The 143,634-nt window shown below is 46.0% G+C and overlaps 4 protein-coding genes across 4 annotated transcripts; 2 read left to right on the forward strand and 2 right to left on the reverse strand.

Moving 5' to 3' along the window:
* Positions 1-8,284: 8,284 nt before the first annotated feature.
* LOC130493570 (zinc finger protein 709-like) lies at positions 8,285-32,223 on the reverse strand. Its single transcript, XM_056867392.1, has 9 exons — positions 32,083-32,223; positions 31,386-31,500; positions 30,841-30,911; positions 30,491-30,617; positions 28,579-28,798; positions 26,241-28,233; positions 11,564-11,637; positions 10,771-11,159; positions 8,285-8,445 (listed from the first exon to the last, which is right to left on the reverse strand). Exons 1-9 carry the CDS (start codon positions 32,221-32,223, stop codon positions 8,285-8,287), a joined length of 3,291 nt encoding a protein of 1,096 aa, XP_056723370.1.
* Positions 32,224-32,280: 57 nt separating this feature from the next.
* LOC130493717 (gastrula zinc finger protein XlCGF57.1-like) lies at positions 32,281-42,031 on the reverse strand. The gene is made up of 6 exons (XM_056867402.1): positions 41,891-42,031; positions 41,194-41,308; positions 40,645-40,719; positions 38,387-38,606; positions 36,444-37,870; positions 32,281-32,300 (listed from the first exon to the last, which is right to left on the reverse strand). The coding sequence occupies exons 1-6, from the start codon at positions 42,029-42,031 to the stop codon at positions 32,281-32,283; spliced, it is 1,998 nt and encodes a 665-aa protein (XP_056723380.1).
* A 146-nt stretch (positions 42,032-42,177) lies between these two features.
* LOC130493848 (gastrula zinc finger protein XlCGF57.1-like) lies at positions 42,178-67,646 on the forward strand (the record flags this gene model as incomplete). Its single annotated transcript, XM_056867482.1, has 8 exons — positions 42,178-42,205; positions 58,979-59,187; positions 61,525-61,548; positions 62,328-62,442; positions 62,917-62,991; positions 65,107-65,430; positions 66,232-66,448; positions 66,776-67,646. Coding segments are annotated over exons 1-8 (1,863 nt in total), but the record flags the coding sequence as incomplete, so codon positions are not given.
* Positions 67,647-85,761: 18,115 nt separating this feature from the next.
* On the forward strand, positions 85,762-109,569 carry LOC130493932 (zinc finger protein 709-like). Its single transcript, XM_056867597.1, has 9 exons — positions 85,762-85,827; positions 91,575-91,598; positions 92,367-92,481; positions 94,527-94,594; positions 94,804-94,930; positions 96,856-96,967; positions 97,052-98,636; positions 101,773-102,192; positions 109,438-109,569. Exons 1-9 carry the CDS (start codon positions 85,762-85,764, stop codon positions 109,567-109,569), a joined length of 2,649 nt encoding a protein of 882 aa, XP_056723575.1.
* The last annotated feature ends 34,065 nt before the right edge of the window (positions 109,570-143,634 follow it).

Genomic DNA, 143,634 nt, shown 5'->3' on the forward strand with positions numbered 1-143,634 from the left:
AATCGCAGTCAATTGGCCCTTCCTTAGAAAAGAATAAAAGCGCAGAGGGTTTTTTTCTGGCGAAGAATAGATCATAACATCAAATTCAGGGAGGCTCTCTGAGAAGGCAACACAAATGCTGCTCTTGAGCATGAGAGCCGCCAAGGTGCTCCTGAATATTTCTCCTTCTTCATTATCTGTAAAAGCAAGACCAACCCATGTCCATTGGAAATGCAAGAGCAGTTTGACAATTCCCAGGTACTGGTGTTTTTCTGTGGGGGCATTTGGTAGAAAAAAGGAAATTGAGCTTTGTCCTTAAGAAATGCCAAAGGAGAACCATAACTGACCTTCACTGTAAACAAATGTCAATAACATGCTTCTTGCACCTTCATGATAATAAAAGGAAACCCTTGAAGGACAGGGATTATCTCAAGCACAGAACCTGTCTGAGGCTGATCTGACACACTCTGGGATACTTTTCAGATGTGAACCAACCTCCCAGTGACAGAAATTGGGAACAGGTTTTGCCTTCATGATGACCTTCTCCTGCCAGAACCCGAGGTCTCTAACCCTCACTAAGTCATCCAGCCTGTACCCCAGAAATACCATTTGAAGACTTAGGGCAGTGGTTCCCAAAGTGGGCAGTACCACCCCCTGGGGGGCGGGCGGTGGGAGTACCTAGGGGGGCACTAAGAGACCAGAGAGCAGCAGGGGGCACTAGAGTTCGCCCCCTTCAACTGTGTTATTCACCAATTTACAATAGTTCTAGTTATGGAACCATGCTGGCAAATTTGGTGGAAACTAACATAATTTTTTCCAGACTGAAGAGCTGGTACCACTGGATCAAGTTCATCAGTTTTGTTGACTAAATTTCAACTAAAATATTTTCATTTGATTTTGAATAGATGTGCAGTTATTTGATATTGTTTTTAAATTTTATTATTATTATCTTCTTTAGTGAGTCATGCAAACCCCTATTTTGATTAATGCTTTTTATAGGGTAGGATAAAGGGCGCTGACTTAGGGTGTTAGGTCCCCCATCTTCCCCAACATCTAGAATGTCATAATGGCATCTGAGACCAAATGTTACGTATGAGAAACATGTTGATATCCATCAATGTCATCTTTGGAAAGACTGGCCCCCTCCCCAATTCATACAAGTCGTTTAAGAAAGACAGTCCCTTTTGGCCCTGGCTGAGTAGCTGCTCCTCCCCAGGGAAACAGTGTTTCAAAATGCAATGAAGCTCATGTGAAGAGTGATCTGTATGAACAACCAGAGGAAGGAAATCCTCTCTCAATCCCCTCTCTGCTCTACTAAAACCTCATGTTGATCTGTGCACGAAATGTGTTAGTACCCACCAATGCCTTTTTCTTGGACATTGGCTCCCTCTCCAATTCCTACCTGAGGGATTTTGTAAGTGCTCAGCAAGCTTGAAATGATGATTGAGATTTCGGGTTTAAAGCCTTCCACAACAGCCAATAGATTATTCTTTCTGCCACATGTGTAGTTTGGAATGGCCTCGTGGGCAGAGGGGAGCTGGCCTAGCAAAGCTTTATAGGACATCCTGGAAAGGATAACGCTCTCATAGACATTATAGCCCAAGGTGATATTATTTGGCAAGAGCCTGGGATTCTGATTAATCTCCTGAATAGCCAATGAGAAGGAAAGGAGGTGCCACAACATCAGTAGGGCCCTAAAAACAAAAAAAAGATACAAGTAATATTGTCTAGTTAGGCCACTGACTTGAGCCTTTCTGATTTCTCTAATATTGCTTTTTGTGACTTTGTGGCAGCCAGAGAGGTGAAAGGGAAGCTAGTCTCAGCACCTAATGTTGGGGTATGTGTGGAAATCCAGGAACTTCTGCTTAGGATTAGAGCACCTTTCATCGCTAAACAGCTTTTTGAGGGTGGTTTACCCAGAGAAGTGGGAATTGTGTATTCAGGCCAGAAATCACATTCAAGGCATAAATACAGCCATTGACCCCCATTCTATTTGGGGGTACTGGTACAAAAGCTCATTGTGAAATTTCAGCTAAAAGAAATACTTTAAAGTGGTAACTGGTAGCCGGATCTCTGTTTGCTCAAATCCAATTCCCCCCAATTCCAGCAAGAGTTACTGTCCACTAAACCTACATTGGATTGAGCTGTAATCCTGCTAAATCAAGATCTCTGCCCATCATTATGGAAGGAGAGTTATCTCAGCCAATCTTTGAGGGACAGATCTCACAAGTCTCTCTGTTAGCAGCTCTTTGTTAGTTATTCATTTATTTTGCTGTGATTAACTACCTGACATTGGCTTTTAAAAGCTCTTTTAAAAACTCTTTAAAAGCCAATGTCGGGTAAACTCTTTTTTAAAGAGTTTAAACTAAAAATAAAGTACCAAGAGATTGCCTAGTTCAGCTTTTCTCCAGGAGCCATTGTGATCTTATCCTCAGTACCCATTACAAACTTCCACTTACAATAGAGGGTACCCCTTTGATATTGATGAAGGAAATCCCAGGAAGACTGTTTAGAAAAAGAAAAGATTTTTGAGAGATTAGAGGATTGTTAATACAACAAAATACAAGAAGGTTTAAAGAGAGAGAGGCTCAGACGACTGAGATTAACTACCTGACATTGGCTTTTAAAGAGCTGTGGTAAATGAGCTGACCCAAACCATCTCTTTCTTTGCAAATCTGATGGCACATTATAAGATGTATTATTTCAAAATTGCCACGCAAAGACACTTAGCAAGATGTACTCGATACTGTCATTTGTAAAGAAGAAAAAAACCAAAATTCTGCCCTATCATATAGCTTTAAGAAGTTCACCAAAGACTGACTTACTTCCGCTCTATGACAAAGGGAGGCTCCCTGAAGGTTCGGATGGAAAGTGTACCATCTGGTACAGTGATGAGTCCAGCAATGAGGTGGACTCCAGGTCGGAAGATATTAACCGGTTCTACTTCATCCATTGTCACAGTCAGTGGGCATTTGGCACTTCCCACGATGCTGGCTGTTAGAAGCAGCAGCAGAAGTAGCTGGAGGATCATTCTAGGTCCCTCTCAAAGACTGACAGAAAAAGTTGCAGGGTCCGCTGGGTGGACTGAAGCTTCAGTCACTTGAGCAGTATTGCTCCAGTTTAGTCAAGTTGAAAGGGGATGATCTCAAGCTTCACTCCATCAGAGTCCCCCCCCCAACACATCTCATCCCCAGAATTCATTGGAACAAGAGGCTTACATATTCCAGTTTCTAGACGTGTTGCAAGATATGCATCATCTTCCTCTTGTTTCTGATGTTGACCTGATTGGTTTCCAAGCTGAACTTCAGAGAAATCCCTGGAGCTTTGATAAGATGAAGGACAGATCACCATGATTGGGCTGGGGGCACCCCAGTTATACTGTTTTTCTGGGGGCGGGGAGAGGGGTTTCACCCCTCCTAGGTTCCCAGGTGGCAAAAAGGGGACAACAGACTTAATCTGTGGCTACCAGGGTGGAGTAGTGAGAATTTGGAAATCTATTCTGATTCCAATGACTTATGCAACCCCAGGAGAAGTAAGGAGTCTCGCTGATTGGCTTAATGGCTTGAAACAAAAGGTGCGATCGCTGCTAATGTCTGGAGATCGTTGCTGAAGAGCGAGTCATTGTTATCTCAATGTCTGCTGAATGGCTTTGCTGAACTAGTCCGATGTTGCAAGGGGGGGTGTTGGTGCAGGCTACATGCCTGGACATATTCCCTACAATATGGCTTTCACTAGAGCAGGATACACAGGAACATGGATGCCCTCTGGTTTGCTGGAGGGACTACTTTGGCTGCTGCTCTTTGACTGCTGGTTTCGAGGGATGAAGAGGAGTCCTTTCCATGGCGGCACAGGCTTGCCACTTGGTCTGGAAAGGCTGCTGCACACACCTGCTGGGGTTTCCATGACCAGTCCAGGAGATTGGCAACCAGTTAGGCTACAGGTGGAATTTCCTCTTTTGCATCGGACTCAGGACCAGGCAAATGCATTCTTTAAGTCACAATTTGAAAACCAGTTTTGAGCAAGCATCAAAATAGACCTAACGGATCTTATGAATGAGGGAAAACCTGAGGACACACAACTGAAGACACACACACCCGCGGAACAGGCGAAAGCCCCCTTTGGCTTCCCCCCACCCACCCACAGAAACTGCTCCCTCCTCACACACACACACAGACTCTGCTTCCCTTCCCCCCACACACACACACACAGGAGAAAAATTATAGAGAAAAGCCCCAAAATGGGTCTTACTGTGGATGTCTTCTGTTCCATCAGGGGACACACACACACCCCGCAGAACAGGTGAAAGCCCCCTTTGGCTTCCCCCCACCCACCCACAGAAACTGCTCCCTCCCCCCACACACACAGACTCTGCTTTCCCCACACACACACACACACACAGCAGAAAAATTATAGAGAAAAGCCCCAAAATGGGTCTTACTGTGGATGTCTTCTGTTCCATCTTCTTCGTACCTGCCCCGCCCTTGCTCCTTGCAGCTCAGCTGTTTGTCGGGGCTGGAAGCTTTGGGCATAGGCGGCAAGCTCTGCTAATTGCAAACCCCCATTGCCAGAGATGCACATCAAGGGTGGGGAAAGAAGACCCAGCTTGGCCACCGATTGGCCGCAGGAGAATGCTGCTTACTAACTGACGGTTATGCTGCTGCACGGAACCCCGAATTTGCCGAATTTATTCACCGAACACCTTTTTTGAGTTTGGATCCAACCGAACTAAAAACCGCTGAATCAGGGGAAATTCGGCTGTTTTTCGGTTCGGGATGAACCGAATCGACAGCCCTATGACTTACCACTGCCATTTGGTAAATGGCAGCTTCCAGAAGGTGTGTGAAGGGAGTTTAGCCACTAGTCCAGTGACGAAGCTAGCTGGGTGATCTTGGGCTAGTCACAACTCTCTTCGAGCTCTCTCAGCCCTACCTACCTCACTGGGTGTTTGTTGTGGGGAGGGGAAGGGAAGGTGATTTTAAGCCGGTTTGATTCTGCCTTAAGTGGTAGAGAAAGTTTGCATATGAAAACCAGCTTTTCTTTTTCTTCTCCCCACCAAAAGACAGCATCAGAAGCAGGTGCAGGATCACTGCCTGCCAGCTGGCACTTTTCTCCTCCCTGGATTCTGCCCTCAAAGACTGACAGAAAAAGCTGAAGGATCCATTGAGAAGATGGAGGCTTCAGACACTTGACCAGTATTGCTTCAGCTTCATCAGTTTGAAAAGGAATGATCTCGAGCTTCAAACCACTAGAGTACTGCTTTGTCCCCCACACACACATACCTCGTCACCTGAGCTCACTGGAACAAAAGGGATTTATGCACCAGATTTTCCAGGCTTCTTTCAGGACATTACACAATCTGGCTCTTGGTTCCTGTGTTTATGATATTGATTTGAAGGCTGAACTTTGGACTGGACTGTCACTTTGGGGTTGCACACAGGTGCAGAGATGTAGAAAACATGTTTGCAAGAACTCACCCACATGGAACCGTAGAGTGACTTGGGTCAAGAGAGATCAGCCTTACTCTCACTGAAGAGCCACCTACAGAAGACCTTCACCAGGAATGCCTGAAGCTATGGCCAGGCCAGTAGGAGGCTTGGTTAAGGCCAGGTGGTCAGTTCCTTAGCTGTGGATGCCACGACACCAACACCAGCCGATAGCAGGGTCCTTATGTCACAATCAGAACTCAGCTTAAGCATACCTCAGTTGAAGCAGTTTCACTCTGCTTGGGGGAGAAGCGGAGCATCTTGTCTGGCACAGCCTGGAGCACCCTGACCCAGGGAGAGAAGAGGCAGAACTGGACTGGCACATTCCAGGGCCCCCGAACCCCAAGGAAGCAAAGGCAGAGCGAATGTACAGTGCCAAGGGAGGCAGCAGTACGGTCACAGGGTTGAGGGCATAACCAGGTGGGCCTGCAAGGGTGGCAAAGGAAAAACCTTGGGGAGTGACAGGCATTAATAACTCTCTGTGGAGGAAAGGCCTCCCTTGCTGGAGAGGTCTCCTTGGGGGAAAGGGTCTCCTCTAGACTTAAAGGAGGCATGAATTGGGAATGGGCGGGAGGAAGAGGATACAAGGTCCAGCAGGAAGAAGTGGCTGGCTCACTTAGGGTTGACAACTCCCGGTTCAGAAATACCTGGAGATTAGAGGGTGGAGTTGTGGGGGTGGGATTTAGGTAGGGGAGGTGTCTCAGTAGGGTAAAATGCAATGCAGTCTACCTTCCAAAGCAGTCATTCTCTCCAGTAGAAGTGAAATATTTTAATACATTAATAATTTTTAAAAAGAAGTGATTTATGGAGAGTCCCTTGCAGCTACCCTGAAAATTTAGTAACTCTACCTCTAAATATTTCCCCACAGGAGCTCCCCCGCTCCCAAAACATTCCAATACAGAAAAGGTGGAATAGAGACAGGTACTAAATGAGCAAGTACCTTTATTAATCCGAGAAAGATACAGACTAGAAAATAAGGCATAAATCTGGAAAAGCAAACCCACAAAAATCAAATCACCCAAACCAATCACCCAAACCAATCACTTTGCACTTTGATTTGAATGTGTACTTGTATTATCCTAATCTGTGTATTTTATTAATGTTTTCTTTATAGTCCCAATCTCAGTCTCCTTCCAGTGCCTTGGTTGAAGTCTCCCTTTTGGTTGATGATAGTGCCCCTCTGGTATATGACCTTCCACAAGATGTAGTCTTCCACGCAATCCGTGAACTTCTGCACACCCTGCTCGGACAAATTCTGCCTGAGGTTGCATGAGCCCAGGTAGCTGCCACCATACTGGGTGAGGTGGGCAGGTGCTGGGAGTGGAATGGCAAGCATGAACATTGTGGGATACTGAGCAGCTAGCTGAGTTGCAGGAATGACAGGTGACTGGAGTGGTTGAGATGCAGGGATGGCAGGTGACTGGAGTGGCTGAGATGCAGGGATGGCAGGTGACTGGAGTGGCTGAGCTGAGGGAACAGCAGCCTGAGATGCAAGAACAGCAAATGACTGGAGTGGCTGTGCTGCAGGGATGGCAGGTGACTGGAGTGGCTGAGCTGAGGGAACAGCAGCCTGAGATGCAAGAACAGCAGGTGACTGGAGTGGCTGTGCTGCAGGAACGGCAGGTGACTGGAATGGCTGAGCTGCAGGAACAGCAGGCTGAGATGTAGGAACAGCAGGTGATTGGAGTGACTGAGCTGCAGGAACAGCAGGTGGCTGGGGTGCAGGAACAGTGGGAGCAAATGTTGCAGCGTTTGGATTCAAGGCCCATTGGCCGATGTCCACTTTGCATTCGGACCCACCCTCCACCGGGAAGCCAATGAGAGCGTTCTGTTCCTGCACGAAGGACAGCACGCAGTGGTGTGCATCCTCTTCTCCTAGGTTCTCAGGCCGGAAAGCCAGATCTGGGTTCACCACCGAGTTGAAAACCCGGGCTCGGGCCTCCAATTCTGCAGCCTCAGCTTCCTGAGCTAATGTCCATAGTCTCACTTCCCATTCCTCTTGCACCGCCCGTTGTCTAGCTTCGCAAGCTTCTTGCTCCGCGCGGAGTTGGGCCTCCCGAGCTTCTTGCTCTGCGTGGAGTTGGGCCTACTGAACACCATACTCCGCTTGTTGTAATGCCGCTTCCCTTCTCAGGTCTTCTTCCTTCCTGGCGAACTCTGCTCATTTGGCTGCCGCCGCTGCGTCAGCTTTGGCTTCCAGTGCCATGGCGGCCAAGACAGCGTCTGATCCTGACTTGCAGGAGCTCCCAGAAACGTGGGAAAGGGCCTTCAAGATGGCAGATCTTGACCTGTGGCAGCCCCCAGCAGCGTGGGAAAGGACTTTCGAGACGGCAGAAGCCCCAGACCTGTGGGTACCTCCAGAAACGTAGGAGGGGGTCTTGGAAGACTGCAGTCTTGAAGAAACAAGGGAGTGGGCTGTCAAAGGCACGCCTTTTACTGGTACCGGGTGTGACAGCAGAGAGGGGGGCTGTGTGGCCGAGTTCCCCCCGTTGTCATCAACGATCGCCAGCTCCGTCGCTTCTGCTGCCTTAATGTGGCCGTCTAGATCTCGTGCAGCCCCGTTGAAGATTCCATCTCGGGTCTCCCACTGGTCCCTGAACTGTGTTGTCTCCTTTGAGCCCAATTGGCCCAGAATCATAGAAATTCGATCCTCATTCTCCCACCACTGCAAGTACAGCTGTACATGACGGGTCCGAAGGCTGCGCAGTTCCTTGACGCTGCAGCCACCAGTGTCTTTCTGCAGTTCTCGTTGCGCCTTCTGCAATGCGCATTCCGCCTTATCGTGAAGCCCGTTTTTCTGGCTCAACAGATAGTCTCTCATCTTAGTTGTGAGCGTTGGCACCCGATGCACTGAGGTCGTTCCGTGCACTTGATTTGCTGCTTGCTGCAGAGGTGGACAGATTGCTGCCCGCTCCATCTGGAGCCACGTTCAGGCTTTCAGGTGCCGAGTGGAGTGCGCCGTCACTAGGCTGATCTCCCATGGCTGAAACGTTGGTGGACATTGGAAGGTGTAACGCTGTTCCTGTCCACCAGGTGGGGCTGTCCTCACCGGGGTGCAGTACTATTGTCGTCCAGTGGGTGGCGGTCCTGGTCTGCTTGGGGTGAGGGGGTTGCCGGGCCGCAGTTGCTCTTGACTGGCACTAGGTGGCGATGATCCTAAGCTTTCCTTCTATGCTGGTGTTAGGATCCTGGTTCCTCACTCCCTGGTTCTCTTTTGGCCTCTTAGAATCCAACTTACAACAGGGAGCTTTTCCTAATTTGCAAAGGGGTAGCCGTCTGGTGCTTGGACCTCGCTAGCTATCTGAGCTGTATCGTCATGGTCCAGTGACCGTGGCTTGCTTTGCTGTCAGGGAGCTAGAGACTTCCTGCTTTAATGGCTTTCATGGGCTAGGTTAGAGGCCAGGGGGTGGCTTAGAGGGAAAGTGAGCTGAATGCTGTAGACATTGCAATTCAGAAGCATGCAGACTAAAAACCTTTCCAAATGTTCAAACTGCAGGGAGATGTTTTGCCTCGCCTTTTCTTCAGCTAGTTGGAAGGCAGTTTCTCAACAGCTAGTTGCAGAGAGTAAGCTGGAGACATATACAAATGCAAAATAGGCCATCTCCTTGCGATTCATATGCAGCTTGAGCCAGCTTTGAGCACACAGGAAAATGTCCTTTTAAAATCCAAGCCTCTTGCATGGGATGAAGCAGTTTGCAGAGAAGGCATGCAAGTTTATAAAATCTATATATCCAAAGTATCTATAGGCTCTTAATAGTCACTGTTTTTTCACACAAATGCATAAGGATTAATCTCTCAACTCACACATCGCTGATCAGGAGAGGTAGATGCAGAACATGTCTAGAGTCCGTGAAATAACAGATGAATACGGGAGCCTCTTTTCTCCTCTGCCCTGGTCACAGTAAAACAAAGGATTTGAATTTTACCCGGGCCAGAGGGGACTGTGGAAAGAAGCAGCTCTGATAGCCAATCAGTGTTCAGCTCAGACACACATGGCCTAGTGTTGGTCAAGACTACATTTCCCAAGATTCTAAGTCTTAAAGGGCTAGCCAATACAAACATTTCTATCTAAGAACCTATCATTCTGCTGGGTTTCAATATTTCAATATTTCAGTTCCTTCATTGTCAACCTTGAAGTACTGTAAATCCCATTACTTTAGACGTCTTGATGTTTAGTTGTAATTAAGGCTGTGCAATACACACACACACACACACACACATAAATATATATATATTGGGGGGACCTGAAATGAGCCGAATACCTATTGCTGTAAAGGGGTATTCTGGCTTTTTTTAAAGGTTTTCCCCAAATAATCAGGTCCATTTCAAATCTCTTTGGGGGGCATTTTTAGAGGTAGAGTTATCAAATTTTCAGGATATCTGTAAGGGACACCCCTTGCATGAACTCCAGAGTTTGGAAAGTTTGAGTCAGGGGGTCTGACTTTTTGGGATGCAGAAGGGGTCACCCCCTTCTCCACAGAAAAGCATGGTGAAGTTCACAAAGCTTTTCTATGGAGAAGGGGAGACCCCTTCAGGGGTCCAAAGAATCGGACCCCCTGATCCAAACTTTACCAAACTTCAAGATTCATGCAAGGAGAGTCCCTTGCATCTACCTTGAAAATTTGGAACTCTACCTCTAAATATTTCCCCACAGGAGCTTCCCCCCAAAACATTCCAATACAGAAAAGCCTGGGGAAAGCAGAAGGCTGAATTAGCCAAAAACCTAATTGGCTTAAAAATGCTTTAATTTAAAAAAAAAAAAAAAAAGATATAGAAGTGAATTTTTCCCAATTGCCCCACCATCAAACTCACAAGGCTATGTGAGAATAGCTGTTGTATATGACACAGGAAGGACATATTAACATAAATCAATCGGGAAGAAGGTTGAGATCCAAAAATAACACTAAGGAAATTAGCTGTGGCCATTGTTAGGCTGGTATGTGTGGGCGTTCATGTTTCTAGACTAGTGTCTGTCATGATGTATGCCATGAGACTTTTTTCAGTACCATATCAGGGATTTCACTTTTAGGGCAAGTTTACTGCCATAGTGTTGAAGAAAATAACTGTATTGACAATCAAATTGCATCTTTTTTTTTCATCATGAGATGGCCCTTGATATTGAGATCAGGTCTCATTACAATGATGTAACATTGGTTCTCGTAGGTTATCCGGGTTGTGTAACCATGGTATTGGTATTTTCTTTCCTGACGTTTCGCCAGCAACAGCTGCTGGCGAAACGTCAGGAAAGAAAATACCAAGACCACGGTTACACAGCCCGGATAACCTACGAGAACCAATGAACTCTGACCGTGAAAGCCTTCAACAATAATGATGTAACACTTGGGGAGGAAGATGCAACCCAACAGCCCGGCACTGGAGGCCAAGATGGAGAAGACCTGTACAGCAACCATGTATTTCCCCTTCATGCTCAGGTAGGCAGGAACAAAGGACACCCACACACTGCAGAACACCAACATGCTGAAGGTGATCAGCTTGGCTTCATTGAAGGCCCCAGGAAGCTTCCTAGATAGGAAAGCCACTGTGAAGGAGATGGCAGCCAGGAAGCTCAGGTAGCACAGGGCACCATAAAACATAGCAACAGACCCTTCATTGCACTGCAGTGTGATCTGGCCTTGATGGGAGTACATGTCAGACTCTGGGAAAGGGGGAGTGATGCCCAGCCAGATAGCACAGAAGCTAATTTGAACAGTGGAACACAAAATGACAATAAAGTTTGCCAGACTCTTCCTCAGCCATCTCCTCACCCTGTTTCCTGGCTTGGTGGCCATGAAAGCCACCACCACAGTGAATGTTTTAGCCAAAACAGAAGAAATAGCAACTGAGAAGATGGTGCTGAAGGTGGTTTGGCAAAGAAGGCAGGTCACCTCCCTTGGCTGGCCAATAAATTGAAGGGAGGACAGAAAGGAAAGAAGGAGGGAGGTGAGTAGAGTGTAGGTGAGATCTTGGTTGTTGGCTTTGATGATGGGAGTACCCCTGTATTTAACGAAGATTCCTAAAATTAGAAGTGTGACAATGGACAAGAACAGGACCAAGAAAACAAGGAAAATCCCCAAAGGTTCCTCAAAAGATAGGAAACTAACTTCTTTGGGAATGCATTGAGTCTTGTATTTGTTGGGGTGATGATCTTCTGGGCACTTGGTGCAACGTCTTGCATCTGGAAAGAAAAAGAGTGAGTTCAGCATCATGTACATCTCATTCATATCCACCATAATGAGCCTTGTGTTAGAATCCATCTGCTTGTCTGCTGTGAAATCCTAGGAGAATGCAGTGGGTTCTGGGGGAAAAGTTAAAAGGCCTACAGTTCAGCACTCTAAGGCCATTTTTGCATGGTAATTAGCAGCCTGGTAATTCCAGGCTGAATTGCCCCGCATATTTTTATTTTATTTTACACGCTGAACCCTCATTCCGGAAGTGACTGCAAAGCCAGCGCTTACCCGCTTCACATTACAAAATAGCCCATTTAATGCAACCTTTTGTGTTTGCTCCGCCGCTGCTGCGAAGAATAACCAGAGGGAATTATGCAAAATAACAGCAGTGCGTTAGCTATGCACATGCTAAGGGCTATGCAAACGAAAGAAGGAGCAGGTGAGTGGGGGGTGGGTGGGATTTCTCCTTTTGTGCCTGGACCGAGAATAGGCATTTTTAAAGTCGCATTTTTAAAAAGAGCTTTGAGTGAGCAGCAAAATTGACCATGCATAAATGGTCTAAGTCTCCAGTAAGGCCTGATTTGCCCATCAATATTGACCTTGCAAATTAAGGACCATACCTCTAGTGATTCTGCTGACAGCTATGAACACCACTGAATGCACAAATGGCTTGTGATGCTGACCTCTTCTCCACACTAACCACTCTTCTCCACACTAACCACTATTTACCTAGCATTCTCTCCTCAAGAGGTCTTTCCTTTTAAAACTGAAAAGGAAAGAAAGATCCATGGTGTCAAGCCTGAAGCCCTCTCCTGGACCCCAGGACTTGTTGTAGAGGGACTGAGCTTAGGTCAGCAAACTCAAAAAACCACAGCCTTAAAAAAAAGCTGCAAAAGCTTTATTAAGAAATATTGTCGAAGGCTTTCACGGTCAGAGTTCATTGGTTCTTGTAGGTTATCCGGGCTGTGTAACCGTGGTCTTGGTATTTTCTTTCCTGACGTTTCGCCAGCAGCTGTGGCAGGCATCTTCAGAGGAGGAACACTGAAGGACAGTGTCTCTCAGTGTCAAGTGTATAGGAAGATCCTGAAGTGATCTGTTAATGTGTGAAATCTGTTAATGTGTGAAATAATGTGTGAAAGCTTTGGATTTCACACATTAACAGATCACTTCAGGATACAATGGTTCCATATTAACATACCACACCCTCATTAGCACATTATCATTAGCACTGATGGCACACAACTTATATAATGATATAAGTACAATCCCATACAATATGTAACAATGTACAGAAAAGATCCTGAAGGTCTGTAAGATTTAAACAGAATTTAACAGAATGTTGCACCGAATGGCGAAGCGGCTCCAGTAACAGAGAAAAAGCAAGCTCCAAAAGGTAAGTGGAAAACCCGGACTGGAATTCCATGGTGCGAAACACCGGACTGTGTGTCAGCGCAAACAATGAAACAATGTTCATCTATATGAGCCGCAGTTGTAAAATAATTTACTTCATCCCGAGATGGGAGACTGGTAAGACCCATTTCACCGTGGCTTTGTCCATCAGGGAAGTTAGAAGTAGCGAGAGATGACTATCTCTAAAATAAAATACAATGGGATTTGAATAATCCAAATATTTCTAATCTAAATTAATATAAGAACAAAAAAGAGGTATTACATACCAGATGCTGAAGAGCATGTAGCTTACAGATCAGAGGATGGCTTCTAGCGATCTTACTATGATAGTGCAATTCCTAACCTTTATGTGCACTAATTGCCTGCAGGTGCAGTGCAGGCGCATTTACAAGAGACAATCTTAAAGGAGCATCAAGAATTATACATATAGATTTCAACCATCATTATAGCATAAGGCATAAAAAAGAAGACTATATAATGACTATACATAAATGATAATTAAAAATACAATATCACAAGGTATTTACATCAAAGGTTACATATTACACGTTTTGAAATTTAGTACATATTTCCAATTTTACAGAAAACATGTGTAATCAGAGGCAGAATTCAAACCATGGGGGGATATGGTATTCAGAAGATGAAGTGTGATTCCTGCTGAGAAAGGATTTTATCTATATTTTGTTTGGTAAATGGTTTAGATTTGTATTGCCAAATTACAAAGAATTGTATTTCTGTATCCAAATGGTGCAAGGCTTGGTAGTGTGAAACTAGAGGTGCCTCGACCACGCGATTCCTGATATGTGACCTATGTTCACCTACCCTTAATTTGATTTGTCTACATGTCTACATGTCTTGCCCAACTTTTCCTAGCATGACTGACTTTTCCAGTGACTCTTGTCGTCTCATGACGTGACCAAAATACGATAGCCTCAATTTAGCCATTTTAGCTACTAGGGTCAGTTCAGGCTTGATTTGATCTATGACCCACTGGTTTGTTTTTTGGGCAGTCCACGGAATCCGTAACACACTCCTCCAACACCACATTTCAAAGGAATCTATTTTCTTCCTCTCAGCTTTCTTCACTGTACAGCTTTCACACCCATACATAGTAATAGGGAATACGATGGCATGAATTAATCTAGTCTTGGTGGCCAGTGACACATCCTTACACTTCAAAATAATTCCTAGCTCCTTCATGGCTGCCCTTCCCAGTCTCAATCTCCTTCTGATTTCTTAAAAGTATATATATAAAAAAATTTCTTTCCACCCAGCCAAAGCTCACCTTTAAGCCAGCAACAGACCAATCAGCCGCAAAACAAGTGGAAGAGTTCAGATGAGAAGCCACACCTTCACACTTTGAATCCAAGATTGGGGGGCCAGCATGCCTTGCTGGCCCCACAGAAATCCTATGTTGTGTAACACTTCCACCCAACCCACCTCCATTTGCCAAAGGAGGCCTCACTGTATTCCCACCACCTCCTCCTGCTCCAAAGGAATCCCATTTCCCATAAGTTGGGGGGGCATTCCCCATAAGTGGGGGAACGACCCCAAAATTCACCCACACATTAAGACGTTCTGCTCTATATGACACCCCATTGAAGCAGGTCAGTGCCTTTCAGTGACTATGCTCTTAAGAATTGACCCCTTTCTGTGAAGTGGTATGTTATCTTATTCAATTACCGTATATACTCACGTATAAGCTGAGTTTTTCAGCCCAAAAAAAGGGCTGAAAAAGCCGGCCTCGGCTTATACGCGGGTCAATACGGTAGGGGAGGGGAGGAGGGAGGGAGCAACTTACTGCCGCCGCCATCGCCACCGCTGCCGGGCCCATGCGGCTTCCCCTGGCCAGGAGCGCCCTGTGAGGGCCTCCTGCGGCCGCTGCAAAGCCGCGTGGCCGCCGCCGCCGAACACGCCTGGCTCCCCCCCCCCCTGGAAGGGCTGGGGGAAGCCGGCCGCCGAGTGCGCCTGGCTCCCCCCCCCCCCTGGAAGGGCCGGGGGAAGCCGGCCGCCGAGCGCGCCTGGCTCCCCCCCCCCGCCCTGGAAGGGCCGGGGGAAGCCGGCCGCCGAGCACGCCTGGCTCCCCCCCCCGCCCTGGAAGGGCCGGGGGAAGCCGGCCGCTGAGCGCGCCTGGCTCCCCCCCCCGCCCTGGAAGGGCCGGGGGGAGCCGGCTGCCGAGCGCGCCTGGCTCCCCCCGCCCTGGAAGCCTCCTGCGGGGGGCCCGCCGCCACCGCCACCGCCTTCGACCGGAGCCCTGTCAGGTAAGCCTGCGGGGGGGGAGGGGTTATAAGCCGACCCTCGGCTTATACGTGGGTGCCTAATTTTTCCCCATTTTTGGGGAGAAATTAGGCACCTCGGCTTATATGCGGGTCGGCTTATACATGGGTATATACGGTAGTCACCTAATAAGCAGGACACAACTTAATTTACTTACAAAAGTAAGTCTTTTTATTGTATAACTTCAATGTAATATATGTGTATATGTATGTATTATAAAGTCTTAAAAGTACATACAAGAATACAAGCCAGTTCTAGATACTAAGTAATCCTAAAACCCCAAATTTAGAACATAAGTTAAAGAAGTCTGATTTAGTTAAAAGAATCTGATTCACACTATCTAGAATAACATAAAGTAAGTTGTTCATACATACCAAAAGCCAATCTCTTCTGAGACCCTCTCAGTCCAGACTTCGAGAGATCTAACTTTCTAGCCTTTCTGCACTCATATATATATATATGTCTCCAATATTAATTAAATAATAGGAGAGCAGAGGATCTTGCTATTCTCCCCATCTTTGAAGTAGTCAGTATCCATGGAGTTTTAGTACTCGAGGTTACTGCTATCCTTCAGCTAACTAGTTGAGGCTTCCTGTAGCATTTCCATAGAAGGCCTTCCTTTTCCAGCCAAGGAAGTCTGTGGCTGACTTGAAGCCATCCACTATTAGCATTAACAGACTTTAACAGTCTAATATCAACATCAAATAATCATAAATTGTAACCTTAGCATCATATATTTGTAGAGATTCTAATCTTGGGATCATTCATCTTTATACAAAAGACATAGCATTTCTATAAGCATGCTTTACCATGTTTCTTCTCTTAAACACACAATAAGAAACTTAAGAAAAGATTAAATTACATATCTTACATAGCACTGTTGATATACTAGCTTTGTTTATGTATTGGGTTTATTAAACTATATTTAATACTTATAGTTTATAACACCAGTATCATTGCATTGTTCTCAATGAGACACTTTTCACTGTACTGTAAAATGAGATATAACCTTCTGATTGACAAGCATACCGAAATGTGGTCATACTTGACCTTGAAGCTAAAACAGACATTTGTGTGTGTGTTAAGTGCCGTCAAGTCACTTCCGACTCATGGCGACCCTATGAATGAAAGTCCTCCAAAATGTCCTATCTTTGACAGACAACATTTAGGCGTGAAAATATTACATCTGTAGCCAATAACCAGTAGTTACCGAGGCTTTCCTGACGGCTAAATTTCTAAGCATTTTAACAATAGGAATGTGCTCAAGGTTAAATTTGGAATGAAGGCATTCTTTCTTGACGCGGGAGCCAGCGGATTATGCAGGTTGTCCAGGAAAACACCACCAGAACTCCTTGCTACTAGAAAAGCAGTGCTCGTTTATTTTACAGTGCAAAGATATAATACAACTCCTCTTACACTCTTACACTCATAGCATCCCGACACATGAGCTTCATTTCCACTCCATTATATACAATATGCTGTCTCAGGCACCAATCACGTAGATGCTTAGTCATTCACCTGTTGCTAGTACATTGCATCAGCCATCTGGGCCAAACCGGTACTGGCCAGATCCCTCAGGCTATCCAGATTAGTTTAGTCAGATGCATGAACCTGTTACAATCAACAATTTTAGTAAACAGATCAGCCACATTACCAGCACTTGTACTTTTCACAATACATACTTGATTTTTATTTACAGCATCAGTTACATGTTGATATCTTATCCTGATATGCTTGCTCTTCCCTTTGAAACATTGTTCAGTGGCAAGCTGCCTTGCTGCCTGGTTGTCAGTATATACTTTTACTGGTAAAGTCACAGCCACATTGAGTTCATTCAGGAGATGTACAAACCATTCCACCTGGGTAATACACTCACTGACAGCACTATACTCAGCCTCACAAGAACTCATGGCTACAAATGATTGTTTTAATGATTTCCAGTGTATGGGTGCCTTGCCAAGATACAACACATAACCAGTGGTAGATTTGGTGCTTCCCTGATCTGCCCAAGATGCATCTGCATAGGCAGTCAGCTCCCCATTATCTGCTTCCAGGCATAGCTTTCTATGCACAGATCCCTTCAGGTACCTGAGCACAAGCTTTCAATCATTTTATTTGGGTGACATGTTTTTCTTACTCAGGCAGTGCACAGCCTGATATATGTCTGGTCTTGTCCAACAGGCAAGATACAACAAACTTCCCATCAGAGACTGACACAGAGATTTGTCGCACTCTTCCTGGTTCTCAGACTCATCACATAAATAACCTGTGACCATTGGGATGTCAGCAGCTTTAGCATCAACCATGTTAAACCTTTCCAGTAGCTGCTTTATTTTATCTGGTTGAGACAAGGAAAACATACCCTTATTGTCTCTATTTGCACTCCCTGATAATTTCTTATCTGCCCCAAACACTTCAGTTTAAAGCGTTCTCCCAGCTGTCTCTGAAATTGTTCTTGGTCACTCACATCATTTGTTATCACGCAAAGATCATCCACGTACACTAAAATGTAGGACTCCTTCTGACCTGAACATCTTGAAAACAAACAAGAGTCAGCCACACTTTGTTTGAAGCCTAATTGCTGTACTGCTTCAATTAAGCATTTATGCCACTCTCTGGCAGATTGAGAAAAGGTTTCATCATAATTAACATATTTGCGCTGGGCAAACCCTTTACATATCAATCTGGCTTTCCTCTGCATTGTGCCATCAGCTAGCTGTTTTAGTTTGTATACCCATCTGCAACCAATCACCGGTTGATCCTTAAGTAGAAATGCTGGAGTTATGACATTATGCTCCTTTAGAGCAGACATCTCAACTCTCATGGCTTCCAGCCATAAATCCCTTTATCTCCAAGAGAAAGTACCTGCTTGTAGTTGACTGGTTCAATTACAGATACATTATTGACACATTCACAGTAATCAAAGCCATATCTTTTTGGTGCTATGCCCTTTGTGCTCCGGCTGGAAATCCTGACTGCCGGTTCTTTAGACTCTTCTCCTTCTGAAATCTCAGTTTCACAGCCTCCCTGCTAGGGGCCCTCTCAGGGGAAATACTTTTGTCCCTGGCCTCTGGCTGTTCACTCACGGGCAATGAAATCATTCCAGGTGCCTTATCAGTGCCATGTAACCTTGGCCAATTAACTGATTCACCGAAACTTGCAGACCTGTTTATTGTCACCTTGTCTTAAAGGTAAAGGTAAAGGTCCCCTGTGCAAGCACCGGGTCATTCCTGACCCATGGGGTGACGTCACATCCCGACGTTTTCTAGGCAGACTTTGTTTGCGGGGTGGTTTGCCAGTGCCTTCCCCAGTCATCTTCCCTTTACCCCCAGCAAGCTGGGTACTCATTTGACCGACCTCGGAAGGATGGAAGGCTGAGTCAACCTTGAGCCGGCTACCTGAAACCAACTTCCGTTGGGATCGAACTCAGGTCGTGAGCAGAGCTTTTGACTGCAGTACTGCAGCTTAACACTCTGCGCCACGGGGCTCCTCACCTTGTCTTGGTTATCTGCAAAGCGGCATGATTTAGCTGCATTCTGATAACCCAGAAATACCAGCGGTTTGGACCTTTTCCCTCCCTTTCTTCTGTGTTTCAATGGTATATTCACCCATGCTTTTGTACCAAAAACCCTCAAATGCTTTAAAGAGGGATTCCTTTTGTACAACACTCTGTAGGGAATTTCATTAATGCTAGAGGTCCACAGTCTATTGATTAAGTAACAGGCAACCTTGATCCCTTTTCCCCAGAATCTGGTTGTCAAGTTTGCATCCTCCAGCAAAGCCTGTAGCATAGATTGTAAATAACCAATCCTTCTCAGTCTCCTGTGGTGTACAGGGGTTAGCCAGTCTTTGCTCAATCCCCTTACCCTCCAGCCCCTGGGTCAAAGCATGAGAGAGAAATCCCCCCCCCGTCAGCCTGAATACTTGCCACTTTGAGGTTTAACTGCCTCTCCACCTTATTGATCCAATACTTGATGGTTTGGCAAGCCTCACTTTTCTGCTTCAGCAGATACACCCAGCCAAAATGTGTATACTCATAAATTATGCATAAAAAATATCTGTTCTTTGATGCAATCTCTGGGAAGGGCCACGGAGATCTAAATGGACAAGTTGTAAAGGTCTGCTTGTCACTCTTTGGCTAACCTTTGCCACTGGGCATTTTCTGCTCTTTACAGATTTGCAGACAGTGCAATCCAAAAAGGAATTACATTTGTTTAGTTTTGCATCCTCCTTCCCCAGCATATTTAGAGTCTTTTGTATGATAGAGAAGGATGCATGATCCATGCGCCTATGCCAAAGGTGCACACAATCATTGTGGGGGTTTATATTCAAGGTTTCCATTATAGTAGAGGCTTTCCCTGCTCCTCTTTGCACCACATAAACATCCTTTTTTAAGTGCCCTCTAACCATTACCGCTCCTTCTTTGCTTATCTGGCAGGCATATCCCTCAAACTTTACTGAAAACCCCACTTTTGCCAGGGCTGAAACACTTAACAGGTTGTTTTCCAGAGAGGGTACGCACAATACATCATTAAATGTGTGATTTAACTCAGGGAAAAACAAATCTTCCTCCCACTGTACCTTGAGGTGTTTCCCATCTGTCAGACTCATGTGTCCTGGCAGACTGCTTTTTACTAACCAGCATAGAAGCCTTCTTCACAAATTCTTACTAGCTCCACTGTCCAAGAGCCATAAGTCTTAACTCCCGGCTTCTGCCAGTACAACAGATGTGTGTTAGTCCTTCACAGGCTGCTGTCGTTGCTGCTGCTTCTTGTTCAGCTGTGGGCAGTTTCTTCTTAGGTGCTACCTGGAGCCACAGTTGTAGCACTTCCTCACAAATAACACACATTCTTCCTCCTCTTGCTTGAGAAAGCCATACCTCTCCTAGGGTGAGCTTTCGCCTGGGCTGCTGCCATCGGTGTAGGCTGCACCTAACCTCTCTGCCTGGGTTGTTTATCATGCTGGTTGGCTGTGGTCATCCACGACAAATGTAACGCTGCTCTGACATCGGAATGGGGCATAAACACCTGGGCTGAGGTCATCTGATACCGTCCTTCTTGCCGCCGTCCTTCATCCTCTACGTCCCGTCACATACTCAAACATGAGCTGTGCAGCTGCCATACATTCCAGCGTCATTATCAGCACATCAAAGCTCTCATCCAGGGAACTCAGCAAAATATACACCCGGTCCTCCGCAGAAAACTTCTTTCCCCTTAGTTCCAGCTGCCTGAATACCTCAGATAGAGTTTTAAGGTGGTCTGCTGCCGGCGTGTGAGATGATTTATGACACCTATAAAGACGTCTCATTAAGGCCAAAATAGTCCTGGCCGAGTCGCGAAGATAAACGGCCTTCAGCGACTCACGCTGCTTTTGCGTTCCCTTTTCCAGCAACATAAACAAGCTGGCTGTCTGCCACAGACAAAGTTATATTAGCCAGTGCCTTTATATCCAAGGCTATCTAAGCTACAGTAACAGCATCTCGCTCCACAGCATCCCACTGGCCTTCCCGTTTAAGACATTGCTCTAGCCTCACTGACCATACGTGGTAGTTATCCGAGGTAAGTTTCTCAATGGGGATCAGAGACTGAGCCATAACTCACACAATCTTTGGCTGCTTCAGTAGCTCTCTGGACTCCTGGACTCTGCAATGCTTTACCACACGTAACCTGCGCAGCGTAGCGGATCTGGGCACAAAACCCTGACGAGGGAACCAACGGATTATGCAGGTTGTCCAGGAAAACACCACCAGAACTCCTTGCTACTAGCATAGCAGTGCTCGTTTATTTTACAGTACAAAGATATAATACAACTCCTCTTGCTCTCTTATGCTCATAGCATTCCGACACATGAGCTTCATTTCCACTCCATTATATACAATATGCCATCTCAGGCACCAGCTTAGTCATTCACCTGTTGCGAGTACATTGCATCAGCCATTTGGCCCAAACCGGTACTGGCCAGATCCCTCAGGCTATCCAGGGACTTTCCAGACTATTACATCATTACAGATCTACTTGATCTGTTACCTGTCTAACTGATCTGACAGACTTGCATCTCTACCCTTGCTATAACCTTGCCAACTAGTTTCGACAAGAGAGGGAAAAAGTCCTTGAATAGTTTTGAATATGAGTTAAGTAGGAAACTACTGTCCATGTACCTTTATATAACCTACATATGTCCAATCTATTCCAATATGTCAAAGCCTGTAAAACCTTCAAATAGTTAAAGATGGTTATCATATCCCCTCTCAATCTTCTCCTCTTCAGGCTAAACATACCCAGCTCCTTCAACCTTTCCTCATAGGACTTGGTCTCCAGACCCCTCACCATCTTTCTTGCTCTCCTCTGGACACGTTCCAGCTTGTCTACAGCCTTCTTAAATTGTGGGGCCCAAAACTGAACACAATACTCTAGGTGAGGTCTAACCAGAGCAAAGCAATCACTTTGTGTGATCTGGACACTATACTTCTGTTGATACAGCCAAAGATCGCATTTGCCTTTTAAGCTACCACATCACACTGCTGACTCACGTTCAGGGTTTAGTCTACTAAGACCCAAAGATCCTTTTCGCACACACAATTGCTGAGACAAGTCTCTCCCATACTGTAATTATGCATTTGATTTTTCCTACCTAAATGTAGAACTTTACATTTATTTTTGTTGAAGTGCATTTTATTAGTTTTAGTCCAATTCTCCAGCCTATCAAGATCATCTTGTATCCTGGCTCTGTCTTCTACCTTATTTACTACCCCTCCCAATTTAGTAGCATCTGCAAATTTAATAAGCATCACCTCTATCCTTTCATCCAAATCATTTATAAAGATGTTGAACAACACAGGGCCCAGGAAAGATCCCGGAGGCACTCCACTAGTCACTCCTCTCCAAGTAGATGAGGAACCATTAACAAGCACTCTGGGTGCGATCTGTCAACCAATTAGAGATCTACCTGTCGTGAGAATTTTCAGTATTGAAAATTAGTTCATATTAAATATTTTATTAATTTATATTATTAAATGAGTTTGGGTTAGAAATGACCACATGCTTACCTTACCATTAATAATAATAATACCTGACCCTTTAAAAGCAGCCCTTATAGCTGACATCAGCCCCAAGCAGAACTATGACCTAAAAGGTCATAAGAAATTGCATTACTCGCAGTTAATCACCCAAAGCACATCAGATGCCCCAAAATTTATGCAAGGTTATTAAAACAGACAACAAATTATCTGTTCACTAAGGGAGAAGTTGTTTTTGGAACATTAGAACACTTACTGATGGACAAAAACAATCAGATATCAAAACGAACATTGAAAGAATTATTATGGAACAAGATATTTCTAAACAATTAAGTCATGGTTCTTGTAGGTTATCCGGGCTGTGTAACCGTGGTCTTGGAATTTTCTTTCCTGACGTTTCGCCAGCAACTGTGGCAGGCATCTTCAGAGTAGTAACACTGAAGGACAGTGTCTCTCAGTGTCAAGGGTGTAGGAAGAGTAATATATAGTCAGAAAGGGGTTGGGTTTGAGCTGAGTATTGTCCTGCAAAAGTATTGTCCTGTAAGTATCAAGATAATGTGCTAATGAGGGTATGGTATGTTAATATGGAACCATTGTATCCTGAAGTGATCTGTTAATGTGTGTAATCCAAAGCTAATCTGTATGGCTATTGTTGAATGTTGTCTTTGTCTGGAGGTTTTTCAGGGCAGGAAGCCAAGCCTTATTCATTCTTAAACTCTCCTCTTTTCTGTTAAAGTTGTGCTGATGTTTATGAATTTCAATGGCTTCTCTGTGCAATCTGACAAAATAGTTGGTAGAATTGTCCAGTCTTTCAGTGTCTTGGAATAAGACCCTGTGTCCTGTTTGTGTCAGTCCATGTTCAGCCACTGCTGATTTCTCAGGTTGGCCAAGTCTGCAGTATCTTTCATGTTCTTTTATCCTTGTTTGTATGCTGCCTTTTGTGGTCCCGATGTAAACTTCTCCACAGCTGCAAGGTATACGATATACTCCTGCAGAGGTGAGGGGGTCTCTTTTGTCTTTTGCTGATCGTAGCATTTGTTGTATTTTCTTGGTGGGTTTAAACACTGTTTGTAGGTTATGTTTTTTCAAAAGTTTCTCCATCCTATCAGTGACTCCTTTAATAAATGGCAAGAATACCTTTCCTATGGGAGACTGTTTTTCTTGAGTTTTCTGATTTTTGTTTGGTTTAATGGCCCTTCTGATTTCATTCTTGGAGTAGCCGTTTGCTAGCAGTGCGTGATTTAGATGATTAGTTTCTTCCTTGAGAAACTGTGGTTCACAGATCCGTCTTGCACGGTCCATTAATGTTTTGATTATTCCTCTTTTCTGTCGGGGGTGGTGGTTGGAGTTTTTGTGTAAGTAGCGATCTGTGTGAGTTGGTTTCTGGTAGATCTTGTGACCTAACTGAAGGTTTGATTTACGGATGACAAGGGTATCAAGAAATGGGAGTTTACCCTCAATTTCCTTTTCCATGGTAAACTGAATGTTTGGATGGATATTATTAAGATGGTTTAGAAAGTCCATTAATTTTTCTTCACCATGGCTCCAAATGGTAAATGTATCATCTACGAACCTGAACCAGACTGTAGGTTTGTAAGGTGCTGATTCTAATGTTGTCTTTTCAAAATATTCCATGTAAAAGTTTGCTATTACTGGACTGAGTGGACTTCCCATAGCTACTCCATCAATCTGTTCATAAAATTCTTGATCCCATAGGAAATAACTTGTTGTCAAACAATGGTGAAATAAGGCTGTTATATCTTCTGGAAAAATCTGGTTAATCAATGAGATTGTGTCTTTTACTGGAACCTTGGTAAAGAGGGATACAACATCAAAACTGATTAATATATCCTTTGGATTGAGTCTTAACGGACTGATTTTGCTGATTTTTTGATGCTGATAACCTACAAACAGTGTTTAAACCCACCAAGAAAATACAACAAATGCTACGATCAGCAAAAGACAAAAGAGACCCCCTCACCTCTGCAGGAGTATATCGTATACCTTGCAGCTGTGGAGAAGTTTACATCGGGACCACAAAAGGCAGCATACAAACAAGGATAAAAGAACATGAAAGATACTGCAGACTTGGCCAACCTGAGAAATCAGCAGTGGCTGAACATGGACTGACACAAACAGGACACAGGGTCTTATTCCAAGACACTGAAAGACTGGACAATTCTACCAACTATTTTGTCAGATTGCACAGAGAAGCCATTGAAATTCATAAACATCAGCACAACTTTAACAGAAAAGAGGAGAGTTTAAGAATGAATAAGGCTTGGCTTCCTGCCCTGAAAAACCTCCAGACAAAGACAACATTCAACAATAGCCATACAGATTAGCTTTGGATTACACACATTAACAGATCACTTCAGGATACAATGGTTCCATATTAACATACCATATTAGCACATTATATTGATACTTACAGGACAATACTTTTGCAGGACAATACTCAGCTCAAACCCAACCCTTTCTGACTATATATTACTCTTCCTACACCCTTGACACTGAGAGACACTGTCCTTCAGTGTTACTACTCTGAAGATGCCTGCCACAGTTGCTGGCGAAACGTCAGGAAAGAAAATTCCAAGACCACGGTTACACAGCCCGGATAACCTACAAGAACCAATGAACTCTGACCGTGAAAGCCTTCGACAATTAAGTCATGATTTGCAGAAAACTCATATCCTAAGGAATTTGGAGGGAGGGGGCACTGATCGGGACCCTTCTCATGGTCTAACACATATAAGGCCAACCCAAAACCCCAGTTCTTTGTCCTTCCCAGGGAGAAAGCATTCTCTCTCTCCTTTGGAATGACCCAAAGTACTTTGCTACATGTTATTTGTTTGTATGTATCCATGTGGGGTGTTGTTAAATTTGTCTGAGTACTATTCTTCTCTATGTCTTATAACCTTTAATAAACTGTTTGATGATTTGTTCGAAAAAATTTGCCAGCATAGAAGTCAAGCTGATGGGTCTGTAGTTACCCGGATCCTCCTTTTTCCCCTTCTTGAAGATGGGGACAACATTTGCTCACCTCCAGTCTTCTGGCACCTCACCTGTTCTCCAAGAATTCTCAAAAAGAATGGACAGTGGCTCAGAAATTACATTTGCAAGTTCTTTAAGTACCCTTGGATACAATTCATCTGGCCCTGAGGACTTTGTTTCTTTTAAAGAAACTAGGTGTTTGTGCACTACCCCAATGCCAATCCTGGAAGATATGGTCAATATATATAAATCAGCATTTAAGGAATAGAAAAATGACCCTAGGTTTTAGAACCTAAACATACTAAGTTGTAGATTAAGATGAAAAGAGTTAATAATAACTAAAGTTAAAACAGATAAAAGTGTTATTCACAAAAGAAACAAGATATATAATAATCTGTTCTGTATGAGGAGAGTTGAAGTCGGTTTCTGTATTGTTTTATATTTCACTTTTTCTTTCTTTTCTTCGCTTTCTTTTGTGATATTTTCTAAGATGAATGAGCTATTTTTTTGCAAATTTTGTATATTTTGGCATATTCTGTAATATTTTGCATAATTTAAAAAAACCTTTTTAAAAATTCTCTTGAAATAGAGATATGAGTGTTCACAGGCCATGAAGCTGGGGGGAGCTATATAAAAGTCTGAGTGACATCCTGCCTCTGTGAAGGAAATGTGCTCTGGACATGGAAGGGGGGACGCACTCTCTCAAACCTATCCCAAAGATCCACGCATTGCACTTAACATTTTCAATAGGGTGGCCTTCAAAAAAACTAAGAAAAGACTGGGGATCAAATAGGAGTGTCTCAACTGAGGAGGGGACAGAGGCCTGACACTGAGCATTCAAAAAAGTTGTTCCTTTGTGTGGGTTCTTAGATGCCTTTGAAGACTGCCACTCTCACAGAATCTCCTTCCACACACTGAGCATTCAAAAGGTTTCTCTCCTGTGTGGGTTCTTAGATGACTTCGAAGACTGCCACTGTGACTGAATCTCTTTCCACACACTGAGCATTCAAAAGGTTTCTCACCTGTGTGGGTTCTTAGATGACTTCGAAGACTGCCACTGTGACTGAATTTCTTTCCACACACTGAGCATACAAAAGGTTTCTCACCTGTGTGGGTTCTTAGATGACTTCGAAGACTGCCACTGTGACTGAATTTCTTTCCACACACTGAGCATACAAAAGGTTTCTCCCCTGTGTGGGTTCTTAAATGATTTTGAAGACTGCCACTCTCACTGAATCTTTTTCCACACTCTGAGCATTCAAAAGGTTTCTCCCCTGTGTGGGTTCTTTGATGCTGTTGAAGATGGCCACTGCAACTGAATCTCTTTCCACACTCTGAGCATTCAAAAGGTTTCTCCCCTGTGTGGGTTCTTAGATGCCTTTGAAGACTGCAACTCTCACTGAATCTCTTTCCACACTCTGAGCATTCAAAAGGTTTCTCGCCTGTGTGGGTTCTTAGATGACTTCGAAGATTGCAACTCTGACTGAATCTCTTTCCACACTCTGAGCATTCAAAAGGTTTCTCCCCTGTGTGGGTTCTTAAGTGCTTACGAAGATCACCACTGCATGACAATCTCTTTCCACACTCTGAACATTCAAAAGATTTCTTCCCTGGGTGGGTTCTTAGATGCCTTTGAAGACTGTCACTGCTAGTAAATCTCTTTCCACACTCTGAGCATTCAAAAGGTTTCTCCCCTGTGTGGGTTCTTTGATGCTGTTGAAGATGGCCACTGCGACTTAATCTCTTTCCACACTCTGAGCATTCAAAAGGTTTCTTCCCTGTGTGGGTTCTTAGATGCCTTTGAAGAGTGTCACTTAGACTGAATCTCTTTCCACACTCTGAGCATTCAAAAGGTTTCTCCCCTGTGTGGGTTCTTCGATGCCTTTGAAGATGGCCACTGTGACTAAATCTCTTTCCACACTCTGAGCATTCAAAAGGTTTCTCCCCTGTGTGGGTTCTTAGATGCCTTTGAAGTTTGCAACTCTCACTTAATCTCTTTCCACACTCTGGGCATTCAAACGGTTTCTCCCCTGTGTGGGCTCTTAGATGCCTTTGAAGACTGCAACTCTCACTGAATCTCTTTCCACACTCTGAGCATTCAAAAGGTTTCTCGCCTGTGTGGGTTCTTAGATGGCTTCGAAGACTGCCACTCTCACTGAATCTCTTTCCACACTCTGAGCATTCAAAAGGTTTCTCCCCTGTGTGGGTTCTTAAGTGCTTACGAAGACCACCACTGCATGACAATCTCTTTCCACACTCTGAACATTCAAACGATTTCTTCCCTGGGTGGGTTCTTAGATGCCTTTGAAGACTGTCACTGCTAGTAAATCTCTTTCCACACTCTGGGCATTCAAACGGTTTCTCCCTTGTGTGGGTTCTTAGATGACTTCGAAGACGGCCACTCTCACTGAATCTCTTTCCACACTCTGAGCATTCAAAAGGTTTCTCCCCTGTGTGGGTTCTTAGATGCCTTTGAAGACTGCTACTGTGACTAAATCTCTTTCCACACTCTGAGCATTCAAAAGGTTTCTCCCCTGTGTGGGTTCTTAGATGCCTTTGAAGACTGCCACTGTGCCTAAATCTCTTTCCACACTCTGAGCATTCAAAAGGTTTCTCCCCTGTGTGGGTTCTTAAATGCCTTTGAAGATGGCCACTGTCACTGAATTTCTTTCCACACTCAGCACATTCAAAAGGTTTCTCCCCTGTGTGCGTTCTTAAGTGCTTACGAAGGTAACCACTGAGTGAGAATCTCTTTCCACACTCTGAGCATTCAAAGGGTTTCTCCCCTGTGTGGGTTCTTTGATGCCTTTGAAGACTGCCACTGTGACTGAATCTCTTTCCACACTCTGAGCATTCAGGTTTGTCTCCTGCATGTACTTTTTGGTGCACAAGGAGGTGTGATCTGTATCTGAAGTAATTTCCACAAGGAAAGCATTTATGTACCCCCATTACACTAGGCTTTCGAAAAAGGACATTACCCTTTCTTCCACGAGAGACCATCCTTCCATTCTCCATGCAGATAAATGGGTTTTCTCCTGAATGAATCCTTTGGTGTTGAAAAAGGTCTGATTTCTCTGAGAAACTCTTGCCACAGTCTGAGCAGATATAAGGTTTATGTGTTCTTTGATGTCTAAGGAGCTCTGCTCTGTGAAGGAAGCTCTTGCCACACTCCATGCATTGATGGGTCTTCTTTCCACTGTGTATTTGCAAATGGTTCTCATATTGGGCTTGATCCGAGAAGTTCATTCCACACTGTAAGCACTTGCACGCCGCCTCCACCACGTGGACTAGTTTACAGACATCCTGCTGTTGGCCAGGAATGCGTTTATCTCTCTTCTTGACCATGTGACTTTCTTTTTGCCTCTTTAGTTTGCCTTGACTCACGGAGTTTCCTTTCAAATATTCATTCTTCACTTTATCTGGCAATAGCTGATGCACGTTCCGATCACGCTCATTCCACTGATCATTCCCTGCTGGAATGAAAAGACAGATTCCATTAGTACCCATGGAAGGAGGTCAGATCACCCTCATGCAAAACATTTCAGTGGCTTTTCCCTGCTGTACATTGAAAAGCACATTAAAATACACTTTAAAGGGACATGAAAGCCTTCTGCATCAGAAAGGCTTGGCTTGCAATCTAACAACTGATACAGCTCCTCACCTGGGTGCATTCTTTGATGGGAAGTAAGGGCTGATTGCCGATGGAAGGTCTTTTCGGATTCCTCGCAATCATATGGTTTCTCTCCTGAGGGAATTTGAATCTTGGAAATAATACTCATGTTCTTAATGAAGGTCTTTCCAAAGTCCTCACTTTTATTGTCGATTTCCCTGGAGCGGAATGTCTGGTTAGCATGGAGGCCTTTGTTCCTTCTTGTTTTGGTTAACCTTTCTTCTTGGACTGGGATTTCATGCGAAACCCCTCCTTGGTATGGAATGGGCTTATCCCTATTCTTGTCTGCGTGACTTCCCTCCTGCTTCTGGGGTCCACCTCTGTCTGTCAAGTTTCCTTTGGAATCATTATTCTTGGTTTTTTCCAAAGAGAACCCCTGGAATCCCCCAACAGTCTCTTCTACATGTGCTTCTGCAATAAAGAAAGACATCCAATCAGCATCTACTGAAGAGGTCAAGCCACCCATCAGGCACTGTTCACTAATAAGTGTGCAATTCTTTGATCAGACCTTCTTTTCCCCCCAACTGAACTGCTGGTCACACCTTAGTCCCAGCCAGACCTCCCAGGCGAGCAGTTTTTATAGTCTGCCTATTCCTTCCCTCCTCCTACTCCTCATATGTACTATTTCTCCTTAAAGTGGCAAAGAATTGTTCCCCCCACTGTTTATATTTGACTTGTTGTGCAGCTCCATTATTTTTCTGCTATTATTAAATACAGAGAATAAGAAGAGAAGACTTTTAGGCCTTGCTTTCCTCTACCCTAAAGAGTCTCAAAGAGGATTACAAATAAAATTCCTTTACCCTCTAAACAACAGGCATCTTGAGAGGTAGGTGGGGCTGAGAAAGTTCTGAGAGAACAATGACCTGCCCAAGACCACCCAGCTGGCTTCATGTGGAAGAGTGGAGAATCAAATCCTTTTCTTCAGATTCCACTCTTAACCAATACACCAAGCTGTCTCTCCGCAAGAAGATAGAGAGACAGAGAGACACAGAGAGATGGTTCTTAAATGGGGAAGGAAAAGAAATCCAAGGAAGAAGGGAAACCGGGTCAGGATTAAAGCCCACAGTCCCAACCAGTGTAAGGGGGATGGCTGCATTCCAGATGACAGTCAGAGCGGATGACGATAATCCCATCTGGGGGACTAGTGTGTTGGCAACTGAGGAATTAGGATGGGTGCCCCTTCCAGAGTCTTCCTGAGGGCCTCTCAGCCCTGCATTGGCCCTGCATTGGCCTTAGGCCAGGACACCCTATCTGGCTTGGGCAATGGCCACAACACTGGCCTCTGTTGCCCCTGGGCCAGCCAGGACACTTGGGTCACTCTACCCAGCCATGCTGAATATTGCTTTCACTGCCACCCCACCACCTCGAGGCTCCCAAAAGGGATCAGGTAACAAAGCAGGCCTCAAAACAAGGTATTGCTGTTTAAGATTTTGATTCACACATCAGCCCAATGGCACAATCCTAATGGCAGCAATTTGCACCTTTGACATCTTACCCAGAAACGCCACGCTCCCGTAGTTCTCCAGCATGACTTCCTTGTAGAGAGCTCTTTGGCTTGGATCCAGCAGGGCCCACTCTGCCATAGTGAAATACACAGTGACCTCCTCAAAGGTAACTGGAGACTGAAAGAAAAAGCAGATTCCTTTGTCAGAGATCATGCAAGGCAGAGGCGACTCTCTGGAAGGGGAGGCGTTCTGGGAGGGTGTAGATGGAGAGCTTGGCGTGTATAAAAGGAGTGTCGTTCAGAGCCTCTTGTCTGGGCCCCTTAACAACAACTGTAGGAGAAAACCACCCCAGAAAAATGAGGGGGGACCTAGTGCCCCACCCCCCGGTCATCTCACCTACCAAGTCTGGAAGCGCAGCAGCTGTTTCCACACTTCCGCAAAGAGAATGGATCAACACTGTCTCTTCGCTGCCTGCAAGGGAGAGAAAAGTGGAAGAAAGGAAGAAATCCTTGACTTCTTGTTTTGTTTTCTTGTGTGAAGCATGCTTCATGCCTCCCTTTTCCAAGGGTGTGAAACCGTGCCCTATCTACACTCAAAAAAAATTGTAACACTTTGTAGTAAAGTTGTGGGAGAGGTGGAAGAGAAGCACAAGGAACCAATGAGCCTCTCCGGGTGCTCAAAAAGCTGCTGACACGTTTCAGACTTCTCTGATACTTGAGACCTGTTCTGTGAATGGTGGAGATCAAAAACGTGGCAGCATCTCTGCTGGATCAGACCAAAGGCCTCCATGAATTTGTCCAATCCCCTTTTCTTGGCATCACAATTAGTGAACACTGAGTGCCAAAAGTTGCATGGAGGACCATTTCCCTTTTTTTCCTGACTAGAACTCTCTACCCATCAAATTCACTGGGTGCCTCAATCCCATCCAGCACAGTGAGTCCTTACCGCATGAGAGGGCATCTTGGGCACACTCCTGGGACTGGGCCCACTGCCCTTCCTCTGAAGGGGCTCTTTCCGTCTCACAGAACTTAGCTTCCATCTTCACAGATGGACCCCAACTCTGAAACAGCAGAGAGAGAGACGGGTAAGAGATGGAATGGAAGACACCAAGGAATGGATCCTGCCCCACTCCGATTCTGCACCTTTCTATCAGCAGACCAGGTAGGGTTTTCCTCCAACCCTGGGGAATTACCTGGATGGATAAGAAATTCCCTAGAAGAAGTGGCTGCTGAATCAGGTTGTTAAACCTAAACCTTCCATTCGGATGATTAACCCTTGGACAACTACTGGGCGGGAAAACTTTAGGGTAATGTCAGATATGGTTGCTTGAATTGGAATACCTGGAAAGAAAAGCCCTCACCTTTTCTGCCAGCCTCTTCTCCTCTGCCTGACTCAGGACGAAACCTTCGGCCAGGGCCACTGCTTGGGAACTGGTCTCCGGCCCGCATCCTCTTATCCAGCACCGCATTTCCTGGGGCAGGATGGTCAGGAACTGCTCCAGGATCACCAGGTCCAGGATTTGCTTCTTGCTGTGTTTCTCTGGCTTCAGCCATTGTTTGCCAAGTAAATGGAGCTGGCTGCAAACCTCTCGGGGCCCATCGGCCTCCCAATAACGGAACTGCTGGAAGGGTTGGCAATATACCTCTGAGTTGAGGGGCTCCTCATTCCAGATATCTGGCACAGCTCTCTCCCAGAATTCGATGCCACTCCAAGCCTGGATGGGCAGGGGACCTTTCCTTACTCTCTTGGAAGGTCCAGGTCCTTCCGGGTCCTGCCCTTCCATCTCCTTCCGCTTCTATCGGGTCGCTTCCAACTGTGAAAAAACCCTTTGCTCACTTGGCTATGAAGAGAGGATTCTCCCTGCGGGGAAGGGGGGAGAGACAGATAGCAACGTGACAGAAGGAAAACAAAAGAGAATGGAGACCCACGATGGATCAGAACGAGAGTGCCACTCGTGGTTTGTAATATCATTTCGTTATGTGACATACCAAGCTTTTTTAAGAGATGCCTGTAAGGTTCTCTGGGAAAGTTAAATGTCCCTGGCTCTTTAAAGATGCTACAAGCTTGTGTCTGATTATTTTGCATCAATCCCGACCTCATGGTTTTGGGGATGAGAAGAAAACTCAGGCTATCTAAAGCAAGCTCACCTGAAGCAATCCAAAGCAGGCTCACCCATAATCCTCCTATTCAATAGGGCTCATTCACAGCAAAATGGTTTTAGGGCTGCACTGAACATCTGTGTTCCTGTAGCATCTTCCCTGTTTCTCTAAACAACATGCCAGCGAGACTGCGCCCTATTACTCCTTTGTGATTCTGCCCTATCGGAGAGGGTCGCCATCACCTGCTCGGGGGATTCCTGGACCTTTCGGGACAGAGCCTTGAGGGGACTTCAGCTTCTCCTAGACTCTGTAGTGTATATTGTAAGGCCCGACTTCCAAAGCTACCCTTTTCTACAGGGGAACTGAACTCTGGGGTATGGAAATCAGCTGCTGTAATCCCAGGAGAACTCCAGGCCCCATCAGGAACTCAGGAGCCCTCTTATTGAACTTTGTGTGTGTGGGGGTCACTCTTCTCCCTAGAGTGGCAGGGTCAGCATCAAAGTCTGGCAACCTTCTCTGCTCACAGAGGGTTTTGAGGGTATAAAAATGACCATTTTTAATTGGTTCTTGTAGGTTATCCGGGCTGTGTAACCGTGGTCTTGGAATTTTCTTTCCTGACGTTTCGCCAGCAACTGTGGCAGGCATCTTCAGAGTAGTAACACTGAAGGACAGTGTCTCTCAGTGTCAAGGGTGTAGGAAGAGTAATATATAGTCAGAAAGGGTTGGGTTTGAGCTGAGTATTGTCCTGCAAAAGTATTGTCCTGTAAGTATCAATATAATGTGCTAATGAGGGTATGGTATGTTAATATGGAACCATTGTATCCTGAAGTGATCTGTTAATGTGTGTAATCCAAAGCTAATCTGTATGGCTATTGTTGAATGTTGTCTTTGTCTGGAGGTTTTTCAGGGCAGGAAGCCAAGCCTTATTCATTCTTAAACTCTCCTCTTTTCTGTTAAAGTTGTGCTGATGTTTATGAATTTCAATGGCTTCTCTGTGCAATCTGACAAAATAGTTGGTAGAATTGTCCAGTCTTTCAGTGTCTTGGAATAAGACCCTGTGTCCTGTTTGTGTCAGTCCATGTTCAGCCACTGCTGATTTCTCAGGTTGGCCAAGTCTGCAGTATCTTTCATGTTCTTTTATCCTTGTTTGTATGCTGCCTTTTGTGGTCCCGATGTAAACTTCTCCACAGCTGCAAGGTATACGATATACTCCTGCAGAGGTGAGGGGGTCTCTTTTGTCTTTTGCTGATCGTAGCATTTGTTGTATTTTCTTGGTGGGTTTAAACACTGTTTGTAGGTTATGTTTTTTCAAAAGTTTCTCCATCCTATCAGTGACTCCTTTAATAAATGGCAAGAATACCTTTCCTATGGGAGACTGTTTTTCTTGAGTTTTCTGATTTTTGTTTGGTTTAATGGCCCTTCTGATTTCATTCTTGGAGTAGCCGTTTGCTAGCAGTGCGTGATTTAGATGATTAGTTTCTTCCTTGAGAAACTGTGGTTCACAGATCCGTCTTGCACGGTCCATTAATGTTTTGATTATTCCTCTTTTCTGTCGGGGGTGGTGGTTGGAGTTTTTGTGTAAGTAGCGATCTGTGTGAGTTGGTTTCTGGTAGACCTTGTGACCTAACTGAAGGTTTGTTTTACGGATGACAAGGGTATCAAGAAATTTTTAAGTTGGGGGTCCAAGAAAGGGCACCTCTTATATCATTAATTATACCTGAAGATCAGAAGGCGGAAACCCCCAAATTTGGGGGGGGGGAGGAAGAGGGCATTTCTGGGGAGGGGGAGGAATTGTGTCTCACCGTGTCCACCCTCCCAACTCTAAGGTCACCCTCAGCCAAATGTAACTTCTCTTTAAATCAAAGGATATCCAAGAATTGTTTTTTTTCCAACGAAAGAACGGAGGGAGTTCACGTCCTTGACAATATGATCCCACATTGTGACACTGACATTTTTGAAAATAACACTTGGTGTGTCGTCTGTCCTTCCTTTTCAGGAGTCTCTTGCAGCCCTCGAATACTAATGTGCAGCTTTCTAAAAAAAGCCAGAGTCCTTCTGAGGGGAGCGACTGGCAGCTTCAGGCCCTCCAACCACTTTGGGAAGAGAACATAGTATCATAGAGTTGGAAGGGACCACCAGGGTCAACAAGTCCAACCCCCTGCACAATGCAGGAAATTCACAACTACCTCCCCCCCCACACACCCAGTGACCCCCACTACATGCCCAGATGACCAAGATGCCCTCCCTCTCATCATCTGCTTAAGGTTATAGAATCAGTATTGCTGACAGATGGCCATCGAACCTGTTCTTAAAAACCTCTAGGGAAGGACAGCTTACCACCTCCCAAGGAAGCCTGTTCCACTGAGGAACCACTCTGTTAGAAAATTCTTTCTAATGTCTAGACGGAAACTCTTTTGATTTAATTTGAATACATTGGTTCTGGTCCGACCTTCTGCGGCAACAGAAAACAACTCGGCACCCTCCTCTATGTGACAGCCCTTCAAGTACTTGAAGATGGTTATCATATCCCCTCTCAGTCTTCTCCTCTTCAGGCTAAACATACCCAGCTCCTTCAACCTTTCCTCATAGGATTTGATCTCCAGATCCCTCATCATCTTTGTTACACTCCTCTGGACATGTTCCAGATTGTCTACATCTTTCTTAAATTGTGGTGCCCAAAACTGAACACAGTATAGGTGAGGTCTAAGCAGAGCAGAGTAAAGCGATACCAGCACTTCGCGTGATCTGGACACTATACTTCTGTTGATATAGCTCAAGACTGCATTTGCCTTTTTAGCTACCGCATCACACTGCTGACTCACGTTCAGTGTTTGGTCTACTAAGACCCCAAGATCCTTTTCACACACACTACTGCTAAGACAAGTCTCCCCCATCCAATAATTATGCATTTTATTTTTTTTACCTAAATGTAGAACTTTACATTTATCTTTTTTGAAGTGCATTTTATTAGTTTTAGCCCAGTTCTCCAGCCTGTCAAGATCATCTTGTATCCTGGCTCTGTCTTCTACTGTATTTGCTACCCCTCCCAATTTAGTATCATCTGCAAATGTTATAAGCATCCACTCTATTCCTTCATCCAAATCATTTATAAAGATGTTGAACAACACAGGGCCCAACACAGATCCCTGAGGAACTCCACTAGTCACTTCTCTCCAAGTGGATGAGGAACCATTAACTAGCACGCTTTGGGTACGATCTGTCAAGCAGTTAGATCCACCTAACTGTAATAGGAGCTAAACCACATTTTCCCAATTTGTCAACTAGAATACTATGTGGAACCTTATCAAAAGCCTTACTGAAATCAAGATAAACTACGGTATGTCTACAGCATTCCCCTGATCCAGCAAGGTCGTAACTTTCTCAAAAAAGGAGATTACATTAGTCTGACATGACTTGTTCTTGAGAAACCCGTGCTGGCTCTTACTGATCAGATCCATCCTTTCTAAATGCTCAAGGACTGATGGTTTGATGATTTGTTTGAAAATCTTTCCTGGTATAGACGTCAAGCGGATGGGTCGGTAGTTACCTGGATCCTCCTTTTTCCCTTCTTGAAGATGGGGACAACATTTGCCCGCCTCCAATCTTCCGGGACCTCACCTGTTATCCAAGACGTTCCAAAAATAATGGACAGAGGCTCAGAAATTACATTTGCAAGTTCTTTAAGTACCCCTAGATGCAATTGCTGTTACAGGCAATGGCATCCAAGGTTAGAACTTTGCCCCTAATAAACCCATAGCAGCAGCAACAGTTCACAAGGAGAATTCAAGTATTTTACAAGGTTTAATACTATCTGTCCCTCAAAGACATAGCCTGTCTCTCAGAAGGATGTCACACTGACACAGTGCAACTCTAAAGGTTCTTTGATGCTGTTGAAGATGGCCACTGCAACTGAATCTCTTTCCACACTCTGAGCATTCAAAAGGTTTCTCCCCTGTGTGGGTTCTTAGATGCCTTTGAAGACTGCAACTCTCACTGAATCTCTTTCCACACTCTGAGCATTCAAAAGGTTTCTCGCCTGTGTGGGTTCTTAGATGACTTCGAAGATTGCAACTCTGACTGAATCTCTTTCCACACTCTGAGCATTCAAAAGGTTTCTCCCCTGTGTGGGTTCTTAAGTGCTTACGAAGATCACCACTGCATGACAATCTCTTTCCACACTCTGAACATTCAAAAGATTTCTTCCCTGGGTGGGTTCTTAGATGCCTTTGAAGACTGTCACTGCTAGTAAATCTCTTTCCACACTCTGAGCATTCAAAAGGTTTCTCCCCTGTGTGGGTTCTTTGATGCTGTTGAAGATGGCCACTGCGACTTAATCTCTTTCCACACTCTGAGCATTCAAAAGGTTTCTTCCCTGTGTGGGTTCTTAGATGCCTTTGAAGAGTGTCACTTAGACTGAATCTCTTTCCACACTCTGAGCATTCAAAAGGTTTCTCCCCTGTGTGGGTTCTTCGATGCCTTTGAAGATGGCCACTGTGACTAAATCTCTTTCCACACTCTGAGCATTCAAAAGGTTTCTCCCCTGTGTGGGTTCTTAGATGCCTTTGAAGTTTGCAACTCTCACTTAATCTCTTTCCACACTCTGGGCATTCAAACGGTTTCTCCCCTGTGTGGGCTCTTAGATGCCTTTGAAGACTGCAACTCTCACTGAATCTCTTTCCACACTCTGAGCATTCAAAAGGTTTCTCGCCTGTGTGGGTTCTTAGATGGCTTCGAAGACTGCCACTCTCACTGAATCTCTTTCCACACTCTGAGCATTCAAAAGGTTTCTCCCCTGTGTGGGTTCTTAAGTGCTTACGAAGACCACCACTGCATGACAATCTCTTTCCACACTCTGAACATTCAAACGATTTCTTCCCTGGGTGGGTTCTTAGATGCCTTTGAAGACTGTCACTGCTAGTAAATCTCTTTCCACACTCTGGGCATTCAAACGGTTTCTCCCTTGTGTGGGTTCTTAGATGACTTCGAAGACGGCCACTCTCACTGAATCTCTTTCCACACTCTGAGCATTCAAAAGGTTTCTCCCCTGTGTGGGTTCTTAGATGCCTTTGAAGACTGCTACTGTGACTAAATCTCTTTCCACACTCTGAGCATTCAAAAGGTTTCTCCCCTGTGTGGGTTCTTAGATGCCTTTGAAGACTGCCACTGTGCCTAAATCTCTTTCCACACTCTGAGCATTCAAAAGGTTTCTCCCCTGTGTGGGTTCTTAAATGCCTTTGAAGATGGCCACTGTCACTGAATTTCTTTCCACACTCAGCACATTCAAAAGGTTTCTCCCCTGTGTGCGTTCTTAAGTGCTTACGAAGGTAACCACTGAGTGAGAATCTCTTTCCACACTCTGAGCATTCAAAGGGTTTCTCCCCTGTGTGGGTTCTTTGATGCCTTTGAAGACTGCCACTGTGACTGAATCTCTTTCCACACTCTGAGCATTCAGGTTTGTCTCCTGCATGTACTTTTTGGTGCACAAGGAGGTGTGATCTGTATCTGAAGTAATTTCCACAAGGAAAGCATTTATGTACCCCCATTACACTAGGCTTTCGAAAAAGGACATTACCCTTTCTTCCACGAGAGACCATCCTTCCATTCTCCATGCAGATAAATGGGTTTTCTCCTGAATGAATCCTTTGGTGTTGAAAAAGGTCTGATTTCTCTGAGAAACTCTTGCCACAGTCTGAGCAGATATAAGGTTTATGTGTTCTTTGATGTCTAAGGAGCTCTGCTCTGTGAAGGAAGCTCTTGCCACACTCCATGCATTGATGGGTCTTCTTTCCACTGTGTATTTGCAAATGGTTCTCATATTGGGCTTGATCCGAGAAGTTCATTCCACACTGTAAGCACTTGCACGCCGCCTCCACCACGTGGACTAGTTTACAGACATCCTGCTGTTGGCCAGGAATGCGTTTATCTCTCTTCTTGACCATGTGACTTTCTTTTTGCCTCTTTAGTTTGCCTTGACTCACGGAGTTTCCTTTCAAATATTCATTCTTCACTTTATCTGGCAATAGCTGATGCACGTTCCGATCACGCTCATTCCACTGATCATTCCCTGCTGGAATGAAAAGACAGATTCCATTAGTACCCATGGAAGGAGGTCAGATCACCCTCATGCAAAACATTTCAGTGGCTTTTCCCTGCTGTACATTGAAAAGCACATTAAAATACACTTTAAAGGGACATGAAAGCCTTCTGCATCAGAAAGGCTTGGCTTGCAATCTAACAACTGATACAGCTCCTCACCTGGGTGCATTCTTTGATGGGAAGTAAGGGCTGATTGCCGATGGAAGGTCTTTTCGGATTCCTCGCAATCATATGGTTTCTCTCCTGAGGGAATTTGAATCTTGGAAATAATACTCATGTTCTTAATGAAGGTCTTTCCAAAGTCCTCACTTTTATTGTCGATTTCCCTGGAGCGGAATGTCTGGTTAGCATGGAGGCCTTTGTTCCTTCTTGTTTTGGTTAACCTTTCTTCTTGGACTGGGATTTCATGCGAAACCCCTCCTTGGTATGGAATGGGCTTATCCCTATTCTTGTCTGCGTGACTTCCCTCCTGCTTCTGGGGTCCACCTCTGTCTGTCAAGTTTCCTTTGGAATCATTATTCTTGGTTTTTTCCAAAGAGAACCCCTGGAATCCCCCAACAGTCTCTTCTACATGTGCTTCTGCAATAAAGAAAGACATCCAATCAGCATCTACTGAAGAGGTCAAGCCACCCATCAGGCACTGTTCACTAATAAGTGTGCAATTCTTTGATCAGACCTTCTTTTCCCCCCAACTGAACTGCTGGTCACACCTTAGTCCCAGCCAGACCTCCCAGGCGAGCAGTTTTTATAGTCTGCCTATTCCTTCCCTCCTCCTACTCCTCATATGTACTATTTCTCCTTAAAGTGGCAAAGAATTGTTCCCCCCACTGTTTATATTTGACTTGTTGTGCAGCTCCATTATTTTTCTGCTATTATTAAATACAGAGAATAAGAAGAGAAGACTTTTAGGCCTTGCTTTCCTCTACCCTAAAGAGTCTCAAAGAGGATTACAAATAAAATTCCTTTACCCTCTAAACAACAGGCATCTTGAGAGGTAGGTGGGGCTGAGAAGGTTCTGAGAGAACAATGACCTGCCCAAGACCACCCAGCTGGCTTCATGTGGAAGAGTGGAGAATCAAATCCTTTTCTTCAGATTCCACTCTTAACCAATACACCAAGCTGTCTCTCCGCAAGAAGATAGAGAGACAGAGAGACACAGAGAGATGGTTCTTAAATGGGGAAGGAAAAGAAATCCAAGGAAGAAGGGAAACCGGGTCAGGATTAAAGCCCACAGTCCCAACCAGTGTAAGGGGGATGGCTGCATTCCAGATGACAGTCAGAGCGGATGACGATAATCCCATCTGGGGGACTAGTGTGTTGGCAACTGAGGAATTAGGATGGGTGCCCCTTCCAGAGTCTTCCTGAGGGCCTCTCAGCCCTGCATTGGCCCTGCATTGGCCTTAGGCCAGGACACCCTATCTGGCTTGGGCAATGGCCACAACACTGGCCTCTGTTGCCCCTGGGCCAGCCAGGACACTTGGGTCACTCTACCCAGCCATGCTGAATATTGCTTTCACTGCCACCCCACCACCTCGAGGCTCCCAAAAGGGATCAGGTAACAAAGCAGGCCTCAAAACAAGGTATTGCTGTTTAAGATTTTGATTCACACATCAGCCCAATGGCACAATCCTAATGGCAGCAATTTGCACCTTTGACATCTTACCCAGAAACGCCACGCTCCCGTAGTTCTCCAGCATGACTTCCTTGTAGAGAGCTCTTTGGCTTGGATCCAGCAGGGCCCACTCTGCCATAGTGAAATACACAGTGACCTCCTCAAAGGTAACTGGAGACTGAAAGAAAAAGCAGATTCCTTTGTCAGAGATCATGCAAGGCAGAGGCGACTCTCTGGAAGGGGAGGCGTTCTGGGAGGGTGTAGATGGAGAGCTTGGCGTGTATAAAAGGAGTGTCGTTCAGAGCCTCTTGTCTGGGCCCCTTAACAACAACTGTAGGAGAAAACCACCCCAGAAAAATGAGGGGGGACCTAGTGCCCCACCCCCCGGTCATCTCACCTACCAAGTCTGGAAGCGCAGCAGCTGTTTCCACACTTCCGCAAAGAGAATGGATCAACACTGTCTCTTCGCTGCCTGCAAGGGAGAGAAAAGTGGAAGAAAGGAAGAAATCCTTGACTTCTTGTTTTGTTTTCTTGTGTGAAGCATGCTTCATGCCTCCCTTTTCCAAGGGTGTGAAACCGTGCCCTATCTACACTCAAAAAAAATTGTAACACTTTGTAGTAAAGTTGTGGGAGAGGTGGAAGAGAAGCACAAGGAACCAATGAGCCTCTCCGGGTGCTCAAAAAGCTGCTGACACGTTTCAGACTTCTCTGATACTTGAGACCTGTTCTGTGAATGGTGGAGATCAAAAACGTGGCAGCATCTCTGCTGGATCAGACCAAAGGCCTCCATGAATTTGTCCAATCCCCTTTTCTTGGCATCACAATTAGTGAACACTGAGTGCCAAAAGTTGCATGGAGGACCATTTCCCTTTTTTTCCTGACTAGAACTCTCTACCCATCAAATTCACTGGGTGCCTCAATCCCATCCAGCACAGTGAGTCCTTACCGCATGAGAGGGCATCTTGGGCACACTCCTGGGACTGGGCCCACTGCCCTTCCTCTGAAGGGGCTCTTTCCGTCTCACAGAACTTAGCTTCCATCTTCACAGATGGACCCCAACTCTGAAACAGCAGAGAGAGAGACGGGTAAGAGATGGAATGGAAGACACCAAGGAATGGATCCTGCCCCACTCCGATTCTGCACCTTTCTATCAGCAGACCAGGTAGGGTTTTCCTCCAACCCTGGGGAATTACCTGGATGGATAAGAAATTCCCTAGAAGAAGTGGCTGCTGAATCAGGTTGTTAAACCTAAACCTTCCATTCGGATGATTAACCCTTGGACAACTACTGGGCGGGAAAACTTTAGGGTAATGTCAGATATGGTTGCTTGAATTGGAATACCTGGAAAGAAAAGCCCTCACCTTTTCTGCCAGCCTCTTCTCCTCTGCCTGACTCAGGACGAAACCTTCGGCCAGGGCCACTGCTTGGGAACTGGTCTCCGGCCCGCATCCTCTTATCCAGCACCGCATTTCCTGGGGCAGGATGGTCAGGAACTGCTCCAGGATCACCAGGTCCAGGATTTGCTTCTTGCTGTGTTTCTCTGGCTTCAGCCATTGTTTGCCAAGTAAATGGAGCTGGCTGCAAACCTCTCGGGGCCCATCGGCCTCCCAATAACGGAACTGCTGGAAGGGTTGGCAATATACCTCTGAGTTGAGGGGCTCCTCATTCCAGATATCTGGCACAGCTCTCTCCCAGAATTCGATGCCACTCCAAGCCTGGATGGGCAGGGGACCTTTCCTTACTCTCTTGGAAGGTCCAGGTCCTTCCGGGTCCTGCCCTTCCATCTCCTTCCGCTTCTATCGGGTCGCTTCCAACTGTGAAAAAACCCTTTGCTCACTTGGCTATGAAGAGAGGATTCTCCCTGCGGGGAAGGGGGGAGAGACAGATAGCAACGTGACAGAAGGAAAACAAAAGAGAATGGAGACCCACGATGGATCAGAACGAGAGTGCCACTCGTGGTTTGTAATATCATTTCGTTATGTGACATACCAAGCTTTTTTAAGAGATGCCTGTAAGGTTCTCTGGGAAAGTTAAATGTCCCTGGCTCTTTAAAGATGCTACAAGCTTGTGTCTGATTATTTTGCATCAATCCCGACCTCATGGTTTTGGGGATGAGAAGAAAACTCAGGCTATCTAAAGCAAGCTCACCTGAAGCAATCCAAAGCAGGCTCACCCATAATCCTCCTATTCAATAGGGCTCATTCACAGCAAAATGGTTTTAGGGCTGCACTGAACATCTGTGTTCCTGTAGCATCTTCCCTGTTTCTCTAAACAACATGCCAGCGAGACTGCGCCCTATTACTCCTTTGTGATTCTGCCCTATCGGAGAGGGTCGCCATCACCTGCTCGGGGGATTCCTGGACCTTTCGGGACAGAGCCTTGAGGGGACTTCAGCTTCTCCTAGACTCTGTAGTGTATATTGTAAGGCCCGACTTCCAAAGCTACCCTTTTCTACAGGGGAACTGAACTCTGGGGTATGGAAATCAGCTGCTGTAATCCCAGGAGAACTCCAGGCCCCATCAGGAACTCAGGAGCCCTCTTATTGAACTTTGTGTGTGTGGGGGTCACTCTTCTCCCTAGAGTGGCAGGGTCAGCATCAAAGTCTGGCAACCTTCTCTGCTCACAGAGGGTTTTGAGGGTATAAAAATGACCATTTTTAATTGGTTCTTGTAGGTTATCCGGGCTGTGTAACCGTGGTCTTGGAATTTTCTTTCCTGACGTTTCGCCAGCAACTGTGGCAGGCATCTTCAGAGTAGTAACACTGAAGGACAGTGTCTCTCAGTGTCAAGGGTGTAGGAAGAGTAATATATAGTCAGAAAGGGTTGGGTTTGAGCTGAGTATTGTCCTGCAAAAGTATTGTCCTGTAAGTATCAATATAATGTGCTAATGAGGGTATGGTATGTTAATATGGAACCATTGTATCCTGAAGTGATCTGTTAATGTGTGTAATCCAAAGCTAATCTGTATGGCTATTGTTGAATGTTGTCTTTGTCTGGAGGTTTTTCAGGGCAGGAAGCCAAGCCTTATTCATTCTTAAACTCTCCTCTTTTCTGTTAAAGTTGTGCTGATGTTTATGAATTTCAATGGCTTCTCTGTGCAATCTGACAAAATAGTTGGTAGAATTGTCCAGTCTTTCAGTGTCTTGGAATAAGACCCTGTGTCCTGTTTGTGTCAGTCCATGTTCAGCCACTGCTGATTTCTCAGGTTGGCCAAGTCTGCAGTATCTTTCATGTTCTTTTATCCTTGTTTGTATGCTGCCTTTTGTGGTCCCGATGTAAACTTCTCCACAGCTGCAAGGTATACGATATACTCCTGCAGAGGTGAGGGGGTCTCTTTTGTCTTTTGCTGATCGTAGCATTTGTTGTATTTTCTTGGTGGGTTTAAACACTGTTTGTAGGTTATGTTTTTTCAAAAGTTTCTCCATCCTATCAGTGACTCCTTTAATAAATGGCAAGAATACCTTTCCTATGGGAGACTGTTTTTCTTGAGTTTTCTGATTTTTGTTTGGTTTAATGGCCCTTCTGATTTCATTCTTGGAGTAGCCGTTTGCTAGCAGTGCGTGATTTAGATGATTAGTTTCTTCCTTGAGAAACTGTGGTTCACAGATCCGTCTTGCACGGTCCATTAATGTTTTGATTATTCCTCTTTTCTGTCGGGGGTGGTGGTTGGAGTTTTTGTGTAAGTAGCGATCTGTGTGAGTTGGTTTCTGGTAGACCTTGTGACCTAACTGAAGGTTTGTTTTACGGATGACAAGGGTATCAAGAAATTTTTAAGTTGGGGGTCCAAGAAAGGGCACCTCTTATATCATTAATTATACCTGAAGATCAGAAGGCGGAAACCCCCAAATTTGGGGGGGGGGAGGAAGAGGGCATTTCTGGGGAGGGGGAGGAATTGTGTCTCACCGTGTCCACCCTCCCAACTCTAAGGTCACCCTCAGCCAAATGTAACTTCTCTTTAAATCAAAGGATATCCAAGAATTGTTTTTTTTCCAACGAAAGAACGGAGGGAGTTCACGTCCTTGACAATATGATCCCACATTGTGACACTGACATTTTTGAAAATAACACTTGGTGTGTCGTCTGTCCTTCCTTTTCAGGAGTCTCTTGCAGCCCTCGAATACTAATGTGCAGCTTTCTAAAAAAAGCCAGAGTCCTTCTGAGGGGAGCGACTGGCAGCTTCAGGCCCTCCAACCACTTTGGGAAGAGAACATAGTATCATAGAGTTGGAAGGGACCACCAGGGTCAACAAGTCCAACCCCCTGCACAATGCAGGAAATTCACAACTACCTCCCCCCCCACACACCCAGTGACCCCCACTACATGCCCAGATGACCAAGATGCCCTCCCTCTCATCATCTGCTTAAGGTTATAGAATCAGTATTGCTGACAGATGGCCATCGAACCTGTTCTTAAAAACCTCTAGGGAAGGACAGCTTACCACCTCCCAAGGAAGCCTGTTCCACTGAGGAACCACTCTGTTAGAAAATTCTTTCTAATGTCTAGACGGAAACTCTTTTGATTTAATTTGAATACATTGGTTCTGGTCCGACCTTCTGCGGCAACAGAAAACAACTCGGCACCCTCCTCTATGTGACAGCCCTTCAAGTACTTGAAGATGGTTATCATATCCCCTCTCAGTCTTCTCCTCTTCAGGCTAAACATACCCAGCTCCTTCAACCTTTCCTCATAGGATTTGATCTCCAGATCCCTCATCATCTTTGTTACACTCCTCTGGACATGTTCCAGATTGTCTACATCTTTCTTAAATTGTGGTGCCCAAAACTGAACACAGTATAGGTGAGGTCTAAGCAGAGCAGAGTAAAGCGATACCAGCACTTCGCGTGATCTGGACACTATACTTCTGTTGATATAGCTCAAGACTGCATTTGCCTTTTTAGCTACCGCATCACACTGCTGACTCACGTTCAGTGTTTGGTCTACTAAGACCCCAAGATCCTTTTCACACACACTACTGCTAAGACAAGTCTCCCCCATCCAATAATTATGCATTTTATTTTTTTTACCTAAATGTAGAACTTTACATTTATCTTTTTTGAAGTGCATTTTATTAGTTTTAGCCCAGTTCTCCAGCCTGTCAAGATCATCTTGTATCCTGGCTCTGTCTTCTACTGTATTTGCTACCCCTCCCAATTTAGTATCATCTGCAAATGTTATAAGCATCCACTCTATTCCTTCATCCAAATCATTTATAAAGATGTTGAACAACACAGGGCCCAACACAGATCCCTGAGGAACTCCACTAGTCACTTCTCTCCAAGTGGATGAGGAACCATTAACTAGCACGCTTTGGGTACGATCTGTCAAGCAGTTAGATCCACCTAACTGTAATAGGAGCTAAACCACATTTTCCCAATTTGTCAACTAGAATACTATGTGGAACCTTATCAAAAGCCTTACTGAAATCAAGATAAACTACGGTATGTCTACAGCATTCCCCTGATCCAGCAAGGTCGTAACTTTCTCAAAAAAGGAGATTACATTAGTCTGACATGACTTGTTCTTGAGAAACCCGTGCTGGCTCTTACTGATCAGATCCATCCTTTCTAAATGCTCAAGGACTGATGGTTTGATGATTTGTTTGAAAATCTTTCCTGGTATAGACGTCAAGCGGATGGGTCGGTAGTTACCTGGATCCTCCTTTTTCCCTTCTTGAAGATGGGGACAACATTTGCCCGCCTCCAATCTTCCGGGACCTCACCTGTTATCCAAGACGTTCCAAAAATAATGGACAGAGGCTCAGAAATTACATTTGCAAGTTCTTTAAGTACCCCTAGATGCAATTGCTGTTACAGGCAATGGCATCCAAGGTTAGAACTTTGCCCCTAATAAACCCATAGCAGCAGCAACAGTTCACAAGGAGAATTCAAGTATTTTACAAGGTTTAATACTATCTGTCCCTCAAAGACATAGCCTGTCTCTCAGAAGGATGTCACACTGACACAGTGCAACTCTAAAGGTATAAGATATATCTACAGATATATCTACAGATATCTGATTGACTTTCGGCTGGGAGATAGGACAGACAATTGAAGGACTTGCAGCTGGAAGAAGGGAGTTCATATTGCTTTGACTTTCAACTTGTACTTGGATAGCAATGATCTAATGACATTGAAGTAAAGTAACACTTGATACATGATTATGTATGTTAGTATAGTTAATGGCATGAAATATGTTGCATTACCAGTATTCTTAGCACAATGTAAATACTGTTTAAAGTCATATGATAAGACTCATTATACTCTCATAAAATAGACTAATAAGTTGAGACCTTCATAGGTCCTTCATGTGTCCTTCATACCTATTGAAGGCAAGTACCTTATGAGGTAATGACTGCTGGTACCTCAAGGGAAAAGGTATAACCTTTAGTAACTGATCCTTCCACAGGACAAGGACAGAAGAATGGTTTCTGTCCTTGAACAGTATATAAGGAGGAGCAACCCAACCGGCAGGCAGAGAATACCTGACAGGTTAATACCCATTGACTTGGACAGGAATCTCTCCATCCCTTTACCTGGGATGTAAAAGACTTGGCACTTAAATCCTTCTATGGATTGATATTCTCATGATGACAAACATATTGCTTTTGCAGTTCTACCTATGACTGGAGACTGGAGAATTCCCCTAAGGGGATTCATTGCCAGACAGACAGCCCAAGCAAGGACTGGATGTGTGGAATGAATGTCTGAATGCTACTCCATCTTGAGGAATGGAGACCCTTAGAAACCATATTAGTATGGGTTCTAAGAGTATAGATGTGACCATATTTGAATATGGTAACACTGGGATCTCATTGATGCTATGAGCTCTATAGGGGTTCTCACCAGATTTAACTAGCCTTATCCCAGTCCTGACAGACATGGAGATTGTAAAACCTAATAGCTCCCTTTAAGGGTCTTCTTAAAAGAAGCTGGGAGCTCACTCTAAGAGCATGCATCAGAGACTCTCTACCTAACAGAGATGACTGCACATTCTCTACACTTAGTTCTCATACAGAACTCTACGTATAATACATGGATTAAGATTCACTCACAGAACTCTCTGAGATTGGCACAGCCAGAGATAACATTACACAAAGCTCTAAGCTTACACATAGCTTACACAAAGCTCTAAGCTTACACATAGCTTACACAAAGCTCTAAGCTTAAATGTAGCTTTAACACATACAGCTCTAAGTTTACACATTGCATTTCTGTAGTCAGTCAGTTGTAAGCTTAGCATCACACTATGCTTACACACAGATTTTCCTGATCCTAACATAGATCAGAAGCTTTCACATATGTTAATAACATATAGCTTCATGATTCTATGGTTTCATGACTTCAGTCCTGATATAGACTGCTTTAAGAGCTTCAGACTCTAGCTCTAACATGGATACATGAAACCAGAGAGATCTTTTACCTTTGCAAACAACAATAACAATCAATCATTGCAACATTGAAGCAAAGGTGGGAATATCAACATTGATGGTTCAACAGGCATTGGGAACGTGACAGACCATACCAATCTGCGAAGGGGAGGTTTGAAATGACTTGACTGGGTAATGTATGCCTAAGATTATAAGTATTCTGAAATAAGATGCTTATTATATGATCCAATATATACATGTGTCAGGCCTGTATCTCAGTTACTCAGTTACTGTATCTCAGACACTTTGTTTTGCTTTTGTTTCTATCACTGACTAAGCTCAAGGACAACCCTGCATACCAAGGCCTGTTTGAAGCTCTGGGAACAGTCCTGGGAACAGCAGCTATGTTTGTGTTCTGTAATCACTTGCAAATATCCTTGCCTTTATACTGCTGAGTGTTAGACAGCGAGCTCATTGCTGTCACCTTTCCCTTCATGCTCTGTAATACCTATTTGACCAGTAAAGCCATCTTCTTTGGACCTGACTGTCTCTGTTGTGGTTTCTGGTTCGATGGGCCAAGAGCCCATTGTGACAGCAATCTCCATCACCCTTCTCATCAGTCAGGCTGGAGCCCAGGAGGGTTCGCCTGCCACTCGGATGGGAGCTAAGACAGAGCTCTCCGAGTGAGTTTACCGTGGCTGGAGCCCCGTGTGGTTCGCCCCGGTCCCGGTGGATCTGTTCCCCGGGTAGCCGTTCCTCGCCAGAGCCCTGGAAGGGTCTCATCCTTGATACCTTCCTTTGAGGACGCCCTAGACAACGTTCATCGGGCAGACGTGGAACGTAGCCGCCTGACTGGACTTGTACGGGCGCAGCACGGAGGCCAGCGCCCGCCATGACCTCCTAGCATCAGATTGTCTAGTGGAGGATGCTCGACTGGCCCGGGTGTGCGGAGCCGGGCCAAAAGCACTGGTGAAACGGATGGTTGCGCTCTTCCACGGAATGACCTCGACCACCACTTCAATGGCCGGGATTGCTAAGCTGTCAACCCCCGTCTGTGGTGTCAGCGCAGCGACCTTAGCGGTTCAGGTCCAGCCGCGACTGGATCTTCCGGATCAAGCCGGACCTATTTCGGCATGGGAGCAGGAGGCTCTGCCACTAGTTACCACGGCTCTGACCACCAAACTTGAAGCGGATCAAGTTTTGGCGGATCGTAAGGGGGTCAAAGAGGACTTGCAATATGAGGAAACTCTCTGGGCTGCAAATCTCCAAATAAGCCAGCCCCGTCGCTTAGGTGATGCGGGCGAGGATATGCTCCGACAGCACAAACGGGAACACACAGACCGAGTGGCCCACTTGCAGGATCAAATGCACTTTTTGCTTCACGACAACAACTGCTTGCAGCAGATACAAGCCGTACCGGATGGCTCGGCCCCAGCTCCACAACCAGGGACTCCTGATCAGGTTCAACCGCAGCAACCTGCGGCACCTCTGGGCGGAGCGCCCGTGTTGCCAGTAACTCCAGCAGTGCCTGTGGTGCCAGGAGACCCCGGAGCCCCCGTCCTGCCGCTGCCAGGAAGGCCAGGGGCCCCGTTCCTTGGATCTACACCAGCACCCGTACTACCTCCAGTTCCATGGAGACCACCCAAACTGAAGATCTCTTTTGCCAGCTCGGCAGAGATACTACCCCGTCAGCGACCCAAGGTGAGGGGAAGCCAGAAGCATCCCCCCAAAGCTTCCGCTCCCTGCCAGCGGAGATCAGCACGACCCCCTCAGGATCGCGAGTCCCGATTCCAAAGGGGGGCCTGTCTCGTTTGCGGCGCTATGGACCACTTCGTTTCAGCATGTCCTCAACGCCTGGAATTCCCTCGACCGAACGCATCGCCCCGAGCTCGGGGACGACCTCAACGCAGAGGCACCGCGGCCACCCGCAGTACAGCACCGGGACGGCCCACACCCTCTGCACTTCCTACTTATGCAGACCCCTCCGGGTCCCGGATTACAAGTGCCCCAGTGGGGGACAATTCTCCATCTTCGGACAGGGATCTTCCCTGGAATACCCCAGCGTTAACCCTGGACTCGCTTCCTGACCTGTCACAAACCCGGGGACGACCTCAACGCGGAGGCGCCGCGGCCGCCCGCAGTACAACGCCGGGACGGCTCACACCCTCTGCACTTCATTTCAGAGACTCTCCCGATCTTCCTACTTCTACAGACCCCTCCGGGTCTCAGATTACAAGTGCACCAGCGAGGGACAATTCTCCATCTTCGGACGGGGATCATCTCCAGGTTACCCCAGCGCTAAACCTGGACTCGCCTCTTGATCTGTCAAATTACCGGTCACAGGCTGCAGTGAATGGAACGTCCCAGCAGACCCCCGCAGTTTCTCCTGCAAAACCCACAAAACCGATGAAGGTGAGAGAAGTAGAAAATACGGTGTATGTGGACGCAGTGTTGCAACACTACAAAGGGGGTCCCCAACTGCCTGTCAAGGCACTTATTGACTCTGGCTGCAGTCGCACTTTAATTAGTGAAACCACATTCGCAGCTCTCAAAATCAAGTCCGAGGCGTTACCCGCTCCCAACCAATTTGCCCAGATGGATGGTAGCCCTTTTAAGGGGGGACCAGTCGATCATCGCACACAGGGAGTAGCGATGGGTATAGCTTCCCATTGGGAACAAATAGACTTTACCATAGCCCCCATTCGGTTTGAAATTGTCCTAGGGATTAATTGGCTCAAAGGCCATAGTCCTTATATAGACTGGGAAACGGATACTATTTCCTTTACCAATCCTATGTGCGAACAGCACCGACAAGGAGTCGCGGTGACGTCTCCACCCACTCCGGCTTTAACCTCCGATGCCGCATCGCCACCGCCTTTGCCCGATGCCTACAGAGACTTTGCAGATGTCTTTGATATTAAAGAATGTGACGCCTTGCCCAACGTACCACTGACTGTGCCATTGAAGTAGTTAAAGACTGCACACTGACTAAAAGCAAGATTTACCCCATGAGCGTTTCTGAACGAGTTGTGTTACGGGACTTTTTGGACAAAAATCTCGCTCGAGGGTTCATTCGGCCATCAAACGCTCCCAACTCGGCCCCAGCGTTCTTTGTCCGGAAAAAGGAGGGTGACCTGCGTTTATGCATTGACTTCCGAAAACTTAATGCAGTTACCCAAGCCAACGCCTACCCCATACTGTTGATCTCAGATATCATGGGGCAATTACAGGAGGGTCGCGTTTTCTCCAAGTTGGACTTGGTGGAAGCTTATTATCGCGTCCGTATTCGTGAGGGGGACGAACCCCTCACCGCCTTCTCTAGCTGTTTCGGAATGTATGAATTTCTTGTGATGCCTTTTGGATGCCTTTTGGGGGTCTTCATGCAACTCATTAACGAAATCCTCCATGATTTACTGTACCGCGGCGTGGTAGTTTATTTGGATGATATTCTTATTTATTCGAAAACCATGGAGGAACATGTTGTTCTGGTCAGAGAGGTTTTGCAACAACTGCGTAACCACCAGCTCTATGCGAAACTATCTAAATGCGAATTTCACCAAAAGCAGATAACTTTTTTGGGGTACATAATCTCTCATCGTGGCCTTAGCATGGACCCCGCTAAAGTCCAATCGGTACTTGACTGGACTCCGCCCTCTACCCGCAAACAAGTACAGCAATTTCTGGGCTTTGCTAACTTCTACCGCGGTTTCATTCCTAATTTTGCTCAAGTGACGCTGCCAATCACTGACCTCCTGAAAACGAAGGGTAAAGGGATTTCTGCAACGTTGCCCTCGGCCAAAATACTGTGGACTGATCAATGCCAATCTGCCTTTGTAGCCCTCAAACGGCTTTTCACTTCTGAACCGGTCCTGCAGCACCTAGATCCAAACCAAATGTTTATTGTGCAGGTCGATGCGTCCGACGTAGCCATGGGGGGGGCCTACTCCAGAGAGGACCGGACGGTCTCCTTCACCCCTGTGCCTACTTCTCCAAGAAGTTTGCACATTCCCAACTAAACTGGCCCATTTGGGAAAAGGAAGCATCAGCCGTCCACCATGCCCTTACGCTGTGGAGGCAATTTCTGGAGGGGTCTGGGATCCCCTTTGAAGTTTGGACCGATCACAAAAATCTAGCTGCCCTCACGGGGACCCATAAATTGTCCGCAAAACAACAGCGTTGGGCGGACTTCTTTGCTCAATTCCGTTTTGTTCTCAAACATGTGCCCGGGAAACAGAACGTGCTTTCAGATGCCCTATCCCGGTTGCCTCAATACCCAATAAAACGTGATCGGCCGACAGACTCGTTGTTTACCCCGGCGCAAAGGGAAGCCCTACCCCTACTGGTCATGCAAACCCGGGCCCAAACCCGGCTCCAGCAGGGGAACGATACCGTAGCTGACAAAGTATCCAGCCCCAACCAGCAGGCTCCCTCGCCTGTCCCCCTTGCGCCACCTGTATCCAGCGCTCCACAGCAACCAGCCTCTCCTCCCCCTCCACCACCACCAGCTCCTGCTTCACCCTCTCCCACAAACAGAGAGGGGGTGATCATCTCCAATACCTTCCTGGACTCCCTTCGGGCTCAGTGCCTAGCCGAACGCACTGCCCAAACCTTGCCCCAAGGTGTACTCGAGCAAGGTGGTTGTTGGTACAAAGACTCAAAACTATACGTGCCTAAAATACTTCGAAGAGAAGTTCTACAGTTAGCCCATGGAGCTAAAACAGCGGGACACTTTGGGTTCCTGAAAACTCTTCATCTGTTGCGCAGACAGTTTTGGTGGGGGGGAATGCGTTCTTTTTTTAAAAAAAAAAGATTTTATTTGTATAAATGAAGGGGTACAGGAAAAAAGGGAGGGATAAATCGTTATAAGTATAAAAACAATACAATATTAAAAAATAAGCTCAATTGTATACAGCAATTTCTATACAGCGATAAAAAAAAGAATTGATACAAAGTGTCATTCAATTATTCTACTTGTGTTGTTGTTCTATTATATGAAGGTCTAAAGTTTACTCAGCAATTATTTAAAACTAATTAGATAATACATAACCAACGTATTTCATTCAGTTAACTGGAATTCATATAAGTATAGAATGACACCCACTTAACGTCAAACTGCTCTGTAAATTCACTCGATTTTAAGTTTAACTCAAAAGTCATCTTAGCCATACTAGCAAATTCTAATAGCTTTTCTTTCCAGTCTTCTATTTCGGGTATGTGAGTTTGTTTCCAAGTTCTAGCAAGGACCGTCCTAGCTGCAGTAGTAGCATATTTAAAAACATCTTGAAGTTTCGAAGGCAAGTTAGGTGGCACTATACTGAGTAGATAGAATTTGGGATCAAATGTTATCTTGGTATTTAACATCAACTGAAGTTCTTGATGAATTCTTTTCCAATATGCTTGTAACTTTGGACATGTCCACCAAACATGAAAATAGGAACCGTCCGTGTCTTGACATTTCCAACAGGCACCTCTTTTTCCGGGAGTAGTCATCTGGGAAAGCATATTAGGAGTCAAATACCATCTATAAAATGTTTTATACCAATTTTCTTTAACTTCTTGGGAGAAGGTATATTTCAATTCGGAAGTACAGAGTTTTTCCCATAAATCCATATTAATCATTTGTCCGAGGTTTTGCATCCATTTTATCATGTTGGTTTTCACTTGTTCTTCTTCTGTTTCGTATTTCAAAAGAAGTTTGTAGATTTTTCCTAATAAATGTGAGTCATTTTTAGATATTATCTGCTCAAATTCTGTTAGTTCACGAAATGGCTGAGGGTAGGAACAGACTTTTTGTAGGTTAGACCTCAGTTGTAAGTAAGTCAGCCAGTTCAGTTTTTGAAATTTTTCTTGAAGATTAATCAAGGTCTTAATTTCTCCTGTAGGCTCTATCATTTGATTGTAAGTAAGATGGACGCCCGGTTTTAGTTTGACATTGTCATGATAAGCTTCAACTGGCGACATTATGGATGGTGGAGAAGGACTTATTCTCTGGGAATGCGTTCTGATGTGGACTCCTTCATTCGCAGCTGCCCTATCTGTGCCACAGTCAAACGTTCTCAAGGCAAACCCCCAGGACTACTGCAGCCGCTGGAAATTCCCAGTAAACCCTGGGAAGTGATTGCCATGGATTTCATGACGGATCTCCCCCTTAGTGGGGGCAAAACTGTACTATGGGTTGTTACTGACTTATTTTCCAAACAGGTACATTTGGTTCCCTTAGCGGGTATTCCCTCCGCCCCCAAGTTGGCCCGCCTCTTCCTGTCACATGTCTTCCGGCTACATTCGTTTCCAAGCAAGATAATCTGCGACCGCGGGAGTAGTTTTGTTGCTAAATTTTGGAAAGCTTTTCTCAAGTTAGTGGGGGTGGAGCAAGGGTTGTCTAGTGCTTACCATCCTCAAACGGATGGGCAAACTGAACGTGTCAATGCTGTACTGGAATGCTATTTGCGTTATGTCAATTATCACCAAGATGACTGGGTAGAGCTGTTACCTTTTGCAGAATATGCTTACAATAATGCTGTGCATCAATCTACTGGCTTCAGCCCTTTCTATGCTGTGTATGGTCAGGACTTCGGTCCTATTGCCCCTGTGGAAGGGTCTGAGGGGGAGGGGGATCCTGATGTCGCCTCATGGGCGCATGCCCTCCGTACTACTTGGCCCTGGCTGATTAGCAACCTGGACCGAGCCAAACGCAAGTATAAAGCGCAAGCTGATAAGCATCGCTCCCCCAGTAAGGACTTCCAAGTTGGGGACTTAGTATATCTTTCCACCAGAAATCTGCGCTCCACTCGTCCTTGTCACAAACTCAGTGCCAAGTACATTGGCCCATTTCCTATCGCCTGGATCATTAACCCTGTCGCCGTGGAATTGACTCTCCCCAAAACCTTGAGGCGTATCCACCCCGTCTTCCATGTGAGTCTCCTGAAACCCCATGTCGCCTCCTCGGACTGGCATCCAGATCCGCCTCCTGAACAACCAGTGATGGTGGGAGGGGAGGAACATTTCGAGGTGTCCAAGATCCTGGATTCACGTATACACCATGGATCTCTGCAATACCTAATTCGCTGGAAACACTTCCCCCCCTGCCTATGACGAATGGGTGCGTGCACAAGATGTCTCCGCCCCCCGCTTAGTAAACGTCTTTCACACCACCTACCCGGATAAGCCATCCCCCTTGCAAGGAGGGAGGGGGCCTTAAGGGGGGCAGGATGTCAGGCCTGTATCTCAGTTACTGTATCTCAGACACTTTGTTTTGCTTTCGTTTCTATCACTGACTAAGCTCAAGGACAACCCTGCATACCAAGGCCTGTTTGAAGCTCTGGGAACAGTCCTGGGAACAGCAGCTATGTTTGTGTTCTGTAATCACTTGCAAATATCCTTGCCTTTATACTGCTGAGTGTTAGACAGCGAGCTCATTGCTGTCACCTTTCCCTTCATGCTCTGTAATACCTATTTGACCAGTAAAGCCATCTTCTTTGGACCTGACTGTCTCTGTTGTGGTTTCTGGTTCGATGGGCCAAGAGCTCACAACATGATCCAATGCACTAACCATCTTTTACATGATTTCTGTAATTGTATACATTCTTGAATGAAATAATATTACTCTCATATAGAGGCATAGAGATTGTTAAATGACTGCTTGCAAACATGAATGAGTTCAAGACTTATAATGTCTGAACTAATGTAACATTTAAACCATTTACATGCATATATACATTATATACTTTTATGCTTCATCTTATAAATTTACTCCGGTAAGAAGTAGTGATTCCTGCCTAGTAAGAATAAGATAACATATCTCTTCTAAGGAAGGGGTCCATTCTAAGAGCAGAGGCACTGAAACGCACTTAATCACGACAAGAGGACTTTGTTTCATTTAGAGAGAGTTTGTGCACTACCCCAATGCCAATCGTAGGATGCAAATCCCTTCCCTCATCATGTGTTCTATTTATGCGATGTTGAGCACCGTTTCCCTCGCAAGAGAAGGCTGAGGAAAAGTAGGAATTGAGGAGTTCTGCCCTCTTTTCATCTCCTGTTACAATTTCACTTTCTGGTCCTCCCAATGGGGTTATCTTGTCCTTATTCTTGTTCTTACTCTGTACATAGGAAAAGAACGCCTTTTTGTTGTGTTTAGCATCTCTCGCTAGCCTAGCTCATACTGAGCTTTAGCATTCCTGACACTCTCCCTACAAGCACTGGTTATTTTGTTTGCATTCCGCTTTGGCTATAAGGCTCTCCTTCCACTTCCTAAATGAGTCTTTTTTATTTCTCAACTCTTAGCCAAAGGTTTAAAAAACATCCATTGCAAATATTCACAACCACCATCATTGTACAGACTAATAGTCAATTAATAACATTAACACAACTCCCCTTCCAGGAATCAGTATAAGAAATTCTCATACCTAGAATACTAATGGGCAGTTTTATAATAGAAATCATATCAAATTTTTTAAAAAAACATTTAAAGGGCTTAAGTCCTTCTGGGGTAAGCTACCTGCAACTTCAGGCCCTCCAATCACTCTGGGAAGATTGCGCCTTTTTTCCCTTCTGTGAAGTACCCAATTTGTTACCCCCGCCCCGTGGACTCGGGGTTACACAAGGAGCATAGGGGTCTCTGCCCCCTTTGCCACAAAGCATCCCTGGTGTATATGTGTGTGTGTGGGGGGGGGAGTCAGTCTCTGGAGTGGGGAGTTGAGGTCACTGTCTCCGTGTCCCTTCCTCCTTTGTCCTTTCTGTGCCCATTAAATAATGCTCAACTGATTTCCATCTTCCATAGCTCCTGGAGCGTGAGAAGCATGCTCAGGCCTCACTGCTGGGGTGCTTTGGGGTGGGAGAGGATCCTTTTCTTTCAATTCCCAAACTCTTCTGCATACCTAGGTAGCCACCGCCCCCAACCCACATCCTGTTTGCGTGCCCTACAGAGAGGAAATTGAACAAAAGGTTTATAGATTATAGAAATACAATACCATACCTCAGTTGCATGAAAAAGAGGACTGGGTAAAAGAGTTTAAACGGATCCTCAATAGACCAAATGATTTTTACACTGAAAGAAAAGAAAACCACTGTCATATTGTAGATCACGTCTTAGCCACAGGCAGCACCACAACAATCACTTGTCCATCTGCTGCAAGGTGCTGCCAAACAAAGCAGCAATCCTCCAGAGCAATAGTTTAGAAATCAAAACGCAAAATTAGAATGCTTCTATTAACCCTTTCCAGCCCAAAATGCCTTCACGTCGAATCTGGATCACTCTCTCTTTTTAAAAAAATATATATATTATTAACGCTGTAAACGTTACAAACACTTAACATACACGTACAGAGTAGGCTTCTTCCAAGGAGCTCAGTTAACAATTCTAAACAACACAGTAGGCAAGCGAGACACTCATTTAAATTATCATTTCTGCTTGGGGATAGAGCGCTGTAACTTCTCTCTCCTAGAGGCCCTCTGTCCTTTCACCCGGCCCATCTTCGGATTCATCCAAATTCTAGCCTTGCAAACCAGATCTAGTACTTCTGCTGGAGTCTTATTTCTCCTCCTCCTACCAGGACTCTGCCATAAATCCTCTCCACATTGACTAGGTTTCTGGATCCCTCGCCAGCTCTATGCGGGGAAGGGGCTGCATCTCCCCCCCCCACCCCCCCATACTTATGCAGAGAGGGGGGAGGAAAGGGGAGAGCCAGGCCGAGCAGCCCACCCTCTCCACACACCCCTCTCCCCCAGCCTCGGGTTCCCCCCGACCCCGACCCGGGACCCCCCTCGACTCACTGGGGAAGGAGGAGCAGCAGCAGCAGCAGGGCCCAGGCCGCCTCTGCGTCCCCGCGGGCGGACTGCGGGGGAAGACAGGCGGAAGCGGCCCCTCCAGGACTGGAGACTCGGTGGCCTCCGTTTCCGGGGGGCGGAGACAGCCAGCCAGCAGAGGCCGCCCTCCAACCGAGCTCCGCCCCTTTCTCTCTGCAAAACGGGTTGGCATTTGCTGGGGGAAGCGGGGGGGGGGGAGAAAGACAAGGAGTTGCTGGGAGACCAGAGACATTTGGGGAAGGGGCAGATTCCCCCCCCCCCAGCCTGGAATCACCTCTGGCGAGATGTTGGCCCTTCTTTCTCCCCCCTCCCTGGACGCCCCCTCCCCAAGCAGGATCCACCCCCCCGTTCCCCCCCCCGCACAGATCCACCGGGCTTCTTGGAGCCCCAAAGGGGGAGGGGAGGGGAGGGGAGGAGGGGGGCTGGCAGCAGAGGCCCCTTTCTTGCTTGGGGACTCCCAATGGGAAGCCTCCTCCCCACACGGTAGACCCAGCCAGAGATGGTCTGATGGGGAGGCTGCTGGAAGTAGAGCTGAGCCACTAGAAAGCTCGATGAGGACTCTTGGTCTGGTTGTGTGTGTGTGTGTGTGTGTGTGTTAAAAGGGCCGTCAAGTTGCTTCCGACTCATGGCGACCCTATGAATCAATGTCCTCCAAAGTGCCCTGTCCTTAACAGCCTTGCTCAGGTCTTGCAAACTGAGGGCCGTGGCTTCCTTTATTGAGCCCACCCATCTCTTGTTGGGTCTTCCTCTTTTCCTGCTGCCCTCCACTTTTCCTAGCATGATTGTCTTTTCCAGTGACTCTCGTCTTCTCATAATATGTTCAAAGCACGACCGCCTCAGTTTAGTCATTTTAGCTTCTAGGATCAGTTCAGGCTTGATTTCATCTAAAACCCACTGATTTGTTTTTTGGGCGGTCCAGGGTATCCGCAACACTCTCCTCCAAGGCCACATTTCAAAGGAATCTGCTTTCTTCCTATCAGCTTTCTTCATTGTCCAGCTCTCGCACCCATCCATAGTAATAGGGAATACGATGGCATGAATTAATCTAGTCCTGGTGGCCAGTGACACATCCTTACACTTCAAAACCTTTTCTAGCTGCTTCATGGCTGCCCTTCCCAGTCTCAATCTCCTTCTGATTTCTTGGCTGCAGCCTCCCTTTAGGTTGATGGTCCTCATCGAGCTTTCTGGTGTCTCTACTTCCAGCAGCCTCCCCATCAGACCATCTCTGGCTGGGTCTACCTTGTGGGGAGGAGGCTTCCCATTGGGAGTCCCCAAGCAGAAAGGGGCCTCTGCTGCCAGCCCCCCTCTTCCCCTCCTCTCCCCCCTCCCCTCCTCTCCTCTCCTCCTTTGGGGCTCCAAGAAGCCCGGTGGATCTGTGCGGGGGGGGAACGGGGGGGGCTGGATCCTGCTTGGGGAGGGGGCTTCCAGGGAGGGGAGAAGAAGGAAGGGGCAACATCTCGCCAGAGGTGATTCCAGGCTGGGGGGGGGGAGATCTGCCCCTTCCCCAAATGTCTCTGGTCTCCCAGCAACTCCTTGTCTTTCTCCCCCCCCCCCGCTTCCCCCAGCAAATGCCAACCCATTTTGCAGAGAGAAAGGGGCGGAGCTCGGTTGGAGGGCGGCCTCTGCTGGCTGGCTGTCTCCGCCCCCGGAAACGGAGGCCACCGAGTCTCCAGTCCTGGAGGGGCCGCTTCCGCCTGTCTTCCCCCGCAGTCCGCCCGCGGGGACGCAGAGGCGGCCTGGGCCCTGCTGCTGCTGCCGCCGCTCCTCCTTCCCAGTGAGTCGAGGGGGGTCCCGGGTCAGGGTCGGGGGGAACCCGAGGCTGGGGGAGAGGGGTGTGTGGAGAGGGTGGGCTGCTCGGCCTGGCTCTCCCCTTTCCTCCCCCCTCTCTGCATAAGTATGGGGGGGTGGGGGGGGGGAGATGCAGCCCCTTCCCCGCATAGAGCTGGCGAGGGATCCAGAAACCTAGTCAATGTGGAGAGGATTTATGGCAGAGTCCTGGTAGGAGGAGGAGAAATAAGACTCCAGCAGAAGTACTAGATCTGGTTTGCAAGGCTAGAATTTGGATGAATCCGAAGATGGGCAGGGTGAAAGGACAGAGGGCCTCTAGGAGAGAGACGTTACAACGCTCTATCCCCAAGCAGAAATGATAATTTAAATGAGTGTATCGCTTGCCTACTGTGTTGTTTAGAATTGTTAACTGAGCTCCTTGGAAGAAGCCTACTCTGTACGTGTATGTTAAGTGTTTGTAACGTTTACAGCGTTAATAAAGTACATGTGTTGTTTTTTTTTAAAGAGAGAGTGATCCAGATTCGACGTGGATTCGATGGATATTTTATGTTCCCATATTCAAATATGGTCAGATCTATACTCTTAGAACCCAAACTAATATGGATGGTTTCTAAGGGTCTCCATCCCTCAAGATGGAATAGCATTCAGACATTCATTCCACACATCCAGTCCTTGCTAGGGCTGTCCTTAGAGGAATTCTCCAGTCTCCAGTCATTGGTAGAACTGCAAAAACAATATGTTTGTCATCATGAGCATATCAATCCATAGAAGGATTTAAGTGCCAAGTCTTTTACATCCCAGGTAAAGGGATGGAGAGATTCTTGTCCAAGTCAATGGGTATTAACCTGTCAGGTATTCTCTGCCTGCTGGTTGGGTTGCTCCTCCTTATATACTGTTCAAGGACAGAAACCATTCTTCTGTCCTTGTCCTGTGGAAGGATCAGTTACTTAAGGTTATACCTTTTCCCTTGAGGTACCAGCAGTCATTACCTCATAAGGTACTTGCCTTCAATAGGTATGAAGGACACATGAAGGACCTATGAAGGTCTCCAACTTACTAGTCTATTTTATGAGAGTATAATGAGTCTTCTAATATGACTTTAAACAGTATTTACATTGTGCTAAGAATACTGGTAATGCAACATATTTCATGCCATTATAAGACTTCCTTAACTATACTAACATACATAATCATGTATCAAGGGTTACATTACTTGAATGTCATTAGATCATTGCTATCCAAGTACAAGTTGAAAGTCACAGCAATATTAACTGAAAAGTAAGTTACATCTCCCTTCTTCCAGCTGCAAGTCCTTGAATTGTCTGTCCTATCTCCCAGCCGAAAGTCAATCAGATATCTGTAGATATATCTACAGATATCTGTAGATATATCTTATACCTTTGGAGTTGCACTGTGTCAGTGTGACATCCTTCTGAGAGACAGGCTATGTCTTTGAGGGACAGATAGTATTAAACATTGTAAAAAACTTGAATTCTTGTGAACTGTTGCTGCTGCTATGGGTTTATTAGGGGCAAAGTTCTAACCTTGTATGCCATTGCCTGTAACAGCAATTGCATCTAGGGGTACTTAAAAAACTTGCAAATGTAATTTCTGAGCCTCTGTCCATTATTTTTGGAACGGCTTGGAGAACAGGTGAGGTGCCGGAAGATTGGAGGCGGGCAAATGTTGTCCCCATCTTCAAGAAGGGGAAAAGGAGGATCCAGGTAATTACCGACCCATCCGCTTGACGTCTATACCAGGAAAGATTTTCAAACAAATCATCAAACCGTCAGTTCTTGAGCATTTAGAAAGGATGGATATGATCAGTAAGAGCCAGCACGGGTTTCTCAAGAACAAGTCATGTCAGACTAATATAATCTCCTTTTTGGAGAAAGTTACGACCTTGCTGGATCAGGGGAATGCTGTAGACATACCGTAGTTTATCTTGATTTCAGTAAGGCTTTTGATTAGGTTCCACATAGTATTCTAGTTAACAAATTAACAAAGGATTATGGGTGGGCCTGCTTTGGATTGCTTCAGGTGAGCTTGCTTTAGTTAGCCTGAGTTTTCTTCTCATCCCCAAAACCGTGAAGACGGATTGATGCAAAGTGATCAAACACAATCTTGTAGCATCTTTAAAGAGTCAGGGACATTTAACTTCCCCGGAGAACCTAACAGGCATCTTTAAAAAAGCTTGGTATGTCACATAACGAAATGATATTACAAACCACAAGTGGCACTCTCGTTCTGATCCATCGTGGGTCTCCATTCTCTTGTTTTCCTTCTGTCACGTTGCTATCTGTCTCTCCCCCCTTCCCCGCAGGGAGAATCCTCTCTTCATAGCCAAGTGAGTAAAGGGACCTTTTCACAGTTGGAAGTGACCCGATAGAAGCGGAAGGAGATGGAAGGGCAGGACCCGGAAGGACCTGGACCTTCCAAGAGAGTAAGGAAAGGTCCCCTGCCCATCCAGGCTGGGAGTGGCATCGAATTCTGGGAGAGAGCTGTGCCAGAGAACTGGAATGAGGAGCCCCTGAACTCAGAGGTATATTGCCAACCCTTCCGGCAGTTCCGCTGTTGGGAGGCTGATGGGCCCCGAGAGGTTTGCAGCCAGCTCCATTTACTTGGCAAACTATGGCTGAAGCCAGAGAAACACAGCAAGAAGCAAATCCTGGACCTGGTGATCCTGGAGCAGTTCCTGACTATCCTGCCCCAGGAAATGCGGTGCTGGATAAGAGGATGCGGGCCGGAGACCAGTTCCCAAGCAGTGGCCCTGGCCGAAGGTTTCCTCCTGAGTCAGGCAGAGGAGAAGAGGCGGGCAGAAAAGGTGAGGGCTTTTCTTTCCAGGTATTCCAATTCAAGCAACCATATCTGACATTACCCTAAAGTTTCCCCGCCCAATAGTTGTCCAAGTGTTAATCATCCGAATGGATGGTTTAGGTTTAACAACCTGATTCAGCAGCCGCTTCATCTAGGGAATTTCTTATCCATCCAGGTAATTCCCCAGGGTTGGAGGAAAACCCTACCTGGTCTGTTGATAGAAAGGTGCAAAGTCTGGGAGTGGGGCAGAATCCATTCCTTGGTGTCTTCCATTCCATCTCTTACCCGTCTCTCTCACTGCTGTTTCAGAGTTGGGGTCCATCTGGGAAGATGGAAGCTAAGTTCTGTGAGACGGAAAGAGCCCCTTCAGAGGAAGGGCAGTGGGCCCAGTCCCAGGAGTGTGCCCAAGATGCCCTCTCATGCGGTAAGGACTCACTGTGCCTGGATGGGATTGAGGCACCCAGTGAATTTGATGGGTAGAGAGTTCTATTCAGGGGGAAAAGAGAAACGGTCCTCCATGCAACTTGTGGCACTCAGCGTTCACTAATTGTGATGCCAAGAAAAGGGGATTAGACAAATTCATGGAGGCCTTTGGTCTGATCCAACAGAGATGCTGCCACGTTTTTGATCTCCACCATTCACAGAACAGGTCTCAAGTATCAGAGAAGTCTGAAACGTGTCAGCAGCTTTTTGAGAACCCGGAGAGGCTCATTGGTTCCTTGTGCTTCTCTTCCACCTCTTCTACAACTTACTACAAAGTGTTACAAATTTTTTTGAGTGTAGATAGGGCAAGGTTTCCCACCCTTGGAAAAGGGAGGCATGAAGCATGCTTCACACAAGAAAACAAAGCAAGAAGTCAAGGATTTCTTCCTTTCTTCCACTTTTCTCTCCCTTGCAGGCAGTAAAGAGACAGTGTTGATCCATTCGCTCTGCGGAAGTGTGGAAACAGCTGCTGCGCTTCCAGACTTGGTAGGCGAGATGACCAGGGGGTGGGGCGCTAGGTCCCCCCTCATTTTTCTGGGGTGGTTTTCTCCTACAGTTGTTGTTAAGGGGCCCAGACAAGAGGCTCTCAACACCACTCCTTTTATACAGGCCAAGCTCTCCATCCTGCACCCTCCCAGAACGCCTCCCGTTCCAGAGAGCCTCCTCTGCCTTGCATGATCTCTGACGAAGGAATCTGCTTTTTCTTTCAGTCTCCAGTTACCTTTGAGGAGGTCACTGTGTATTTCACTGAGGCAGAGTGGGCCCTGCTGGATCCAAGCCAAAGAGCTCTCTACAAGGAAGTCATGCTGGAGAACTACGGGAGCGTGGCGTTTCTGGGTAAGATGTTAAAGGTGCAAATTGCTGCTATTAGGATTGTGCCATGGGGCTGATGTGTGAATCAAAATCTTAAACAGCAATACCTTGTTTTGAGGCCTGCTTTGTTACTTGATCCCTTTTGGGAGCCTCGAGGTGGTGGGGTGGCAGTGAAAGCAATATTCAGCATGGCCGGGTAGAGTGACCCGAGTGTCCTGGCTGGCCCAGGGGCAACAGAGGCCAGTGTTGTGGCCATTGCCCAAGCCAGATAGGGTGTCCTGGCCTAAGGCCAATACAGGGCCAATGCAGGGCTGCCCTCCGGAAGACTCTGGAAGGGGCTCCCATCCTAATTCCTCAGTTGCCAACACTAGTCCCCCAGATGGGATTATTGTCATCCGCTCTGACTGTCATCTGGAATGCAGCCATCCCCCTTACACTGGTTGGGATTGTGGGCTTTAATCCTGACCAGGTTTCCCTTCTTCCTTGGATTTCTTGTCCTTCCCCATTTAAGAACCATCTCTCTCAGTCTCTCTGTCTCTCTATCTATCTTCTTGCGGAGAGACAGCTTGGTGTATTGGTTAAGAGTGGAATCTGGAGAGAAGGTTTTGATTCTCCACTCTTCCACATGAAGCCTGCTTGGTGGTCTTGGGCCAGTCATTGTTCTCTCAGAATTTTCTCAGCCCCACCTACCTCTCAAGATGCCTGTTGTTTAGAGGGTAAAGGAATTTTATTTGTAAGCCTCTTTGAGACTCTTTAGGGTAGAGGAAAGCAAGGCCTTCTTATTCTCTTCTATTTAATAATCAATAGCAGAAAAACAATGGAGCTGCACAACAAGTCAAATATGAACAGTGGGGGGAACAATTCTTTGCCACTTTAAGGAGAAAAAGTAGAAAAGGGCAAGAGTCCAGTAGCACCTTAAAGACTAACTATAATATTTTCTGGTAGGGTATGAGCTTTCCTGAGCCACAGCTCACTTCTTCAGATAAGGATAAAAAGTACATATAAGGAGTAGGAGAAGGGAAGGAATAGACAGAATATAAAAACTGCTCTCCTGGGAGGTCTGGCTGGGAATAAGGTGTGGCCAGCAGTTCAGTTGGGGGGAAAAGAAGGTCTGATCAAAGAAATGCACACTCATTACTGAACAGTGCCTGATGGGTGGCTTGACTTCTTCAGTAAATGCTGATTGGATGTGTTTCTTTATTGGAGAAGCACATGTAGAAGAGATGTTGGGGGAATGGAGGGGTTCTCTTTGCAAAAAACCAAGAATACCGATTCCAAAGGAAACTTGACAGGCAGAGGTGGACCCCAGAAGCAGGAGGGAATCCACGCAAACAAGAATAGGGATAGGCCCATTCCATACCAAGGAGGGATTTCGCATGAAATCCCAGTCCAAGAAGAAAGGTCAACCAAAACAAGAAGGAACAAAGGCCTCCATGCTAACCAGACCTTCCGCTCCAGGGAAATTGACAATAAAAGTGAGGCCTTTGGAAAGACCTTCATTAAGAACATGAGTATTATTTCCAAGATTCAAATTCCCTCAGGAGAGAAACCATATGATTGCGAGGAATGCGAAAAGACCTTCCATCGGAAATGAGCCCTTACTTCCCATCAAAGAATGCCCCCAGGTGAGGAGCTGTATCAATTGTTAGAGTGCAAACCAAATCATGTCCCTTTAAAGTGTATTTTAATGTACTTTTCAATCTACAGCAGGGAAAAGCCACTGAAATGTTTTGCGTGAGGGTGATCTGACCTCCTTGCATGGGTACTAATGGTGTCTGTCTTTTTATTCCAGCAGGGAATGATCAGTGGAATGAGCGTGATCGGGACGTGCATCAGCTATTGCCAGATAAAGTGAAGAATGAATATTTGAAAGGAAACTCCATGAGTCAAGGCAAACTAAAGAGGCAAAAAGAAAGTCACATGGTCAAGAAGAGAGATAAACGCATTCCTGGCCAACAGCAGGATGTCTGTAAACTAGTCCACGTGGTGGAGGCGGCGTGCAAGTGCTTACAGTGTGGAATGAACTTCTCGGATCAAGCCCAATATGAGAACCATTTGCAAATACACAGTGGAAAGAAGACGCATCAATGCATGGAGTGTGGCAAGAGCTTCCTTCGTAGAGCAGAGCTCCTTAGACATCAAAGAACACATAAACCTTATAGCTGCTCAGACAGGGGCAAGAGTTTCTCAGAGAAATCAGACCTTTTTCAACACCAAAGGATTCATTCAGGAGAAAAGCCATTTATCTGCATGGAGAATGGAAGGATGGTCTCTCGTGGAAGAAAGGGTAATGTCCTTTTTCGAAAGCCTAGTGTAATGGGGGTACATAAATGCTTTCATTGTGGAAATTACTTCAGATACAGATCACACCTCCTTGTGCACCAAAAAGTACATACAGGAGACAAACCTTCTGAATGCTCAGAGTGTGGAAAGAGATTCAGTGACAGTGGCCATCTTCAAAGGCATCTAAGAACCCACACAGGGGAGAAACCTTTTGAATGCTCAGAATGTGGAAAGAGATTCAGTGAAAATGGCAATCTTCAAAGGCATCTAAGAACCCACACAGGGGAGAAACCTTTTGAATGTTCAGAGTGTGGAAGGAGATTCAGTGACAGTGGCAGTCTTCAAAGGCATCGAAGAACCCACACAGGGGAGAAACCTTTTGATTGTGCAGAATGTGGAAAGAAATTTACTAGCAGTGGCAATCTTCAAAAGCATCAAAGAATACACACAGGGAAGAAACTTTCTGAATGCTTAGAGTGTGGAAAGAGATTTACTAGCAGTGGCAATCTTCAAAGGCATTTAAGAACCCACACAGGGGACAAAGCTTTTGAATGTTCAGATTGTGGAAAGAGATTCAGTCACAGTGGCAGTCTTCAACAGCATCAAAGAACCCACACAGGGAAGAAACCTTTTGAATGCTCAGAGTGTGGAAAGAGATTCAGTCAGAATGGCCATCTTCAACAGCATGAAAGAACCCACACAGGGGAGAAACCTTCTGAATGCTCAGAGTGTGGAAAGAGATTCAGTGACAGTGGCCATCTTCAAAGGCATCTAAGAACCCACACAGGGGAGAAACCTTTTGAATGCTCAGAATGTGGAAAGAGATTCAGTGAAAATGGCAATCTTCAAAGGCATCTAAGAACCCACACAGGGGAGAAACCTTTTGAATGTTCAGAGTGTGGAAGGAGATTCAGTGACAGTGGCAGTCTTCAAAGGCATCGAAGAACCCACACAGGGGAGAAACCTTTTGATTGTGCAGAATGTGGAAAGAAATTTACTAGCAGTGGCAATCTTCAAAAGCATCAAATAATACACACAGGGAAGAAACTTTCTGAATGCTTAGAGTGTGGAAAGAGATTTACTAGCAGTGGCAATCTTCAAAGGCATTTAAGAACCCACACAGGGGACAAAGCTTTTGAATGTTCAGATTGTGGAAAGAGATTCAGTCACAGTGGCAGTCTTCAACAGCATCAAAGAACCCACACAGGGAAGAAACCTTTTGAATGCTCAGAGTGTGGAAAGAGATTCAGTCAGAATGGCAATCTTCAACAGCATGAAAGAACCCACACAGGGGAGAAACCTTTTGAATGCTCAGAGTGTGGAAAGAGATTCAGTCAGAATGGCAGTCTTCAACAGCATCAAAGAACCCACACAGGGGAGAAACTTTTTGAATGCTCAGAGTGTGGAAAGAGATTTAGTCATAGTGGCAATCTTCCAAGGCATCTAAGAACCCACACTGGGGAGAAACCTTTTGAATGCTCAGACTGTGGAAAGAGATTCATTGACAGTGGCAATCTTCAAAGCCATCTAATAACCCACACAGGGGAGAAACTTTTTGAATGCTCAAAGTGTGGAAAGAGATTCTCACGCAGTGATTATCTTCGTAAACACTTAAGAACCCACACAGGAGAGAAACCTTTTCAATGCTCAGAGTGTGGAAAGAGATTTAGTGAGAGTGGCAGTCTTCGAACCCATCTAAGAACCCACACAGGAGAGAAACCTTTTCAATGCTCAGAGTGTGGAAAGAGATTCAGTGAGAGCGGCAGTCTTCGAACTCATCTAAGAACCCACACAGGAGAGAAACCTTTTAAATGCTCAGAGTGTGGAAAGAGATTCAGTGAGAGCGGCAGTCTTCGAAGTCATCTAAGAAGCCACACAGGAGAGAAACCTTTTGAATGCTCAGAGTGTGGAAAGAGATTCAGTGAGAGCGGCAGTCTTCGAAGCCATCTAAGAACACACACAGGGGAGAAACCTTTTGAATGCTCAGTGTGTGGAAAGAAATTCAGTCACAGTGGCAGTCTTCGAAGTCATCTAAGAACCCACACAGGTGAAAACCTTTTGAATGCTCAGTGTGGTCAGAGATTCAGTCGCAGTGGCAATCTTCAAAGGCATCTAAGAACCCATACAGGGGAGAAACTTTTTGAATGTTCAGTGTCAGGCCCCTGTCCCCTCATCAGTTGAGACACTCCTATTTGATCCCCAATCTTTTCTTAGTTTTTTTGAAGGCCACCCCATTGAAAGTGTAAAGTGCAATGTGTGGATCTTTGGGATAGGTTTGAGGGAGTGCGTCCCCCTGCCATGTCCAGAGCACATTTCCTTCACAGAGGCAGGATGTCACTCAGACTTTTATATAGCTCCCTCCAGCTTCATGGCCTGTGAACACTCATATCTCTACTTCAAGAGAATTTTTAAAAAGGTTTTTTTGAATTATGCAAAATATTACAAAATATGCCAAAATATACAAAATTTACAAAAAAAATAGCTCATTCATCTTAGAAAATATCACAAAAAAAGAAAGCGAAGAAAAGAAAGAAAAAGTGAAATATAAAACAATACAGAAACCGACTTCAACTCTCCTCATACAGAACAGATTATTATATATATTGTTTCTTTTGTGAATAACACTTTTATCTGTTTTAACTTTAGTTATTATTTAGCTCTTTTCATCTTAATCTACAATTTAGTATGTTTAGGTTCTAAAACCTAGGGTCATTTTTCTATCCCTAAAATGCTGATTTATATATATTGACCATACCTTCCAGATTGGCATTGGGGTAGTGCACAAACACCTAGTTTCTTTAAATGAAACGAAGTCCTCAGGGCCAGATGAATTGTATCCAAGGGTACTTAAAGAACTTGCAAATGTAATTTCTGAGCCTCTGTCCATTCTTTTTGAGAATTCTTGGAGAACAGGTGAGGTGCCAGAAGACTGGAGGTGGGCAATTATTGTCCCCATCTTCAAGAAGGGGAAAAAGGAGGATCCAGGTAACTACAGACCCATCAGCTTGACCTCTACACTGGGAAATCTTTTCGAACAAATAATCAAACAGTCAGTCTTTGAGCATTTAGAAAGGATGGATCTGATTACTAACAGCCAGCACGGATTTCTCAAGAACAAGTCATGTCAGATTAATCATATCTCCTTTTTTGAAAAAGTTGCTACCTTGCTGGATCGGGAATGCTGTAGACATCGTTTATCTTGATTTCAGTAAGGCTTATGATAAGGTTCCCCATAATATTCTTGTAGACAAATTGGGAAAATGTGATTTAGATCCTGTAACTGTTAGGTAGATCTCTAGTTGGTTGACAGATCGCACCCAGAGAGTGCTTGTTAATGGTTCCTCATCCACTTGAAGAGGAATGACTAGTGAAGTGCCTCAGGGATCTTTCCTGGGCCCTGTGTTGTTCAATATCTTTATAAATGATTTGGATGAAAGAATAGAATTGATGCTTATTAAATTTGCAGACGCTACTAAATTGGGAGGGGTAGCAAATACGGTAGAAGACAGAGCCAGGATACAAGATGATCTTTACAGGCTGGAGAATTGGACTAAAACTAATAAAATGCACTTCAACAAAGATAAATGTAAAGTTCTGCATTTAGGTAGAAAAAATCAAATGTATAAGGATGGGGGAGACTTGTCTCAGCAATAGTGTGTGCGAAAAGGATCTTGGGGTCTTAGTAGACCAAACACTAAACATGAGTCAGCAGTGTGATGCAGTAGCTAAAAAGGCAAATGCGATCTTGGGCTGTATCAACAGGAGTATAGTGTCCAGATCATGAAAAGTGATGATATTGCTTTACTGTGCTCTGGTTAGACCTCACCTAGAGTATTATGTTCAGTTTGGGGCACCACACAAGCTGGAACGTGTCCAGAGGAGAGCAGCAAAGATGGTGAGGGGTTTGGAGACCAAGTCGTATGAAGGAGATGGGTATGTTTATCCTGAAGAGGAGAAGATTGAGAGGGGTGTTACAGGCTTTGACATATTGGAATAGATTGGACATATGTAGGTTATATAAAGGTTGTACATAAACAGTAGTTTCCTACTGAACTCATATTCAAAACTATTCAAGGACTTTTTTCCTCCCTTGTAGAAACTAGTTGGCAAGGTTATGCCTTTTTCATAGCAAGGCTAGAAAGAATGCCTTCATTCCAGATTTAACCTTGAGCACATTCCTATTGTTAAAATGTTTAGAAACTTAGCAGTCAGGAAAACCTTGGTAACTAAGCTGGTTATTGGCTACAGATGTAATATTTTCACGCCTAAATGTTGTCTGTTTTAGCTTCAAGGTAAAGTATGACAACATTTCGGTATTCTTGTCAATCAGAAGGTTATATCTCATTTTACAGTACAGTGAAAAGTGTCTCATTGAGAACAATGCAATGATACTGGTTTTATAAACTATTAAGTATTAAATAGAGTTTAATAAACCCAATACATAAACAAAACTAGTAAATGAACAGTGCTATGTAAGATATGTAATTTAATCCTTTGTTAAGTTTCTTATTGTGTGTTTAAGAGAACAAACATGGTAAAGCATGCTTATAGAAATGCTATGTCTTTTGTATAAAGATGAATGATCCCAAGATTAGAATCTCTACAAATATATGATGCTAAGGTTACAATTTATGATTGTCAGCCACAGACTTCCTTGGCTGGAAGAGGAAGTCCTTCTATGGAAGTGCTACAGGAAGCCTCAACTAGTTAGCTCAAGGATAGCAGTAACCTCGAGTACTAAATCTCTATGGATACTGACTACTTTAGAGATGGGGAGAATAGCAAGATCCTCTGCTTTCCTATTATTTAATTAATATTGGAGACATATATATATATATATATATATATATATATATGTCTCCAATATTAATTAAATAATAGGAAAGCAGAGGATATATATATATGAGTGCAGAAAGGCCAGAAAGTTAGATCTCTTGAAGTCTGGACTGAGAGGGTCTCAGAAGAGATTGGTTTTTGGTATGTATGAACAACTTACTTTATGTTATTCTAAATTTGGGTTTTAAGATTACTTAGTATCTAGAAGTGGCTTGTATTCTTGTATGCACTTTTAAGACTTTTACGACTTTATAATACATACATATACACATATATTACATTGAAGTTATACAATAAAAAGACTTACTTTTGTAAGTACATTAAGTTGTGTCCTGCTTATTAGGTGACTAACTGAATAAGATAACATACCACTTCACAGGAAGGGGTCAATTATTAAGAGCATAGTCACTGAAAGTCACTGACCTGCTTCAATGGGGTGTCATATAGAGCAGAGCTTCTTAAAATGTGGGTCGCGACTTCAAACGGGATCGCATAATTGAATTTTGGGGTCACGAAAAAGTCGTCGTCCCCCACTTATGGGAAATGCCCCCCCTCCTGCTTATGGGAAATGGGATTCCTTTGGAGTAGGAGGAGGTGATGGGAATATAGTGAGGCCCTCCTTTGGCAAATGGGGGTGGGTTGGGTGGAAGTGTTACACAACAGAATTTCTGTGGGGCCGGCAAGGCATGCTGGCCCCCAATCTTTTTTTGTCTCCTGATTTGTAACTTTTTCAGCCCCCTCTCCTCTCTTCAGTGGACAGATCAGGAGAATCCCAAATGGAGAATGTGGGTGTGGGGGAAAAGGTGGGGGGAAAAACTTCTTCTTTTTCAGGAAGAGCTGCTCAGAGCAAGAAGCCAGATGCCTTAACTGGAGTGGGTGGAGACTCTTGAGAAGGGAGGGAGATTCTCAGATGATTGCAGCCTGTTAGGCAGGGTGTGCATACTCCTGCCAATGTTTTCCACATGAACCACATTTTTCAGGAGGATGCTTTAATTAAAAAGGGGGTACTGCTGTGATTTGTATGATGGTTGTTGGATGGCTGGTATAGGAGAACCCCCAGTCTAAATGGGACCTCCCTAATGGATTCAAAGTGAGAAGGTGTGGCTTCTCATCTGGACTCTTCCACTTGTTTTGCGGCTGACAGGTCTGTTTCTGGCTTAAAGGTGAGCTTTGGCTGGGTACTAAAGGTTGGGTGGAAAGAAAATTATATATATATATATATATATATATATATATATATATATATATATATATATATATCGCTTCTAATAAATTATATTTTCAGTATTTATACATACATACATTTTATATATATATATATTATTAAAAGGTTTTTATTAGAAGGTTTTAGTTGTAATGTGTGTGTGTGTTAAGTGCCGTCAAGTCGCTTCCGACTCATGGCGACCCTATGAATGAAAGTCCTCCAAAGTCCTAGTTGTAATACTGGTTAGTATATGTCTCTCATATACTATATGTGCAGGTATCATTTATAAAGATGTTGAACAACACAGGGCCCCGCACAGATCCCTGAGGAACTCCACTAGTCACATCTCTCCAAGTGGATGAGGAACCATTAACTAGCACTCTTTGGGTACGATCTGTCAATCAGTTGCAGATCCACCTAACAATAATAGGATCTAAATCACATTTTCCCAATTTGTCAACTAGAATACTATGTGGCACCTTATCAAAGCCTTACTGAAATCTAGATAAACTATGTCTACAGACTGTGTAACCGTGGTCTTGGAATTTTCTTTCCTGACATTTTGCCAGCAGCTGTGGCAGGCATCTTCAGAGTAGTAACAATGAAGGACAGTGTCTCTCAGTGTCAAGTGTGTAGGAAGAGTAATATATAGTCAGAAAGGGGTTGGGTTTGAGCTGAGTCCTTGTCAACCCCTTTCTGACTATATATTACTCTTCCTACACACTTGACACTGAGAGACACTGTCCCTCAGTGTTACTACTCTGAAGATGCCTGCCACAGTTGCTGGCGAAACGTCAGGAAAGAAAATTCCAAGACCTCAGTTACACAGCCCGGATAACCTACCAGAACCAATGAACTCTGACCGTGAAAGCCTTCAACAATATTATGTCTACAGAATTCCCCTGATTCAGCAAGGGATTTGGTCTCCATAGGATTTGGTCTCCAGACCCTCACCATCTTTGTTACACTCCTCTGGACACGTTCCAGCTTGTCTACATCTTTCTTAAATTGCAGTGTCCAAAACTGAAGACAGTTCTCTAGGTTAGGTCTAAGCAGAGCAGAGTAAAGCGATACCAGCACTTCGCGTGATCTAGACACTATACTTCTGTTGATATAGCCCATGATCGCATTTGCATTTTTAGCTACTGCATCACACTGCTGACTCATGTTCAGTGTTTGGTCTACTAAGACCGCAAGATCCTTTTCACACACACTACTGCTAAGACAAGTCTCCCCCATCCTATAATTATGCATTTGATTTTTTTTACCTAAATGTAGAACTTTACATTTATCTTTGTTGAAGTGCATTTTATTAGTTTTAGCCCAGTTCTCCAGCCTGTCGAGATCATCTTGTATCCTGGCTCTGTCTTCTACCGTATTTGCTGCCCCTCCAGTTTAGTATCATCTGCAAATGTAATAAGCATCCCCTCTATTTCTTCATCCAAATCATTTATAAAGATGTTCAACAACACAGGGCCCAAGACAGATCCCTGAGGAACTCCACTAGTCAGTACTCTCCAAGTGGATGAGGAACCATTAACTAGCACTCTTCGGGTACGATCTGTCAAGCAGTTACAGATCCGCCTAACTGTAATAGGATCTAAACCACATTTTCCCAATTTGTCAACTTGAATACTATGTGGAATCTTATCAAAAGCCTTACTGAAATCAAGATAAACGATGTCTACAGCATTCCCCTGATCCAGCAAGGTTGTAACTTTCTCAAAAAAGGAGATAAGATTAGTCTGACATGACTTGTTCTTGAGAAACCCGTGCTGGCTTAGTGATCAGATCCATCCTTTCTAAATGCTCAAGGACTGACGGTTTGATGATGTGTTCGAAAAACTTTCCTGGTATAGACATCAAGCTGATGGGTCGGTAGTTACCCGGATTCTCCTTTTTCCCCCTCTTGAAGATGGGGACAACATTTGCCCCCCTCCAATCTTCTGGCACCTCACCTGTTTGCCAAGACTTTTCAAAAATAATGGACAGAGGTTCAGAAATTACATCTGCAAGTTCTTTGAGTACCCTTGGGTGCAATTCATCTGGCCCAGAGGATTTTATTTCATTTAAAGAAACCAGGTGTTTGTGCACTACCTCAATGCCAATTCTAGGCTGCAAATCCCTTCCCTCATCACATGTTCTGTTTATGCAGCGTTGAGCACCACTTCCCTCACAAGAAAAGACTGAGGAAAAGTAGGAATTGAGGAGTTTTGCCCTCTCTTCATCTCCTGTTACAATTTCACTTTCCGGTCCACTCCATAGGCGTATCTTGTCCTTGTTCTTACTCTTACTCTGTACATAGAAAAAGAACCCTTTTTGTTGTGTTTAGCATCTCCTGCTAGCCTAAGTTCATACTGAGCTTTAGCTTTCATAACACTCTCCCTGCCAGCACTAGTTATCGGTTTATATTTCTCTTTGGTTATAAGGCCCACCTTCCATTTCCTAAATGAGTCTTTTTTATTTCTTAACTCTTTAAAAAGCTGTTTATGGAGCCACCATGGCCTCTTTATGCTCCTTTCACTTTTCCTTCTCATAGGAATGGTTTGGGTTTGCTCCTTCAGTATTTCATTTTTAAGAAACGCCCACCCTTCTTGAACTCCCTTCTCCTTAAGTATTTCTGACCATGGGATTCTACCTAGCATAAGTTTAAGTTGGTTAAAATTTGCTCTTTTAAAGTCCAACCTATATGTCTGACTACGTACAGGTTTTCCTTTCCCTAAGATTGTAAATTCCAAGAGTACGTCGTCGCTACTACCCAGGGTGCCTACTGCTTTAACCTCATCGACCAGTTCTTCCCTGTTGGTGAGAATCAAGCCTAAGATAGCAGACCCCCTTGTTTCCCTGTCCACTTTCTGGAATAGGAAGTTGTCAGCAAGACAAGTCAGGAATTTATTGGATCTTGCATTTTTAGCAGCGTTGGACCTCCACGTCCCTCTGGCAACCGGCAGGAGATGTTGGGAGGGGGGTAGAGGGAACAGGGCAGACCATTAGTTACCCTATCTGCATCCATCCCACCAATCAATCAATATTCAAGAGAATAACCCAAGCATAAAAGGGGTGGGAGGACACCAAAGGGTGGAGAAATGGCCTCTACTCCTCTGTGCCCACCCCTGCAGAGTGGGCTCCCTCCTCTGACTAAGAAAAGAGTCCAAAGGATGTTGCCTGGGTGAGTTGGTGGCTCTCAGGTTCTCTGCCTCCCTTCATGCTGATGGACCCACCTTTGTTTATATAGATTAATTTTTTGGGCCTCCCCTTTTGATTGGATGGGTCAGTAGGATTGCCAGGTCCCTCTTCGCCACCGGAGGGAGGTTTTGGGATAGAGTCTGAGGAGGGCAGGGTCTGGGAAGGGAGGAACTTCAGTGCCATAAAGTCCAATTGCCAAAGCGGCCATTGTCTCCAGGTGAAGTGATCTCTATCGGCTGGAGATCAGTTGTAATAGCAGGAGATCTCCAGCTAGTACCTGGAGGTTGGCAACCCCATGGGTCAGGGAGGAAGGGGGGCTGCTAGAGGGAGAAACATCCCCAGATATTGCTATTAGGCCTTCTGGTGTTAAAAGTGGTTTGTCTTTTTAATGCAATTTTGTTTCCTCTGGACCTTTAGGATTCTGTGTTATTCATAATTTTTGCTGCTTTTTCAGCAGGAGGTGGCATTGCCTTTCATTTTGTGTGCTGGTTCTAAGTTGAGCATCGATTCTGCAGTTTCTGGCCACTGGCCCCTCAAACCCTAGTTGGCCATAGATCTTGAGGGAAAGACTTTCCTCAGGCTGACATTGGCCTTTTCTGGCACCTCCTTCCACAGGATCCAGAGACCTTAGGCAGATCATGAGAGGGAGGGCACCTTGCCCATCTTCTGCACATGGAATGTGGGTCATTGGAGGTGTAAGGGGGGGGAGGTAGTTTGGAATTTCCTGCGTACTGGGGGTTGGACTAGATGACTCTGGTGGTCCCTTCCAACTGTCTGATTTTAAAGAATCTGGAATCTTCCATATGTGAAGCCAACGCTCAACCATTGAGCCACATGCTTACCCCTCCCTTGCCCTTCTGGCCCAAGCGTTTTTGGTACCCTTCCCTACTCTTTCAAGTCAGAAAAAGAATGAGGATTCAAGAATAAACCTTTATTTACTTAACATAAGAACATAAGCCCTACTAGAGCAGACCAGGGTCCACCAAGTCCAGCAGTCTGTTCACACAGTGGCCAACCAGGTGCCTCCAGGAAGCCCACAAACAAGACGACTGCAGCAGCACCATCCTGCCTGTGTTCCAAAGCACCTAATATATTCAGCATGCTCCTCAGGTCCTGGAGAGAATAGGTATGCATTCTAGTATTAATTTCTTCTAGTACCACGAGATATCTAGTATCAATTTCTACTAGTACCACGAAATATTCAAAATGAGAAAAAAAATTAACGGAATTTTTAAAGTCAGGCTTAACGCCCATATACTGAACACAGTATACTGCACATTAGCTAACACTTTAAAGTTAATGGTTTTCAGCTGTTAAAAGTGTTTCTGATCAGTGCTGTAAACAGCTGCGCTATGATTTGCAAACTCTGATTCTGCGCTGCCATCCCCCTTCCAGGATTCCAGGAAGCCATCACTTTTATTGTAAATAATGGAGGGATGAATGCCATTGATGTGATTCTGGCATGATTTCTGGAACCAGGATGGACAGGGATCCAGGAGACAAGGGGTGGCCTCTTCCCCAAATTTTTCTGGTCTCCAGCAATTCCGTCTGTCAGACTCAGGGGTTTGTTCTTAGCATCCCTCAAGCAAAACTCATCCTGGCAAATGCTCTGAAGCAGTTTAGACTTTATTAGGAGCAAAATTAGACAAAGTAAGAAGCTGGCTGCCTCCTGGGCATACAAGGCTACTAATGAGGAATCAAGGCAAGGATACATGGTTAAAATGCATAGCAGACTTCAAAGACGGACAGGCAAAAGGCAAACAGGCAAATGCAATCCATGATAAGCTTTCTCAGGGTAGGCAGACACAACATGGCTCATGCAGCTGTGGTAGATGTGGTAAACAGGATACCATACTGGGAATAGGACGCAGGATACAGTTACTGTTGCAAAGGCATGAGAACCAGGAGCACGTGACCAGGGTCCTGACACCGAGCCAAACTATGGCCTCCAAGGAGCAAAGTCAGGCTAAGGCCGAGAGGCAGGGCCTGACACCTTCTCTTTCTCTCCCGGTTCTCCCTGCCCTTCCCCTCCCCAAGCAAATGCAAAGCCAGTTTTGCAGAGCGAAAGGGGAGGGGAATTGTCTGTGCTTTGCACCCCCGACCGAGGGGCAAAGCTTGGAAGTGAAGTGCCCTGGTTGTCTTATAGAGTCCCATGAAGTCAACTAGGAGGAGGTTAAAATAAGCAACAGTTCTTTATTTAGCTAAACAGAGACCCTGGGGGTGAAATAACCCACAAATAACATGCAGAGTTACTCACCCGAGAAACAAAGGAAAGTCAGTATCATTTATGCATTCGCATGGGGCAGGCCCATGGCTGCGGATAAGCAGATTGATACACAAAAGCACCAATGCACAAGTGTCTACTTCACTCTAATTAGCATAACCTATAGATCTTGGCCGAAGGCGTCACTTAGTGAGTGCCTGATCTTGTGAGCTCGGTAACCAGAAACCACATTCCTGAAGATGAACGTAATTCAGAGCTCTCTACTGGTGAGAGGCCGTACCAGGCACAGAGAGCATGATTTGTTGGTTCATGGCTCCCGGATGCCAACTTCCCCAAAGCTTCCATGTGGGGAGGGAGGGAGAGATCCCCCCCGAAAAGCCTGGGGGCCCCCTGCTCCATCTGGATCGCCTCTTTACTACCCCCTCTCTGCATGAGGCTTGGGGGGAGAGATGCAGCCCCCTTCCTTGCATCGCGGAGGCCTTTGCGAGTGGTCCAGATTTACAGGTGTTGTGCTGGAGTAATCATACCTGAGTAATCATTTAGACACACGGGCAAGCTACACGCATAAGCCACTGACTCGCAAAAGCCATTAGCTGACAGAAGCTGCTTACAAGCAAAACCACAGAAGCCGCTTCCCAGTGGCCCCCCTTTCCTTTAGCACCAAGCACGCACACACACTCTCCAATGTCTGATAAGGAAAGGCTCCAACAGCCTCCCTTCCACTTATTCCTCCCCTTCAGTAACTTTCAATTCACCCTGCAAGGGAGCACTCTGAACTGCTCAATAAGATAGGCTCCATTCATTAATGTAGCAAGGCTCACGCAGGTGCTGTAGAAACTAATGACGTTGCATTGACAAGCTAACATCGGATGTTAAGAAGACGTATCATTGTTGTATTGGAATGTCAAACGTCTATAAAACCTCTTGCATTTGCCCTGCCCCGGTGTGACCGGATTGCAGACTGTTCGTCTGTATCCTAGCTCATCCAGTTAGGACTTCTTGGCTAATAAAGCAAGCTGTAATCAATCAACCTCTCATTGCCCTCATTGTCTCGTTGGACTCTACGATAATGAGGGGAGCACAACACAGGGAGGATGGGAGGAAGGAGCAGAGAGCCTGGATGGGTCATCTGGGGGGGATTGTGAGTCCTGGGGGGGTCATGAGTCAAGGAAAGGCAGGGGGAAGAGGGGGCTGGATTTGGGGGGGCAGAAGTGTTTGGAGTCAGGCTGCCTGCAGGTTTTCTGCAGGGCGAGGGGCTGATTGGAGAGAAGGAGGAATCTGACTCTCCTGGCTTACAACATATTTGGAACCGAGGCACATTCAGATTCCCCACTCTTCCGCATGAAGCCTGATGTGGAGGCATTTTATCCTGGAAAGGGCTAATAGAGGCATGCTATTTCCACATTGTGGTTTTCAAAATATTGTTCTGGGGTGGGGTGGGGGGTCTTTAATGCATGCCACTGCTTTTTGCAGCTCCATTTTTTATTTAAGGCTTGCTTTGGCCCATTCCGGCCTGTTGAGGCTTTTACCCTGTTCCAATCGTTGACCCTCATCAGAATCAAAACCAGTTTATTCCTGTCTCAGATTGGGGGTGGGGGGCAGGAGGACAGAATACCCCGGAGTGGTTAAAGGGAGTCCACAGTCCCAGAGAGGCACGTGACCATTGTGGGGGGGGGGGCAGGTTTCCTGCTCCATACAGAAGGGAGGATAAGGCTCTTCATGGCTACTAGATGTTAGAATATGTTAGAAAAGATGTTAGAATATGCAAACATGGCTAAAATGACCTATCTGATTAACGTAGCTGATACTCAATCTGCAGAGCAATTTCATGAGAAATGGTTACCATGGTACACTTATATATCTCTAAATATTTAGACAAAGTGTTATTCCTTTTCACATGAGCGGGTGTTTTCTGTATATATTTGATTCATCTAAAGGAGCAATTTTAGAAGAAACGATTACCATGGTACATTTATAGCGCTATTTTTTCTTATGTTACTGGCTGTCTTTCATGCTTATGAATTTATTTGATTCATCTATCTGATTTACCAATATAACCCTTTAATCGAATATGTTTAACACAATAAGGATTAGTTCTTTTCTTTGTTTTTTGTATTCGCTTATTTTTCCCATTTTTAAATAAGACTATGATAGAAACTATTATATTGAATTAACTATAATAAGTTTACAAACTCTGTTTTATGAATGTATATTACCGACCAAAGAGAATACTGTTTACTGCAGACGGAAGTGAAATTTCCCTTTTCCCCTTTCTTTCCTTCTGTACCCCATATAAAAACAATAAAAGCATTTTTTTAAAAAAATGAATTTTCCACCATATATCTGTCATCCCAACCTGGACCCAGAGTAGGAAAAAGGAATATTGCAGGATGTTGTAATCTGTGTATTCCAAGGTAGATCTCAGGAGGGGTCCCCAAAAATAAAATTATAAAAAAGATGGATTGATTACAATTTAATTGTATTGGATGCAAAAATGAATTTAAAAAGAGTAAAATTGTAAAGAATCTACAGTAAGCACCTGAGAAATGATTCCCTAAGTCTAGGAGACACTCACAATCACAAACAAAACTAAGAATGGGGGAAGGAAGCAGGGGAAGAGGCAAGCATAAAGAAGAAAGAAATCAACATCACCTCATCCAAGGTGAGTGAGAAGCTGTGAATTATTGAGAGTCTGCACAGCAGAAGTCCAACAAAATGTTGGAGTTTGGGAGAAGTATCAGACACCCCAGCGGCGAGTGAATACAGCAGAGTCGGCACGTATATAAAAGTGCTATTTTATTGTACAGTGTCAAAGTGCTACGCAAAGCAACCACTTCTCACAACCCACAACCAAATACATATATGATACACTTATATACATAACTGGCATAGTCTCCCAGCCAATCAACTGTTGGCTGCCTTGTCTCCAGGACCATCTAGCTCAGTCCAGTGCAAGCCAGTTTTTCTGCTCAGTCATTGAGCTGTCATGTGACATCACCAATCACCTGGCTGTCACTTAGATCTTTTACATCTGCTTGCCAATGTGCAGTCTTACATGTCAACACAAAATGGGGGGGGGGGAGGGTTCTGCAAAGCAGTTGCAAGGCTATCTAGTTATTGGGGGAAACCTAGCACATCCTTTTCATGAACCTGGGCTTCCCCTTTTATGTGGAAAAATCCCATAGTTTCGCATTCCAAGGTGGGGAAGTTTTCAAAGCTCCGTGTACACTTGAGTAGATTGGGTGTTAAGGCTGCTTCAGAGGTAATTGCCTATTAACTGGAAATAGTCTTACATTGCTTTGATGAAATTCTCTTGAAGTAGAGATATGGGTGTTTACAGGTCTGAGTGACATCCTGCCTCTGTGAAGGAAATGTGCTCTGGACACGGCAGGAAGATGTACTCTCTCAAACTCATCCCAAAGATCCGCCCATTGCACATTACACTTTCAATGGGGTGGCCTTAAAAAAAACTAAGAAAAGATTGAGCCTTAAGAGGAGAAGGCTGAGAGGTGATATGATAACCTCTTCAAGTATTTGAAGGGCTGTCATATAGAGGATGGTGCTGAGTTGTTTTCTGTTGCCCCAGAAGGTCGGACCGGAACCAATTGGTTAAAATTAAATCAAAAGAGTTTCCATCTCTAGACACAGCTAAGAGATAACTTTGGTGAACCTTTCTGGAATGCAAAGGGGCTGAATTCAGTCTCCCTCCCCTCTACCATCTCTCTCCCTCTTTATAAAGTGGGTGGTGTAGTAAGGTATAGTATAGAAAAAGGTTGTGCCCTAGAGGTTATCAACATAATTAAAGATAATATTATAAATATATATTCATGATTAAGTGCAACATCAGCCTCAAAAAGTAAATTATATAGATACAAGAAATTGCATAAAACAGCTCAATTGCTTGCAGTATAAAAACTTCCAAGACCATGCGCATTTTGGCCCACAGGGCCATCTTCAGTGGTCACAATAAAGTGTATACACACACCTACGATCAACCAATAATGCAGTTTTCTCCTAGTCAATGCAGGTTGCATGTGAAACCTAGGTATAGAAAAATCAGAAAGTGTATTTTAATAATAGGGCTGTAACCAATTTGGAACTTGGTTATACCAAATACATTTATTGAAGGTTGCTACTCACAGTTCCTTATTGGGGCTCCAAACATAGACAAAAGTAAAACTGGGCCTGACCTCATCCTGGAGCTCCCATCAAATCACGTAAATAAACGTGAGGCAACCATGCTGTGCCAAAACAGAATGTTTAAAGATGGCATTAACCCAAATGGACATAAACCATACTACTTTTACAGAATTTTTCATTGGATATGCCCTCATGCATAACTATCCAGTGTAGCCCCCTCCTCAAATTGCTCTTGCTAACTCAGAGCTCACCCGTACAGACCTGCCATTGGCTGTACAGCTAGGCTTGGCAGAGTGAGAACGAGTGGCCCCATGGTCCTGTAGTAAGGTTCATAGCTGAGCAGAGATTTGAACCCAGGGCTCTCTAGTCCTAGAGCCTGACGTTCTAACCACTATGTCATACTGGTTCAATCTTGCCAGACCCCCACTTGGAGATGGTGCTTGTACAAGGAAGGCACTCAGTACAGCTGAAGCCGCTTCCCATCCCATCCCAGCTCTAGCTTTTGCCTATCTTCCTTTCCTGCCTGCGATGGGATAAATTTATCGTTCTGCTGGCCACAAAAAGGAAGAATGTTGGGCAAGAGAAGAGGTTTTATTTTGTTAAAATTAAAACATCCTTTCCTGACTAGGTCCTTGAAGGGAAGGCACCCCGAAAGCACGCACGGTGCTTTGAGGGAAGACACATAGAGTGTCTTGAGTTCCAGAGATCAATCTGAATTGCCCCAGTGATCTCTCAGTTTTATTAAGGAATATTACAATGGATAGCAAAAGTCAGTCAGTGATCACACAATGGAACTTAGACGAGGCATACCAAGATTAATGATTAATGAGATCAAGGCATAGAGAAGACAATGACACATTCCATCTTGAAGCCAGCATCCTTTGAGCAAACATTGGCTGTCTGTTACATAGAATGATGAGATTACCCGAAGCTAATCCCTTTAAGGTTACTACACTGATGTAAAAAGGTCACTATACAGTCAGTGAACTTTGACCAGGAGCATTTCCAAAGACCTAGAATTTATTGTGATCAATATTTCAATATGGCAAGAATCAAGGTTCTGTAGAACCAATATTAAAATGGCTAGGGTGTGCCCAGTGGCCAATTAATTTGATTTCATAAATTGCTACAGGTCCTGGCATTCCTGCATCCAGCTCTGCTGATCCCAAACACTGGACTGAGTTTTCTAATCCTGCATGGCATTGATCCCCCATTCATTAGCAGTTCCAGGATATAATGCGTAGGACCCATCATCTAACTGACCATAGCGGAGCTGGGCTAGGTCAACTGTTTGGGAGTGTTCCAGGGAACACGCAAGTGTTGAAGGAAACGGTGATGGTGAGCCATCAGGCAAGGAGTGGCATATCACTGCTGAGCTGAATGAAGTGGACTGAAGTCCCGCTCCAGCCTCCCAATACGTGCAAGGCTACTGAATCAGACACTATGGCGATTTGGCACAAGGTTATCTATATCCAGCTTGTGGTTTTTCACACACACACACCGGACTCCCACCTGCCTTGCTCAATTTACAGAAAGGCCACAATGGATGAAAAATAAGCCAATGGAAGATGGATCAGTAAGACTGTGATACAGATAGTCATTTGGCCTCGTAAACAGGGCAGGACAAAGGGAAAAATATTTGTCAATTATTGTTAAAAGTCAGTTTACCAGTTCCATGGAAGATACTTCTTACAAGTGTAGATATGAATTACATACATGGATTTAAATCATGCAGAGGCCCTGGGGCCCGCTTCTTCTCCAGTTGTCATGCCTGTGCAGTTTGTCATTGTGAAATGACAGCAGGTTCCCATATTTTGAGTAAAAACAGTGATTTGAGAAAGCCACCTTTCTTTACCCAGTAACAGGCACTGTTTTTGTACTTGAGTCTCCATACTAAACAAACTGTGAAAAGTAGCTTGCAAACTTGTCAATACAGAAAACATAACCATGAAGAAAATAATAAGAAGCTAGCGTGTACAGGTCGCTGCCTGTTACAATCTCACAGGTGTGAAGCATTGACATGGTTCACATGACCCCACGTCCCTGGACTTCAGAGTGCTTCAGATGGGTGAATCTCTGTGTACAGCTGCAAGGAAAACTTTAGATACTATCATATTGGCCAGGGATCCTGGAGGTTTTTTGCCTTCCTCTGGGGACAGAGCAGGAGTCATGGGGGGTGGGGTGTTGGGGTTGGGGGTGTGAATTTCCTGTGTTGTGCAGTGGGCTGGACTAGGTGACCTTGGAGGCCTCTTCCAACTCTATGTTTCTATTTGGTGTATGGCTATGAGTCAAACCTTTACTACTAGTCGTAAACCTTATGCTCTGGGATCTAGAACTGCACTCAGAAAGTGCTGGAACAGGGAGGGTGCAAGCAAGCAAGTCACCTCAACACATGAAGCTTCCTTATTCCGCATCAGACCGTTGGTCCATCAAGGTCAGTATTGTCTACTAAGACTGGCAGTGGTTCTCCAGGTTAGAGGTCTTTCACATTACCCCCTATGAGACCCTTTTCCAGGGATTGAACCTGGGACCTTCTGCAAGCCAGGCCGATTCTCTCCCATTGAGGCAAAGCCCCTCCCAAGCCACACACTTCAGGAAAGGCAGGAAATCCACTGGGGCGTTAACCCCAGAGGAGAAATCCCTTTCCCAGAAGAGATGAGAGGAAAACCCTGAGCTAGGTGACCTTATGTTCTTATACGCGTAGTTAAATTGTGGGACTCCCTGCCCCAGGATGTGGCGATGGCTGCCAACTTGGAAGGCTTTAAGAGGGGACATGTTCATGGAAGAGAGGAGTATTCATGGCTACTAGTAAAAATGGATACTAGTCATGATGCATGCGTATTCTCTCCAGTATCAGAGGAGCATGCCTATTACATTAGGTGCTGTGGGACACGGGCAGGATGGTGCTGCTGCAGTCATCTTTTGTGGGCTTCCTGGAGGCACCCGGTTGGCCACTGTGTGAACAGATTGCTGGACTTGATGGGCCTTGGTCTGATCCAGAATAGCCTTTCTTATGTTCTTACGTTCTTAGCTAAGTCAGAGAGGAAGGATATCTTCATGAGTTCAAAGTTCAGATGACCAAAGATGGACAGGCTGACTGACTAAGTGGCAGAAGTTGTTCTTTTGGTGAAATGACTCCTTCATCTCCACAGGTAATTACAACAGCTACAGTTTTGTTCTCTGTTGATGCTCAGAGGGTAGCCGAAAGGGTTGCAAGACGAAGTGGTTGAAAAACCAGTTTGCACAGGCTCTGGTTTCGGATGGCAAACTGGATGAGGGCAGACTCCTCTGGGTCGCAACTGGATGCCATCCGATCAGACAAATGACTCTTGCGAGAATGCAGAGTGTTGAGGGGACCCCGACGATTCTAGAACCGGCATTTCCCAGCAGGTCGAGACGTTTCCTATCACAAAAAGAAGTCCTGTCCCCCCACTAACCATTGAAAAAAGGAGCGTGAATTCTAGAGACTTATTTGCCTCTTTTAGGATTCACTGCTCCTGGGTCTGCTGCCCCTGGATTTGGTCTAAAAAAAAAAATCCTCTTAGTTCCTTATGAGAAACTTCATTTCCAAGCATGCAGGGGCCTGATTTGGATCGGAACCACAGGAGACAAGGAGGCGGAAGCCTCCCACCACACGGTTTGCCTGATCCAGTGTGGATCAGTGGAAGCCAGTGTGGTGTAATGGTTAAGAGGGTTGGATTAGTATGCAAAGGCCCCCGGTTAAAATCCCCACTCAGGCCATGGAATGATCGCTGGGTGACCTTGGGCCAGTCACACTCTCAGCCTAACCTACCTCACAGGGTTGTTGAGAGGATAAAAATGGAGGAGACGAGAAAGATGTAAGCAGCTTTGGATCCCCAGCGGGGTGGAGGCAGGGTATAAATGAATTAAGTAAACAGATATCGGAAATGGCCCCAAGCGACTCTTTTGGGAATCCTGATGGGGCCAATACACGTCTGGAAATCAAGTTCCAAGCACACAACTCCCAGAACAAATCTGTCACAGCACCTGGGACAGACCTGGAAACTAGGCATTGGGTAGTGAGAGCCTAGCACGGTTTCTGACACCAGGGTGGGCGGGGATCCAGGGGAGAAGGGGTGGCCTTCATGGATCCCCAGATCTCGTCAAGGTTAACGATGGGAGCCGGATTTAAATGATCTCTAAATTGACCACGAGTCCTTGAGCTCTGTAGCGTCTCAGTTCTATTTCTCCCAGCCTCCAGTGACTGGGTCTAACATAGAAGGGGGCTTCCCATTTGTAGGAGAAAGTAAAGTCCTGAAGCAGAAAGGGGCCTCTGCTGCCAGCCCCCCTCCACCTTTGGGGATCTAAGAAGCGCAGTGAATCTGTGCCGGGGAACAGGTGAGCTGGGTCTTGCTTAGGGTGGGGTTTGGGGTGGGGAGAAGAGAGAAGGGCAACATCTCGTCTTGCTGGAGGCAATTCAGGGCTGGGGGTGGGGTGGGGGGCTCTTCCAGCAATTCCTTCTCTGTCTCTTCCTGCCCTTCCCCTCCCCAAGCAAATGCAGAGCCCGTTTCGCAGAGAGAAAGGATTGGGGGCGTCTGTGCTTTGCATCCCCGATGGAAGGGGGAGATGTTGGGGCGGAGGGCCGCCCCACGTGGAAAAGCAGCAGCAGCTCCTCCCGAGTGAGTCCAGGGGGATCCTGAGGCTGGGAAGCGGGGGGTGGGTGGAAGGGAAATGCAAGGGCGGTCAGGGGCGGGAGAGGGAGCGAGACCCACCGCACCAAAAAGCCTGGTTGGGGGGGGGGGCTGCTCTGTCTGCATGAGGCTTGGGGGGGGGGGAGGTGCAGCCCCTTCCCTGCATTGCAAAGGCCTCGCGAGGGATCCAGATTTGCAGGGTGGGTGGGAGGAAGGAGCTGATGTGGTAAACGGGGGTTCGCGGGGGGGGAGAGAGAGAGAAAACAGTTTATTTGCAGTTTCAAGAAAACAGTTTATTTGCAGAAAACAGCTTATTTGCAGTTTCAAGAAAACAGCTTATTTGCAGTTTCAAGAAAACAGCTTATTTGCAGAAAACAGTTTATTTGCAGTTTCAAGAAAACTGTTTATTTGCAGCTGCTGACTCAGAGAGGCCCCAGTGGGCAGAAATCTCTGAGCCCCGATCGTACTGAGGAAGGGGTATTTATCCAAATGCAAGCTAGGGCAACCCATCCACGTTCAGGGTAAAGCTGATAGCACTACAGACATCGAGGCGGCGCAGTACAGTCGCAGTTTCAGCCAGTTTCTCCTCTCATTGTTTTCGTTCACTCGGACTCTCCATGACTCTGAACCCACTTCCTTGGCACACAGAGATATCCCGCCCAGCAACAAGCTATTCCCTGGCTGCCCTAATGCATTTCAATACATTTACAGAAAGGAAAAGAGATTATTGCAAATTGCTAAATCATCAGTGGATCTTCCATAGTCAGGGGAAGTCTACCTTGCTGTCTCAGAAAGGAGAGCCTGGCTGGGTAAGGGGGGGGAGATTGTGAGTCCTGGTGGGTTGTGAGTCAAGGAAAGGCAGGGGGAAGAGTGTTTGGACTCAGACCCCCAGCAGGCTCTCTGCAGGGCGAGGGGGCTGGTTGGAGAGAAGGAGGCATCTGACTCTCCTGGCATGGAGCGTGTTTGGAAAAGAGGCGCATCCAGCTTCCCCTCTCTTCCGCATGGAGCCTGATGTGGAGGCCTTTGGGCCTGGAAAGGGTTCATAGAGGCACACTGTTTCCACATTGTGGTTTTCAAAATATTGTTCTGGGGTGGGGTGGGGGTCTTTAATGCATGCCACTGCTTTTTGCAGCTCCATTTTTTATTTAAGGCTTTCTTTGGCCCCTTCCGGCCTGCTGCGGCTTTTGCCTTGCCCCAGTCTTTGACCCTCATCAGAATAAAAACCAGTTTATCCCTGTCTCAGATTGGGGGTGAGGACACAATACCCTGGAACGGTGAAAGGGAGAGAGGGTCCAAAGTCCCAGAGAGGCACATGAGCGTGTGGGGGGGGGGACATTTCCTGCTCCCTCCCTACAGAAGGAAGGTTTGAGTCTCCAGGGCTGCTGCAGGAATGGCTGGGAGGGGTCCGGTGAGCTGAAAGGGGATTTGGGGAGGGGGGAGGAATGTCGGGCCGGGGTCTGCTGTGCAAGAGCCAAAGCATAGAGAAAGAAACTGGGTGAGCAGTGAATTGGGAGAAGAGCCCCCTTCCCCCCCCCCAGGTCACACACCCCACCCTCCTGGGCCAGGAAGAGCCTCTTTGTGCAAAACAAAGAAGTCCCCAAAGAAAGAAGAGCCAGGGAATGAAACCTCCCCCCCCCCCCACAGGAGAGGTGAATGGGAAAGGGACCTTCCAGCCACTTTAGACTGGGGAGGGGGCTGGTGGGTTAAGCCTGAGGAGGGGCAGGAGATTTGGGGAGAGCCCCCCCCACTGCTTCTGCCCCTCTTGATTCTGGCCAGCCTGGCAGCAGCAGGCCTTTCCTTCCTTCGCTCCACATCAGGATCCCAAGAGGTGCAGCCGTCTCCTTTGCTCTTTGGGAAACAGGTGAGGGAGAGCCCCCCTTCCGCTACCCTTTGTCCTTCCCCCTATGGAAACCCTGGTCCTCTGAGTTGTTGGCTGCTTTTCTACTATCCTGGCTCCCCGAGATTATGAGCCAGAGTCGCAGGCTGTCTTCAGGGTCAGCAGTGCCACGTGCTGAAGGGAGGAAGAGAGAGAAGGCCCCCATCCAACACACCTAAAATACATCCGTCTCTGACCTGATTCACGCAAGCAGAGACAGTGGATACAGCCTTTCTCCTGGCAGTTCTGGCTTTCTATGTGCAAGGTGTTTTCCACGATGCAAAGGAATATTTGTAGTTCCAGGTTGGAATCTCCCCCCCCCCTGCCCCCCTTGGACAGACAGTCAGTCAGTCTAGTGTGAGCTCCTAATTTGTGGCTGTGGACATGATATGTAATTTGATAGTAAATCTGGAGTGATCCAATGAAATACTAGTGAGCTTCCAAGATGATCTGCTCTCTTGGATTCAATAGCTACCTTCCGAAGTCTTCAGCAAGAGAGGCTGCAGCAGAAAAAGTATCGCTCAGCAAACCCGCGCTTTGCGATAAGGAGGCCGTGCTATGACACGGGGCAGTTGTTTGGATCCGAGAGAATGAGTAGCAAAGTGCTACTGTGAAGGTGGCAATACTTATAGTAAAATTCTGCCTTGAGGCAGGGTGACTCACCGGCGGGTGGTCTGGGGTGCACAAAGGCAAGATCGCTTCTCAAGTATTGGGGTGTTAGGAAGAGAAAGGATGGGTGCTGGGTTAGTTAGAATGTAATAGAATTATTGATGGCTGACAAGTATTGAGTAATTGCTGACATCAGGCAGCTGTCAGGGATTGGAGGGTGGGAGGGGGAAGAGGAGGATTTGTGAGATGGGATTAGCCAGGTCCCAGACTATCCCAGGGAAGGAATTCAAGGTGTGAAAGGGGAGCGCCATTGTCCTCTTGCTCTGGTGTCAGGCGTATCTTGATAGGACAGCCACATGGATGGTTATGCAAATGTCCCAGTGTCCATTGTCTATTGCAGTGGCAATGATGTCATCCCCAGTGTAAGGAGACTCCTGTTAGCTATGACATCCGCCGCTTGTAGTTTTTAGGCCTGGGAAAGTATTTAGCTGATGTTAGCTGGGAAAGTTTGGGAAATTTATTTTGATGAGACAGCTTATGGCCTTCTACCTAGCTATTTCAGAAATGTATTCATCATGTGTTAAAGTGAATAGATGTGTTTGTGCTGATTTTGCTGATTACAATAGCCAACCAGGTACTTAGAAATAGCCACATGATTGTGCTAAGTGACTGCAGAGATTACTCAGATAGATACGTTTTAATTATGCATGCTTCTGAAGACCAAATCAGATTTTCTTGGACTGGAGCTCAGCAGTCAGAGATTGAAGGACCCCTGCTTGTTAAGATCCTTTTGGCTTATTTGATAATCCTTAAGAGCAATGAACAAGAGACTGAACTCTGATAATGTTCTAACAGACAACTACTTTTGATATGTATTAAAATAATGTTAGGAGATTTTGTGGCAGCCATGAACCTAAAAATATAGATATAGGAACGTATAGAGCAGGAGAGTTTGTATAATTTTCCTATTGAAATTCCTAGTTCAGAGGCTTGTTTTTCAGAAGGGAACAAAACCAAAATATTCCTTTGCTGTGTCTTGCCAGAAAACACTTTTACACTATCTGTCCTTGACTGATAGCCCTCTTAGAAAGGTGCTTGTTTCTGAGGATATTCAGAGCGACCTTGAAGCCAGCAAGGAGGCTTCCAGGATGTTCTCCACTGAAACGCAGGCAGCATCAAAGTGTTTTTGACTTTTTCTCCTGTACTCTGGTAATGTATTACTAACTATGACCTAATGATGTAATGTAATCATATAATGTGAGTTTTAAGGTTTCAAAATGAAAGAAACGTCTTATAAGATAAAGGAATGATTCCTTCTGACCATAAGATTCAGAAGATGGGAATGCAGGTAAAATCAGCCACTACATACACACAGCAGAGACACAAACTGAATGTTTAGTTTATAGTTATGGTCAGCAAATGACCTAACAGGAAATCCTTATAAGGTAAGCGCAAAAGACTTGCGGCCCAGAGGACATGTGGTGCACACAGGTATCAAGGTATATCAAGATCAGATCCAACCAAATACTGTCAAGGGTAGAGAAGGATACTGATCTTGAAAGATATAAACGAAGGAATTTCCTAGCCAAGAGTTAGAGTTCCTAACAGGTTGATACCCGTTGGCCTGAATGGATCTCTCCATCCCTTACCTGGGATGTAAAGACTTTGGACCTTGATTCTTGCGTGAATTGAGGCTCTTAGACCTTTCATCTAGGTTGAGACATTCTGCCCAGAAAGTCTCTCTAAGTGTTTAGTCCTTGCGTGGACTGAATACTTACAGATTTCGCCAATATTTACAAGTCTTTTCATAAGACTGGATAACTCCCTAAACTGAGGATTCTCTCTAAGATATCCGGTCCTTGCAAGGACTGGATGTCTGGACTAAGTGCCCACAAACTTCTCCATCTTTTAAATAAGATGGAGACTCTGACTTATAGATCTCTCCATCCTTTGTATGGAGGCTCTGAAAACTCCTGAATACTTGCAGGTATTGGGAAGTTTTCACTAAGATCTATCTAGGCATTTCAGTCCTTGCAGACATGCATGAGTCAGAGATCTCTCTAACAGAGAGGCTTCTGAACTCAGTTCTTACACAGAACTCTTTTAACATTGACATAGCTTTCATGTTCTGACAAGGCTACAGATGACATGCATACACACATAGATCTCCCTGATCTTAGCATAGATCAAAGGCCTTGCATACAAAAGGAAAGACTCATAGACTCCATCCTTTCATAGGCTGAGAAACCTCAGAGATTTCTCTATGGTCCTGGCATGGACTGAAAATATGCTCTAAAAGCTCAGACCTTCAGTTCTAATATGAACTCATGAAATTAGAGATCTCTCTGACTATTGCATACACCAAAGATATTTAAAGACTAAAATAACACATAGAAGACCTAAAAGGTCTATTCATCCTTAACATGAATTGGGAACTTTTCAGATCTCTCTAGTCCTGCTGTACTGGGGAGGTTCACAAATGGGTAAAGTATGCCTACTTATTTTATCATAGCACTAACCATTTTTGCAAGATTTCTGTAACTGTTATATTTTCTGAATGAAATATTATTATTGTTTTAAGGTTTGAAACTCTCATATAGAAGTATAGAGATTGTTTGAGATTGCTTGCATACATGAACATGTTTAAGACTCATAATGTCTAAACTTTGTAACATTTTAAGACTTTGTAACCATCTTCATGCATATATATTAGATTAAATAAACCATACAAACATTTATATCTTTTTTCATATTTTTTGAAGCATTTCAATAATAAAGCTTACTTCGGCAAGAAAGCAGTTGAGTCCTGCTTAGTAGGTGTCTAACTGAATAAAATAACATACTTCTTCTCAGGAAGGGGTCAATTCTAAGAGCATAGGCACTGAAGCGCACTGACCCGCTTCAACTTAATTGCGCTTGCCTGTATAATTACATTTTGTGTAAGCTCAATAATTTTAGTTCTCTATTTTATACTGTCTTGTTTACGTGGAAGTAAGTCATTGGGGGAGACTACTGTGGCTTTGGGTAGCCATCCAAAGCCCTGAGGACGGATTGACGCAAAGTAATCAGACACAAGCTTGTAGCATCTTTAAAGAACCTAACAGGCATTTCTAAAAAAGCTTGGTATGTCTTATAACGAAGTGATATTACAAACCACAAGTGGCTATTTTGTTCTGATCCACTGTGTGTCTTCATTTCCTTTGTTTTCTTTCTGGCACGTTGCTATCTGTCTCTTCCCCCTCCCCCACAGGGAGAAGCCTCTCTTCACAGCCAAGTGAGTAAACAGATCTGTTCACAGTCAGAGGTCACCCAATAGAAGGGGAAGGAGATGGAAGAGCAGAATTCGGAAGGACCTGAACCTGGCAAGAGAGCAAGGAAAGACCCCCAGCTCATCCAAGCTGGGAGTGGCATTGAATCCTGGGAGAGAGTGGTGCCAGAGAACTGGGATCAGGAGCCCCAGAACTCAGAAGTATATTGCCGACACTTCCGCCGGTTACGCTACTGTGAGGCTGATGGGCCCCGAGTGGTTTGCAGCCAGCTCCATGGACTTTGCAAACAATGGCTGAAGCCAGAGAGACACACCAAGAAGCAGATCCTAGACCTGGTGATCCTGGAGCAGTTCCTGACCATCCTGCCCCAGGAAATGTGGCGCTGGATCAGAGGATGCGGGCCTGAGACCAGTTCCCAAGCGGTGGCCTTGGCCGAAGGTTTCCTCCTGAGTCAGGCAGAAGAAAAGAGGCAGGCAGAACAGGTAAGGGCTTTTCTTTCCAGGTATTCCAATTCAAGCAACGATATTTGACCTTACCCTAAAGGTTCCCTGCCCGATATTTGTCCAAATGTTAATCTTCCAAATGGGAGATTTAACAACCTGCCTCTGTAGCCACTGCTTCTAGGAAATTTCTTATCCCTCCAGATAATGCCCCAGGGTTGGAGGAAAACCCTATCTGCTGATAGAAAGGAGCACAGTCTGGGAGTGGGACTGTATCCATTCCTTGGTGTCTTCCCTTCCATCTCTTACCTATCTCCCTCACTGCTGTTTCAGAGGTGCGGTCCATCCATGAAGATGGAAGCTAAGTTTTGTGAGACAGAAAGTACTCGGTTGGAGGAAGGGCAGCGGACCTGGGACCCGGCGTGTGCCAAAGATGCCGTCTCACGCAGTAAGGACTCATTGTGCCTGGATGGGATTGGGGCACCTGGTGAATCAAAGAATAGAATCATTGAGTTTGAAAGGACCACCAGGGTCATCTAGCCCACCCCCTACACAATGCAGGAAATTCACAACTACCTCCCGCCTTCTCCATTCCCAGAAGATGGCCAAGATGCCCTCCCTCTCATAATCTACTTAAGATCATAGAATCAGCATTGCTGACAGATGGCCATCTAACCTCTTCTTTAAAACCTCCAGGAAAGGAGCACTTACCACCTCTCAAGGAAGTTTGTTCCACTGAGGAACCGCTCTAACTGTTAGAAAATTCTTCCTAATGCCAAGATTAAAACTCTTTTGATTTAATTTCAACCCATTGGTTCTGGTCCAACTTTCTGGGGCAACAGAAACCAACTCAGCACCATCCTCTATATGACAGCACTTCAAGTACTTGAAGATGGTTATCATATCCCCTCTCAGTCTTCTCCTTTTCAGGTTAAACATACTCCTTCAACCTTTCCTCATAGGACTTGATCTTCAGATCTTCAGACCCTTTTCTGGACACATTCCAGCTTGTCTACATCCTTCTTAAATTGTGGTGCCCAAAACTGAACACAATAGGTGAGGTCTAACCAGAGCAGTGTAAAGCGATACCATCACTTCACGTGATCTGGACACTATATTCCTGTTGCTGCAGCCCAAGATCACATTTGCGGTTTTAGCTACTGCATCACACTGCTGACTTATGTTCAGTGTTTGGTCTACTAAGATCCCAAGATCCTTTTCACACACACTACTGCTAAGACAAGTCTCCCCCATCCTATAATTAATTTCCCCAATTTGTCAACAAGAATATTATGTGGAACCTTATCAAATGCCTTACTGAACCTTATCAAAGCCTTAGTGAAATCAAGATAAACTATGTCTTCAGGATCCCCCTGATCCAGCAAGGTAGTAACTTTCTAAAAAAAAAGGAGATAAGATTATTGGTTCTTGTAGGTTATCCGGGCTGTGTAACCGTGGTCTTGGAATTTTACACAGCCCGGATAACCTACAAGAACCAATGAACTCTGACCGTGAAAGCCTTCGACAATATTTTGAGATAAGATTAGTCTAGCATGACTTGTTTTGAGAAACCTGTGTTGGCTCTTAGAAATCAGATCAATCCTTTCTAAATGCTCACGGACTGACTGTTTGATGATTTGTTTAAAAACATTTCCTTGTGTAGAAGTCTTCTGGCACCTCACCTGTTCTCCAAGACTTTTGAAAAATAATGGACAGAGGCTCAGAACTTATATCAGCAAGTTTTTTGAATACCCTTGGTGTAGTTCATCTGGCCCTGAGGACTTTGTTTCATTTAAAGAAACTAGGTGTTTGTGCACTAACGCAATGCTAATCCTAGGCTGCAAATCCCTTCCTTCATCATGGGTTCTATTTAATGCCATGTTGAGTACCGCTTCCCTCGCAAGAAAAGACTGAGGAAAAGTAGGAATTGAGTAGTTCTGTCCTCTCTTCATTTCCTGTTAAAATTTCACTTTCTCATCCCCGCAGTGGGCTTATCTTGTCCTTGTTCTTACTCTTACTCTGTACATAGGAAAAGAACCCCTTATTGTTGTGTTTAGCATCTCTTGCTAACCTAAGCTGATTTTGAATTTTAGCTTTCTTAACACTCTCCGTACAAGTACTAGTTATGTGTTTATATTCCTTTTTGGTTATAAGGCCCTCCTTCCACTTCCTAAATGAGTCTTTTTATTTCTCAACTCTGATCCTGCAGAGATGCTGCCATGTTTTTGATCTCCACCATTCACAGGACAGGTTTCAAGTCTCACAGAAGTCTGAAATGTGTCAGCAGCTTTTTGAGCTCCTGGGAGTCTCATTGTTTCCTTGTGCTTCTGCCTCTCCCACAACTTACTACAAAGTGTTACCAATTTTTTTGAGTGTACATAGGGCAAGGTTTCACACCTTTGGAATGGGGAGGCATAAAACATGCTTCACACAAGAAAACAAAACAAGAAGTCAAGCCTAATACCCTTTCTTCCACTTTTCTCTCCCTCGCAGGCAGTGAAGAGACAGTGCTGATCCATTCTCTTTGCAGAGGTGTGGAGACAGCTGCTTCTCCAGTCCAGGTAGATGAGATGAGCTGGGGAACCCGGCCATGGTACCCCTTTCTCCGGGGGGCTTTTCTCCTGCAGTTGTTAAGGGGCCCAAGCAATAGGCTGTGAATGCCACTCCTTTTACACATGCCAAATTCTTCATCCTGCCCCCTTCCAAAGTGCCCCCCCCCAGAGATTCGCCTTGCATTTTCTCTGACGAGGGAATCTGCTTTTTCTTTCAGTCTCCAGTTTCTTTTGAGGAGGTGTCAGTGCATTTCACTGAGGTAGAGTGGGCCCTGCTGGATCCGGACCAAAGAGCTCTCTACAAGGAAGTCATGCTGGAGAACTACAGGAGTGTGGCCTCTCTGGGTAAGGTGCCAAAGGTGCAAATTGCTGTCATTAGGATTGTGCCATTGTGCAGATGTGTGAATCAAAATCTTAAACAGCAATATGTTGCTTTGAGGCCTGCCCTGTTACTTGATCCATTTTGGAAGCCTCAAGATGCTGGGGTGACAGCGAAGGCAATATTCAGCATGGCTGGGTAGAGTGACTCAAGTGTCCTGGCTGGCCCAGGGGCAACTGAGGCCAGTGTTGCTGTGGCCATCGCCCAAGCCAGAGGGGGAGTCCTGGCCTTAGGCCAATGCAGGACTGAGAGGCCCTCAGGAAGACTCTGGAAGGGGCCCCATCCTCAGTTGCCAACCATTACAACACACTTGTCCCCCAGATGGGATTAACGTCATCCCCTCTGACTGTGATCTGGAATGGATCTGTCCCCCTTACAGTGGTTGGGATTGTGGGCTTTAATCCTGACCAGGTTTCCACTCTTCCAGAACAAAGTTTCCTCTTCCTTGGAATGGTCACTCTGTCTGTCTATTATTCTTGTAGAGAGCCAGCTTGGTGAATTGGTTAAGAATGGAAGACTTTAGTCTGGAGAAAAGGATTTGATTCCCCACTCTTCCACATGATGCCAGCTGGGTGACCTTGGGCCAGTCATTGTTCTCTCAGAACTATCTCATCCCCACCTACCTCACAAGGTGTCTGTTGTGGGGAGGGTAAAGGAATTTAATTTATAAGCCACTTTGGGACTCCTATTCAGTAGCAGAGACTCAAAAGAGGTGCACACCAAGTAAAATGTAAACAGTGGGGGAACTAGTCTTTCCCACTTTAAGGGGAAAAGTACATATGGGGAGGGGGGATAGGCAGAATATAAAAGCTGCTCGCCTGAGGGGCCTGGCTGGAGATAAGATGTGACCAGCAGTTCAGTTGGGAGAGAAAGAAGGTCTGATAAAAGAAATGCACACCCATTTGTGAGCAGTGCCTGATGGGTGGCATTGGACGTCTTTCTTTATTACAGAAGCACATGTAGAGGAGACCGTTGGGGAATTTCAGGGGTTCTCTTTGGAAGAAACCAAGAATGAACATTCCAAAGAAAACTTGGGGGATGGAGATGGACCCCAGAAGCAGGAGGGAAGACACACAGACAAGAGTAGGGATAAGCCCATTCCATACCAAGGAGGGGGCTTGCATGAAATTCCAGTCCAAGAAGAAAGGTGAACCAAAACAAAAAGGAACAAGGGCCCCCATGCTAACCAGATAATCTGCTCCAGGGAAATCGACAATAGAAGTGAGGCCTTTGGAAACTCCTTCATTAAGAATATGAGTATTATTTCCAAGAGGCAAAATCCCTCAGGAGAGAAACCATATGATTGCATGGAATGCAGAAAGACCTTCCTTCAGAAATCAGCCCTTACTTCCCATCAAAGAATGCACCAAGGTGAGGTGTGGAATAAATTGTTAGATTGCAAACCAAGCCTTTTTGATGCAGCAGGCTTTCATGTCCCTTTAAATGTATATTAATGTACTCCTCAGTGTACAGAAGGAAAAAGCCACTGAAATGTTTTGTATGTGGATGAACAGTCCTCCTTGCGTGGCTGCTAACGGAATCTGTCTTTTCAATCCAGCAGGGAATGATCAGTGGAATGAGGGTGATCAGAAAGTGCATCAGCTATGGCCAGATAAAGTGAAGAATGAATATCTGAAAGGAAACTCCAGGAATCAAAGCAGACCTAAGAGGCTGAAAGGAAGTCACATGGTCGAAAAGAGGGATAAACCCATTCCTGGCCAAGAGCAGGATTTCCGTGAACTAACCCACATGGTGGAGGTGGCATGCAAGTGCCTGGAGTGTGGAATGAACTTCTCAGATCAAGCACAATATGAGATCCATTTGCAAATACACAGTGGAAAGAAGACCCATCAATGCATAGAGTGTGGCAAGAGCTTCCTTCGCAGAGCAGAGCTCCTTAGGCATCAGAGAACACATAAACCTTATACCTGCTCAGACTGTGGCAAGAGCTTCTCACAAAAATCAGACCTTTTTCAACACGAAAGAATTCATTCTGGAGAGAAGCAGTTTATCTGCACGGAGAATGGAAAGATGTACTCTCGTAGAGGAAAGGGTAATGCATTTTTTCGAAAGCCTAGTGTGATGAGGGCACATAAATGCTTTCATTGTGGGAAGTACTTCAGATACAGATCACACCTCCTTGTGCACCAAAGAGTACACACAGGGGAGAAACCTGTTGAATGCTCAGAGTGTGGAAAGAGATTCAGTCAGAGTGGCAGTCTTCGAAATCATCTAAGAACCCACACAGGGGAGAAACCTGTTGAATGCTCAGAGTGTGGAAAGAGATTCAGTCAGAGTGGCAGTCTTCGAAGTCATCTAAGAACCCACACAGGGGAGAAACCTTTTGAATGCTCAGAGTGTGGAAAGAGTTTCAGAAAGAGTAGCCATCTTCAAAGTCATTTAAGAACCCACACAGGGGAGAAACCTTTTGAATGCTCAGTGTGTGGAAAGAGATTCAGTCGCTGTGACGGGCTTCGAAGTCATCTAAGAACCCACACAGGGGAGAAACCTTTTAAATGCTTGGAGTGTGGAAAGAAATTTCGTCAGACTGGTGAACTTAAAATGCATCAAAGAACCCACACAGGGGAGAAACCTGTTGAATGCTCAGAGTGTGGAAAGAGATTCAGTGAGAGTGGCAGTCTTCGAAGTCATCTAAGAACACACACAGGTGAGAAACCTTTTGAATGCTCAGTGTGTGGAAGGAAATTCAGTCGCAGTGGCAGTCTTCAAAGGCATCAAAGAACCCACACAGGTGAAAAACCTTTTGAATGCTTAGAGTGTGGAAAAAGATTCAGTCACAGTGGCAGTCTTCGAAGTCATCTAAGAACACACACAGGTGAGAAACCTTTTGAATGCTCAGTGTGTGGAAAGAAATTCAGTCGCAGTGGCAATCTTCAAAGTCATCTAAGAACCCACACAGGTGAGAAACCTTTTGAATGCTCAGTGTGTGGAAAGAGATTCAGTCAAAATAGCAGTCTTCGAAGTCATCTAAGAACCCACACAGGAGAGAAACCTTTTGAATGCTCAGTGTGTGGAAGGAGATTCCGTGAGAGTGGCAGTCTTCAAAATCATTTAAGAACCCACACAGAGGAGAAACCTTTTGAATGCTCAGAGTGTGGAAAGAGATTCAATCAGAGTGGCAGTCGTCAGCATCAAAGAATCCACACAGGGGAGAAACCTTTTGAGTGCTCAGAGTGTGGAAAAAGATTCATTCAGAGTAGCCATCTTCAAAGGCATCGAAGAACCCACACAGGGGAGAAACCTTCTGAATCCTCAGAGTGTGGAAAGAAATTCAGAAAGAGTAGCCATCTTCAAAGTCATTTAAGAACCCACACAGGGGAGAAACCTTTTGAATGCTCAGAGTGTGGAAAGAGATTTACTAGCAGTGGTGATCTTCAAAGGCATTTAAGAACCCACACAGGGGAGAAACCTTTTGAATGTTCAGATTGTGGAAAGAGATTCAGTCAGAGTAGCAGTCTTCGAAGTCATCTAAGAACCCACACAGGGGAGAAATCTTTTGAGTGCTCAGAGTGTGGAAAAAGATTCATTCAGAGTAGCCATCTTCATAGGCATCGAAGAACCCACACAGGGAAGAAACCTTTTGAATGCTCCGAGTGTGGAAAGAGATTTACGTTCAGTGGCATTCTTCAACAGCATCAGAGAACCCACACAGGGGAGAAACCTTTTGAACGCTCGGAGTGTGGAAAGAGATTCAGTCGCACATGCACATTGAAAGAAATTCAATGAGAGTGGCAGTCTTCAAAAGCATCAAAGTACCCGCACAAGAAGAAACCTTTTGAATGCTCAGAGTTTGGAAAGAGATTCAGTAGCGATCTGCAAGGGCATCAAAGAACACACAAAGGGGAGACTTCCTGTAGAGCGTTTGGTCCAAGCGCCATTGTTTCTTGGGAGCTCCCAGGAGGCACCAAGAGTCGTTTAGATTTGGAGTGCAAAAAGCACCCCAACCCAGTCCTAAATAGTGGATCGGGAAGCAGGAAATTCCCCTGCAGCCTTCAAGAGTGGTTGGACTCCCATATTCTCTGAGAGAGCTTTCATTAAGCCTCTCGGAGATTTGGAAGCTGTCCCCCCTGGCACATAGGGGCTACCATTGCCACGGACGACTCTTTGGATTTAGGCTTTGACCTCTATACATTAACTTCAAAGAATCTATGAAAAGAACAAAAAGCCTCACCTTTGGAAGTCAGAGTGAGTAAAAGGACACTTTTTGCCTTTATCTTGATTGAGAAGACCTGAATGACGATAAAAACACCTACGAAAACCGCGACTCCCTGCCCAGCGTAACGAGACTTTTAAAATAAACAAATGCCATTAAACGAACCGACTAAGACCTTATCAACTTGATCAGTTAGTAGACGCAATAAAAGTGACTTTTGAATGACTTTACAACTACCAATTAAATGTTTTGAGCGGAGGGAGGGAGACGAAAACCTCCCCCCCCCCACTTGCAGTTCTCTCTGATTCAATCAGTCCTCCAGCCACGTCGCCTCTTAAGACCGGAAGATAATAAGGGCTTTGTTACCATCGAAAAGACAGGGCAGATTGGAAGACTTGAAGTGAATCTCCCCGGTGTAACCATCAAATTGTTCCTACCACTTAACCACCGAGAAGAGACGACGCAGGGTCTGTGATACTGCAGGTTCCTGTCTACTTCCTTTTCTTTATCTGTGCTTCTTTATTTGAAGCGTAATTGAGGATATCTTGAAAATTACAAAGCCCGCTTCTATATAAGAATACAAGCAGATATGTCAAACAAGAGGATGGAAGATATGTTACTCAAACAAATGGACGTGTTTGCAGTGCAACAAGATTTAATCTTTGAAAAACAACAAGCACTCTCATATCAAGTATTTCAACTAGCTGAGATGATGAATATCCTATTTAAATCAATTAATGGAAAACTGGATACAATTATTGAGGAGATCCACAATATGAAGACCCAGGATAAGACAACAATTATGCCAATGGAAATAAAAGGTTCTACTAAGGAGATGATGATTGAATGCTATGTGGAAGTGGTGATAAAATCTGGAAATAATGAAAATGAACCAGAACAATTTATTCTTAAAGAGGTAGCTGCAAATGACCAGCTGGCAATGAGAGAGAGCAACATGAGAGAATTCAGTACCTCTACATTCTACTTGTCTGAGTTACTGCTGACAGGAGGAACATTATTAACCCAAGAAAACACTTCCTGGCAGCCAGTGATGGAGGGAGACATGACGAAGGATCTTACCAAGAAGCTGCTGGAAATTTTAACAAGAAGCCAATGGATACAATCACTGGGATCTTCTTTTACATTTTCAGAGGCCAGAATTGCAGCTACTATACTGAAAAGGGGGGGGGGAATTGGGAAATGAAGGAGGACTGGCAGATCCCATCCCAAAACAAGAAAATGGCTAAGATGATGCTTATTTTTGGGGTGTAAGGGAGGCACAGTGGATTTACTTTGATGAATTTTTAAATGGGAAAAAATTTTATGTATTGATCTAATCCCTTCATTATAGAATAATAGAATGTTATATAGAGACAATGATAATATTATAACTATGTAGGACTTGAAATTGCTTATAGAAGTAGTATAGATAGCTTAAAGCAAGTCTGTATGAGAGAAAATAAGGATTAGAAATTAATTTGAAAGGCAAAAGTGTTAACCAGTAGAATTAGTGACTGAAGAAGATGCGGGGAAGTCATATATAGCAGATAGCATTGAATGCTATAGATAACATATTCTCAGTAATAGCAATGAGCTTTTTTTTTGTTGCAAGTAGTTACAACTGAATATATTGTTGAGATATGTTTATTTTTGTTGAATTGTGGAAAATAATAAAAATAATTTAAAAAAGAACACAAAGGGGAGAAACCTTTCAATGCGCAGAATGTGGAAAGAGATTCAGTCATACTAGCAATCCGGCACAGCATCTAAGAACCCACAAAACGGAAAAACTTTTTTGACTGCTCAGTGTAAGGCCGCTGTCCCTACCTCAGTTGAGACACCCCAATTTGATCTCTTTATCTTTACTCATTTTTTTTAAAGGCGACCCCCTTGAAAGCGTAATGTGCAATGGACAGATCTTTCGGATCGGTTTGAGAGAATACATTCTCCCACTGAGTTCGGAGTACATCTTCATCAGCGGGTTTTGTCGTTCCTATACTCAGGGAGGCAGGATCAAAAAACCTTTGCTTCCTGTCACATGTGCTAGGTTCGCCCTCTGATATCCAGTTCTCTTCCTGCCTTAGAGGAAGAAGCAGCATTTGTGGTTAGCTCTGTAGCAAACCTTTCCTAGCCTTCTCTATTCAATAATTATTCCTGTCTAACTACGATTCAGAGACACAGGAACCATGCCATCTTTTCTCATAACTAAAATAATCTTTAAAACTTCAACATACCACACCCTCATTAGCACATTACTTTTCAGGACAATGACTCAGCTCAAACCCAACCCCCTTCTGACTATATATTACTCTTCCTACACACTTGACACTGAGAGACATTGTCCTTCAGTGTTACTTCTCTGAAGATGCCTGCCACAGCTGCTGGCGAAACGTCAGGAAAGAAAATACCAAGACCACGGTTACACAGCCCGGATAACCTACAACAACCTGTCTAACTTTATTTCTGTGTTTTTTCTTAGTCCTAATTTTGGTCTGTGTGCACCCAGCAGCCTTTTCCTCTTGTATATACTGTTTTCCCTCGTCTTTGCCTCTGTCTCCCCCCGCCTCCATTTACAATATGTCTGAGACAGAACGGTGCGCCGGGGTATACTCTGTTTTCTTTACCTTTCCAAAGAGAAACGGAGATTGGTGCACAATCCTAAATCTAAAGCACGTCAACAAATTTATCCGGCTCAAACGTTTCAGGATGGAGACACTCAGGTCCATCATAGAGGCACTCCGTCCCCAAGTGTTTCTGACGTCAATAGACCTGACGGAAGTGTATTTACACATCCCCATCTACCCCGAGCACCGAATGTTTCTCCACTTTGCGTACAACCTTGATCACTATCAGTTTCGAGCCCTCCCGTTCGGTCTCTCATCGGCCCCGAGGGGCTTTACCAAGGTCTTGGTGACATTGGTGGCTCACCTGAGAGAGGTAGGGATCCACATCTTCCCATATTTAGATGATATCCTGGTGAGCACTCCTTCTGAACAACTGCCCTTACAGCACACGGAGACCGTCCTCTGGGCTCTAGAACTCCAAGGTTTCCTGGTAAACTGATTCAAGGTGACCCTCTCTCCATCCCAGTTCATCCATCACCTGGGGGTGTTCATAGACACGAACCAGAATGCAGTCTTCTGCCAGACAAGATTTCCTCCATTGTTAAGTTGACAAGGACAGTGATTCTTTCCAAATCCTCCGTCCTGTCATCCTTAGTCAGACTGCAGGGGAAAATGGTAGCATGCATAGGGATTGTGCCATGGGCTCACCTCCACATGAGGGACCTGCAATGGTTTCTCAAGCCATTTCAACTGCAGATAACTCAAAAGAGGAACCTCTGCCTCACCGTCCCGAGACAAGTGAAGGACAGCTTAAGGTGGTGGACCAGGTCCCACAACCTAGTCAAGAGCCAGAACGATCTCCACGATCCAGATTTTCACCGATGCCAGGTTGGAAGGCTGGGGGGTGATTCTGCATCAACAAGTAGCACAGGATCGTTGGACACCGGAAGAGAGTCACCTCCACATAAATCGGCTGGAGTTACGGGCAATCCGGAAAGCCTTGATAGAGTTTCAGCCAAGAATTGAGAACAGTCATGTCCTGCTGAGTACAGACAATGTCTCAGCAAAAGCTTACATAAGCAAGCAAGGCAGGTCTCGTTCCTCCTCCCTTCACGCAGAAGCCATAACAATTCTAAATTGGGCAGAGGCTCACTTGGCGTCCATCAGGGCAGAACACATAAAAGGAGTACTAAACGAGCAGGCAGATTGGCTCAGCCGACAGCAGGTGGACAAAGGGGAGTGGTCCTTTAAGAGAGAGACCTTCCTTCAAATAACAGAGAAATTCGGAAGACCCATCATGGACCTCTTCGCAACAGGTGAAAATCACCAGCTCCCAAGGTTCCTGTCAAGATTTATGCATCCAAGAGCAGAGAGAATAGATGCACTGTTGTCCCCGTGGCCACGGGGTCTCCTTTATGCATTTCCACCTCTACCAGTGATCTCCAAAGCTCTGCGAAAAATCAGACAAGAGAGGGCCCTGGTCATCTTCATAGCCCCTCAATGGCCCCGACGACCTTGGTTTGCGACACTGAGAAAGCTATCGATCCAGGAGCCATGGTCCCTACCTCCAGTCCAGGACCTTCTCCAATAGGGCCCCTTAGTACACCCAGATCCAGCCTGGTTAAAACTGACCGCCTGGCTCTTGAAAGGTCAAGGTTGCTAGAGACGGGCTATACCTCAGAGGTCAACGACACCATGTTGGAAGCCAGGAAACAATCCACCAGGCGCATATACGATTTTTCCTGGAAGGCCTTCGCTAGATGGTGCGGGAGAAAACATACTGATCCAGTGACCGTTTCCACTGGCAACTTGCTTTACTTTCTCCAGGAGGGATTAGCTCAAGTGCTGAAGGCATCTACTCTCAAACGATAGGTGATGGCAATCGTGACAGTTGTTCCCCAACTGGATGGCTACCCAACGTCAAGGCATCCCCACATAGTCACTTTCTTGAAAGGAGCCTTGGCCATCTCTCCTCCAACAATTCATAGATTTCCTACTTGGAGACTTCATGGGGTACTCCAGGCTCTGACTCGACACCCATTTGAACCCTTACCGGGAGGCTTCCCTGGATCACCTTAGGATGAAAGTTCTCTTCCTCACGGCTGTTACATCAGCTAGAAGGGTGTCGGAACTGGCGGCTTTGTCATCTAGAAAAAGCCTCTGCGTCTTCCACGCAGATAATGTAGTACTACGTCCAGATCCGGCCTTTATCCTGAAGGTAAATTCTAAGTTCCATAGACAACAGGAACTCCATCTTCCATCCTTTTGCCCTCACCCTTCTCATCCAAAGGAGAAGAACTGGCACACTTTGGACGTGAAAAGAGCTTTACGCATCTTTTTGAGAAGGACGGAACCTTTCCGGCGCTCTGAGTCTTTATTCGTTTCTATTTTATCACCCAATAAAGGTTGCAAAATGTCAAAGGCAGCTATCAGCAAGTGCATCAAACTGTGAGCACTTGTCCCGTGATAATCCCATAAACAACATCCACAGACAAACAGTCCAAAAGAGAGTTGATTTATTTGGAAGATCTACAGGTTTACAACAGCAAACAGTTAGATTGGCACTAACGGGGATTAGAAGCAAGGTGCAGGGCCTATATGGAAGAGCAGTGGTCATATCAAGATAGCAACAGGAGCCATGGCAACCCCCCTCCCTATGGGGGGGAGTTCCCATGGGTCTCGGAGTCAGACAAGGAATTTGGCGGTTGGCAGAGCTGCCCTTGAACAGCATCTGGTGAAACCCAAACAATCCCAGTCAGGCAGCTTCAGCGGAGAACAGGCCTGGCAGTGTATCCAGCTGTGCTATCAACTTAACAACATGCCAGTGCCGTTAGGAATTACCACTCACTCAGTCTGCAGCACCGCTACTTCAGCAGCATTTGATGGCCATGCATCCATGGAAGAAATCTGTAAGGCTGCAACCTGGTCGAGCCCTTCTACGTTCACAAGACACTACAAGATAAATGCTTATTCTTCATCTGACGCAGCATTCGGCAGGAGAGTCCTCCAGAATGTTGTATCAAATGATCAATGAAGACTCCCTCCCAGTGAATGTCAGCATTTGAAGATCCTGCTGATGAAGATGTTACTCCGAACTCAGTGGAAGAACGGAACCTTGGCTTACCTGTGAAAGTTCCTTCTATACTGAGGGAGGAGTACATCTTGCCTGCCCAGGGTGAAGAATGGATCAAGATGAAGAATGTCAAGTGTCCAGATAAAGCTGAATTTAAAAAAAATTTAAAATGCGAAAACAATACGTTATATATAGGAATAATAAATAAGGGGAATTAGAATGAAGTATTTTCATGTTCTACTTGTTACTAATTCTTGATTTTAAGCTGTGTTTTTTGCAGTGGCTGCTCCTTGTTCTTTTGGGTACACATCTGTTTTTCTGTTTTTAAAAATTCTGCTATGGAAGTCCTCGAACTGGATATCAGAGGGCGGTCCTAGCACATGTGACAGGAAGCAAAGGTTTTTTGGATCCTGCCTCCCTGAGCATAGGAACGACAAAACCCGCTGATGAAAATGTACTCCTTCCTCAGTGTAGAAGGAACCTTCACAGGTAAGCCAAGGTTCCATTTTCCTGCGATGTCCAGAGCACATTTCTTTCACCGAGACAGGATGTCACTCGGACTTTTATATACCCCCTCCCCAGCTCCATGGCCTGTGAACACCCATATCTCTACTTCAAAAGAATTTCATCACAGCAAAGTGAGACTATTTCCTAATAATGGGCAAGTACCTCTGAACCATTAAAGCATCTTTAACACCCCATCAACTCAGGCATGCCTGGAGCTTTGAAAACTTCCCCACCTTGGAATACAAAACTATGGGATTTTTCAACATAAAAGGGGGAGCCCAGGTCCGTGGAAAGGATGTTTCTCCCATTATCTAGGTACTCCTGCAACTGCTTTGCAGGAAGACCACCCCCCCCCACACTCAGCAATTTTCAGCTTCTCACTCACCTTGGATGAGATAACGTTGATCTCTTTCCCCTTTATGCTTGTGTGCGTGTCCTAGGACTTAGGGAATCAGTTCTCAGGTGCTTACTGGAGATTCTTTAAAATTTTATATTCAGTTTTGTATCCAATAAAATTAAAATTGTAATCAATTCATCTTTTTATACATTTATTTTTGGGGACCTCTCCTGAGCTCTACCTTGGTATACACATATTGCAAGATCCTGCGTTATTCCTTTCTGAAACCCTTTTAAAGCTAATTTTCCTTACTCTGGGCCCAGGTTAGGATGACATAAGAACATAAGAAAAGCCCTGCTGGATCAGACCAAGGCCCATCAAGTTCAGCAGTCTGTTCACACAGTGGCCAACCAGGAAGCCACAAACAAGACAACTGCAGCAGCACCATCCCGCCTGTGTTCCACAGCACCTAAGATAATAGGCATGCTCCTCTGATCCTGGAGAGAATAGGTATGCATCATGACTAGTATCCATTTTACCTAGTAGCCATGAATGCCCCTTTCCTCCATGAACATGTCCACTCCCCTCTTAAAGCCTTCCAAGTTGGCAGCCATCATCATGTTTTGGGGCAGGGAGTTCCACAATTTAACTATGCGTTGTGTGAAAAAATACTTCCTTTTATCTGTTTTGAATCTCTCACCCTCCAGCTTCAGCAGATGACCCCGCGTTCTTGTATTATGTCCACTCTCTCCAAACCATGCATAATTTTATAGACCTCTATCATGTCTCCCCTCATCTGCCTTCTTTCCAAGCTAAACAGCCCTAAGCGTCTTAACTGCTCCCCATAGGACAGTTGCTCTAGTCCCCTAATCATTTTGGTTGCTCTTTTCTGCACCTTCTCAAGCTCTGTAATATCCTTTTTTAGGTGTGGTGACCAGAACTGTACACAGTATTCCAAGTGTGGTCTCACCATAGATTTGTGGAATCAGTGTGTGGAAAGAAATTCAGTCACAGTGGCAGTCTTCAAAGGCATCTAAGAACCCACACAGGGGAGAAACCTTTTGAGTGCTCAGAGTGTGGAAAAAGATTCAGTTGCACTGTCAATCTTTAAAGTCTCTAAGAACCCATACGGGGGAGAAAACGTTTGAATGCATAGAGTGTGGAAAGAGATTCAGTCAGAGTGACAGTCTTCAACTACATAAAAACCCACACGGGAGAAACCTTATGAATGCTCGGAGTGTGGAAAGACATTTAGTTGCAGTGGCCATCTTCAAATGCATCAAAGAACGCACACAGGGGGAAAACCTTTTGAATGCTCAGAGTGTGGAAAGAGATTCAGAAAGAGTAGCCTTCTTCAAAGTCATTTAAGAACCCACACAGGGGAGAAACCTTTTGAATGCTCAGTGTGTGGAAAGAGATTCAGTCGCCGTGACGGGCTTCGATGTCATCTAAGAACCCACACAGGGGAGAAACCTTTTAAATGGAAAGAAATTTCATCAGACTGGTGAACTTAAAATGCATCTTCATAGGGTTGCACGAGAGATATGACACCTAAAAAGGTGGCGTATCGCACAAAAATAAAAAAGGGGCATACCCAGCCGGAAAGGGCTTTGGAGGCCGCCTAAAGTCAGCTCCTCCCCCAACCTGGCGCTGGAACTCCTCAGGAACGCCTTCCTGGGGAGGGCACATAAAAGTGCCCCATCCAGACACCAGCTCAAAGCTGTGCAGGCGTCCCTGTATCACGCTGCCAGAGCAGCGCGGGTAGGTCGGTGTCCGGACCTCCCCACCGGCATCCGGGCCTTTCTGCATGGCGTAAGCGGGATGGGAGCTGGCAGCCATCCCACTTATGCCAGCACAGCCCATTTTTCACCTCCTGAGCTCTTTTGCTGACAGAGCTCAAGAATGCGCTGTTATTTATCCCAGGATATTAGTTCTGTATTGTGTGTGACAGAATGTTTGAATTTGGTGTTCAGGGGCAATTTTGGCTGGTTTTCCACTAGACATACCTAAGAGGTCATTTTGGTGAGCCTTTTTGGAATGCAAAAGGACTGAATTTTGGGGGGAACTACACCGGGGGACCCCAGATAGAAGGTGTCACTGTTTCTGCATTATGTCACATGAATGTATGTTCTGGCGTATGTAAAGGAGATCACCATTCTATCAGTGTTCTGTGTTCCCCTAGGGAGTTAATAATGATGATCTTGAGGTGTTTTTGGCCTTGTAAAAGTTCTGGTTGCTTATCCCCTATCCAGCCTGAGCCTGTTTATAGAAATCTGCTTCCAGACTGCAGTTGCATCTCAGTTTTAAGAACGGTGAATATGGCAGGTTTCTTTTTAGGTGGTGGCCAGCTGAAAATGAGTTGACACCTGTTGGCTTCCTATACATATCAGTCTGTATTGCTTTGCTTGATCTTCTAACCACTACATCTAAAAAAATTTGACCAGATTTATCAAATTGCATTTCAAATGTAATAGTATCATATGTAGTATTGATGTACTGGCCAAAGTGGTGGAGTACTTCTTCAGAGCCAATCCAAATGAGGAATACATCATCCAGATACCTTTTGTATAGGACAAAATATTTTCTAAAGATATTCTCATTCTGAAGAATAGAATTGAAAGAGCTGGGTATGTTTAGCCTGAAGAGGAGAAGACTGAGAGGGGACATGATAACCATCTTCAAGTACTTGAAAAGCTGTCATATATAGGAGGGTGCTGAGTTGTTTTCTGTTGCCCCAGAACAAATGGGTTGAAATTAAATAAAAAGAATTTCCATCTAGACATTAGGGAAAATTTTCTAGCCATTAGAACAGTTCCTCAGTAGAACAGGCTTTTTCGGGATGCAGTGAGTACTCCTTCTCTGGAGGTTTTTAAGAAGAGGTTAGATGACCATCTGTCAACAATGCTGATTCTATGATCTTAGGCCAGGGTTCGGCAAACTCATTAGTCAAAAGAACCATATATCAACAGTACAACGATTGAGATTTCTTTTGAGAGCCAAATTTCTTAAACTGTATAGGTAGGTACACTGTTTATTAACTTAATAAACTTTAATTAAAGTTTTAAGTCTTAATTAAACTATAGGTACACTGAATAAAACTTGATATCATACTTAATAGTGATCTTATTTATTGATAAAAATTAAATTGTAAGTCCCTGCCATTTCCCCCTCCCCGTCCGGAGTCCTCGTCTGGAGGTCTGGTCTACCGCCATAAAAGCCTATTGGTAGACCTGGCCTCCGGCTGAGTCCCATTGGGAGGCCAGGTCTACCCATTGGCTTTCTTGGCAGTAGACCTGGCCTCTGAAGGGGGACTTTTTCCCCTCCTCGGAGTCCAGGTCTACCGACAAGAAAGCCAGTGAGTAGACATGGCCTCTGAGGAGGGAAAAAAGTAAGTAAGGTATCCATAAAATTAAATCATGACAATGACTGACAAACACTGTACATTTTCCCCATCTGCATACTCAAAACACTGCAGGGGGGCTTATTGTTGAGTTGTGCATCTGAGTGGCAAATCCAAGGCAAAACCTCCCATTCATAAATGGCCAATAACCACCACCCCCCGCAGAGTTTTGAGAATCTGGATGGGGAAAGTGTGCATCTGAGTGGCAAATCCAAGGCAAAACCTCCCATTCACAAATGGCCAATAACCCCATGCAGAGTTTTGAGAATCTGGATGGGGAAAATGTGCATCTGAGTGGCAAATCCAAGGCAAAACCTCCCATTCACTGGCAGGGCAAAGGTCTCGCCTGTCCGCACCAACCCCCGAGCCACGGCCCCTCCCAAGAAGCCGGCTCTGCTATCTCTCCCCCCCCGGTCAGCCAAACGTCCACCCACACTCAGCCAGGGATGAGGATTTTGTCCCGAGTCGGCAGACTTACCAGCCGACGCGGGACAACAAACCGACGACTCCGCTGACTCTTCCACCCCTCGCAGACAACGAGGGGAGCTGAGGGAGGGGGTGGGCTCCCAGCGGAACAGCCGGCCGGGAAAGCGGCGCGGGCAGCCAGGGAAGCAGGAGGCGGGGCAGGGAAACAGCCCGGGCACCCCGCCTAACAGCTGGGCAGGCGGAGCCCCGCCAGCCTCAAGACGGCCCAGCGCGAGGCGGAGCCTGCCTCTCCCCCCCCTTGCAGCAGCAGCCTGGGCGGCCGGCTGCCGCCTCTCCCCACCACCTCTGATCCCTCCCCGCCGGAGAGAGAGAGAGAGGAGGGGAGGCCGGGGGAGGGGGGCACCGCCTCCCGCTTGCCTGCTGGTTCCTCCCGCCTGGGGTGCGCTGGAGCCCGGTGGGAGCCCAGCGTCTCTGGCTGGGCGCGGGGATGCGGAGGAGCCGCATCAGCCGACAGACGGGGGGGTGGGGAGGCGGGGAGGCTCACTCAAGGGGCCAAAGAGCCACTTGCGGCTCGGGAGCCGACCACTGTTCTAAACTAACATGCTTCTGTAAACATACAATACAAATAGACATAAAATCACAAAATTAGACTTTTACCAAACACATTTCGGCCAAATGGCCTTCTTCAGTAGTCAAAACAAGAACAGTTCCAGACTTGCAATGTACATAACGTTCTAAAAATCTCTATGGCTGTAGGTGCGTTGTGTCCCCTACCTAGTCTTTCCTAATACTTCCACATTCTCATCCTATGGAGTATTCGTTTGTAGGGAAACTACATGCATGATGACAAACATAATCTCTTTAGTATGTACATCTATCTAATTTAGATGGTTCAAGAAATCCATGGTGTAATGAAGATATGAGCTGGTGTTTTGGACCAAGGGTTTTAAAAACAGGTCCAAATACAAAGCTAGAGGTCCCAGCACAGAGCCACATGCTGACACTATGGGTCTTCCTGGTACCGGGTAGGTACCCTTGGCTATTTTGGGAAGTAAATGGAACTGAGGCCCTCTGTCCTCTGTTTGCAGGAGGAAATCATGTGTATGTTTCTAAATATACTTATGCACTAATGCCTCCTGTATCCATTCAGCTATTTCTTTCTTGATATTCCATTTGAGACTTGGACTGTGCTTTGTATAGTGCACTTCATTATTCAGCTGTCTATATGCCTCTTTGATATATTCCTCCCCATCCCCAAATTTGATAGAAAGAAACATCTCTCAAAATTCATGCGATACAGATGGAAACAGGGAGCCACCTGCCAGAGACAGGATTAGGTGCCACAACAGGCAAGAGCTGAAGGCGGCAGAAGCCCTTTGCGTGGGGATAGCTGATCCCCAGAAACTCTTGAGTAGATCCTCTTTGTTCTCTTCTTATGCTTCAGGTATATGAACTATAACAAGAAAAAAAATTAGAGCCTTGAAGCCATCGTGGAATGGTCAACATGCAACAAACTCTAACGGTGGGGGTAGCATAAAGGCCATCAAATATAATGTCAATACCGTCGTGGGATAAAAGAAGGGGTCCTTTTATGGATTAAAATTGGTTAAATGACAGGAAGCAAAGAATAGGAATCAATGGACAGTTCTCACAATGGAAGGAAGTGGTGGGGTCTCTCAAGGATCAGCATTGGACCCTGTACTATTTAATTTGTTCATAAATGATCTGGAACTGGGAGTGAGCAGTGTAGTGGCCAAGATTGCAGATGACACAAAATTATTCAGGATGGCGAAAACCAAGCGTGTCTGTGAAGACCTCCAGGAGGATCTCCACAACTTGGGTGAGTGGGCAGCAGTGTGGCAAATGAAGTTCAATGTAGGTAAGTGTAAGGTGATGCACCACACTGGAACAAAGAATCCCAACTTGAAGGATAGGCTAATGAGGTCTGAACTTGCTAAGGCTGAGGGAAAAAGATCTTGGGGTCATAGTAGGTAGCTCAAAGTAAGTGCCAACCTAGTATGCTGCAGTAATGTAAAAGGCAAACTGTATGTTGGGGATCATAGAATCATAGAGTTGGAAGGGACCACCAGGGTCAAGTCCAACCCCCTGCACAATGCAGGAAATTCATAACTACCTCCCCCACACCCCTAGTGACCAGAAGATGGCCAAGATGCCCTCCCTCTCATCATCTGCCTAAGGTCACAGAATCAGCATTGCTGACAGATGGCCATCTAACCGCTTCTGAAAAACCTCCAGGGAAGGAGAGCTTACCACCTCCTGAGGAAGCCTGTTCCACTGAGGAACCGCTCTAATGGTTAGAAAATTCTTCCTAATGTCTAGACCTGTGTTGGCGAACCTATGGCACACGCGCCAACTCCGGCACGTGGCGCCCTCTCTGTGGGCACGCACGGGTAAGTGGCTCACTGCGGTTGCAGCAACGTCCGCCCCCTCCCGAGCCTCCCGTCCTGGACTTCCAGGGCTCCAAAAGGCCTCCTGGGTCTACGTCTGGGCCCCTCTCAGCTGAGCCGCGGCTGAGCTGTTGCTCACCTCTCTGGCTCTGCCCGCCCCTCTCCACATCGGATGGGGGAGGCTGTGGTCTAGCTGTTCCTGGCTTCCTGCTCTCCCTTCCTGTCGCCCACAGGCAGTGTGGGCCGCACCACACGGAGGTTGCCCACCCGGGCCCACCCCCCGCCTGGCTGCCCCGGCTGCACCTGGCCTCCCCACTGGGAATGGCTGCAGTCGCGGCCCCGTCTTGCTCCCGCTCGCCGCCTCCGTGAAGCAGTGGCGGCCGCCCGGTGTGAGCTCCAGCATCGCCACGCTGCTCCGCCGCAGCACCGCCGCACCCCGCTCCACCTAGACCTCCCCGCCCGGTTGCCGATGTGGCGGGCGGTGCCGGGATGCCTCGCTCGCCTGTGACCGCTCCTCCACGGTCGCCGGAACGTCCGCCCCGCTGCCCCGCGCCGCCCACGTGAGCATGAGGCACCAGCCCGGTCCTGGGTCCTGCAGGGTCCCGTCGCGCCGTGCCGTTGTTCCCGCCGGCCAGGAGGTGAGTGGGCCGATGGGAGCCTCGTCGTGGGGTTCCCTGCGGAGTCCTGGGTAGGGGCTTGAGGGCATCCCAGGACACCTTCCTTCCAAGAATTCACAGTGAGGTGAACTCTCTCAATACTAGAACGCGGGGCCATCTGCTGAAGCTGGAGGGTGACAGATTCAAAACAGATAAAAGGAAGTATTTCTTCACACAACGCATAGTTAAGTTGTGGAACTCCCTGCCCCAGGATGTGGTGATGGCTGCCGGCTTGGAGGGCTTTAAGAGGGGAGTGGACATATTCATGGAGGAGAGGGGTATTCATGGCTATTAGTTATTATTTTGGGTGTGGTAGACTCCAAGTCTTGAACACCCCAAAATGAGTACAGCAAAAAAAGCTCTGTTATTGTGTTTTTCTTTTAAGGCAAAAGATGTGAATGTATGAGTTGTTTTTTCTAAACTAAAACCTCCGTATTCAGGTTAAATTGCCATATTGGCACTTGGCGATAAATAAGTGGGTTTTGGGTTGCAGTTTGGGCACTCAGTCTCTAAAAGGTTCGCCATCACTGGTCTAGACGGAAACTTTTTGCTTTAATTTCAACCCGTTGGTTCTGGTTCAACCTTCTTGGGCAACAGAAAACAACTTGGCACCATCCTCTATAGGACAGCCCCTCAAGTACTTGAACATGGTTATCATATCCCCTCTCAGTCTTCTCTTCAGGCTAAACATACCCAGCTCCTTCAACCTTTCCTCATAGGACTTGGTCTCCAGATTATTAGGAAAGGGATTGAAAATGGTATTGAAAAGTATTAATATTATAATGTGTGTGTGTGGGAAGTGCTGTCAAGTCGCAGCCGACTTATGGCGACCCCTTTTTGGGGTTTTCATGGCAAGAGACTAACAAAGGTTGTTTGCCCGTGCCTTCCTCTGCATAGCAACCCTGGTATTCCTTGGTGGTCTCCCATCCAAATCCTAACCAGGGCTGACCCTGCTTAGCTTCTGAGATCTGATGAAATCAGGCTAGCCTGGGTCATCCAGGTCAGGGCATAATATTATAATGCCCCTGCATAAATCGATGGTGTGGTGTCATTTGGAATATTTTGTATAGTTCTGGTCATGGCATCTTAAAAAGGACATCTCAGAGCTGGAAAAATAAGAGAAGATGATTGGGGGGTTGGAGCACCTTCCCTGGGAAGAAAAGGGTGAAGAGTCTTGGGATTCACAATTTAGAAAAGAAACCACTAAGGGGTTGTCAAGATTACAAGGCTGTCAGATTAGTTTGACAGGGCAGGATAGATCAGATGGATCTAGTGATGATGCAATCAGCCTGGAAAGTCCCTGGAGAGCTAGAGAAAGCTGGCCTGATCCAGTTATAGCCAGGTGGCTGATGCAATACAGTAGCCATGTCAGGATGACTAAGCATCTACTGTGATTGGTGGCTGCGTCCACCAGGTGTATATAATGGAGTGAAACTAAAGTTCTATGCGGGATGCTGTGAGCGGAGAGTGTGAAAGAAGTATCTGTATTATATCTTTGCACTGTAAAATAAACTACACTTTTCTAAGTAGCAGAGGGCTTTCTGATGGTGTTATCCTGGACAGACTGCCAATCCGCTTGGCTTCCGCATCAGGGGTGATATGATAGAGGTTTATAAAATTATGCATGGGGTGGAGAGGTTTGGCAAAGAGAAAATTTTCTCCTCCCAAAATACAGGAATTTGGGGGCATCCAATGAAGCTGATGGACAGAGAAAAGGAAATAATTATTCACACAGCAAATGATTAAAATGTGGCATTTGCTGCCATAGAAAATCTACTAGGGTGCTAACCCCCGAGGAGAAATCCCTCCACCAGGAGAGATGAAAGGAAGACCCTGTGCTAAGTCAGAGAGGAAGGAGATCTTCATGAGTTCAAGGCTCAGATGACCAAAGATCCACTGGCTGACTGACTAAAGGGCAGGGGTTCTTGTGGAGAAATGACTCCCTCAGCTCCACAGGTAATTACAACAGCTACAGTTTTGTACTCTGTTGATGCTCAGAGGGTAGCTGAAAGGGTTGCAAGACAAGTAGTTGAAAAACAAGGTTGCAAAGGATCTGATTTCAGATGGAAAATTGTATGTGGGCAGACTCCTCTGGGTCCTCTGGCTCCCGGCCGATCAGACAAATGACTCTTGCGAGAATGCAGAGTGTTCAGGGGACCCAGACGATTCTGGAACTGGCGTTTCCCAGCAGGTCAAGACTTTTCCTCTCACAAAAAGAAGTCCTGTCCCCCCCCACTAACAACTGGAAAAAGAAACGTGAATTCTAGAGACTCATTTGCCTCTTGTACTGTTCACTGTTCCTGGGTCTGCCATACTTGGATTTTGTGTAAAGAAGCATCCTCTTAGTTCCGTGTGGGAAACTTCATTTCCAGGCACGTGGGGGCCTGATTTGGATCGGGACCATAGCAGAGCCTCCCAGCACACCGTTTACCTAATCCAGTGTGGATCAGTGGAAACCAGTGTGGTGTAGAGGTTACGAGTGTTGGACTAGTATGTGAAGGCCCCCGAGAAGTTTGCAGCCACCTCCATGGACTTTGCAAAGAATGGCTGAAGCCAGAGAGACACACCAAGAAGCAAATCCTGGACTTGGTGACCCTGGAGCAGTTCCTGACCATCCTGCCCCAGGAAATGCAGCGCTGGGTCAGACTTCTGTGGAATCTCTTATCCCTGCAGATAATTCAGGGCTGGGCAGGGGGTCTTCCCACTTCCCCAAGTGTCTCTGGTCTCCTCCAGCAATTCCTTCTTTCTCTCTCCAGGTTCTCCCTGCCTTGCCACGCGTCAAGAAAATGCGAAGTCCGTTTTGCCAGAGAAAGGAGGGGGGCTGTCTGTGCTTTGCATCCCCGGATGGAGGGTGGGGGTAACGCTTGGGCAGAGGGTCTCCTCTATCGGCTGTGTCTGCCCCACAGAAAGGAAGGCCATCGAATCTAAAATCCCAGAGGGGCCCCTCCCTTCCTTCCCAGAGTCCGCCCGTGGGAACGCTGCCTTTGTTGTTCTGATGCCTGGAAAAGCAGCAGCTCACTCGGAAGGAGTGAGCCAAGGGGGATCTTGAAGCTGGGTTAGGGGGACTCGAGTCTCTTCTCCCCGTTTCTTTGCAGAAGGCTGGGCGTGGAAATGCAGCCCCTTCCCTGCATTGTGGAGGCCTCGCGAGAGATCCAGATTGGGTGGGTGGGTCAGTGGGTGGGAAGGAGGAGCAGAAAGCGTGGTGGGGGGAGGTTGCGAGTCAAGGAAAAGGCAGGGTGAAGAGGGGGCTGGAATGGGGGGCGGGGAGTGTTTGCAGTCAGACCCCAGACAGGTTCTCCCCAAGGCGAGTGGCTGTTTCTGGAGACGGCATCTGACTCCAGGTGTGCCACATGTTTGGTTTGTAACCATGAATGTATTAATAAGTATATATAGATACTCTTTTGTATTTTCTTTTTTTTTATTTTCTTTTTAATATTATTATTGTATTTGTTTTGTTTTATGTTATAAAAAATATATTTTAAAAAAAAGGAAACGAGGCACATTCAGACGGGGCTGAGTCTGCAGCGGACATCCGTGTTCATTCCGGAGGGCAAAAGCCCCAAGCAAAGAAGTCGGAGGGAAGTGATGCCCATGGGGAGAAAAGCGCCACATTGCTCCCTGCACGGGAGACGTCAGAGTGTTTGAATCTTGGACCCCATGAGAATGAAAACCAGTTCATATCCTGGCTTGGATGAGGGGAGGACAGGTTATTCCGGAATAGTTAAAAGGGAGAGAATCCACAGTCCTAGAGAGGCGGGGGGCAATTCTGGCTTCCTCCCTACAAAAAGAAGGTTTGAGCTTTTCGGACTGCAGCAGGAATGGCTGGGAGGGGTCTGGTGAGCTTAAAAGGGCTTTTAGATGGGGGGAGGAATGTAAGGCCAGGGTTGACTATACAAGGCCCGAAGCTTAGAGAAAGGAAGTGGGGAGCAGTGAATTGGGAGAAGAGCCTCCTTCCACCACTCCCAGTTCACACAACCCCTTCCTGGCCTGGAAGGAGCCACTTTGTGCAAAACAAAGAAGTCCCCCAAGAGAGAGGAGCCAGGAAATTAAGACACACACACACACCCCAATAGGAGAGATGAATAGGAAAGGGACCTTTGTAAAGTCCTGATTACTTATAGCAGTCAATCAAGTAATTCAAGACAGAGGTTAACAATTAAGCAGGTCTTTTATTGATCAATAAGAGAGCAGATATAGCACGTGGAAGAACTCTTTTCTCAAATTCAGAGCTCTTCGTAGAACAAAGGAAGACATGTTTTATAGGTCATTGACAGACAGCACTAATGATAATTACGTAGAAGGCTTTAGCCACTGATTACATGGAACATATAAACAGATATTTACATATCCTATAGAAATCTTCGGAAGGCTTGACTATAGCTAATGATGAAGAAAAGAGAGTTAACATTCCATCATGATATTTGCTCTTAAATCAAAGTTTTAGCCCCAATTAAGAAGCATGCTTGTACCAAGCGAGAATGATCTCACATTCAGCTGACTGCAAACAGGTCATCCTGACCCAGGCTCCTCAGCATTAAATGTTACTTGACCAAAGAAAACAGGTTACCCATAATGCAAAGTGATTCTAGACTTGTGTATAATATATATATGTGTGTGTGAGTCTTATGCTATCTGAATATACATATATGTGTAGAATATATGTGTCTGATGCTTAGGCTCTTATATCTGAGCATGGCATATTAACTTGTGAATGTGCATATATATATATGAGAGAGTATATGCTTTTCCCATAAATGAAGTTAATACGGCATTTCATTTTCCCCCCTTGATTTGAACCTTTTAAATTCTTTTAAAAATAGAAATGAAAACACTTGAGGTGGAGGTGAGGATTAGCGAACTGCTTTGGGTACAAACCGCAGAACCATTAGGTTCCCTGGTGCTTTGGGTGAGGGTTGATCAAAGGGCATTGTGACCATTGGTGAGCTTCGGAGAACAGTTCGAATGAGATACATAAGACGGAATACAAAAGGGTATAAAGATTATTCCAGCAAGTGCACAAGCTAAAAAGAACATCAACTTTTTCCACCAAGCCCCTGCAAAAAGATTTTCCCACCAAGATGCATCCCAAGCACTCTTCCAGGATTGAACAGGGACATGGGCTACCTTTCGGATATTGGAGGCAATATTAAGGATTGCTTCTCCATTGTCATCTATTTGAAGGCAACAATTAGAAAAATTAAATTTGGCACAAACCCCACCCTGTTCAGCGAGGAGGTAGTCCAAGGCAAGTCGGTTCTGGTAAACTGCTGCTCGCATCTGTGTTTGCTGATGGGCCAGCAGCTCTAAAGCACTGGCAGTTTGGTTGGTAATGATTTCTAGAACAGCTTGAAGCCGGATGATGCGATTTAACATGTATATAGGAGTTCTATACCCAAAAGTGCCATCATTGGCCCAAGAAGCAGGGTCATAATATTCAATGATGCGCTGTGGGGGCCAAGCATCACCCCAATGCTGAGATCCACCAATATTAATAGATCTTTTATCTCGTTTGAGGTCATCATAGATTGGGATTCCTAGGGAGTTTCCTTTGACTGCAGGCAGCAAGAAAAACCCTGGCTGGATGGTCCCGAAGGCACATGTTCCAGCCCATTTGAGTGGCAGTTGAGAATAAGCAGCGTTGCCACACAGCCAAAAGAACCCATCAGGAGCAACCCAGGGGAGGGAGAAATTAGAAGGGTCACTCCAGAGCCGTCGTAAAGAGGGGAATGCCTGGAATGGGTTACTGCCTGAGCAATTAAACAGTCGGGAGTCATTAGCAGGGACACATTTTTCACTCCTGTTGGTGGCTGAGAAAAAGAAAGTGGGAGCTCGAGGCCACCAGAAGGAGTGGGTGTCATTTGCTACAAGAGTGGAGGTGCATAGAGTATTTCCTACAGGGTGATTGAACTTGGCAGATTGTCTGCGGGATACACAGAGGCTCCCAAGAATTGGAGCTCTCAGCTGCCAGAGCTGTGACCTGGCTGAAGGGTTAAAGGAAGGATGGCGATTCCACTCGGCTAAGGAAGCCGGAGGAATCTCAATTGGTTGCCAAGGCCAGTCACCGCTCGCGACCTATCCACCACAGACCCAGCAATTAGTAACATTTAGCATATCAGCAATTCTTTCTCCCAAGTCAATGAATGAATTTTTAGCTGGATCTGGGAGCCGAACTGTTTTTGCTAGTTGTCTATACAGGGAAGGATACACTAGAGGGCCTTTTGGAGTTGGGATATTTCTCAGAGGAGGGGGAGGCAGTAAGACTCTTGCCTCAGGAGCAGGAGCAGGCAAGTTAGGAAGGTGGCCTTTTGAGTCTTTCTGCTTCACCTGGGATGTACACACCCAAGAGGCCCTAGGGCAAGACATTCCAGCCCACTTCCCAGTGACATGTCCTAGGTTTTGGGCCATGAGATAAGTCTTTCCTGCCTCTGTACAGGTCTTAGAAGGGAGTTGGAGACAAGCAGAATTAACACTCGGGAAAAAGCGAAAGGCTTTGACTGAATAGCCATCTCGTTTTATGAACTCATGGCACTGACGACAGGTAGAGGGGACACATCGAATGCAAGCGATGGACAGTGCCAGGGGGCTACAGAGAATTACTATAAGGAGGGGGGCTAGGGGACCCCTCCATGCATGTAGGGTTTTCATGGTAAATAACATTTTCTGCACACTGATCTTCAGAAACAGGCACACCACAGAGTACCTGTCTCTGAAACCAGCAAAAAATATAAACAGATCCCACCCCAATCAAAAGTCCCAACACCTCGAGAGTCCAGTCCATTCAGGAACGGCTTTGAAGTGTTCAGGAAAAGCGCTGAAGCCTCTTGGCAATCTTCAGACGCAGAGGAGCGAGTTGTTCAGCTTGCCAGTTGAGGTTTGGGTCAGGAACAGGCTTTACTCTGGAACAGTGGATCCAAGGCTTGATTCCTTCTACTTTCACTGCTGTTGGAGTAGACAGGAGGACTTGCTTCGGGAGCGACCATCTAGGTTGTTCCGGGCTTGGGGAAAGTTCTTTGATCAGGACCCAAGTTCCCACCTCTGCGCATGGAGGCCGGTCAGGCTGTGGGGGCAGGGCATCCAGCACCTGTTTGTGAATAGAAGACAAAACCTGCGCCAGCTTTTGCATGTACAAACTTAAGTTCTTTTCTCCCCCATATGGCTGTTTACACACAGAAGCAACAAATGGTCTCACATACAATATTTCAAAGGGGGACAACCCAAGTCTGGACCCAGGGGCACTTCGGATACGCATTAGGGCAAGGGGCAGGACTTTAGTCCATGGGAGAGAAGTCTCTTGACACAACCGGGAAATGTGCGTTTTGAGGGTACGGTTCATGCATTCAACTTTGCCTGAAGCCTGTGGGCGATAAGCTGAATGCAGGGACCACTGTATATCCAGAAAAGTACTGACAGCCTGTGTAACTTCCGAAATAAAGGCTGAGCCATTGTCACTTTCTAACCCCTTTGGGAGGGAAAATCTTGGGGCCAGAACGTCCAGCAGGGCGGCGACAACCTCACAAGATCCCTGAGTGGCAGTAGGTATTGCTTCCACCCATCCAGAGAAAAGGTCCACAAAAACCAACAAATGTTTCTTTCTGCCATGTTGGGGCATTTCAGCAAAGTCAACCTGCCATGCCTCTCCTGGGTACTTGGCTGTTCTGAGTCTAGTTGGGGGTCCCTTGTGGATAGGAGGCTTTGGGTTGGTTCGCAGACATTTGGGGCAGTTGGCAACCACTCGCTGTGCTATGGCACGGAAGCCTTGATTGCAGTACCGGGATTGAAGCCATGCTGTGAGAGCTTTAATTCCCATGTGGCTGGCTTTGTGGGCTCTTTGGACCACGAAAAACAGTCCTTCTGCTGGTAGTTGGATCTTGTCTCCTACTACCCACCAGCCCTGATGCCACCTCCCCCCTTTTTCTAGTACATCCTGACTGCTGTACAGGAGACATTCAGTTTCGCAGGGATCAACCAAGACAAGAGGGCAGAGAGGGTCAGGGGCGGGGGGGGGAGGGCAGCTTTCTTCGCCCAGTGGTCGGCAGCATGGTTCCCTTGGGACACTTCTGATCTATCAGCCTGATGACCTGGGCAATGAACAATAGCAAGGGCGGAGGGCAACCAAAGGACATTCATGAGTTCCTCGAGGAGGGGCTTCATTTTTAAAGGCTTCCCATCAGCGCCACGAAACCCTCTTTCCCTCCAGAGGGCAGCGTGGGAGTGGGCTGCTAGGAAAGCGTACCGACTGTCCAGATATATGGTGGCTGACTTGTCCTGGGCTAAGCGGCAAGCTTGAATCAAGGCAACTAACTCAGCTGCTTGGGCTGAGCAGTGGGAGGGCAAGGCAGACATAAACACCGGTTGAAAGGAGGAATCTACAATCACAAAGCCTGTGTGGCGATTGCCACGGAGGACATAAGAAGAGCCATCAGTCCAGAAAACAAGCTCACTGTCAGGGATCGGATCACAGCGAAGATCGTGGCGCTCCCCCTACGTGGCTTGTAAAACCTCCATGCAGTCATGGGGAGGGGTGTCCTGCTCAGGATCGTCAGAAGCGGGCTGTGCTGGGAAGAGGGTGGCTGGGTTCAGTCGCTCTGAGCGAGTGAGGGAGATCCCTTCCTGTTCAATGAGCAGAGCCATATATTTGGAGAGACGATTGGATGTAGCCCAGACTGGGGCTTTCTGTTCCAAAAGGGTGTGAACAGAGTGAGGGCAGAGGACTTCTAAAGTTCCCCCCAAGGTTATTTTCTGAGCCTTTTCTACCAGAAGGGCAGTTGCTGCTACTGCGCGCACACATGGGGGCCAACCTCTGGCAACGGGATCAAGGCGCTTGGAGAGATAGGCAACAGGGCGAGGAATAGACGCGAGGGTCTGGGCAAGAAGTCCCACTGCACATCCTGCATTTTCAGTTACAAAGAGGAGGAAGGGTCTTTGAGGATCAGGAAGAGCCAGGGCGACTGCTCGAAGCAGGGCTGAGCGAAGGGAGTCCCAAGCTGCGTGATGGACCTGTGTCCATTCCCATGCTTGTCCCTGCTTAGTGAGATCATAGAGGGGTCGCGCTAAGACGGAGAACGAGGGTAACCAGGCGCGCGCATACCCTACAATTCCTAAGAAGGCTCTAACGTCTTTAACAGTTCGGGGTTCGGGCAGGTTGAGGACAGCCTGAACCCGGGACGTGTGAAGGCGCCTGGTGCCCTGATGCAAGACATAGCCCAAGAAGGTGACTTCAGGGGAAAGCCATTGAACCTTCTCCCTACTAACTTTGTAGCCACAGGCAGCTAGGTGATTGAGGAGGGCAATAGAAGAGTTCCGGAGGGCATCCATAGAATCCGATGCCAACAAAATGTCATCAACATATGAAACCATTGTACAGCCCGGGGTCTCTAGGTGGCCAAGGTCGTCAGTGAGGGCAGCTGCAAACATCGTGGGGGAGTTGGTATAGCCCATTGGGAGCCGTGTCCACGCTAGAAGAGAGCTCCCCCTAGTGGCCGGTGGCGGATTTTGCCATTGAAAACAGAACAAAGGAAATGACTCGGGGGCAAGTCCCACTGAAAAATAGGCATCCTTCAGATCAATGCACGTGTACCACGTTTGGGAAGACTGTAGCGTGTTCAGGAGGGTATAAGGGTTGGCCACCACGGAATGGAGGGGGCGGACACGGCGATTTACTTCGCGCAAATCCTGGACAAAGCGCCATGTGCTGTTTGGCTTCTGCACTGGCAAGATGGGGGTGCACCAGGAAGACTGCATTGGGACGAGGATGCCTGCATCTAGGAAGAGATGGATAAGAGGAGCTAGCCCCTGTCTTGCTTCTAGCCGGAGAGGGTATTGGCGGACTGCAATGGGCTGTGCATCAGGAAGCAATTCCACTAGATGCGGGGTGGCATAGCGAGCAAAGCCAGGTTGTCCTGAATACCACACTTGGGGGTCAATAGAGGAAGCACATCCAGCGAGGTCATCTGGTGACTCGTGGAGAAGAAAAAGAGAGTCCTGCTGCTCTTCAGAGGACTGGTTTAAGTAGCAGAGATACGCTTTTTCAGTAGGAAATTCTATAGTGATGCCATCTGGGGAACAGGAGACCGTGGCATCGAGTTTGCAAAGCAAATCCCTGCCCAGAAGATTGACAGGGCACTGAGGCATGACAAGGAACTTGTGGGCAAGCTTCGGACCCTGGGGGACCTCGACATCCAAGGGAGGAGATACCGGGACACGATTGACTGTGCCTCCCACGCCCATAACTTCCTTGCATTCTGTGGGGAGCTGAGGGGTGGCAGGGTCGGTGAGGACGCTGTGGGTAGCGCCTGTGTCAACGAGGAATTGTAAAGTCTCTCCTCCAATATTTATCTCAAACTGAGGGTCGGAGGAAGTCCCTCTGGAGACCCGTCACGCTTGCTGGTCAAAGGTTGACTCATCAAAGGTTGCTAATTGATAGGCAGGAGAGCTTCCCACGAAGGGGTTGCCGGGGCCGGAAGAATGATGAGCAGCTCGAGGAGGCCGGCCGCCAGACGGGCGAAAAGAACCGCTAGAGCCTCGGGGCCATTGTGGGGGCGACTGGAAAGACTGCGAAGGGCTGGGAGAGGGGTGCCCTCCTGTGACAGCAGTAGTCTGAGGGCACTGAGCTCTCCAGTGGCCAGTTTGGCCGCACTGTCCACACTGATCCCTGCCTAGGCTGCTGCCTGCTCCTCTTCTGCCCCGTCTTCTGCCCCTGTCAGAAGGATTAGCGGGGAGATCATTATGGATGGCGGCTGCCAAGAGGGTTGCCTGCCTCTTCATCTCTTTATCCTTCTTTTCCTCTGCAGCTTCCCTCTGCATGTATGCCTGATAAGCCGTCTGCAGGAGAACCTCCAGGGACTGGGCACTCGGTGCCTGAAGCTTCTGAAGCTTCTTTCTAATGTCAGGAGCACTCTGTCCAATGAAGGCCATCTTAAGAGTCGGTCCTGTCGCCTCAGCGTCAGGGTCCATATCTGTGAAACGCCTGAAACTATCTTTTAGGTGGGTCATAAATTCGGAGGGGGATTCAGTGGGCTCCTGGAAGGTTTGATAATGTGAGAGCCATGTGTCCCTGACTCCACTTCCCCTTAGTATCATCCATCTCTGTCCCTTTGAACTCGTAAAAGCAGTTCACACCCCCCCATGCCTTCCTGGACCCCGGCGCCTCTTCTGCCTTTCCCAGGTGCTGCTCCTACCCTCCCCTGCGCCGCTTCCTGCAAGCACTCCCTCGGGCCGATTATGGCCTTGAGGGTCTGATACTCCTAACCGTCTCGCTGGGACCCGTTTGATGTTTTGTATTGCACCAATCTCCTTTGTAGCTTCCCACGACTGAAGTGTGAACCCCAGTGCCCTGTAGTCAATATATTCTGTAACTCTGATAAGCTAGCTCACTTGCAACTTCAAACCCGTGTCTGTCTTGTACTATCTGAAGCCTTCAATAAATCCTTTGTTTCTGCATCCAAGTCTGAGCAAGTGATTTTGCGAAGTTAGCACAGCTAGGTTGGGACTCTCACAGATAAACTCGATGAAAATTAATAGCCTTGGGAACTCCTGTCTTGAGGCCATGAAGAAAACACTGCCGGGCATTAGCGAGGAGTGCTGATTGCTCATTGGGGTCAATGTCACCAGGGGGAGAGGCAAAGGGATTTGGCCAGTTCTTAGCAGCGTCACCTCCTGCCTTCACCTTTTCAGCCCATTCCTTTTCAGCTATTAGTAAGACTTGGCGCTTAGACTCAGAATCAAGCAAAGCTGCAAAGAGGGAGTGAAGATCACTGACATTAGGACGGTGCGTGTCCATGATGCGTTCCACAAGCTCCACATAAGCTTGGGGGGCCTCTCGGAAGGGGGGTAAAGATGCCCGCCAATTAAATAAGTCGACAGAAGAGAAGGGAGTGTGGATGAAGACGAGGTTATCTTTTAACGGAATTTGTCTAAGAGGAGCTTGCAGGCTATAATCAGCTCCTGAGCGTGTTGTCGAAGGAGAGGAAGAGGGGGTGCCAAGCTCCCTGACTTCCCGGGGGAGTTTGGGGGAAGATAGCATGGCGAGCTGCACGGTGCTCTGTTGCTGCTGAAGGGCGGACGGGAGGCTCTGAAGCCGGTGGAGGAGTTTGGCTAGGAAGATTGATGTCCTGAGGCACATCAGATTGCTGTTCGTGTACGGAGGCCGGAGAGGGTGGGGGTGCTGAGGGCTCCGCTGTATAAGGCGGGGGAAAGACCGACATTTCATCCTCAGGGTCTTCAGGAGAGACGACCCTCAGGGGTTTACAGACAGCAACAATGCCGGACTGAGGCTCCAGGGGAGGAACAGTCAGTCCATATCATGCGGCAAGCTGTGGGTTTTCTCTGAGACCCCAAAAGGGGGAGAGATAAGCCTTTTTGCGATGCTTTCCTGGACATATAGCGATCTAATTGGGCAAGGACCATCGGGTCAAGAGAACCCGAAGGAGGCCAAGCAGCAGCTCGAGACAGCTCATAGGCGGGCCACGCCACTTGGCTATAAAACACCAGGAGGTCTTTGGACAAACCTGTGTTGCCACATAAAACTTTCCAATTCTGACAGACACAAGCCAGAGGGCCAGAGAGCTTGCTCTGATTACAACCCATATTTCAGCTAAGGGATCTTATCGTTCGTCAATGTGAAAGTCTTAACGGGCCTCTAATAAACCAGGCTCCTGCTTTCCCTCCCTATCTTGGCTGAAACGTACCTCACCAGGGAAAAGGGAGACAAAATGAGGCTGCAGTTACACGCAGACAAGACCCAAAAGGGAGGGGAACGAAGAAAGAGGTAAGGGGTCCGCTTCCTCGAGACAAAGGGATTTATGACAGCACGCACACTCCCCCCGTCACCTGCCGCTTGCAGGGTCGACGCTCGCTCTGGGGGAAGCGCACCACTCAGCCAGCCTCGACACACACCCTAGACAGACAGTGTCTCAGTTGAACCAGCAATACTCACATAGTAAATCAGCCCAGGAAACCTCCCCAGAGAAACGCAAGCGCGGCTGTTAACCTCTTATGGCAGGGTCAAGCGGATGGTCGTGAGATCCACCTTTTCTTCTCGATGGAAGGCTGGAGGAATTGGTGGCTGTAAAAACAGCTGGGTTGCGCGCAGATCCTCGAGAATTCCCCGGAGAAGAGCAGGATTCACTCAGCAGTGGCCGGTTGAGAACCAGGAGAGCCTAAAAGCGACTTCCCCCCCCCCCCAACTTTTATGGACGGTGTAAAGTTTTATGGAGGGCCTGCCGGCCAGTCCGACAAAAACCACACACGTTGGGACGCCAAATGTAAAGTCCTGATTACTTATAGCAGTCAATCAAGTAATTCAAGACAGAGGTTAACAATTAAGCAGGTCTTTTATTGATCAATAAGAGAGCAGATATAGCACGTGGAAGAACTCTTTCCTCAAATTCAGAACTCTTCGTAGAACAAAGGAAGACAACATGTCTTATAGGTCATTGACAGACAGCACTAATGATAATTACGTAGAAGGCTTTAGCCACTGATTACATGGAATGTATAAACAGATATTTACATATCCTATAGAAATCTTCGGAAGACTTGACTATAGCTAATGATGAAGAAAAGAGAGTTAACATTCCATCATGACATTTCTTGCTCTTAAATCAAAGTTTTAGCCCCAATTAAGAAGCATGCTTGTACCAAGCGAGAATGATCTCAAATTCAGCTGACTGCAAACAGGTCATCCTGACCCAGGCTCCTCAGCATTAAATGTTACTTGACCAAAGAAAACAGGTTACCCATAATGCAAAGTGATTCTAGACTTGTTTATAATATATATATGTGTGTGTGAGTCTTATGCTATCTGAATATACATATGTGTGTAGAATATATGTGTCTGTTGCTTAGGCTCTTATATCTGAGCATGGCATCTTATATTAACTTGTGAATGTGCATATATATATGAGAGAGTATATGCTTTTCCCATAAATGAAGTTAATACGGCATTTCACATTCCAGTCACTTTAGACTGGGGAGGGGGCTGATGGGTGAAGCCTGAGGAGGGGCAGGAAATTGGGGGAGAGCCTCCTCCTTCTCTCCCCCTCCTGGCTAGTCGGGCCCCAGCAGGCTTCTCCTTCCACATCAGGATCCCAAGAAATGCAGCCATCTCCTTGGCTGTTTGGGAAGTTGTTGAGGAAGAGGCCCCCCTTCTGCTCCACTTTGTCCTTCTCCCAATGGAAACTCTGGCCCTCTGAGTTGTGGGCTGCTTTTCTGCTCTGCTGGGTGTGTGCAAAGGGAGAGGGGTTCCCCGCCAGGCTCCCCAAGATTATGAGCCAGAGTTGCAGGCTCTCTTCAGGGTCAGCAGTGCCATGTGCTGGATGGAAGAAGAGAGAGACGAGGCCCCCACCCGGCACGCCTAGGAGAAATCAGTCTCTGACCTGATTCACACAAGCAGATACAGTGGGCACAACCTTTCTCCTTGCAGGTCTAGCTTTATGTGTGCAGGGAGTTTCCCGTGATGCAAAGGAGCATTTGTAGTTGCCAAGTTCAGGGTTGGAATCTCTCACTTGCCCCCTTGAGCCAGTCTAATTTTGGTTTCTAATTTGTGGCCATGGGCATGACATGTAAATTGATAGTAAATCTGGAGTAATGCAGTGAAAGAATTATGAGGATCCATGATTATTAACTCTGTTTTGGCACTGTAGCAGTGCCACAAATCCATGATTTTTTGAGTGCATTCTGTGGGTATGGACATAATATGTGATCTGAGTTTGGGGTGACCATATGCAAAACCCCTGATGATCTTTAAGGGTCCATGTTTTGGGACCATGTTTTTGTGCTGTGACAGTGATCTACAACATGACAGTGGTTTTCTTTTGTTTCCACTTAAAAATTATATGATTTTATGAGGAGCCATTTAAATTCATCTAGATTCAACTTTTACCCAGTCCCCATGTACACACAACTGCAACTGAAGTGTGACAGTTCTATCATCTTTTGGGTCCAATTCCTCTCTGTAGGGCACCCAAACGGGGTGTGGGTTGGGGTGGGACTTCCTAGGTATGCAGAAGACTTTGGGCATTAAAAGAAAAGGATCATCCCCCATCCCAAACCACCCCAGCAAGGGGGCTGGAGCACGCTTCTCCCTCTCCAAGAATCATGGAAGATGGAAACCAGTTGAGCATTATTTAATGGGAAGAGAAAGGACAAAGGAGGAGTGGGCAGACAGTCTTTATTACATTAGCAAGAAAAGCCATAGCAACATTACTGAATAAGATGGAAATTTCACCAAAATAACATTAAAAATAGTAAAATAAATTTTAAAATTAAACGTTTTCCAAAGAGTATTACAATACATATACAAATTCATCATTAAATATACATATATCTAGCAATTGGAAAGACCATACAAAGACAAATAAAAGTTTGCAAATGAGCCAGAGTGGAGAATGACATTTGGAAAGTGATGTATTTTTCTGTCTTTTAGTAATAAAACTGATTTCTCCTGATCTGACCTTCCTGGGAAGTGGGATATTAATAGTCTGCAAAAATCTATTACATTCAACCTCATATCTTGGGCATTGGAATATAACATGGGATAAATCATCAACAGACTCCTCAAATAACTTTTGCTGAGATGTAGCTCTAGAAGTCAGTTTTCCAAGATTTCCATACTCCGCCATCACAGCCATAAGTTGACCCATCGACTGATGGGTGGAGAGAGACCTTCACATAAGCCTTGCAAGCACTGCAACATGCTGGCTGTTCCCAAAAAAAATAAATGGTTTTTAACAGAAAGACACTCGCAGATCATCTAAGAAAGACAGTCTCTTTTAGCTTAGAGTGGGATTGCTGTCTGCCTGATCCTTTCAAGGTGAATAAAGAGTATATCAAAAGTTTATAAAGCTCATATGAAAAGTGATCTCTATAGAGGAAATAAAGACTCAAACATTTCACACATCTCCTAAAACTTGGTGTTGATCTGATGGGGAAGCCCTGTGGCAGTATGTCCCAGGTCCAATCCCTGGCACCTCTTGTTGTGTCTTTCTCTTTTCTTGAAGTCCTTCAACATTTCCTAGTATGATTGCCTTTTCCAGAGACTTTCATCTTCTCATAATTTGACCAAAGTACCATAGCCTCAGTTTAGTCATTTTAGCTTCTAGGGACAGTTCAGGCTTGATTTGATCTATGACCCACTGATTTTGAGTTTTTTTTTAGCAGTCCATAGTATCCGTAACACTCTCCTCCAACACCACATTTCAAAGGAATCTATTTTCTTCCTATCAGCTTTCTTCACTGTCCAGCTTTCACACCCATACATAGTAATAGGGAATACGATGGCATGAATTAACTTGATCTTGGTGGCCAGTGACACATTCTTATACTTCAGAATCTTTTCTAGCTCCTTCATGGCTGCCCTTCCCAGTCTCAGTCTCCTCCTGATTTCTTGGCTGCAGTCTCCCTTTTGGTTGATGGTGGAGTTAAGGAATACAGTCTTGAACAATTTCCTCATTGTCAGCCTTAAAGTTGTGTAATTCTCCTGTAATCATTACTTACGTGGTGTGCTGAACAATATATAGATGAAAGTGGTACTTAAGACTAATCAACGGCGGGGAAGTACCACTATATAAACTTAAAACTATTTTACCGTATATACTCGGGTATAAGCCGACCCCCCCCCCCACACACACAAATTTGAGGCCAGAAAAGGGAATTTCTTATTGACCCACGTATAAGCCGAGGGTCAATAAGAAATTCCCTTTACCGGTAATGTTGCGCTCTAAAATGGCGGCCGCCATTTTAGAGCGCAGGGATGATCTCGCCCCTGCCCCAGGTTGCCCTCCCGCCGGCCTCCCGGGCCCTCCTGACCCACCCCGACCCCAGTGCCATCTAAGGGAAGGAGGGGAAAGAGCCCCTACTCACCAGGAGAGGCGGCACGGCCTTCCTGGGCCTGCAGGAGGCCCCTGCAGGCCGCTGCAAGCTGCGCGGGCCCGGCGGCGGCGTGGCCTTCCTGGGCCTGCAGGAGGCCCCTGCAGGCCGCTGCCGGACGGAGGAAGCCGCGTGGGCCCGGTGGCACGGCCTTCCTGGGCCTGCAGGAGGCCCCTGCCAGCTGAAGGAAGCCGCGTGGGCCCAGCGGCGGCGGCATGGCCTTCCTGGGCCTGCAGGAGGCCCCTGCAGGCTGCTGCCGGACGGAGGAAGCCGCGCGGGCCTGGTGGCGGCGCGGCCTTCCTGGGTCTGCAGGAGGCCCCTGCCGGACGGAGGAAGCTGCGCGGGCCCAGCGGCGGCGCGGCCTTCCTGGGCCTGCAGGAGACCCCTGCAGGCCTCTGCCGGACGGAGGAAGCCGCGCCGGCCCGGCGGTGGCGCGGCCTTCCTGGGCCTGCAGGAGGCCCCGGCAGGCCACTGCCGGAAAAAGGAAGCAGCACGGGCCTGGCAGCGGCGCGGCCTTCCTGGGCCTGCAGGAGGCCCCCCCCCCCCCAGGCTGCTGCCGGCCGGGGAAAGGTGCGCGGGCTCGGCGGCGATGGCAGTGGTGATGCCAGTAAGTTTCCCCCTCCCTCTTCCCTCCTTTTTTTGGGCTGAAAAACTCGGCTTATACCCGAGTATATGTATTCGTTCATGTTATACCATTCAGACTATGAACCTTTATACATGAATTTTTATACAACAAAGATGGTGAGGGAGGTTGAAGGAGCTGGGTATGTTTAGCCTGAAGAGGAGAAGACTGAGAGGGGATATGATAACCATGTTCAAGTACTTGAAGGGCTGTCATATAGAGGAGGGTGTCAAGTTGTTTTCTTTTTTATATAATTTTTTTATTTTTATAATATAAAACAAAACAAACAAATAATAAAAAACAGAAAAAAACAAAATAGTACATACAGAATATTTTAACTACATAGTATACTAAAAGATTACACAATTTAAAGTACCCTTAAAACCCACCACCCACCTAAAACAGTGACCCATCACCAGACTTCCGGAGAAGTGTCTTAACAGTTTATGAAGTTATTTATAACAGTAATATAAAGATATAAACATTTATCTCTATAACTCATTAACTAAAACAGTGAAATTCATTTTTGCCAGTTTGTCCCAATATGTGACGGCCTTCGCCCATGTTATTTTAAATTCTTCCATATCTTTTCCATGTAGGAAATCTGTTAACTTGGCCATCCACATATACATCCATAGTTTCCCTCTCCAGTCAATGATTGAAGCTTTATTTATTTGCTTCCAGGTTTTAGCTATTATGATTCTTGCTGCTGCAAAACTATATTGGCATATGACTCTAGGAGAAGAACATCCCGGGTCCGACTGGGTGCCCTCGCTGACACTCTATCACATTTATTCATTTTACTTTGAGGAATCCCCAATAAACAAAAAGCCAGATCTTTTTTTACTTTAATATTAATCACATTATTGGTTTCTTTCACAGTTGTTTTCTGTTGCTCAAGAAGGTCGGACCAGAACCAATGGGTTGAAATTAAATCAAAAGAGTTTCCGTCTAGACATTAGGAAGAATTTTCTAACAGAGCGGTTCCTCAGTGGAACAGGCTTCCTTGGGAGGTGGTAAGCTCTCCTTCCCTGGAGGTTTTTCAGAAGAGGTTAGATGGCCATCCGTCAGCAATGCTGATTCTGTGACCTTAGGCAGATGATGAGAGGGAGGGCATCTTGGCCATCTTCTGGTCACTAGGGGTGTGGATTGGGAAGGTAGTTGTGAATTTCCTGCATTGTGCAGGGGGTTGGACTTGATGGCCCTGGTGGTCCCTTCCAACTCTATGAATGAATTGTAACGTCAATCATGAACATATACAAATAACATTAATCAGATAACATCAATGACAAGGTTTTCCCATTTTTCCTGGTTTCACTGTTGCTTCTCCAGACGTCTGTCACTTTACATTTCACAGGTGAATCTTAGCTGCTTCCTTAGCAGTCTCACTCATTCTTATCCCTGTTCTCCAAGAACATGGTTAGTTAAACCTGACAGATCACGCTGCTCCGGGCTCCACGCCTGTGTGGCACAGCCTGGAGCACCCTGACCCAGGGAGAGAAGAAACAGAACTAGACTGGCACATTGCAGGGCACCCAAGCCCCAAGGAAGAAGGGGTAGAGCAGGTGGACAGTCCTACGGGAGGAAGCGGTACTGTCACAGGGCTGAGGGCATAACCAGGCGAGCCTGCAGGGGTGGCAAAGGATAAACCACGGGGAGTGACAGGCATTCCTAGCTCTCTGTGGAGGAAAGGCCTCACTTGCTGGAGACATCTCCTTGGAAGTTAGTTAAAGGAGGAAGGACTTGGGAATGGCCAGGAGAAAAAAGATTCAAGGCCCCAGCAGGAAGAAGTGGTTGACTCACTTAGGCTTGCCAACTCCAGGTTCGGAAATACCTGGAGATTTGAGGGTGGAGCTGGGCAGAGTGGGATTTAGGTAGGTGAGGGGTCTCGGTAGGGTTTGATTGCCATGAAATCCACCTTCCCAAGTAGTCATTCTTTCCAGTAGAAGCAGAATATTTTAATACATTAATAATAAGAAGTGATTTATGTAGTCTGGAGATCAGTTGTAATTCTGGGAGATTTCCAGCCCTCGCCTGGAGGTTGGTAACACTAGACTTAACTTGACGAGGCTGGAAGTTGAGGAGAGAAGCCTGTCAGGGTGGAAGCCCTTGCACCTTGGAGGAACTGGAAGCTTAGTGAAAGCTGGGATTCAGGATCAGTGCCTGGGTTTACAGCAGGGAGTCCCTCCTCAGACACTGATACTCTGATTTCTCTTCAGTCTGAGGGTTCATTCACTATGAGAGAAAGGTGACAGAATAATCTATTCACTACAGTGCTATGGTCTGGTGGTTAATACAATTACTTTGAAGAAACATAGAGACTCATCAGTTCCATGTGTCTGTTTTAAAGGGTACGGAAGGGTTACAAGACCATCTCAGTGGTTGTGGTCATGTGGAAAGTTAGCCAGTCATGGTTGCTTGAATGAGCTAGAATTAGACAACATACGTACTTTTTCCAGCTCTTGGTTGACTGGGCTCCCTCAAATTGTTTTGACATTTGCATGTTTACCCTCATGGGGATCCTGATAGTGTAAAAAGTCAGCATAAAAATGTTTTTTTTTTAATTAATGAGTTAGCGTGAGATTAGCTGTTGTGTATAACTGAGGAAAGACATATGAACATGAATGTACAGGAAAGAATGTTGAGTTCAACAAAATATTAAGAAAATTAGCTGTGGCCATTGGTATGCTGTTAAATGACATGGTTCATGACTTGAGTCTGTCATGATTCACGTGGAGAAGTCCTCTTGTGAGGAAAGTTTACTGCTAACATTGTGGTTAGTAATACAAAAATGAAAAACACTGCACTGAAGTTTAAATTCTACCTTAACTTTTTATCATGAGATGGTCCTTGATATTGAGATCAGGCCTCACTACAATAATGTAACATTTGGGGATGAAGATGCAACCCAACAGCCCGGCACTGGAGGCCAAGATGGAGAAGACCTGCACAGCTACCATGTATTTCCCCTTTGTGCTCAGGTAGGTGGGAACAAAGGACACCCACACACTGCAAAACACCAACATGCTGAAGGTGATCAGCTTGGCTTCGTTGAAAGCCCCGGGGAGCTTCCTGGCCAGGAAAGCCACTGTGAAAGAGAGGACAGCTAGGAAGCCCATGTAGCCCAGGGCACCATAAAACATGGCCACAGATCCTTCATTGCACTGCAATGTGATCTGACCTCGATAGGAGTGCATGTCAGACTCTGGGAAAGGAGGAGAGATGCCCAGCCAGATGGCACAGAACCCAGTTTGAATAGTGGAACACAAAATGAGGATAGAGATTGCCAGACTCTTCCCCAGCCATCTCCTCATCCTGTTTCCTGGCTTGGTGGCCATGAAGGCCACCACCACAGTGATGGTTTTGGCAAACACAGAAGAGACAGCGACAGAGAAGATGGTGCTGAAGGTGGTGTGTCGGAGAAGGCATGTCACCATCCTTGGCTGGCCGATGAATAGAAGGGAGGACAGAAAGGAAAGGAGGAGGGAGACAAGCAGAATAAAGGTGAGATCTCGGTTATTGGCTTTCACTATGGGAGTATCAATGTATTTAATGAAGATTCCTAAAATTAGAACTGTGATTACGGACAAGAACAGGATCAAGAAAACAAGGACAACTCCCAAAATCTCCTCATAAGATAGGAAAATAATATCCTTGGGAATGCACTGAGTGTGGGCCATGTTGGGGTAATGATCTTCTGGGCATTTGGTGCAACGTTCTGCATCTGGAAAAAAGAAGTGTGACTTCAGCATCATGAGCATCGACATTTATAAACCTACATTTGCAACAGTCCTCGCCTGTTCTGTCCTTGGAGTCAAGGCAAAAAATTGCAAGAAGCCCCCTCCCAAAGTCAGTCATTAACCAGAAAAAATAAAGCCAAAAATGTTAAAAAGCAGAGATTTAAACCAAAGATTAAATCAGAGAGGGAAATTTAAAAAGACTGTACTGATTAAGAAGAGGTACAGAAATTAAACCTGTTTATTTAGAAACGTTAACCTCTCTAGAGACCTGCCTGAGGCAACTCACAAAATAAACATAGTTCCATAAAACGATTAAACAACCATGTAGGAATGATCCCTGAGAAAACAACTCATAAAGACATGGAAACACCATCAAATACCTTGCAGCAACCTCAAACAATATTCACAAAATGGGCCTCAGGCTCAAAGCAGACCATAAAAAAGATTGAAAAGATGGACCCAAGAGAAAACTACACTAGCTGTGGAAATTGTCATCTTAGTAGCCCACTCCCCGGTCCTTCTGCATCAGATCAGAGAGAGGACTTGATGGAGTGGAGACAGGCTATGCACCCAAATAGATGAAGGAACTGAGACATTGGAGAGCTGCAGTCAAAGTACCAATGGCTAGAATGGCCTCCAACTCAGGCTGACTCTTTCAGTAGAGATCCAGAGCTGAAGATAAGCCAAGGAGAAAATCATGACGTATGTATTACACCCTTCAGTTTGATAAAGATCACAAGAATACAATCAACATACATGGAGTTCTCCCATCACATCCTCACACCAAAACTGTAAGGTACTAACAGGAATAAAATCTCCCAGCTATAACTTCTGTGACACCAACTGGTCTACCACGGGACATCTGCCTGTCTGCCATGAAATCCCAAGAGATTGCAGCAGGTTCTGAGGGAAAGTTCTAAGGCATACAGTTGGGCCCTCAGAATCTCCAGTAATGGCTGATTTGCCCATCAATATTGACCCTGCAAATTAAGGACCACACCTCTTGTGATTCTGCTGACAACTATAAATGTCATTGACTGCACAAAAGGCATGTGGTGCTGAACTCTTCTCCACACTAACCACTATTTACTCATAGTCTCTTCTCACAAGAGGGCTTTCCTTTTAAAACTGAAAAAGAAAGAAGGATCCACAGTCACACATTTCTAAAACAACAGTCAGAAAACACTGATGATTCTTTGCTATTTATTTATTTATTTATTCATTCATTCATTCATTCAATTTATAAACCACCCTCCCCGGCCAAGACCAGGCTCAGGGCAGGGAACATCACACATATAATATTAACAGTAAAAGTAATAGTTCCAAAATCAAACAATAAAACCCAATTAAAAACCATTAAAAACTCCAGATGGCGCTTAATTTGGCCCATAGTGCCCGGAATAGGCAGTAGGTTGCCCCCCCCCCATGAGAGTAACATAGAACGGTGGGGGGGATAGGGAGGCCAGCAGAGGATGATACCCGCAGCTGTCCTCAACTGTAGGCCTGGCAGAAAAGCTCTGTCTTGCAGGCCCAAGGGGCATCTATTTTTCCAATCACTCACCTTCCTGAGTGGAGATGGTTCCTTCTCCACATGGAGAACAGGCATAGCAGCAAATGGGCTTTCCTTCCAGGACTACTTTCACATGTCCAGGGAGGCAGATTTTGGTGCACCTGGAAGAAGGCAGCATCTAAGCAGAAAGACAAGCAGCATTATCGGGGGAAATGAGGAGTCATGTAATAACAATATGGTTTATATTTCTTATAAAACATTGGCTTTAATCAATTGTTGCATTTCTTCTATTTATACCATGCCACCCTGATGACTTTAAAAAATGAAAGATTCATAAGAATTACATTATTCTTTCATCTACAGTACTACCAGATTATTATACCATAAAGGTAAAGGTCCCCTGAGCAAGCACCGGGTCATTCCTGACCCGTGGAGTGACATCACATCCCAACGTTTCCTAGGCAGACTTTGCTTATGGGGTGGTTTGCCAGTGCCTTCCCCAGTCATCTTCCCTTGACCCCCCCAGCAAGCTATTATACCATATATGACCTTAAATGGAATAGAAAAAAATTAATGGATTCCCCCACCGGTTTATACCACGTGAGCACCACATCAGTATCCTGATCAATGGTCAACTTTATCTCTCCAGATGCTTGTCTTTCTATACTCCCGATTTTAATGATTTGGACAGACCAATTGCGCAACATCACCACATTCACAATGTCTAAGTCAGTTGCCAGGTTCCCATTTTCATCTGAATCCACTTGACCCTCAGAAGTGTTGTAAAACTGTAAGTATCTCAGATAAGGATGAAGCTAGAATCAGAGAGAGAACAGCAGCATTTAGAACACAGGGGACTCTCTGAGGAACTCATTCTAACATCAGTTTTGTTCTCACATGTTTGGTTTTATTTATTTGGACACTCAAACCACACTTTCATCGACATAGGGAACCAAAAATTATTTACAGTAGCCTTCTCTCCTCCTCACCACCACTGAACTACAGTGGGCACATTGGACCAAGAGGAAGTGACCAGGCCTCATGTTTTGTGGTAGACTAGGGATTTAAAATTGGGCTTCCAAATTCTAACCAAAAGAAAGGGGGCCCACCAAAACAAAATGGAGACAAAAAGCAACGAATGGTGCAAGAGAATAAAATTTAATAAAGTACCCCTACCCATTTTGCACAAGCTTCTTCAGGGGAATCTCTCTGCTCAAGTGTCCCTTGCAAGCAATATAATATTGTTGCATTGCTTTATTTATTACTTCATTTGTTACATTTTATTCCCTTGCACTATTCATTGATTTGAAATTCTAGTTCAAGATGATCGCCATGATATTATGTTGGGTGAATCTATATCTGTAAATATCTTACTCATAACTAATGGGAGGTCTTGGGGAAAACATTGTGATTCATATTCTCCAATAAAATTTTCTTTTATTATTCCATTGATCTCACACTTCCCAGTATGTTCACATGATTATCATTTAGTATATCAAAGCGGCTTACAATCTCCTTCCTTTCCTTTCCCCACAGCAGATACTTTGTGAGGTAGGTGAAGCTGAAAGAGCTCGAAGGGAACTGTGACTAGCCCAAGGTCACCCAGCTGGCTTCATGTGAAAAATAAAAAAGGAGTTAACCTTCATCTGTGTGCTGACACTTCCTTAGATGAAGAGGAACTAAAGGAAGGTGGCAGGGAAAGACCAGAGGAGCAGCCACAACAGACAGAAGTCAGTGAAAGGAATGAAGAGCAGCAGTGGGGGGGGTTCAGCCACAGTTAACATCATCTGGGGGGCTGCCAATACCACTGGAACAGAGACTCCGAAGGATCAGGGTAGAGATACAAAGCCATCGAAAAAGTGTGAGGTTACAGGCCCAGCATAGAGCACTCATCACTCCATCTAAATTGACTCCTGCTTTCCTTATGATATGTTCTGCATGAAGATTAAAGCAACAGGGATATAAAATGAATCTCTTGTCTGACAACTTTGCCAATTGGAAACCTTTTGTTTCTTCTTAAAATGCCCTAACAGTATAACATCAAACAATTAATAGAATAGAATCATAGAGTTGGAAGGGACCACCAGGGTCATCTAGTCCAACCCCCTGCACAATGCAGGAAATTCACAGCTATCTCCCCCGCACATCTCCATTGACCCCTACTCCATTCAGATGCTGTGGTACCCTCATTTCTTTTAAAACCAACCATAGCTTTTCATGATCCTCACAGACAAATGCTGTGTTTCAGTCTTTGGAAAACAAGCTGATCTTCTTCTGAAATTCTCTTGTATGCTCCAGTAACCACTGTAAATTTGCAATATGATCTCTAGTGCATTCCTTTTCTGAATCCACTTCGAACATCTGGCATTTCTTGTCCCATATATGATACTAATCTTTGTTGTATGATTTTGACTATCACTTTATTTGTGTGAGAGATTAATGTGGAGGTCCCATAGTTGCTGCAATTGGAATGTAAATTGAGCGTTTCCAGTTTGTTTTGTTTTCTATATTTGTTGGCATATTCTCATTAAGATTTTGATGGACTCCCTTTCTGTGGCTTGGATCAGCTCTATTATTTATTCCTGGTGATTTTTTTTGTCCCAATTGCTCTCAAGACAACTTTCTAAAACTACAGGTTCTTCTTCAAAAATTTCTTATCTAAAGGAATCTGTCACCCTTTTGTCAGTTTTGTACAGTTCTTCAATGTATTTTTCCCATCTATTCTTTATTTTGTTGTAGTAGATAACTCAATGAAAGTGTCAACCAAATGTGCTATAATGGTGAAAGAGGCGAAGTCCATATTGGGTGTGATTAGGAAAGGGATGGCCATGACCCCACTGACCTGCTCAGCAGCTCAGAATTGGAGTCGCTCAGAGTCCTCAGAGACCCCCAGCCTAGGAGGACCACCAGAACCAGGGAGAGCCAAACATGGATAAGGCTCCTGCTGACCACCAGAACCAGGGAGAGCCAGACATGCACCTGAAGCCATCTGGCCCAAGCTCACAATGGTGGCCTCGCCATTGGCTCCTTCAGTAGTTAACAGGGTTCTACTGGGCAGGACCCTGACTCATAACCCACCAGGGGACACTCTCACTCAGCAAGAGTGCACCACTGGCTGCATGCAATACCTCCCAGAGGCAGAGAATGAGAACAATAGCACAGTGTGGCCACAGGAGCGTAACACCTGCCAGCAGTGTAGCTGATCCTGATTAGTTCTGAAACTATTTAAGCCAAGGCTCAGGAAAGCTGCCTTGTACCAACTGGTCCACTAGGTGCTGAAGGGAAAGTCTGATATTACGGTCTAATCCATCTCCATACTCCAGTATCTATGTCTATACCCAGAATGCTTTGTACGAACCAGAGTTCTTGGAAGATGACGTATCTATGAACTTTACAACATATTTTCATTCTGGAACAAACAAGTATATTTCTGGGAAAATGTACTTGGCAGTAGTTGTGGCCAGGACAAGAACCCAAAGCCTGCCAAGAGGTTAACTTGGCATCTGGGCTTCTAGCCATTCTTAGTAACAATAGAGGAATTTAGGAATAGTTTACATAACAGATGGATTGTTGTTTATTCATCACTATAAAAGGCTGGGCTGCTTGTCATTGAGTTGAGAGAGAGGGAACTGCTTCAGCTCAGCTTTGGATCTGTATCTCCTCTCTCCAATTTGCAAATGTATGTATGTCTTTATATGTCTTTGTATGTTTAACTGTGATGTCTTTTCTGAATATGCATTGTTTCCTTTATTAAAGCTGTATCCCTAGACTTCACAGTTTCTCTGAGTCCATTCTTAAATACAATTATGTTCAGCCTGGAGGAACCTACATCAGTGCCAGCCTGTGTGGCAGCTCCATCCCCTTGCCTCCAGTTCATTGCCCATCATTCCAGCTCCTGATTGCCAGTACCTATCCACCCTCCGAAGCCTTGTATCTTGACCTGAGAGATAACTTCAGCCTTCCTCAGCCAGCCTGAAAAGCCAGCCTGAAAAGCAAATGACAGGGATTTGCGGCGGCGGGGGTGTGGGGAACAGACGGACAGAGCTCCCTCTTCCAAAATATTAGTCCTCAAGGGTGTCCAATGAAGCCAGTGGGCAGTAGATTCAGGACGTAGACCAGAAAGGACCTGGGAGGAGGGGTGGGGGGAGATTAAAGGGGGCATGTTGGAACTCAGGCGGATCGACCCAGACACTGAAGCACACATGGGCAAACACTTGCATTTGACACAAAACTGAAAGTAAAATCGGGAGAAAACTGGGATGAGAGAACACAGAGAAGCTGCAGAATGGAAGTGAGTCAGCTCCACAGGCAGGAGAAGGTCATGCGTTTTGACAGCAGATATTCACTATACTCACGGGAGAAAAGCAAGACAAAACAGCCATATAATAATGTCCTTAGTTTCCCCCAGGGATTTGTAAAATGTTCTCTCTCAGTCATCTCAGTCTGGATCCACAAAAAACCTTCAGGAAAAAAAATACTACTGATTCTGATTCTTAATTCAGGGGAAAGGGGTACCTGCCAAGGCTGTATTTGGTCATGTCCCAGTCTGTCTCCATGCACTCTCCTCTTCCACTCAGATCTGGATGAGTATGAAGAATATAATGCATGTGCCACTGCCTGAACAGACGTGTAAACATTCAAAGCCCTGGGAGGCAGATGTTCTTTAAGGACTTCCCATGGCCTGGCCTCCAGTCTCTCTTTCTCTCTGTATTTCCAGTGGCCTCTCACAGACAAAACAGGCTTTGAATAGAAAAACTCAGTTGCTTTCTCCATAAACCCCTCGATAAGAGGGTTACATGCTTGTGCATAGTGATACTTCATCCTTTTCTTTGTCTGGCTCAAGATAGAGAGAGACCCATGAGATGGAATCTCAAAGGTAACATGAAAACATGCCAAGCTAAGGAGGGAGTCCAACAAACAGGTGGTGATCCACACTATACCAAATTCTGCTTTTGTGGCATGATAAAATTTTTGTATGAGGAGTTCAAGAGCCAATATCTGTTGAACGTATCCATAGAAAACAATTGCATTCAATTGGCCCTGCCTGAGAAAAGAAAACGTGTCCACACGTTTTTCTTCTGACCAAAGAGATGTCATAACTCCAAGCTCAGGAATTCTCTGTGAGAAGGAAACACAAATGCCACTCTTGAGCATGAGAGCTGTCAAGGTGCTCCTGAACTCTTCCCCGTTGTCATTATCTGGAACAAAGAGACCAACCCACGTCCACCGGAAATGCAGGAACAGTTTGATCATTCCCAGGTACTGGGATTTTTCTGTGGAGGCCATTTGGTAGAAAAAAGGAAACTGAGTTTTATCCTTAAGAACTGCCAAAGGAGAACCATGACTGACCTAATGGGGAAAAAAAGACTTATTTTAGTTTCTTCATTTTAAACCAATGTCAGTTAAGAGTAAAATCCCTCACGTACCATTGTGATGAAAGGAAACCCTTGAACAGCAAGGATTATTTCAAGCATAGGACGTGTGTCAGTGAGGGCACCCAGTTGGACCCGGGTTGAGTAAACTCTGTTCTCTTTCCCCCCCTTCCGTTCCCATTGGAAAAGGGACAGAGGCTGGGAACTGTAACACCTCCACTTCAAAGCCTTCCCGTTGTAAATCTGAGATCGATCTTCCTAGTGTCATTTATAACACCTTGTGGAAGCTTCAAAGAAACTTGTTGTTCTTGCATTTCAAAGTCTACTTGTAATTAATTCTTTGTATGTTCTATATATGCTGTATTTGTCTTTCTCTGGTCATTCTGCCGTTGGATATCTCAAGGATGCTGATCTCGTAAGCTTCTCTGAAATTAAACTTTAAACTTTCTGTTACGTCTGAAGTGAAGTTTATGTTACTGGAATGCTACGAGGTACTGAAACCCTGACAGTACGGCAGAATCCCTAGCCTTTTGTTTTGTGTTTTTATTTTGTGTTCTAGTTAGTGTTAGTATGCCTTTCAGTCAGAGCAACGAACAGGGGGCAACCCCCTTATTGATTTGGACCTGGAAGCAGCGACCCCGGAGCAGCGCCCGGCCGGGCCCGCCGGCTTCTCCACAGTGCCAACATGGACCTCCTTGCCTGCGCAAGTCGAGCAACAGCGGAGAGTCGGCACAGACGGACGGGCAGCCTCTGAACCATGGGGCGGATTTTACCGGGGACCGCTGACCGCTTGGTATGGCGACAGGGGAGAGCGAGGCCGGGAGGACGTTCCCGGGGGAGGAGGGGAGGAACCCTTGCTCCCCCGAACCCCGGCCACCCCGGTCACCTTCGCCGAGGAGGAAGTTGCCCTGCTACGTGGACAGAACCAGACCTTGGCTTTACAGAACCGGGACATGCAGGCGCAGCTGGATGCTTTGCGAACGGACTTAGCTGTGGTGTTGGAGGCAGTGAGGGGGCTCGGCCAGCCCCTTCAACCACCGAACCCTCCTGCCAGTACAGAGGTACCCTTACCCAGGTGCCCCAATCCCAGGGATCTAAAAGTGTCTTTTGATGGGTCCAGCACTCAACTACCCCACTTTCTACTCCAGGTGTGTGGGTTTATGAAGGATCAAGGAGACACCTTTCCTTCGGAAGAGGCCCGAGTTAGGTATGTGATTAGCCTCCTCGAGAAGGAGGCGATAGAGTGGGCTGTGACTGTTGCAGAGACTATGCCCAGGGTGTTGAAATCCCTGCCGGAGTTCATGTCTGCACTGCGGCGCCGGTTCAAGGACCTCCACAGTGGTGAGAAGGCAAAGATTGCCATGCGCCGTTTAAACAGGGGGGCCGCGTTGTGAGTGAGTACGCTCAGGAGTTTCTCTCCCTTTCTTGCAAGATAAGGGAATGGAGTGAAGCCACCAAAGTCCAGCATTTCCGCGAAGGGTTGCGTTGGGAAGTGCTGGACGGCTGTTTGACTCTGGGAGATCCAGAGTCGGTGGAGGACTGGATTAAACTGGCGGCTTTAGTGGAGAATCGGAAGCTGACCCTACAGTTCTCTAAGGATCGTTCGTCCAAGGTCTCCCCCGCAACTCCCGCTAAAGGGGACGATGCGACGGGACCGAGGCGGGACGGAAGGAGCCGCGGCTTCAGCCTAGAAAAGGCATGCCGTTTCAAGGAGGGAGCATGTCTCCAGTGCGGGAAGATGGGCCATTTTGCAGCGAAATGCCCCAGCTCTTCGGCGGTGTCGTCGAGCAGCCGAACGCCTAGGGAGCGAGAGACCCCTGCAACGGGGATTCTGGATCGGAAAGGAGCAGAGGGGACCGCAACCCGGCGTGGGACAGCAGCTCTGCATGCGGAGGCGACGCCTGATCTAAACATCCTTAGCCCTCGGGACCGCTCCAGAGACCCCTCGCCGGCAAAAAACGAGGACGGCCTTCTGTGAGGGAGCTGGCACGGAGGGCGCCCTCGGAGGAAATCAAACCGGCTCCGAGTAGGGTGAGTGATCAGGGGGAAACGCTACTATTACCCGTTGTGTTATGGAACCCCCACGGAGGGGAACCGGTGGCTGTAGTTGCCATCCTGGACTCTGGGTGCTCCCGGACATTGATCGATCAGGCGGTGGTAGATCGCCTGAAAGTTGGAACTCGAGAACTGGACCAGCCCTTGCATTTCCATCAAATGGATGGAAGTGATTTGCGGGGGGGGGGGCGGTCCACTTGCGCTCTCGCAAGGTATTGTTGGGGGTGGGGAACCACTGGGAACAGATCCACTTTACGATAGTACCTAAGATTTCTTATCCAGTGGTCCTCGGTAGCAACTGGTTAGCGGGACACAACCCGAGCATTGACTGGGAGCAGAGGCGAGTTGTCTTTGGGGCTCCCCAGTGTGAGAGGCATGGCCGGGACTGCATGCCCGGAGGCGAGGGGGGAGATGCCGCCACGTTAGAGGCACATACGCTGCCCCCGGAGTACAATGACTTTGCAGATGTATTTGAGGGATCGGACTGTGATTTGTTACCCCCCCACCGCACAACGGACTGTGCCATAGAACTGGTTAAAGACATCAAGCCATCCAAGGCTCGAGTTTACCCCTTGAGCCCCCAGGAAAAGGCGGTGCTGCGTGAATTTCTCAACAAGAACTTGGCGCGGGGGTTCATACGGACGTCCAAGGCGGCGTTCTCTTCCCCCTGCTTCTTCGTGAAGAAGAAGGGAACCTCGGATCTCAGGTTGTGTGTAGACTATAGGGGACTTAACGCGGTGACTGAGACTAACGCTTACCCCATTCCCTTAATCCCAGACCTTCTGAGTGCCCTCCAGGAGGGTTGTGTGTTTTCGAAGCTTGACCTGGCAGAAGCCTACTACCGGGTGCGGATCAAAGAGGGGGATGAAGCCAAGACGGCCTTTTCTTGTTGTTATGGTTTGTTCGAATTCAAAGTCATGCCATTCGGTCTTTCTGGGGCACCGTCGTGCTTCATGCAAT

This window comes from Euleptes europaea, chromosome 1 (genome assembly GCF_029931775.1).
Source record: "Euleptes europaea isolate rEulEur1 chromosome 1, rEulEur1.hap1, whole genome shotgun sequence".
Lineage (NCBI taxonomy): Eukaryota > Metazoa > Chordata > Lepidosauria > Squamata > Sphaerodactylidae > Euleptes > Euleptes europaea.

Excerpts from the sequence above, each read along its gene's own strand:
- LOC130493570 (XM_056867392.1), bottom strand. The coding sequence starts at position 32,223 with ATGGAAGGGCAGGACCCGGAAGGACCTGGACCTTCCAAGAGAGTAAGG. Across the intron at positions 28,234-28,578 it reads GCGGCGTGCAAGTGCTTACA|ATACAGATCACACCTCCTTG; the intron begins GTGTGGAATGAA and ends AAATTACTTCAG. Across the intron at positions 8,446-10,770 it reads TATTGTTGAAGGCTTTCACG|CCATGGGAGATCAGCCTAGT; the intron begins GTCAGAGTTCAT and ends CCAACGTTTCAG.
- LOC130493932 (XM_056867597.1), top strand. The coding sequence starts at position 85,762 with ATGGAAGGGGGAGATGTTGGGGCGGAGGGCCGCCCCACGTGGAAAAGC. Across the intron at positions 85,828-91,574 it reads GCAGCAGCAGCTCCTCCCGA|GGAGAAGCCTCTCTTCACAG; the intron begins GTGAGTCCAGGG and ends CCTCCCCCACAG. Across the intron at positions 94,595-94,803 it reads CAGCTGCTTCTCCAGTCCAG|TCTCCAGTTTCTTTTGAGGA; the intron begins GTAGATGAGATG and ends TTTTTCTTTCAG.
- LOC130493717 (XM_056867402.1), bottom strand. The coding sequence starts at position 42,031 with ATGGAAGGGCAGGACCCGGAAGGACCTGGACCTTCCAAGAGAGTAAGG. Across the intron at positions 41,309-41,890 it reads AGGAGCCCCTCAACTCAGAG|AGTTGGGGTCCATCTGTGAA; the intron begins GTATATTGCCAA and ends CTGCTGTTTCAG. Across the intron at positions 32,301-36,443 it reads TGGAAAGAGATTCAGTTGCA|GGAGAATCCTCTCTTCATAG; the intron begins GTGGCCATCTTC and ends CCTTCCCCGCAG.